Below are 141,951 nucleotides of genomic sequence, written 5' to 3' on the forward strand. Positions count from 1 at the left end.
GCCTCCACTGCAGGACGAGTTTTTTTGGAAGAATTACAGCAATTGGCTCAATTTACATTCAAAAGCTAACTTTGGTAATGACCACTAATGTCTATGGGAAGGCTAGGAGACATGCTTCTCCTTCGACGCCATATCATTCGTTGCTGAATTTCTGCTGGAACATTTTGACATTTGAGTCATTTAGCAGACACTCTTAGCCAGAGCACACATCTTCAACTTTTTACATTTGAGTCATTTAGCAGACACTCTTATCCAGAGCACACATCTTCAACTTTTTACATTTGCGTCATTTAGCACACTCTTATCCAGAGCACACATCTTCAACTTTTGACATTTGAGTCATTTAGCAGACACTCTTATCCAGAGCACACATCTTCAACTTTTGACATTTTTTATACTTGGATTCAAACCACACAACCCTGGTGTTGCAAGCACCATTCTCTACCAACTGAGCCACACGGGACCTCTATTTGCATGGACTTTGCAGGATATTATGGGATTGATAGTCAACAAAACAATTATATAGCCTATGTAAGGATGTGTAACCAGATGTGTTTCGTTATCTAATACAGTTTATCAGATTCAGAACACACATCTAGTACATTTCCTGTTGCGTTAGTTTATATTGCCATCCAATCCCATTCCAAGTGCGATAAAGTACAGTAGTGCATACAGGTCCTGGACTGATATTGGTTCATAAAATGCTTGTCGACCACTTGCCTTATCTCAGCAGATTATAATAGATGTGAGTGCATGTGTCCTTATTGGGATGATATTCACAAAATACAGGACATACCAGAATAGGGGACTTTCTTGCCGGCTCGTTGATGCTACAAATCGACCAGAGTGGGTACTAACATCCTGATAAGTGACTCCTCCACACCGGGAGAGGGGGTGCCTGGGTGGTTTCTGAGTCCAAGCCATCATAAACACCTCTGCCCCTGACCATAGAGCGAGAGGATGCGGCACTCACCATAGTGACATGGAACTCTGGTGACCACGCAGGTGGAAGCAATGCTCGAAATAAACAGATAAATGAGACAGAAAGAGGGGGGCTGCGGATGCAGATAACACCACAACACGACGCCTCCGTCAACGAGATTTACTGTGAAGTGGGGCTACGGAGGGGGGGGTGTGGGGAAGGTGGGTTAACAGCCAGTCGTAAAGAACCGGGGGAGGGGTTGCCTCATAGGGAGAAACAAGGGAGAACGGGAGGAGAGAAAGAAAAAGAGAGAGAAAGAGAGAGTGAGCAAGAAAGGGACGTAGATAAAGCCTGAACCGGCATCATGAGCTGTGCACTGCCCTACGACTCCTTGCCCGCACGGCTGAGCCCCAGGCGAGCGGTGAACTGGGAACGTGAGCAGCTAGCGGCGCAGAGGCTCTCCTCTCCCAGAGGGCTGAGCCTCCTCAACCCTTCTACTGGGCTTCGGCGGCACTCGGCACTCCCCGGGTACATGCTCTCGCCATTCCAGGAGCAGCAACACCAGGAGCACCAGGATCAGCTGCAGCAACAGCGCCTCTCATTGTCCCTGTGCTCCGAGGCCTCCATGGCGCCCCCTGCTCCTCACATGGGTGGAACCCTGCCCTGCTGCCGGCCAGTGGGCGTCATGCCCCTGCTGCGCCTGGCCCTGCTGGCCTTCAGCTGCCTCTTTTGGGCGGCCGGTCTGGCCATCTTTACCCTGGGCGTGTGGGCCCAGGTATCACTGGCCGACTACATGCTACTGTCGGCCAACCGCTACCCCAATGCCCCGCTCATCCTTCTGGCCACGGGGGCCACCATCACAGCCTGGGGCTTCCTGGGCTGTCTGGGAGTGGCCGCCAACCTACCCTTCGTGCTGCGGGCATACGGCTTCATCCAGTTGGCGGCACTGATGGCAGGGCTAGCCGCCGGCCTCTCGGGCCTGTTTTACCGCGAGGACATAGCCGGAGGGTTCCGTAGCGGACTGCAGCAGGCAGTGGCGGGCTATGGCGAAGATGAGGGCCGCTCCAACGCTCTGGATAGCCTGCAGAGGGCACTAGAGTGCTGTGGGGCCGAGGGCTGGCGTGATTGGCTGACTTCCGACTGGGCCAATCAGGACGCAGCCTTCTCACCCATGGGCAACGGCTCCTCTGTGTCGCTACCCGACAGCTGCTGTATGCAACGCATGGGCTGCAGAAACCGACCCTTGCCAGCCGTGGGCAGTGAAGGGGTGGCGGCTGCTGGGATCCATCCCCACGGATGTTTCCGGAAGGTGTTCAGTTTCGTCAATGATAACGTCTTCCACATTGCTGCTACCGTGCTGGGGCTAGCCTTCACCCAGATAGGTGGCATCGCCCTGGCCTGTCTACTAGCTAATCGCCTGCAACCAAGACTACACCGACCAGTCGCACACTAATAAAGAGAGTGGGCAATACTGGACCTTGACTAGGGATCAACCAATCAACGCAGAGTTATACCATTTGGCCTGTACAAGGCCTCGAACTTCAAATTTGGGATTTTGTGTAGAAGAGGAAAATGGAGGACATTTATTTTTACTGTCACTACTGTAATCCAAGGACGAGGTTAGCTGTGACATACCTGCTCCTCTTCATATCTACTCACAATGTCTTTCTCCGTCCAACAATCCTGAGGTATTTACTGTATAAGACCGACCATTGACTGACTGTAAATATACTGCCTGCTGTTCATGAACAAATGTGAACACGGTACATATACATGTGTGAAATGACTGTTTAACAAGATTTGCAGTGAAACAAAGTGTTATTTTATTATGTGCTATTTTGGCAGTCATAATAACTCATTTAGTTGTTTCTTGTAAATAATCCGGCACAGAGAAATGTAATATTTACTGTTATATTTGAACAGTATGATTGTTATGATCAGACCATAAACTCTTAGAAAAAAGGGTTCCAAAGGGGTTCTTCGGGTCTCCCCATAGGAAAATCCTTTTTGGTTCCAGATAGAACCCTTGTGGGTTCAATGTAGAACCCTTTGTGGAACAGTGTTCTACATGGAACCAGAACGGGTTCTTCTAAGTGTTCTCCTATGGGGACAGCCGAAGAAACCTTTTAGGTTCTAGGTAGCACCTTTTTTCTAAGAGTGTATTGACTATACCATTTTCCGTTTTGTGATATTTGTCTTGTATATCAATATAACGTAAGGATCATTTCATGGTCAAGTAACTGAGACCTATGGAAGTCTATCATACAAAAAGTAACCATCTATATAGCCAGGAATTAAATAGGGATTGTGTAGGCGGGGGAACTGTCTTCAAAATGTCTTGTTCCCCTAATCATTTTTAATAGACATCTATTCCCATTATAGGCTGTTTCAACACCCGCCTCCTAATTTATGTCTTGTGTACAGCCCAATGGATCAATACATTCGCTAATGTGATCTCACGAGAACCATTTATCCTCTACACTCCAATACTCACTGTGCATTTGGTTCTCTTCCTCTTGTAATTGTGTTGTGTGTGTGTGTTGTGTTCAACGTATTATAATTAAGCAGTAAGGTTGAGGGGGTGTGGTATATGGACAATATACCACGGCAACGGGCTGTTCTTATGCACGACGCTACGCGGAGTGCCTGGACACAGACCTTAGCCGTGTTATATTGGCCATATACCACAAACCCCCGAGGTGCCTTATTGCTATTACAAACTGGTTACCAATGTAATTAGAGCAGTAAAAATACATGCTTTATGACACCAGTGTCAGCCAATCAGCATTCAAGGCTCAAACCACCCAGTTTATGTGTAACATCTATTGTAATGCTTATCAGTGACGGTGAACCTGACACACAGACATTACCTCGTGACTGATGAACAAAAGACTTGTGTCATACGTTGTGACAGAGAATGGGTGTACTCCAGTCTGTTGGTTGTCCTTGACATGCGAGGCACAAACACCTGACACCCCTGTACTATTCATGTTGACGTGGCTATAATCTGATAAACACAACTTGTGTATATAAAAATATATTTCACTGGAAAGTACATTTCACAAAAATACTCAAAGGAAAGGACGAGGGTGAGTTCCTTACCGTAATGAACTACACTCCAAAGACAAAACTATCTTCTGAGGGAATCTTTGAAAACAATAGTGTGTGTTGATGTTTCTGCAACTCTTTATAAACCATCTGTAGTGTATATTCTTTATGTATTTTGTGACGGTATATATATGACTTACCGTTGTATACATTTAAGCTATGGGAATATGCATGATAGTGGCCAATTGTCACAAATGCCTATACTGTAAAACATTTCCAACGAAGCCTTCATGATTAAAATTCCATAGTCAAAATCAAATAAAATGTTATTTGTCACATACATATGGTTAGCAGATGTTAATGCGAGTGTGGCGAAATGCTTGTGCTTCTAGTTCCGACAATGCAGTAATAACCAACGAGTAATCTAACCTAACAATTTCACAACAACTACCTTAAAAACACAAGTGTAATGGGATGAATAATATGTACATAAAGATATATGAATGAGTGATGGTACAGAACGGCATAGGCAAGATGCAGTAGATGGTATCGAGTACAGTATATACATGAGATGAGTAATGTAGGGTATGTAAACATTATATTAAGTGGCATTGTTTAAAGTGGCTAGTGATACATTTTTTACATACATTTTTCCAATATTAAAGTGGCTGGAGATGAGTCAGTATGTCGGCAGCAGCCACTCAATGTTAGTGGTGGCTGTTTAACAGTCTGATGGCCTTGAGATAGAAGCTGTTTTTCAGTCTCTCGGTCCCAGCTTTGGTGCACCTGTACTGACCTCGCCTTCTGGATGATAGCGGATTGAACAGGCAGCGGCTCGGGTGGTTGTTGTCCTTAATTATCTTTATGGTCTTCCTGTGACGTCGGGTGGTGTAGGTGTCCTGGAGGGCAGGTAGTTTGCCCCCGGTGATGCGTTGTGCAGACCTCACTACCCTCTGGAGAGCCTTACGGTTGTGGGCGGAGCAGTTGCCGTACTAGGCGGTGATACAGCCCGACAGGATGCTCTCGATTGTGCATCTGTAAAAGTTTGTGAGTGCTTTTGGTGACAAGCCGAATTTCTTCAGCCTCTTGAGGTTGAAGAGGCGCTGCTGCGCCTTCACCACACTGTCTCTGTGGGTGGACCTATTCAGTTTGTCCGTGATGTGTACGCCGAGGAACTTAAAACTTACTACCTTCTCCAATACTGTCATGTCAATGTGGAAAGGGGGGGGGTACTCACTCTGCGGTTTCCTGAAGTCCACGATCATCTCCTTTGTTTTGTTGACATTGGGTGTGAGGTTATTTTCCTGACACCACAATCAGAGGGCCCTCACCTCCTCCCTGTAGGCCGTCTTGTCATTGTTGGTAATCAAGCCTAACACTGTAGTGTCGTCTGCAATCTTAAAGATTGAGTTGGAGGTGTGCATAGCCACGCAGTCGTGGGTGAACAGGGAGTACAGGAGAGGGCTCAGAACGCACCCTTGTCGGGTCCCAGTGTTGAGGATCAGCGGGGTGGAGATGTTGTTACCTACTAGAGGTCAACCGATTAATCAGAATGGCCGATTAATTAGGGCAGATTACAATTTATAACAATCGGAAATCGGTATTTTTGGATGCCGATTTTGACCAATTTTTTTTTACACCTTTATTTAACTAGGCAAGTCTTACTTTCAATGAAGGCCTAGGAACTGTGGTTTAACTGCCTTGTTCAAGGTCAGAACGACAGATTTTTACCTTGTCAGCTCTGGGATTCAATCTCGCAACCTTACGGTTAACTAGTCCAACGCTCTAACCACCTGCCTCTCATTGCACTCCACAAGGAGCCTGCCTGTTACGTGAATGCAGTAGAAGCCAAGGTAAGTTGCTAGCTAGCATTAAACTTATCTTATAAAAACCAATCAATCAATCATAATCACTAGTTAACCTCTTGGTCCTACCTGGCACGCAGGCGTCCCATCTAGAGCTCTGGAAATGCAAATGCGCTACGCTAAATGCTAATAGTATTAGTTAAAACTCAAACGTTCATTAAAATACACATGCAGGGTATTGAATTAAAGCTACACTCGTTGTGAATCCAGGCAACAAGTCAGATTTTTAAAATGCTTTTCGGCGAAAGCATGAGAAGCTATTATCTGATAGCATGTAACACCCCAAAAGACCCGCAGGGGACGTAAACAAAATAATTAGCATAGTCGTCGCTACACAAACCGCACAAATAAAATATAAAACATTCATTACCTTTGACCATCTTCTTTGTTGGCACTCCTAGATATCCCATAATCACTATTTGGTCTTTTTTTCGATTAAATCGGTCCATATATAGCCTAGATATCGATCTATAAAAAATAGCGTTTCATAACGTAACGTCATTTTTTAAAATTCAAAAAGTCGACGATAAACTTTCACAAAACACTTCGAAATACTTTTGTAATGCAACTTTAGGTATTAGTACACGTTAATAAGCGATAAAATTCATCAGGAGGCGATGTCAATTCTATAGGTGTCTGTTTCGAAAAAATGTCTTGGAGAGAGCTCGACCAAAACATCCGGTCGGAGACCGGAGTGAATCGATTCCCTTGATTCGGTTAGACCAAGAATCAATTGCGAATCAAATGACAAGACTCTAGACAACGTGTGGAAGCTGTAGGCAATGCAACCTCGGCCTCATTTAATTTGATTCACTTTGAACAATTCCTTGAAGTCGCGGATGGATATTTTTTTCCATTTTCAGTGATCAGATATTCCTGCACTTTTCGATGAAACGCACGTTCTGTTATAGTCACAGCCGTGATTTAACCAGTTTTATAAATGTCTGAGTGTTTTCTATCCACACATACTAATCATATGCATATACTATATTCCTGGCCTGAGTAGCAGGGCACTGAAATGTTGCGCGATTTTTAACAGAATGTTCGAAAAAGTAGAGGGTCGACTTAACAGGTTAACTACACATGGTTGATGATATTACTAGTTTATCTAGCGTGTCATGCGTTGCATATAATCGATGCAACGCTGGGGGATGATTTAACAAAAGCGCATTTGCGAAAAAAGCACAATCGTTGCACGACTGTACCTAACCATAAACACCAATGCCTTTCTTAAAATCAATACACAGAAGTATATATTTTTTAAACCTGCATATTTAAATAAATCCAGGTTAGCAAGCAATATTAACCAGGTGAAATTGTGGCACTTCTCTTGCGTTCATTGCACGCAGTCAGGGTATATGCAACAGTTTGGGCAGCCTGGCTCATTGCGAACTAATTTGCCAGAATTTTACGTAATTATGACATAAGATTGAAGGTTGTACAATGTAACAAGAATATTTAGACTTAAGATGCCACCTGTTAGATAAAATACCGAACGGTTCCGTATTTCACTGAAATAATAAACGTTTTGTTTTCGAAATTATAGTTTCCGGATTCGACTATATTAATGACCAAAGGCTTGTATTTCTGTGTGTTATTATGTTATAATGAAGTCTATGATTTGATATTTGATAGAGCAGTCTGACTGAGCGATGGTAGGCAGCAGCAGGCTTGTAAGCATTCATTCATTCAAACAGCACTTTTGCCAGCAGCTCTTTGCAAGCACAGCTCTGTTTATGACTTCAAGCCTATCAGCCTAATGGCTGGTTTAACTGATGTGAAATGGCGAGCTAGTTAGCGGGGTGCGCGCTAATAGCGTTTCAAACGTCACTCGCTTTGAGACTTGGAGTAGTTATTCCCCTTGCTCTGCTAGGGCCGCGGCTTTTGTGGAGCGATGGGTAACGCTGCTTCGAATGTGGCTGTTGTCGATGTGTTCCTGGTTTCGAGCCCAGGTAGGGGAGAGGAGAGGGACGGAAGCTATACTGTTACACTGGCAATACTAAAGTGCCTATAAGAACATCCAATAGTCAAAGGTATATGAAATACAAATGGTATAGAGAGAAATAGTCCTATAAATACTATATTAACTACAACCTAAAACCTCTTACCGTGGAATATTGAAGTCTCATGTTAAAAGAAACCACCAGCTTTCATATGTTCTCTTGTTCTGAGCAAGGAACTGAAACGTTAGCTTTTTTACATGGCACATAATGCACTTTTACTTCTCCAACACTTTGTTTTTGCATTATTTGAACCAAATTGAACATGTTTCATTATTTATTTGAGGCTAAATTGATTTGTATTGATGTATTATATTAAGTTAAAATAAGTGTTCATTCAGTATTGTTGTAATTGTCATTATTACAAATAAAATAAAATACATTTTTAAAAATTGTCTGATTAATCGGTATTGGCTTTTTTGGTCGTCCAATAAATCGGTATCGGCGTCGAAAAATCATAATTGGTCGACCTCTATTACCTACCCTCACCACCTGGGGGCGGCCCATCAGGAAGTCCAGTACCCAGTTGCACAGGGCGGGGTCGAGACCCAGGGTCTGGAGCTTGATGAGTTTGGAAGATACTATGGTGTTAAATGCTGAGCTGTCGTCAATGAACAGCATTCTCACATAGGTATTCCTCTTGTCCAGATAGGTTAGGGCAGTGTGGTTGCGTCGTCTGTGAACCTATTGGGGCAGTAAGCAAATTGGAATGGGTCTAGGGTGTCAGGTAGGGAGCAGGTGATATGGTCCTTGACTAGTCTCTCATATTCCACTATTTTGCCCAAAAACTAATCCAGGGAGTCCTTCCCCAGTGCTTCCTCTTTTAAGATATAAACTGCCAAATGTATCACCAGCTTCTCAGATTGGCAGGCACAGCGCTTCCATCTGCATTTTAAAAGCCTTGGATGCTAGCTGGGTTTATTTTATGACCAGGACCAGTGCTGGAACTGAACCCAAGTATTAAATCTTCTGCATCGGGAATGGTCGATTCTGCCTGGGCCTCTCTGGCCAGACACAGTCACAGTGTTGAATTATGGGTACCTGTATGACATCTCATTTCAAACCAAGACAGGGGTGATAAGATCTCCTGCACAAGGAAGCAATAATGTGCCCTGGTCTATTTTATTGGCAATTAACCACACACACACACACACACACACACACGTTCAACCAAGGCAAAATAGACTAGAGGGATGTCACATGACCATAATGACAACATTCAAGTGAGTAAAATTAAAACTTTTAATGACTTTCTATGTAGGCTGGTTTTGAATAGTGCACTAATAAAAACTCTACTCACTGTTTTGCACCATGATCCAGTCAGTGTGAGATTTGCCATAGGCTAAAATCTGTGAGTGGATTATAGAGCACTTGTTTTGTGCGGGGCACGACTAACTGGCCGACTCGACCTCTGTTGACCACTATAGTGGTCACTGTCGGCATGGACTCGGAGGGCTCTGCATCCTCATCTCTCGAGCGCCTACCTTTCAACAATGTCGCGCTGAAAAAACTTCCACTTGACTCCTCCGAAGAACCAGGGTCACGAACGGTGAGCGGAGCATGCTTCTCCCGCGTCCAGCCACAACCTCTTGTCAACCCCACTTTCGTGGCAGTATCCGGACCAGCACTCGCTCTGCTTGGGCTAGATGATAAGGAAATATTTCACGACTTGCTTGGTCCAGAATATTTGAGCGGTTCTAAAGTTTTACCGGGCTCGGAGCCGGCTGCGCATTGCTACTGCGGTCATCAGTTTGGACTATTTGCTGGACAGCTGGGTGATGGGGCGGTGTGTTACCTTGGCGAGGTGGAAGCACCTGCGGACCAACTCGGTTCTATGCAGCGTGACAACCCATGTGGTCGATGGGAAATACAGGTGAAGGGTGCAGGTGTCACACCTTACTCCAGGTAACAGCTTTTATTTTTGACCTACGTTTTGAATAGTCTAGCTGCCTAGGCCTAATAGGTTTTCAAAGAAGGTCCGCGTTTTTGTATAAACCTATCACAACCGACAATTAGCCTACGATAGGCCTACTTCACACACTTTAACAGTAGTATGATTTACAGCCTAGGCTCTATGCTTAATTTTAGGAGGTTAATGTTCGTTGTATGTACTCTTCCCTTTGCACTCTTTGTTAGTATTTCACTAGACCTGTGTACATATATGCTCTTATTTAGCAGTAGGCTAACTAGGACATACTTTTGGAAGTCTGTAAACACGCCCTTTGGAATGTAGGGGTATGTTCCAGAATGTTCGTCCATATGCACAGGCACACAATAGGCATTTGCTGACTCAATGGATCTGGCATCCTAGCCAAGTCTCCCATGTCTAGATTAGAACCATGTGATACAATTACACAACAGCTACAGAGCTGCTTAAGAGATCAACTTCTTGGCACACTTCAACACCTTCTGCATTGCTAAACAATGCACAGGCATCTGAATTGTGTCAGGCCCACCTAGTGATTGGTACTACTGCTTGAGTAGGTCTACTTCTATTTGATTTGTACCTATTTGCATGCACACAAGACTTGTGCTCAAAGAATAAAACTCTTGTGAATTTCAGATAGCTATCACTCATAATTGATTCTGGGACCAACACACCTTTTGGTCACACTTGACCTTCGTTTCACAGCTATCATGTGCATGTAGTCGCGTAGAATCACAATTCCTTTACATCGTTACATGTAGGCTGAACTACTCTGTAAAAATAGGCCTCACTAAACTGTAAAAATAACTAATTTCAAACAAAAGTTGGTCAGTACAGTTGGTAGTACTATTACCTGGCAAGAGGACCATTTATAATCGTATCCTTATTATTATTCAGAATCCATGTAATGGTTGTACTCCTCTCTCCTCTTCTCAACCTCCTCTCTCTTCTCTTCTCTTCTCTCCTCTTCTCTCCTCCTCTCTCCTCTTCTCTCCTCTTCTCTTCTCTCCTCTTCTCTCCTCCTCTCTCCTCTTCTCTCCTCCTCTCTCCTCTTCTCTTCCCACCAGAGAGTCAGACGGACGGAAGGTCCTTCGTTCCAGCATCAGGGAGTTCCTGTGCAGCGAGGCCATGGCCGCTCTGGGCATCCCCACCACCCGTGCTGCGTCTCTGGTTACATCGGACCTCTATGTCAACAGAGACCCCCTCAACAATGGCCGGCGCCGCCCGGAGAGGTGTTCAGTGGTCCTGCGCATCGCCCCCTCCTTCATCAGGTGAACGGTTATTGGTGGTTCCCCATTCCTCTCACTTACAATATATGTATAAATGGCCTCCTTTCCTTGTCTCCTTTCCTTCAAGATGACCACAGTAGGAAGGTGAATGGATGGATTTATACAATATTTCTCTCCCTTGTCAAATTCTCAGTGGTAGAGAGAGTAATCCATTGAATATGATGATTTGGCCATATTATATTACTGTGATAGCTTTCTTACTGTATGTGGGGTACCAGGGTCATAGGTGAAAGAAAACAAGGAAAATCATTCATTTAACAGCATCGGGATGTAGGTGACCAGCTGGCTGGCTGACTAGCTGACTGACTGACTAGCTGACTGGCTGGCTGACTAGCCATGCACTTTGCTTTTGGTACTGAATGCTGACTTGCTTGTGCAGGTTCGGGTCCTTTGAGATCTTTCAGTCTCGGGATGAGTTTTCAGGCCGACAGGGTCCCAGTCCAGGGCGTCACGACATTCGGGCTCAGCTCGTGGACTACGTCATCGACACCTTTTACCCTGACATCCAACGATGCCACAGCAACCGCAAAGAGAGGAACACAGCATTTTTCAAAGAGGTATAGCCTACACTGAAACTTCAGTTTCAACGTGAAGTGCCTGTAGCACTATACGACAACTGTACTACCCTTTGTATTTCTACTCTTATGATAAATATGAGATTGTTACTTATTATCAATATGAACAATGGTACCAGATGGACATTGCTAATATTCTAAAATTATTCTCTAGCGCTGTACATAAACTATACAGGGTGAATACATTTCACCTTAAGTACACACTGTGACAAAATTACATTAATTTGTAGACCTGCTCTGTGGCGCCCCCTTGTGTTCCCAGGTGACAGTGCGGACGGCTCGTCTGGTGGCCCAGTGGCAATGTGTTGGCTTCTGTCATGGTGTCCTCAACACAGACAACATGAGCATATTGGGACTTACTGTGGATTACGGCCCCTTTGGCTTCATAGACAGGTACATCTGCCTCACTTCCTCTTTCAACAGGAACTTCAAGATCCTATTGACATCAAAACATATTAATTCAGGAAATGGATTCTTGTATCACTCTTGCTGTGCATAACTCACAAAATAACTTATAGGAAATCTGAATATACAGTATTATTAGGTAGAAAGAACAGAGTTAAAATTTGTTATATATTTTTGCTAACAAAATGCAATTTGTGCAGTTATATACGGTACATAATTGATTAATCATAAGGGCTTATTGGTAAACACTCCATATCTCTTCCCATCTTCCAGATTCGACCCAGAGTTTGTGTGCAACGCCTCGGACCGGAGGGGGCGCTACTCATACCAAGCCCAGCCGTCCGTGTGCCGTTGGAACCTGGCTCGTCTGGCTGAGGCCCTGGGCTCTGAGCTCCATGCATCCCAGGCAGGGGCCATCCTTGATGAGTTCATGCCCCTCTATGAGACCCTCTACCTAGCCAACATGAGGAGGAAGCTGGGCCTACTGAGGCGGAAGGAACCAGAGGACCAGGAGCTTGTCTCTGAGCTGCTGCAGCTCATGCACAACACAGGTATGGGGAGAGGGATGGGACAAACTGTGCAGAAAACAGGCATAATGTACCTGTATGAACAGAGAGGACTAACTCTGCACAACAAGTTATTTGAACCAGCAACCAAACATTTAAAGTCCCCCCTCTCTCTTTCACTCTCACAGGAGCAGACTTCACCAACACCTTCCGCTTGCTGAGTGGCGTGTCCTGCCCTGTGGTGGGGGAGGGGAAGGGGGCCACAGGGGGCCCGGTGGTGGACCTTCTCCTGGAGCAGTGTGTCTCCCTGGAGGAGCTTAAGGTGGCCAACAAGCCCACCATGGAGCCCCGGTGAGGGGGGGTACAGTGGTGTGGCCCACCTGGAGGCTAGTCCTCCATCACATGAAACCTAAATATGATCTTTAGTGATCAGAAACTCTGTTTTAATTCACAGTTCACAGGATTGGAAATGCAAGATACATGTATACATGCATTGAGGTTAACTTGGAAGGAATTGACTTCAACAATTCTGCCACCAACCAATCCACTGTGATCCCCTCATTTTCATTCACACACAAACCCCAAATGACTGGGCTATACAGTAGGTTAACCTAACAAATGTTCTCAGAAATGTTCCTAATCACATGTTTGCAAGATGTTGTGGTTCCTAATATCATCCTTTGTTGTGTTCCCTTGATGTGCAATCAGCGATTTGGAGAAAAATCATACAAGGACAATCTGTAAGTTAAAGCTGTTTTAGTGCAGAATTACTTGTTTAAGGTTGCTATACGTTTTTATTATCTGTGGTTAAGTAGGTAGCTAGCAATATTAGCTAAACATGCTAATGTAAGTATGTCAGATATAGCACCTCAGTGTATGTATTCATATAGTTATCACCAAGTAATTAGCTAACTAGCACTATGTTGCCCATTCTCCTAGCTGTTTTCAATCTAGCCCCTTAGTCTCAGTGTTTACCTCTCTTGACTCCCTATGCACACAGTGAGCTTGCTATGGTCCTCTCTATGGCCCAGACCAACCCAGCCATGTTTGGCCTGGTGGCAGACCGACCAGAGGTGGTCCATCAGCTGGAGAAGATGGGCAGACTGAAGGAGCTGCTGAGCACCAATCAGGACGAGCTGAGGGCAAAGCAGAGAGAGGATTGGCTACGCTGGATCAGTCAGTACAGGTTGGTTAGTTAGGAGATGCCAGATCAAGGATCCTACACAATCAAAACCACTTACTTGGTTATTGATGAAAGAAATAGCATGCTTCCTGCATACCAAAGCATATATGAATTGTTCCATACTTTCTTGGTATTGTTTGACGCCAGTGGTGGCTGGTGGCACTTTAAATTGGGAGGACGGGCTCATAGTAATGGCTGGAACAGCATAAATGGAATGGTCTCAAACCCATCAAACACCTGGTTTCTATGTGTTTTATACCATTCCATTCGCTCCATTCTATTAATTATTATGAGCTGTCCTCCCCTCACCAACCTCCTCTGTTTCACGTTGTAATCATGGTTTACATCATCCCCCCGTGTGTGTATGATGACCCAGGAAGCGGTTGGTGAAGGAGTGTGATGGAGCGAGGGAGGTGTGTACCATAGAGGAAGAGAGGATCCGTGTGATGGACAGCACCAACCCACGCGTGGTGCTCCGCAACTACATTGCCCAGAATGCAATACAGGCTGCTGAAAATGGAGACTTCTCAGAGGTATAGAATTGACATGTTGCATCTACTAAATACACTGCAGCTATCAACACATGGTGAATATTTTTGTTGTTGCACTTTCTGTTTGTTGTTATATTACAGTATACAGTGAGCTCCAAAAGTATTGGGACAGTGACATTGCTAGGAATATTCCTTGCTAGGAATATGGGACCAAATACTAAACTTATTCTACACATTTAAGTGAATTTGTTCCAATACTTTTGGCCCCCAAAAATGGACTATGTACAAAAAGTGCTGTAAATTCTAAACGGTCACCCAATATGGATGAAAATAATCTGATTACTTTTGTAAAATATTATTTCGTTAGCCAGCATCTGCCTCGTCAGTTTATGCTGCAGATATCTTTAGGCAAGTGCTGGCTCAGCTGCCTTATGCCTCTTCTTGATGAAATGGCATCACTGCTAACAGGTCAGCTGCACACTCAGGTTCCAAGGAAAGCATTCCCAACACTCATTCTTTGGTTGTGCAATGGGCCTACTCCACCCAGCCAACAAGGCCAGTAAAAGAGGAAATGTTCATCTGAATATCTGACCCATAACAGTCTACTATGATAAAGACGTCAATAGACAGATGTAACAGATTCAGGAGTAATCAGATTATTTCATGAGTTGGATGATCAATTGTGCAAATACTTTGAATGTGGTTGATTTTAGTGTACTAATTTCTACTGAAACTAGAAGTTTAGCTGAGTAAGCAGCTGATTTGTCATGTGTCATTCCAGTACTTGGGAAATGAACAGAATGGAGCTATGTTGACTAACCAAAAAAATCATTTTGACCCAGAGATCCTGATGAAATTTTGGATGATTCAGTTTTCAGTAAGTGGGGGTCTGATGATTTTAGTTTTAAAAAAGGAGAGAACTTGGCCGTTTGAGATTTAAAATATATTAAAACGGCTAGGAAAAGCTTCCATTCCCACTGAAAGGTGACTTCCGGGTTGTATAATGGCAGGTAGCCTAGCAGTTAAGAATGTTGTGCTAGTAATCGAAAGGTCGCTGGTTATAATCCACGAGCCAACTGGGTGAAAATTCTGATGTGCCCTTGAGCAAGACATTTCACCCTATTATGCTCCTGAAAATCACTCTGGATAAGAGCGTCAACTTAAAATGTAAAAACCTGCTACTTCAGTGTGCTTGAGTCAAACACATGCAGCTCACATCTTGATGTTAGTTGAAGTAATCCAAAATGTAATCAGCTGTTAAGACTAACTGTAATCCGATTATTATTATTTTTAAATGTAATCTGGGTTGATTAGTTACTTCATTTTTGTGGTCTAATTACGTCATCCCTGTTACATGTAATCCGTTAATACCCAACCCTGTATATCATTGCTCATTATGTTAAATCAACTCTTGTTCAATCTCTCAGGTCCGCAGAGTTCTAAAAGTTCTAGAGAACCCCTACTGTGCCTATCCAGAGTCAGAACTACCTGGTGGGCCTAAAACATTTGGAGAGAGGTACCAGAAAGGGATGGAGAAAGACAAAGAGGGAAGGAAGGATGAGGGGAGGACAGATGGAAACCAAAATTGTGTCCCATATGACAGCAAGCCTCCTGTGTGGGCACGAGAGATCTGTGTCACCTGATCGTCATAGTGCCTCCCTGACCCCCAAAACTCAACTGACAGTGGAGAAAGATGTAGATGGTGTTCCTCAGGACACTGTTCTAGGTCCATTCCGCTTTTCAAAGATAGAACCCTGCTCTTTGTTCTGAGTCACTTGGGTTAATGTCAAGGGAGGTAGTTCAGAGTGCTCCTGGATGTCAATCAGTAGAATAAACTGATGGTGAATGAAGACTCAGGTAATCAGTCAGTGACCTGTCTGTGTTGGAGAGACCAGGAGCACCCTGACTGTGTGTCTATGCACACACACACACACACACACACACACTTGAGTTTTGCATGTATTTAGATTATTTCACACACAGCATGTAGTGTATGCATGATTGAAGAGATATAATAAAATACTCATACATTCAGAAACATAATCATTGATCATCTTACTAACACCCACAAATAGTTTTTAACCACTGTTCTAAGATGAAGACCATCTACACACAATTTCTTGAATCCATAAATAAAATGTATATCTTAATAATACATCTTAATACAAGAGGCAAGGTTTCACACAATGTTATGTTCATGTATATTATGTGATGTGGGGGAAAAAATGCTTTAAAAGGAGTTTGTTCTGAACTTCGATGTGCATTTAAAAAATGTGTGCAAAGTTTTATGTACAGCAGGTTTGGAATTGCTTATTGATAACTTGCTGTACCATGTTACTCTGTCAAAACAGCAAACATTAATAAACCTATCACTACTTTATATCCAGCTGTATCTTTAAATTCTTCTGGATTTGATTGCGATGAGCTTTTTCACGTCTTTTCAGAATGTAGATATTGCTGTACGTTTGTTTCATATTGATAGTACATATAGAACAGTACTCAGTACACAGCCAATGTGCCACATTTTATTATCCTCACTTAGTGTTATCATAAGAGTGCTTGATTTGACTGTCCTGGTTGCTACAACCAACCCTCAAGAAACAGTCTAACACATGTACTGTGGTAGAGTGAACCTAGAGCTAAGGCCATAGCCTTGTTACATAAATCAAGTAGAGTACTACAGGTGTTTCCTGGTTTTATTCATTTTAATCCTGTAGTTCTCCTATCCAATGGTTGTTCTTACCTGGACCAGAGGGTGGCGCTAGTAGTTAGGAAACAATTCCTTTTGAAACACTGCAATTGTTTTTGAATAGGATATATCTAAAGGCATTTGAGAGATAAACACATATGGAGTTGGTAACAAGAGTGTCCATACTTTTATTTTGATTCATTGTTCATTGGACTGTGCTGTGTATTCCTGGCTGTTCGTAATTTCCTGTAAAGTCCAGTATTGGAATGTCAAGAGTGTTTGCTTTGGAGTGAGGGCTCTGAGTAACAGGGATCGCCCACAATAACATTAGCACAAGCACGGTGTGGGGGAATGGTTTTCTGCAACAACACTGTGAGGGCAAGTTTATTTTGCATGGCCCGGTGCCCCGGTTGGGAGGAGTTTGCACATTTTAGATCCTTCCATTGGTCCCTAAGTGAAAACTCCCTGTCTGTGAGCCCTGTCTGTGATACTTAGAGGCATCTGACAACACTAAACTGGAAACGTGGAGTTGGAGTGTGTACAGTAGGCGGTGCTTGAGTCAATAAATAGGCTTATAAATAGGAAATCCTCTCTAAACTGACTGGTCGTACACCATAAAGGAATACACGGGCGGAGGTAGGTTCTCTCTACATATGTGAATCACCAGATGGCAATTTAAAATTTGCGATTATAATATTTATCCTGTGTGAAATGTCTAATGACGGCAGCATAACAAAAAATCATCTATAATTTTTCCCTTATTTGGGTACATGTATGTATGGTGTTTACTGTTTTGTTATTAATGGAGTGGATATGGTGATGTTTCAAGTTCTCTCCGAATGTTTGAGTTTTGTAACAAAAGTACAGTAGCTCTGGCTCAGAATGTCTGTTTCTCAGTTTTTGGATTTCTATATAATCACTACATTTTAGAGGAGACAGAAAAAGTAATTTACTTGCAAGAATGGCCTACAACAAATGTGTGCTTGTGTAGGGGACCAGTGTGGTTTCAGATGTGGACAGGTTACTGATGGCACAATAATCATAGTAATACACACCGAATACTACTAAGAGATAGATCTGGGTCTAAGGATATTATCGATGTTTGACATGACTTTTCTGTTTAGGACCTGTAAAGAACGCAATTTAGGAAACATTGCATTTTTACAACGTTGGGTCACACAGGGATAATAAGGAAACAGCAGAAGAAAAAGTAACTAAAAGGACATTTTCATCTCTCCCTCTCAGAAGATTTCACAAAATGTGGAATAGGATATTTTTTTGTGGACTGGTTGTCTGTCTCATCAGCCTCACTGACCAGACTCAGGTAAATATACAGTCAGTCAGCACTGATAAACAGAGAAACATGTTATTCCTTTAAACCTGGGAGTAACCATTACTTATCTGCTGGTTTTGTACAGGGCCAGAAAAGAACTTTAGTTGTTCAAGGTAAGTCTTAGTTTTTTTAAATTTAAATCACTTATATTGGAAAGACAAGAGTTCATGTACTGTATGTACATGGGTGTTTGCTTGTTTCAGGGACAGATTGCACACAGATCAAAACTCTCTCCCCTCGAGCCACCAGTGGAGTGTATGTCATTCAGCCTGCGGGAGTCAGATCCCCCTTTAAGGTATGGAAACATCTAAATATTTATGCCAGGTACTAGATCTACTGTTGTCATTTTGGTTACACAGCCACACAGGGGCAGTAAAGCTTAGCTATGGAATGTTGGTGTCGCCAGGCTTGCAAGATTTACTGAAGTTCTACAGAGTTCCATTCTTGGACAGTTTTTGTTCACAAAAAAAACTATTTATTGATTCAAAAGTACATTGATGTTGTATATAGGTGTATTGTGAGATGCTGGCGGACGGAGGCTGGACAGTCTTTCAAAGGCGCACCGGGGCAGAGGTTCTTTTCAACAGGAAGTGGGCAGTGTACAAACAAGGCTTTGGGCATTTACGGAGTAATGAAGGGTCCCTCTGAGCACCTCACATTTCACCAGCAACTAATACTGTAAACTGTGTACTTTGCTGAGCCAATGTTGGCCAAATTTAAATTAATTTTTGTCTATAATAATGTTTACCTCTAAGGCAACTTATAGAGGTTTCCCTATACTGTCCGTTTTTCTCTTCTCAATTCAGTTCTCTACCCTGTTGTTTCCTAGAGGACCACTGGCTGGGTCTGAGTAAGGTGTTTGCTCTAACAAAGGGCAGGGAGCGGAGCTCGACCATGCGGGTCGACCTGTGGGACTTTGAAGGGGGCACTGCCTTCGCTGAGTACAGTGACTTCCGTCTGGGCACGGAGAAGGAGGCCTATAAGCTGAATGTTGGAGCCTACAGGGGCAACGCAGGTAACGGTGGTCACATTTTTTACTTCAGTGTTATAGTTATTTCACATTTGGTGGCAGCAATGGGACCATTACACATCACATATGTCATATGATATGTATTCTGGGTTGATATTTATAAATGGTGTATCCTTTGGAAGTCAATATAATCAAGAGTGAAGTAGAACTGATGTACTCTCTCTGCATCCCTCCCTGTCTCTCCGTAGGTGATGCCATCCGTGGGAAATACGCCGGCATTGACCAGAATGGCTTTGGCTTCAGCACAACCGACAAGGACAACGACGGCTGCTCACCCTGCATCTTTGGAGACATCGCCGAGAACACGTGCAGCTTCTCGGAGGGAGGAGGAGGGTGGTGGTACAGTCGCTGTGGCTCTGCCAGCCTGAACGGAGACTGGCACCCCGCCGGCGAACACATCGGCTGGGCCTCCGGCCTCCACTGGGAGACCTGGAAAGGACCTGCCCCATACTCGGCCCGAGCGAGCCGCATGATGATCAAAGCTGTGTGGAAGAAGATTATTACAGCAAACTAACACGAAAACGAATCATGAAAACTATTTCGTAAACTGAAATAAAACAATTAACAAGGCAAGGTTTGACAAACAAAACTATACTGAAACTTATCTTTAACTTACTAAAATAACAACACTTGACCAGTTATGGTCTATAAGGTCAACATGGTCAGAGTCACCATGTTTTCGGTGAAGAGAAAATACCATGTGGAAGTTTTACTTGTTGCACTGTGACAATTATGCATATCTAATGTGAACAGTTTAAATAGTTTGACATAACTTCGTCTGGATTGTTGATATTGTATGCGTTTTCAAATATAATTATCTTTAGAACATTTGTTTAGCACACACTTAGCCCATACTCAATAAAGTTCAGACACCCTTGTTTTGCCCTGTAAACATACTTGAATTCACACATTCAAAGCTCTGTGTTTAAAGTGAAATAAAAAGTTGTACTTATTGCATATTAAATCAATCATTGTTTCTCATCATAGAATAAATAGGTTGTTGTTCTCCTCCCCTAGAAGCCTGGTTTGTAGCTTTGATTGAATCGGGATATTTAGCTTTGTTACACATTGCTACATTAATCCCAGGGCTCACTTGAAAAAGAGATCTCAATGTGACTGATCATGGTTAAATAAAGCATGAAAAGAATGAAGGCTTCAACTTTGATGAACAGATTATGATCAACAAATCAGCATACCCTGTTGTGCCTACTACAACTCTTTGAACATGACGTAACATTTCAGATAAAGCAGAACAATTAGAAGAAAGTCTTTGTCAACAATTTCATTTCTCTTTCAAATAAATGAAGTCCACTTTGTCCCCTGTAGGAGTCTCACTCAGCATTCCTGTAACTTCTTTACACACTGTCCTGAAGAGATAATTATGCACACACACACACAAAGAGGGATTGTAACATGTATTGCTATTTATATTATGATGCATTATATTGAGGTATTAACCCAGAATAACAACCAAATGGACTAACAGACTTGGAACATTCAAGTGGTCATGTCTTGTGTCTTTTGACTTACGTTCTTTCTTTCTCTCCTCTTTTCTCTTTCTTCTGGAAGACTTTTCCATCCGACTGCTCCTTCCATCGCACAGATGCACCTCCATCTGTCTGGGTGATCTCTGCCTGTATCTAAAAACAACATGGATGACAAATGCTGTATAAAGATGTGATCCACAGGAAATGATCTGATGGCCATTTACTCATTTGTATAAGTGTTGTCACATGTCTGAGAGGTATTCTTTCACTTCATTGATTAGGCTACAGTACAACGCTGTCAAAGAGCCATAGCAAATCTATAGCAAAGATCCAAAGTTACTCCCTGAAACCTCTCCTCCCACCTGTGTGAGAATTTGCTCTTTCACCAGAGGGTCATTAAGGTCAACTCCCAGAGGTACTTTCAGAAACATCTTCACCATGCTTACAGTTTTCTTTCCTGTGAAGAGAAACATCTTGACATCAGACTCTTATTCATTAGTGCACTTATTCATTAGTGCACATTAATGCACTCATCAGGCTCTTATTCATCATCTGTTGCAAAAGGTTTTGCAACAGAAAACGAAAACAAACGTTTCTTATAACCTTTGAAAGTAACTGCCTCTTAACTGCCTCTCATTTCGTATCATGTCCCCTAATCTTTTCAATGGGATTGCCGGTTATATCATAACATTTGTAAAAATGCAGTAATTTAAGATATATACGTACCAGTCAAAAGGTTGGACACACCTACTCATTTCTTTATATATTTTTAAATTGTAGAATTATACTGAAGACATCAAAACTATGAAATAACACATATGGAATCATGTAATAACCAAAAATCAAAATATATTTTATATTTGAGATTCTTCAAAGTAGCCATCCTTTGCCTTGATGACAGCTTTGCACACGCTTGGCATTCTCTCAACCAGCTTCATGAGGTAGTCACTTGGAATGCATTTTAATTAACAGGTGTGCCTTATTAAACGTACATTTGTGGAATATCTTAACCTTCTTAATGCTTTTGAGCCAACCAGTTGTGTTGTGACAAGGTAGGGGTGGTATATAGAAGATAGCCCTATTTGGTAAAAGACCAAGTCCATTTTATGGCAAGAACAGCTCAAACAAGCAGAGAAACGACAGTCCATCATTACTTTAAGACATGAAGGTCAGTTAATACGGAAAATGTCAAGAACTTTTAAAGTTTCTTCAAGTGGAGTCGCAAAAGTTGTCTCTATGTTCTTGCCGTTTGTGCTGTTGTCTGTGCCCAATAATGTTTGTACCATGTTTTGTGCTGCTACCATGTTGTGTTGCTACCATGAATGTGTTGCTGCTTTGCTATGTTGTTGTCTTAGGTCTCTATTTATGTAATGTTGTCTCTCTTGTTGTGATGTGTGTTTTGTCCTATATTTATATATTTTTTAAATATATATTTTTAATCCCAGCCCCCGTCCCCGCAGGAGGCCTTTTGCCTCCTTGTAGGCCGTCATTGTAAATAAGAATTTGTTCTTAACTGACTTGCCTAATTAAATAAAGGTTCAATCAAATAAAATGTTTAAAAAAAACATCAAGTGCTATGATGAAACTGGCTCTCATGAGGACCGCCACAGGAAAGGAAGACCAAGAGTTACCTCTGTTGCAGAGGATAAATTCATTAGAATAACTGCACCTCAGATTTCAGCCCAAATAAATGCTTCACAGAGTTCAAGCAACAGACACATCTCAGCATCAACTGTTCAGAGGAGACTGCGTGAATCAGACCTTCATGGTTGAATTGCTGCAAAGAAACCACGTGTAAAGGACACCAATAAGAAGAAGAGACTTGCTTGGGCCAAGAAATACGAGACTGGTAGAAATCTGTCCTTTGGTCTGATGAGTCCAAATTTGAGGTTTTTGGTTCCAACCGCCATATCTTTGTGAGACGCAGAATAGGTGAACGGATGATCTCTGCATGTGTGGTTCCCAACGTGAAGCATGGAGGAGGTGGTGTGAAGGTGTGGGGGTGCTTTACTGGTGACACCGTCTGTGATTTATTTAGAATTCAATGCACATTTAACCAGCATGGCTATAACAGCATTATGCAGCAATACGCCATCCCATCTGGTTTGCACTTAGTGGGACAACAATTTGTTTTTCAACAGGACAATGACCCAACACACCTCCAGCCTGTGTAAGGGTTATTTGACCAAGAAGGAGAGTGATGCATCAGATGACCTGGCCTCCACAATCACCCGACCGCAACTCAATTGAGATGGTTTTGGATTAGTTGGACTGCAGAGTGAAGGAAAAGCAGCCAACATGTGCTCAGCCTGTGGGAACTCCTTCAAGACTGTTTGAAAACCATTCCAGGTCAAGCTAGTTGAGAGAATGCCAAGATTGTGCAAAGCTGTCATCAAGGCAAAGGGTGGCTACTTTGAAGAATCTAACATATAAAATAGATTTAGATTTGTTTAACCAAACACTTTTTTGGTTACTACATGAGTCCATATGTGTTATTTTATAGTTTATGTCTTCACTATTATTATACAATGTAGAAAATAGTGCAAATAAAGAAAAACCCCTGAATGAGTAGGTGTGTCCAAATGTTTGAGTGGTACTGTATATATAATTATATTTGTGTTGGCGAATGGCCCTGAACGACAAGGCTACTTCCTCGGAAACAATGCATCACTTGCATAGCGTATTAGACAAATTCAGACAGCTCTGGTTTGGGCCGTTTGCTTCCTTTTCTGATTCTAGTGAATACTACCCATGATAGTGGTCCAAAAGAGAAGGAAAAGCTGCGGAATGTGTCTTTATAACGATCTTCAGATAAAAACAGGTGGAGGTGCTTACCTTTTTCCTTGCAGTCTTTAAGGGTGTAGCCTGAAACTCTGTCTTCTAAGTGTATCACATTCATTGCCCTGCCACCAGCTGAGCCCTTCAGATAGCACTCCTGTCGACTTTGTGAGAAGATCAACATTTAGTTAGACTTTATCTTTTGATTATGTTGATATCTGTTGCATATGAAAGTCTGTGTAATTGCTAACTCAGTCACGTGGTAAATTCGCTGTTGAGGTTATGAAGCTATATGCAGCTGGAGATTCCTTTTCAATGTTTACGAACTACTATGATCAGTGTTACTGGTAGCAGCATAAAATGACATACAGAATTATTAGAATGCACAATGAGATTCTAACAACAGAATCATACATATTGGTAAAGAAAAGCTTTAATTATAGAAACAGATCAAATATGGTAAAATATTGTATAAAACAATAAATGTGTAAACATATTGTAATTTGATAGGATATCTGTGGGTACCAGTAACCGTTATAAAAACTACACTAACAGCTGTACCATTGGAATGTTGTATATTTCAATTGAACATGTCTACCTGTGAATATATGTGAAATACTGACAGGCATCAAGTTGGGTGCAGCTCTGTTGACATTGGTTTGCATTTGGGCTTGCAAAGTGCTTAATGTCATTATAAATGAAACAAACATCTTCCAGGAGCTCCCTCACACAACCTGTGTGACAAAGACAAAATAAAACAGTTCAGGCAAGTCAGCCAGGTCGCATGCCTCAGACTGCGCTATTGGACGTCTGACCAAGGTGGTTATACGTCGGGAGGCAGTATGACAGTTCGTCCACCAGAGGGCTGCTGAGCAGGTGTTAGCACGTGATCAGGTCTAATGGTCGTGTAACTTCTCCCTTAATTAACAATCGCCCCGACCCTGACCAAGTTGAGTCCTTGCCTAAACTTAACCAAATCTGGGTTATTGCTTCATTGAAGTCATTATTGTGATGAGCTATTGTCATTATTTTGACCAGGCAAGTCAACAATTCTAGTGATTATTCGACATTCCAAAATCTGACATTTGCTGCTGTTGGACAAAAGTCTAGTATCGCAGTGAGTTGATAGTAAATATACTGTTTGTTACAACGATCAGTGACACAAGCAACAATAAAGGCAAACACATACTTAGAAAGGGAGTACTTTACCTGGGCCAGGATTTAAGGACATTGACTTAAAACCACTTGCCATTAACTATTTTCAGATGGTAGGTCATTGAGTTTGGTGATGCACTGGTCATGCAGCAGTAGGTCCCATCGTCTGCTGGCTTCACATTTGAAAGGGTGAGGTCTAGCTCTCCAATGCTCAGGTCTCCTCTGAGACTGTATTTGTCAGGGTGTGTCGGGCCAAAAATGTCAGGTCCGGATACCTCCACTATTGGTTCAACGCACCAAAACCCATTACATGTTCTGCTCCAGCAAGCATTACTCATGCTAGGGTTTTTGCAGAGCAAAGTCACAAAGGATCCATCCCGTACTAGAACAGCTGTGTTGGACACTGCGGATAAATCTGTGGGAAGAGCATCCACAGAGCAATTCAAACCATAAGACCACCAAACATTCACAAATCACTATACAGATGAAGGATCTTAATTTCACCCATATTGTCACAGCAAAAAAATAATCCTGCAGCAACAGGATTTCAACATTTAGTCCCATAATGTTGCTTGAACGGTGGTTATATGCTTTTAGCTACATGAAAAGTGCAATACTGTTAATATAATCATGTGTTATTGCGGGTTTTCAGTGAATCTCTGTATTTCCTGTGATGCAGCAAGATTCTTAAGACTTAACTTACCCAGCAGAAGAGTAGTGAACAGCATGAACTGAAACATGCTGGCTGTGAGTGAGGAAGTAGGACAAGTCAGTTCAGCATCATGAACAAGAAACCAGGGGAATTTGGTAGAAACAAGGAGTCAGTCATGTGAATTGCTAAACATTCTGATATAACTCCATATTTCCTAGGTCATAAAGACAGATAAACTATAATACGTAACTGTACAGCTTTATAACTGGACATTAATGTCCTTATAACACATTGGAGAGTGCAGTAAATGTAACTCACAGGGAAAGATAACACAACTGTTAAAGCTCAATTTGGTTATCTTGTCCTATTGATGACAATAAATGCAAAAATCGGGATTTGCATAGCTGCACCATAGCTGCATTACAAGCTTCTTGTTAGATGGTTGAATAAGCAAACATGTGTCAATGCACCTTATTTTTTTCACAAACCAACAATGGGGTTTCATGGTTTATCTGTAATGGAAGTAACTCAACTCAAAACAAAAATAGGCTATAAAAACTTTTGCTATCGCTAGCTAACAATCAATGGTAGTGAAAGGAGAAACCGGATTCATTTCTTTTAACCTTTTACTGCAGTGGCTAAATCAGGGTCACAAAGTGATTATTGGTAGTCTAACAAATTTACTTTGAAACAATAGTATACACCTCACACATGGTTATGGGCTTAAAAAGGAGACACCTGTACCATGTCAGATATAGAGGTGAAATGTATTCAATTTTGAGTTTGCATCTCAATATTACACTTCATATACATCACAGAAGACTGAAATATAGCAAAACTGTTAGAAACACCCGTTTTTCGTTGGGTATTTTGAAATCATCTTTATAAAATTATGAAAAATATTAATAACATTCCACCCATGAGGCCAAAGAGGGCGCTTTTGGTCATTGACTTCAGGAAAGGGCAACATGGCTAAATCACTCCAAGTAAACTTAAACCAAATAATGAGTTTATTTCAGTTCATTTGTCAATTACATTTTTTTTATTGCACTTTTATCCCTATCACTCCCACTGATTTTTAGCTAGCGGTGGCTAAAGTTGGCTGCTTGTAGTTGCTGTTTCACAAAAACCGAACAAAGGATTATAGTTTCTCTTGCCCATAGACTACTTTGTAGTATATATAACATCCTGAACTTCACCTTGAAAATGAGCCAAAAAACATTAACAATGAAACAACATTTCAAGGTGCATTCCATGAACTGTATTTACAAATATGCATATACAGTACATTGCGAAATTAATATAAAATGGAAAAATACTTCAAGCTGCATTCTAAAGTCCAGTCTAAAACAATAAGAGTATTTAAAATATATAATACCACACTTACCCTGTAAGCTCAACCTCCAACGCTCCATTTGGCCCCCCTATAGAGGCAGACAGGTATGAACAGGTGGCTGTCTACAGTGAGAGGGTGTGTTTATTAGTGCTCAATCGTCCCTTTCTTATATGCTGCTGATCAGCACAAAACACACCCACCACCCGCAAAGCCCATACTTAGATATGTTGATCGACCACATCCTTGTTTGTTTTTACACCCACTTATAAGAAGATGGACAAAGAATGCAGTTTAATTATTAATTAACATATTGAAATATGCACATCACACAGAGACATTGACAAAGATGTGTGTGTATTAGTGTATTATTCCCTGTCGGCACCGACTGGCGCAGTACGTCCATGGAGGTTGAGTGTTTAGTTGATCTTTAAGACAATAACTAGAGGAGGATGGCACTAGCGGGAGTTCACCAGTAAGGCTGGCATACTTTTACTCTTGCCTTTGTACTCTATACCTCTTTATACTATGCAGAGCCTTTGGAAAGTATTCAGACCCTTTGACTTTTTCCATATTTTGTTAGAAATATGCTAAAACAGGTTTATAATTTTTTGATAATTTATAAAAATAAAAAAAAAATTCAATATCACATTTACATAAGTATTCAGACCCTTTACTCAGTACTTTGTTGAAGCATCTTTGGCAGAAATTACAGCCTTGAGTCTTCTTGGATATGACGCTATAAGCTTTGCACACCTGTATTTGGGGAATTTCTCCCATTCTTCTCTGCAGATCCTCTCAAGCTGTCAGGTTGGATGGGGAGCTATTTTTAGGTCTCTCAGAGTGACTATCGGGTTCTTGGTCACCTCCCTGACCAAGGCCCTTCTCCCCCGATTGGTCAGATTTGCTGGGTTCAGGACCTTATATAGTCAGGTGTGTGCCTTTCCAAGTCTTGTCCAATTAATTTAATTTACCACAGGTGGACTCCAATCAAGTTGTAGAAACATCTCAAGGATGATCAATGGAAACAGGATGCACCTTAACTCAATTTTGAGTCTCATAGCAAAGGGTCTTAATACTTGTGTAAATATGGTATTTCTGTTTTTATATTTGAATAAATTTGCTAACATTTCTAAAAACCTCTTTTCACTTCGTCATTATTGGGTATTGCGTGCAGATTGCTGACCATTTTTATTTACTTAATCCATGTTAGAATAAGGCTGTAACATAACAAAATGTGAAAAAATTCAAGGGGTCTGAATACTTTCTGAAGGCACTGTATATAACTCAGTTCCAAAGTTCTGTGAGTGTGTGTCAGTCACCAGATGTCAACCCAATTGAACATTTATGGGAGATTCTGGAGCACCACCTGAAACAGTGTTTTCCACCACCATCAACAAAACACCAAATTATAGAATATCTCGTAGAAGAATGGTGTCACATTCTTCCAATATTTCCATACACTTGTAGAATCTATGCCAAGGCACATTGAAGGTGTCCTGGCAGAATGTGGTGGCCCAACGCCCTACTTAAAAACACTTTATCTGGGTGTTTCCTTTATTTTGGCAGTTAGCTGTATATCACCCTCTAGTGGAAAACGTAGTTACCAGGTGAAAGCTAATTCTTAGTGGGCATCGAGCATTGCTTTCCCCTGGGTCATATTCATCAGTGCACACTTTATCAAAACGTTTTGCAACCGAAAAGAAAAACAAGCATTTTTTTATTGGACAAATTGAATGAATACACCTAGTGAATATATATATATTTTTTACATGAAACATGATTAACTTAATACGTTAATTCTCCTAAACTGCTGCATAAAAAGTAAATCTGACATTAATTTGTCAAAAGCAGGATCCCTCCTAGCCATGACCGGGGTCCAGGGTTTGCTTACACCGGTTTAGTTCTTTAGAAATCATTGCAGTCAGATGAAGGAAAGTTGATAAGGAGAGACATTCCTTATAGGCGTAAACGTCTTCCGACTATTGAGGAAAAACTCCTCTACAGACAAATCAGTTGAATGGCAGTTGATTTCCGCACGTTTTTTTCCATGGGTCCTCCTATGTGTGCACGCATCATTTTGTTATGGGTGTTATAGTAAAGACCATAGGCAGCTCTTTAGTTTCAAGTTTGGGGAAGCTACAATTTATCCTACCATTTCTACCGATCTGCATGCCAGTTATGATCATTTTTTTATATGGGCATTTTCGTGGAACAATTTCCAGCCGGAACATCAGTTTTTGTAGAGCGTTTTATCGGGATATATGGAATGATCAGATCATGATATTTCACACCGAGGCTTGGTGATTATCGAGGCCGGGAGTGTTGGAAAGCTGTTTCAAATACTGAGGAACTGTCATTCGAAATGGATGTTAAAGAAACAGACTTGGTTGACTTACTGTGTGAGGTCAAGAAAAAAATGACTGCGAAGCTCAGATTATTAGTGGTGGACGTGGTGAGTTATAACAATCACGAAATCTGACATTGCAAAATAGATACTTTCCTACTTTTGCATGGAGCAGCCAGGTACGTCGACTTCTGTGCGTGCTCAGGCGCACGCTCCCTCGACTGTATCAGGACGTGGCTCATTGCTCACGGAGCACTCAAAACAAAAGGCAATTAACAAAGATTTGACAACTTGTAATTGGTATGAAATTAACCAAAACTTGTTTCTCAATAGTGTAGGAGGTTGAACTCAACACTGCAAACATAATGAGAAAGGTAAATGACTATAGTTAATACATGCATTAACAGAAATGAATGTAAATGGCACGGGATTAACGGTACATTTACTAGACCTACTTGTGTCGGGTCTCTGGCTATCATTAAATGTGAATACTTATTCTATCAAATCAATTCTTATTATTACGTGATTAAACTAATCATGTAAATGTAATTAACTAGGAAGTTGGGGAATCACAGAATCTTCAAATTAGTTATAATTTTCCAAATATAACTAAATTAGTCTAATGAATTATTCTTTCCAAAAGTTTTGGAATTGGCCTAATCAAGACCAAATTAAGTCTGTGTGACATGATACCCTTTGGATTTATCATTTTAGAATGTCAGTGTACTAGCTAGTACACAGTGCAGGTTTTAATCATGACCAGAGGGACCACCTAAATGCCAAATGATCCTAGGTAGATTTAAAACAACATAATTCTGCAAACTCATCCATGTTGAGGGAGCGTGCCCTCCTTGACTCAACACAGATAATTCCGAGGTCATCAACCATTGTTGTCCTAAGGTGGGTTTTAATCAACAGAAATCTTACAAAGTCGAAATCGCTCATGGAAGACCTCTTTATAAGGTTCTAGAAACACAACAAAGTCAAGGAGAGTAGACGGTCTGTCCCGAACACTTTTCTCTCTCCTATTTAAGTAACGTTAACAGATTGATAGTAACAATTGTTTGTTTTGAGTTCAAGTACGGAAATCTAAGTTAGTGGATTTGAAATTGCTGAATGTTAACTTGCTGAACACAGACAGCTGTAGCCTAATAGTTATCCCACATTAGCTAAACATTCGTATACTGTAACTCACTGTATATGGGTGAATTACTAGCACAGATGTAAACATAATGTTAGGCTAAATTGGGACCGATCTCTCTTATCTGATTAACTATCTGTTAATGGAGCCAAAGGTCTAACTTTAACTTACACAGCGACTCAACTTTTGTAAAAGTTGTTCAGGAAATGTTATATAAATAATCTAATATAAAGCGTTACTAGCAGACCAAAGCTCTGGTTAAACCGGATGCCCTCAGATAACTCTGGGCCTAGTGTCTTCAGTCAAGTCTAGAGCCTGTGTGCAATAACATGATTATCCGAAGGACACACAGCTGCCATCACGCAAATATTACTCCCCTGTAAAACTACAAAGAGCATCCTGCAACACTAACGAGCTTAGAAGTGCCAAGCTATCTCGCTGACCTTGAACCCTGCATGCACTTCTGCAAAGACAGGAAACACCTGAGCCTAAAGCAGACATTACCAATATCCACGTTTCCTTGACACACACACATTTCATGAAGCACTGTACACACACACTCTACCCCCCTACTGGTCGGGTGCCAAGAGCAATGGACTTTGCTGTGCACCAAGGGGGCCCGCTCTGGCTAGAGCAATGCCCGCCTCCAACCCTTCAGGACCAGTCAGAAGATCAACACGACGAGACTCCACCTACATTATTCTGTGTATACATTCTGCTGTAAACTCTGGCTGAGCAGCCTAACTATTCTGACTCCTCACAAGAGTCACATTCCTTAGGTCCGTGCACGATAAACAGCAGGACAAGATATCTTTGACCAATAAACAGCCTTTTTGATCCACCTGATTCCACTCTGTCCAGCGTCGTTGTTTTGCATTCCCTCTCCAGTATGAAACACCAACAGAAACCAAAACCCGATGCTAAACCTTAAAATTTACTTCAAATATGATGCTTCCGCCAATCGCGAAAAGAGCTCATGGAGCCGCTGAACATCAAAATAAATGCTTCTTTCAACAAGAGGTGAAATGAGATGTCCCATGTCCACAGCTATTTTTTTTTAAGGAGAAAAAAAAGAAGCTAATGATCCTCATTCTCCCTGGTGAAATATTTCGAATGGTTTTATTTAGACAGGTATTTTGGTGGAAGCTCAATTTACTTTAGGGGAATTCAGCATCCTAACAGTGACTGTGCACCCGCTAACCCTCCTTTCCATTTCGCAAGAGATCTGTATATAATGACGAGACGCTCCTGTCTCTGCCCTACCAATGGTAGTCTTTGTCCCAACGCGGGGAAGGCAGCCGATTATTATGTCTGCACATTATGCCAATACAAACGCATTGTCTTACTCTCGCTTCACCCTCTCTGCTATCTTTGCGGAGAAAGCATTCGAGCGAGTGAAACAGTACCCCTCTATGTGTAGCCCATGTATCTGACGATGGCTGGACATAACTAGTATGACATGTCAATCTCTTTTGGTCCAGACAGCATCAGATACATGGTCTACACATACTGAGAGCTGGGCGCTTTTTCGCTCGCGCGGATGCTTTACCTGAGATCGATGCTTATTTCTGTCTGCGTGCGTCGCGGTCAAATAAACTATCAATATTTAAATATTTTATTTGGACTGGCAAGGTGTACGGTAGAGCGGGCCCGCTCATAATTTCCGGTCTACAGTCACCCGCTTACTTTTAAGGAAACAACTTGTGAGTTTGTGGACATGTGAGAGTGTGACTCAAACCCAGAGTGGTTGCTGGGGGATGTAAACCGGGTGGGCGATAACGCCGACTGCGTCTTTCTTTTTCCCAACGCAGTTAAGCCAAAACCACGCCCAGTTATTCTGAATAACAGGTGTTCTACAAAGCTTTGAGCGCTCTCGAAGTCCGGAAGTGAATATCACCAAGCGCGAAATTTCAGTCACTGATTAATAACATTTACCCTTGTATTTCAAGATGGAAAAATATAATAACATGGGGGATGGACCAAACTATTCATTAACATCCCTTAACGCTCAAAGACAGATTCAATGGCTGTAGCATTGCTTGTTCGACTAAATGATTAGCTAATAAATATTTGAGAAATGATGAATTGTAAGCATATGATTTTACCTGATAATAGACTACTGATGATAATATAACTTCAAACAACACTAGCTTGCCAGTGGGAGCGTAGTAGAACGCCTCTCTGAATAACGGGGCGTGGTTTTGTCTTAACTGCGTTGGGAAAAAGACATATCGCTTATGTTTATCAATGACATCAACCAAGAGCTGGGGTTAATTTACCACCACCCACTTGAAAGAGAGGGGTCAATAATTTACAAGGATGCCAGAGTTTTCCAAAGTCTTTCCAAGTTTTAACTTTGAGTGACCTAAAACATAATTATAGGTTTATAAGGTAGGTAGTATTTTACTTTGGTTACATAATTTTTCCTCTCTTCTCCACCCCTTTTCTTAACGTGTCCTGTTCACCTTCTCGTTAAGTGCTTCCACTTCAGTTTGCAATACTGATATCACTGTGCTGTGCACAACTCCGTTCGCTTCGGAATGTAGACGCAAATATGTCTGTCTCCACAATGGAACTACAATCCGAACTGCTCAAGTCCATCTGGTACGCGTTCACATCGCTGGACATGGAGAAATGCGGCAAAGTATCGAAGTCCCAGCTGAAGGTTAGATTTGAAGTGTAATATTTCCAAGTGTTGAGCTTTATAATCAGGAAATGGGTGTTGAATTGCTTCTGTGCCTCTGGCGCCAGCATGTTACTCATAGCCTACAGTTCACATAATAATATACACATAATCGTTTGTTTAGATAACCTTATAAACAAACATTTTGAGGTTTGAAGATCTGATCAAGATAGCCTAAAAAGTACATTGTTAGCCTCTTACAAGTTATTATATTAGCCTATATACATTATTCAGCTTGAATCTAGGGATGTATACTATTTATAAAGTTAACAGTCCACCAGTAAACATAATAATTTGCATGGATCATGCAGGAATACTGCTCAGTATGAGAAACATGCAGATGAAAACATTCTCACTCACAACAATTTGGATACATTGGTGACTTTAACACATGGATACACCCTCATGAGTGTGTATCCATGAAACGCTCTTTCAGTGAGTAATCACAACCGCGGCAGCCTACACACAGAAATGGGAGCATTAAAGTCAGCCGATAATCACCTATGCCCTCGTTTCAAAGTCCAGGACTGGCCCTCTCCCTTTACTGCAGTCAACTTGTACACATGACAACATATCAGAGTTTACTGTACAACAGAAACAGACGGTGGGTGCTGTGTGTTCAGTCATCTTCCCCTTCACTCAGTCTCTGGCCTGTCGAGTTCAAACAAGTTGTGTTCTCCCTTTGGTGAGAATCCCAGGAAATAGCAGGCAGGTGTTCAGACATGCTCACACCGAGGGGGCTGTGTGTGTGTCAGTCAGAGGCCTGCAATGTTGTTTACACTGCTTGCTTTGGTTTTTCTCATGATTTGAGATGATTAGAAGTTGTGAACTCATTCAGTAACCACTTACATACTGTATACAAATATAGGAATCGCAGATGTAATATTGACAGTAACATTATACATTTAAAGGGTCATTTTGGGAGATTCTCAGTTGGCCAAAAGACCATCCTCTCCTCGACTCCTCCGCCCTCTATCCTTGGTGACCCGGAAACCACTAAGTTGTAGAGTGCTCGATGATCACTTAGTTGTGTCAATTAGTTTAAAACAGAGGAGTGTTCTCGCTTTTTAAAAAGGAGAGGAGAGGACAACTGAGGACAGAGGAGTTGAGTGAACCAATTGAGAATCTCCCTTTGACACAGGCATTTTCTTCATTTCTCTCTCTGTGTGTGTGTGTGTGCATGTCGCAGGTTCTCTCCCACAACCTGTACACGGTGTTGAACATCCCTCACGACCCCGTAGCACTGGAGGAGCACTTCCAAGACGATGACGATGGACCGGTGTCAAAACATGGCTACATGCCCTACCTCAACAAATACATACTGGCCAAGGTAAACTACCTCAACAAATACATACTGGCCAAGGTAAACTACCTCAACAAATACATGCTGGCCAAGGTAAACTACCTCAACAAATACATACTGGCCAAGGTAAACTACCTCAACAAATACGTACTGGCCAAGGTAAACTACCTCAACAAATACGTACTGGCCAAGGTAAACTGCCTTAACAAATACGTACTGGCCAAGGTAAACTACCTTAACAAATACATACTGGCCAAGGTAAACTACCTTAACAAATACATACTGGCCAAGGTTAACTACCTCAACAAATACATACTGGCCAAGGTAAGCTACCTCAACAAATACATACTGGCCAAGGTAAGCTACCTCAACAAATACATACTGGCCAAGGTAAGCTACCTCAACAAATACATACTGGCCAAGGTAAGCTACCTCAACAAATACATACTGGCCAAGGTAAACTACCTCAACAAATACATACTGGCCAAGGTAAACTACCTCAACAAATACATACTGGCCAAGGTAAACTACCTCAACAAATACATACTGGCCAAGGTAAACTACCTCAACAAATACATACTGGCCAAGGTAAACTACCTCAACAAATACATACTGGCCAAGGTAAACTACCTCAACAAATACATACTGGCCAAGGTAAACTACCTCAACAAATACATAAACTACCCAAGGTAAACTAACAAATACTCAACAAATACATACTGGCCAAGGTAAACTACCTCAACAAATACATACTGGCCAAGGTAAACTACCTCAACAAATACATACTGGCCAAGGTAAACTACCTCAACAAATACATACTGGCCAAGGTAAACTACCTCAACAAATACATACTGGCCAAGGTAAACTACCTCAACAAATACATACTGGCCAAGGTAAACTACCTCAACAAATACATACTGGCCAAGGTAAACTACCTCAACAAATACATACTGGCCAAGGTAAACTACCTCAACAAATACATACTGGCCAAGGTAAACTACCTCAACAAATACATACTGGCCAAGGTAAACTACCTCAACAAATACATACTGGCCAAGGTAAACTACCTCAACAAATACATACTGGCCAAGGTAAACTACCTCAACAAATACATACTGGCCAAGGTAAACTACCTCAACAAATACATACTGGCCAAGGTAAACTACCTCAACAAATACATACTGGCCAAGGTAAACTACCTCAACAAATACATACTGGCCAAGGTAAACTACCTCAACAAATACATACTGGCCAAGGTAAACTACCTCAACAAATACATACTGGCCAAGGTAAACTACCTCAACAAATACATACTGGCCAAGGTAAACTACCTCAACAAATACATACTGGCCAAGGTAAACTACCTCAACAAATACATACTGGCCAAGGTAAACTACCTCAACAAATACATACTGGCCAAGGTAAACTACCTCAACAAATACATACTGGCCAAGGTAAACTACCTCAACAAATACATACTGGCCAAGGTAAACTACCTCAACAAATACATACTGGCCAAGGTAACCATCCCATCATACTCAATTGAGGATTTTCACATTGAGATGAGTGAATTCCAGTCCATTCAGGAGATGAATTGCACTTGATCTTGATTTTAGTTCACCCAAAATTACATATTGGTTTCCTTAACCTGTGAGCAAAACCAAAGCATGCATTGCTGTCTTACCTTGTCCATAGACTGCTTACAGGGTATTGAAACCAATATGGCATTTGGGTGAACTATCCGTTTAACATCTAAAACTCTTTACCAGTACTAATGAACAAATTAACCCCTGGTGTGCTGCACCCAGGTCAAAGAGGGTGCATACGACAAGGAGACGTTTGACGACCTGTGCTGGATGATGACCATGAAGAAAAACTACAGACTTACCAGTGGCCAGGGGGGGCTGCTGTGCTCCCTGAGAGACTGCTTCAAACTTTTCTGTCTCTTCAACCTGCTGTCGGAGGACCACTACCCACTCATCATGATTCCACAGGAGGTGAGGGGGGGTGGGGGCAGGGAGAGACTGACCTCCATTGGCACATTTAAATATAAAGCCAGATAGTATCTTTCAGAGAGAAAAGAGATGTACAGGTAGGGAGGAAATAGTTCATCTGAAAAAGAGGGAGAGAGCGGTGGGAAAGGAGGAGAGCTGAAGAGGGAGGGAGAATAGAGGGTTACTAGACACACATACAGTACTGTATATAAACAGTTGGAAAATAGTTGTAGTTATGCAGTCCAGTGGTCATTTTGACTACATAGTGTGCTTTGATGCTTGCAGTATACAAACGGTATGTTTATCGATTAGCCCCTTGCTCAGTGGAGGCCGATGCACCATCCTCCGGTGCATTGCTAAAATATCTCTACTCTAGGTCTTTACTTCCTGTTCTCCCCCTAAAGCAGGAGGTCAGAGTAGAATAAACCAATATGAGGGAGGTTTGGTTTCCTGTTGATAACATCTGCATGCTTTATGAAGATGTGTTGCAACTTGCTGACCACAGCATTATCCCTTTACTAGATCACTTTCTGAGTATGGGTCTCAGCAAATTCACCCATAGAAGGATAAAGATATTTTCTGACTTGTACACACACACACACACAGGTGGAGTACCTAATGAAGAAAATTTCCACTGCGATGAACCAGGAGTGGGACGGCAAGCCCCTGGAGGACCTGCTATCCCAAAATGCCTCTGTCCAGGAGGAGGGCATGTCGGTGTGGGTGTTCCTGGATCACATGGGTGCTGGGAGGCTGCTGAGGGTCAGCAATGCGGGTGCCTTCAGTCTGGCTCTGGACCAGGTCTTCTTTGAGATGTACCACAACGTCCTCAAGAGGGTGAGTTGGTGGGGCTGTGTGTGTGGGCTGTTTTTATGTGTGTGTAGATGTGTTTGCGCTGAATGAAATTCGCATTACAGGGACAATGATCGATCCCTCTCTCTCTCTCTCTGTCTGTCTCTCTCTCTCTCTCGCAGGGTTACATGTGGAAAAAGGGACATGTGCGCAGGAACTGGATGGAGCGTTGGTTTGTACTCAGGCCATCCTTCATGGCCTACTACGCCAGCGAGGACCTGAAAGACAAGAAGGGAGAGATTCCATTGGACCAGTATTGTGTTGTGGAGGTAATCTTGTTATTCTGGTTTATCTTTCAATCCACAAAACCGGTAGAAAAAATCTTGGCTAGGGTAATTCAATTTGTTTGTTAATGGCTGAGTGAATTGCTACTGTGTACCTGAGACTGAGAAGTACACTATATATACAAAAGTATGTGGACATAAAAGTAAATTGAGCACACAGCCATGCAATTTCCATAGACAAACATATTGGCAGTGGAATGGCCTTACTGAAGTGCTCAGTGACATTCAACTTGGCACAAGTCAGTTTGTCATATTTTTGCCCTGCTAGAGCTGCCCCGGTCAACTGTAAGTGCTGTTATTGTGAAGTGGAAACGTCTAGGAGCAACAACGGCCCAGCCAGAAAAAGTTCACAGAACGGGACCGCCAGCTGCAAAATATCCTCTGTCCTCAGTTGCAACACTCACTACCGAGTTCTAAACTGCCTCTGGAAGCAATGTCAGCACAAGAACTGTTTGTCTGGTAGCTTCATGAAATGGGTTTCCATGCCCGGGCAGCCGCACACAAGCCTAAGATCACCTTGCTCAATGTCAAGCATCTGCTGGAGTGGTGTAAAGCTCGCTGCAATTGGACTATGGAGCGGTGGAAACGTGTTCTCTGGAGTGATTAATTATACTTCACCATCTGGCAGTCCGACAGACATATGGGTTTGGCAGATGCTAGGAGAGCGCTACCTACCCAAATGCATAGTGCCCACTGTAAAGTTTGGTGGAGGAGGAATAATGGTCTGGGGCTGTTTTTCACGGTTTGTCCAAGGCCCTTTAGTTCCAGTGAAGGGAAATCTTAACGCTACAGTATACAATGACATTCTAGACGATTCTGTGCTTCAAAATTTGTGGCAAGAGTTTGGGGAAGGCCCTTTTCATGTTTCAGCATGACAATGCCGCCGTGCACAAAGCCAGGTCCATACAGAAATGGTTTGTCAAAATCAATGTGGAAGAACTTAACTGGCCTATACAGAGCCCTGATTACCCCTTTGTGATTAATTGGGATGCAGACTCCGAGCCAGACCTAATCGCCCAACATCAGTGCCCACCTGACAAATGCTCTTGTGGCTGAATGGAAGCAAGTCCCTGCAGCAATGTTCCAACATCTAGTGGAAAGCCTTCCCAAAAGAGTGGAGGCTGTTATAGTAGCAAATGGGGGACCAACTCCATGTTAATGCCCATGATTTTGGAATGAGATGTTCGACGAGCAGATGTCCACATACTTCTGGTCATGTTTTGTATTTTTTTAAATGGAACTTTTTATTTCTACAGGGTGGGTCACCATTGAGACCAGGGTCTAATTTGAAAGGAATCCCTGTGAACATTAACATAAAATAAATATCAATACAAGAAATAAAACAGGATTAATCAAAACAAACACAACTCTCACATCACCTCCCTTAAACTCCATCTAAGCTGTCCAGTGGAGAGCAGTGAGTGTAATTTCAAGGTGACCTGAAGGCTATTCCATGAGCTGGACCTCCAGAAGCAGTCGGTCCAGAGAGCGGGTCTGAAAATGGCTGGATCTTCAGTTAATATGTGAGCTGATGTAGTTGGGGGAGTCCCTGAAGAACCGCTTTATGTACAAAAAGTAGCAGTGCTGACCCTTCTGGTAGTTAGAGACTCCCAGCCAATGGAACTATACAAAATGTAGCGATGTGTACGGAACATTGTCCCCGGTGATAAAACAAAGTGCTGAATGCTAGTTTGAATCTAACGTTTTTAAAAGCAGAGGCTGCCACATGCATGTAGATTACATCACCATAATCAGGTACTGGGAGAAGTGTTGCTTGAACAATCTTCCTTCTACTTTCCAAAGTGAGGCTGGTTTCTTTTATATAAAAAGCAATCCTATCTTAATTCTCAACTTTCGTGTCAGTTTGTCAATGTGTGTTTTTTTTTTAAAGACAGCTTATCAATCCAAACACCCAAGTACTTATAACGGAGGTCTTGTTCAATTTGGGCTCCCTTCAATCAAATCAGTTTATTTGTCACGTGCGCCGAATTCAACAGGTGTAGACCTTACAGTGAAATGCTTGCTTACAAGCTCTAGCCAATAGTGCAAAAAAGGTATTAGGTGAACAATGGGTAGGTAAAGAAATAAAACAACAGTAAAAAGACAGGCTACATACAGACACTGGTTAGTCAGGCTTGAGGTAGTATGTACATGTAGTTATGGTTAAAGTGACTGCATATATGATAAACAGAGAGTAGCAGCAGTGTAAAAACGGGTTGGGGGGGTGGCTCACAATGCAATTACCTATTCAGGAGTCTTATGGCTTCGATTAAAAACTGTTGAAGCCTTTTTGTCCTAGACTTGGCACTCAGGTACCGCTTGCCATGTGGTAATAGAGAGAACAGTCTACGACTGGGGTGGCTGGGGTCTTTGACAATTTTTAGTTTCCTGATGGGGAATAGGCTTTGTCGTGCCCTCTTCACGACTGTCTTGGTGTGTTTGGACCATTCTAGTTTGTTGTTGATGTGGACACCCAAGGAACTTGAAGCTCTCAACCTGCTCCACTACAGCCCCGTCGATGAGAATGGGGGTGTGCTCGGTCCTCTTTTTCCTGTAGTCAATGTGCAAATATGTAGGTCCTCAAAGTTAATATTACGAGACCTGGAGACCAACATAACCAATTTTTTTTTTTATTAGCATTTAGCACTAGTTTTAAGATCAGTAAGCAATTTTTGAATGGAGTCAAAACCATGCTAAAGGTTATGAATGGCCTGCTGTTAAGATGGGGACAGGAGTAAATAACTATCATCCGCATAGAGATGAATGTTACAGGTTTTAACGGATAGACCAATATTATTTATAGAGATAGTGAAGAGAACAGGGCCAAAAATCGACCCCTGCGGCAAACCTTTCATAATATTGAGGAAGCTAGATTTGATAACGTCAGTACAAGTTGTGTCCTCACCATTTAGATGGTTATTGAACCAACTGCAAGATGCCTGATCTAGCATATTTCACACAACCTTTGTACAAGTAAGAAATGGTCAGCAAATACTTTTGACGGGTCAATAAATAAGGCAGCACAATGATTCTTATGGTGTAAACAATATAGCACATCATCTAGACAAGTGTAGTTGCTGAAACAGCACTATGTCTGTTAATCTGTCTGCATATTTCAAGACATGGCATATGGGGGTGTAGTTAGATACCCAAAGGGCTGGATGATTCTCTTGTTATCGCTCATCCTTGAAAAAAGGTATACCATACTGAACAAAAATATCCACCTGACCGGTGTGGCATATCAAGAAGCTGATTAAACAGTATGATTATTACACAGGTGTACCTTGTGCTGAGGACAATAAAAGGCCACTCTAAAATGTGCAGTTTTGTCACACCGCACAATGCCACAGATGTCTCAAGTTAAGGGAGCATGCAATTGGCATGCTGACTGCAGGAATGTCCACTAGAGCTGTTGCTAGATAATGTAATGCTTATTTCTCTACCATAAGCTGCCTCCAACGTTTTAGAGAATTTGGCAATACGTCCAACCGGCCTCAGAACCGCAGACTACATGTAACCACGCCAGCCCAGGACCTCCACATCCAGGGACCTTGACCTGCGGAATCGTCTGAGACCAGCCACCCAGACACTTGATGAAACTGTAGGATTGCACAACTGAAGAATTTCTGCACAAACTATCAGAAACGGTCTCTGGGATGCTCATCTGTGTGCTCGTCATCCTTACCAGGGTCTTGACCTGACTGTAGTTCAGCGTTCTAGGCACTGAAGTTGGTTACAAGGCCAGCATCCCGGAGTCTCCTCTTCACTGTTGATGTTGAGACTGGTGTTTTGCGGGTACTGTTTATTGAAGCTGCCAGTTGCAGACTTGTGAGGCATCTGTTTCTCAAACTAGACACACTACTGTACTTGTCTCCTTGCTCAGTTGTGCACCGGGCCTCCCACTCTTTCTATTCTGATTAGGACTATAAATTCTAACTAGCATAAATTGGGCATTATCACCAAGGGCCACATGTAGGACTAGACATTCAAATTGCTTAGGGACAGCGGTAGTGCGAGATACAGAAACATTTAAGTTGTCCTTTGTAAATATGGTGACATCTCCACCTCTGTCAGATCCAAAACATTATAACCAGCTAGAGATGCATCAGTATCCGGCACAGTCTTATTTAGCCAAGTGTCCCTCAACCCCTCCCATCTATCTCTGAACACCATCCAGTTTTGATTTCTATTTGCCATATATTTTTCAACTGTGCTATGTTTCACAAAAGTTCTGAACCTTTCTATTCTCATAGTTTCTACAGATCGTAAATTAGACTTTTTTTGCTAAAATTATTATATTAATTGATTGTCTATGACTTTTCAAATCACCCAGCAGTGCTATTTGCAGAGTTAGCTCCAAGTAAATGTTGCAATTCTTCAGTCATTCCTGAACCGGTGACCAAAAACAAGCCACATATGGACAGTACCAAAACAAATTATCTAATGATTGCGCTGGGATGGTTTTATCTCCTATATATGTGTGTGTACATGTTATTTATTTATATATATAATTGGTTGCAAGAATTTTGTATAATTTAAATGGAACAATTTTACGTTTTGAATCCGGCGTTGTTCTGTGTATCAGTTCATAAACCATGTGCCATGGAGTTGGTGTATTAAATCTCTTCCCATCTACAGTGGGGCAAAAAAGTATTTAGTCAGTCACCAATTGTGCAAGTTCTCCCACTTAAAAAGATGAGAGGCCTGTAATTTTCATCATAGGTACACTTCAACTATGACAGACAAAATGAGAAGAAGAAAAAATCCAGAAAATCACATTATAGGATTTTTAATGAATTTACTTGCAAATTATGGTGGAATCAGTCCAACACCACAGCTGCAGGATTTCAAATCAGACTCTAATATCAGCACATATGCTCAGTTGGTAACCCCTGATTTGAAAATACCATAGAGTTAGCTTGACTTGGTATAGATACAAGCTTGTCTAGAAATGTACCATCGGGCCTATATTTTGAACTAGGATGTGGATTACAACAAGAGTCAATGAGGGTTACCTATTGCGAGCCTGATGCAAATACTGATCATTTATGGTTGGGATTAGCTGAGCGGAACTTGGGGTCTTGATAAGTCAATGACACCCTGGTAGTCAACCACCAGATATCCTCTCTTTGTCTTAGGCTATTCCAGACAGGGATGGGAAGCGTTGTCTCTTTTGTGTGAAGACCACCAGCAAGACCTATGAGATGAGTGCCGCTGACCAGAGACAGAAGGTGGAATGGACCCAAGGTGAGGGGATGTGAACAAGTGTAACGCCCTGCCTGAGACACAAGCCTAATTGTCGTCCTCGGACCAAGAGGATATCCTGTTAACATAATGGTTAAAACATTTGGGAGAACCCTAGGTTGAAAAGCACTAGGGAAGGAACATCACTTTTTTTTATTCTCCTGTGTGTGTCTGTCCTCTCTCTCCCCAGCCTTGCAGACTGCCGTCCGTCTCCAGGGTGAGCGCAAGTCCTCCCTCCACCAGGAACTAAAGCTGAAGAGGCAGGTCCAGCGCGAGCAGAGTCAACGGGAGCGCAGCCTGAGCGCCAGCAGCAGCCGCGGCAACCAATCAGAAGAGCTTACCATTCAAGACCTGGAGAAGGAAAAGGAACGGCAAGGACGTGAGATAGAGAGTATTATTCAGGTGAGCAGGAGGGAAAGAGAGTGAGACATTAAAGAGGAGAGATAGGAAAGCGGGGGTAATGCATACAGTACCTAACATGTATTTGTGTCCCACAGCACCAGCGAGAGGTGGAGGCACGGCGCAGGGAGGAGGAGGAGAAAGAGAGGGAGCAACAGAAGGAGGTCCAGAGAGAGTTGGAGAGACAGCTAGAGGAGGCAGAGAAGGTGAGATCATGTACTGAAGAATGAGGTTAATTAGTGCACCTGTGTAGGTTCCCCAGATAAATGATTAGTGTGTGTGAGAGAGAATGCAGCCGGTGTACATGTATACGTATGTGCCTGATTGCCTGCCTGCGTGTGTTCCCCAGTTGCGGGAGAGCATGCAGGCTGAGATGGCAGAGAAGGAAAAGGAGGCCGAGCAGCAGAGGAAGCGGATCCAGGAGCTGGAGCTGACCCAGCAGAAACTGGAGGCTGCTCTCAACACAGAGATACAGGCCCACATGGAGGAGGAGAGAGTCAGGCTGGAGCTAGAAGGGTAACACGCCTACACAAACTTATCTCAACACGGAGATACAGGCCCACATGGAGGAGAGAGTCAGGCACACACACACCATTTTACACACACACACATGGACACACACGCATGGCTGCAAGACTAAAGACACAGATCAGATCACCAAACGTCCCTGTCTATTGCAGTAGAATTGTCTTCTGTGTCCTTATCTATCCTTGTCTCCCTTTCTACTGTCTCTCTACCGTTGTCCTCCTTCCTCTCCTTTACCAGGGTACTGCAGGCAGAGGAGGAGAAGAGCAGGCAGTGTCTGCTCCTCCAGGAGCAGCAGGAGGCATCCCGCCACTTCAGCCCCAGGGAGGAGGCCCCAAACAGAGCTAAGGAAGAGCGGCCGGCCCCCTCTGCCCTTCACTACGCCTCCCAGGAGCTCCAGAGCCTCCGAGAGACCCGAGAGAGGAGTCACCAACACCTAGAGGTGAGGGAGAGGAGATGAGAGGTAGAGGAGAAGAGGTTTGTTCAGGATCTTTTTAGGTGGGAATCTTGCTCCTGTGGACTTTAGGTAGACATCATTTCCACAGTGAAAAAGCTTTATATAATTATTTGCAGGTGGAATTGTTGCATAGGGCACCTATAAGTCAATAATAACAGCTTGTAAATGATATGGTAAAACAAAGTGCAACTGACATCAGATTTAACTGTGTTCTCATGTCCTTGTTTCCTTCTCTCTGGGTCTGTAGGAAGTTCAGGAGAAGCTTCGTAAAGCCAGCAACCATGTCCGACACTGGAACGTTCAGCTCAACCGCCTAATGAAACCCATCGCACCTGGGGGTAATGCTCTGCCATGTCTCTCTCTCTCTGTTGTAATAAATCAAGAAAATACTACAATAAGAAATCAGATTTGATGGACCGTCAATAAAATATACTAAATATGGTATGCCATATCTTTTGCTACAGACAAGTTATCATCGTTGCCAGTGAAAATCACCTGCTCGAAACAGGAGGGGGCGTTGGCCAGCAGTGAGTTTATCGCTAAACTCCAACCAAGAGCCAATCAAGAAACTCAGCAAATACTTGAGAGCCAATCGGCTACAGAAGAGAAAGGACTACAGGAACAGGTGGAGGCTTTCACCCTGTCAGAGCCTGGGGGATCGTGATGTGTCATGGGTAAATTGTGACTTAAATTGCATCAATCAATGGTTGCGTGCCACTTTGTCGACTGTGCAGTCGGGCATCAGATTTCTACATCAATTGAGGTGCTTAGCTGATGTGTTAAATACCAATCCAGGCTTTGAAGATCTGGAATGTAGTCGGGGAGGAACCTGACCTTTACCAATGGTAGTGCTGACTAGGAGATGAGTAGGATCTGTAAAAAAAAATACATTTAAGGGAATTTGTCTTCCTTTATAAAGTGCTTTGATCGAGGAGATACTACCTGTGCAATAAGAATGCATTTTTTTTGTTTCTTCCTTCACAAAAAATCTGCCGTTCTGTACGAACATGTCCCATGAGGACTATGATTCTTGGCAGGTGGACCCAGTAGCCTATACACTACTTCAAGAACTGAGAAACACCTCATTAACCAACTGACTGTTCAGATTTCCATCTTGATAGGGGACAACAGTCATTGTAAATGATACAATACAGAGGAGAAACGACAGGTTTGAATCTGTACAAAAGAAGTGTGCGTACTAGTATGTAGTGTGTGAACAACGTGATTGCTCTCTTCTCTATTTGATACAAGGCAGTCGAACAAACCCATGTATGCCATTTTTTTGTCAGGAAAGGAAAAGTGTCATTGAAATGCAATCTATTTGAAGTAACGTCTTAAATCTGTGGCTCACATATGCCTAATATATTGACATATATTTCAAATGCATATGTAATGTGTACTAGTATTTCAAATAAATATATCCAAATACATGTCTTAATAATGTCCATATTTCACATGTAGTATTATACAGTATATCGAGGTTGATGTTTTTTCGAAGTTGAACTTGAACAGAAGTTGAACATGTTTGTTTGTGTAGGTAAGTAGGCCTACCAAGCAATGAACAAATATTCAAACAATCACGTGTAATATTTCTAACTAAAGATCGCTATTTGAATGTGAGTATTTTTGGTGTGTTGTGATGTATTTGTGTGATATCTTGAGAATCTGCAACGCGCCCAAACACTGACCGTCGTTCTACGTCATTTGAAAGCGACTTTTCTCTCCGAAACAATATGGCTGCGCCCTGCGTCGATTGATAGTTTCATGGAGTGTATAATATGAGTACCGTAAACTTATAACTTACGAACCGCTTCAGTGGACACCAAATTTAGGGATTGCATGTGGCAATATTATGCACATTAAGGTTGTCGTCCTGCGAAAAGGTGTATCAGTCAACATGAGAGGCGCTACTCTCCTCAATATGAGGACATCTTCAATAACGGAGCTTAGGTCATTTCCCTTCTTGTGCAGGAAAGTGTCAAACAACCCCCATCAGCATGGCTCACAGAACGGGACACAAACATTACCTGAGACCAAAGACCAACTCATTGAGAATGAGCCCACGGAGGAAGAGCAACGGAGACCCAGAAGGAAACCGAGCGAGAGTTCTGTGCTGCTCTTCCCCGGGCAGGGGAGTCAGTTCGTGGGTATGGGTCGCGGGCTTCTGAAATACAGAAACGTCAAGGACATGTTTGCCGTCGCGCAGAAGATACTGGGCTACGACTTGCTGTCTATGTGCCTAGATGGACCAGAGGAGGAATTGATGAAGACAGTCCACTGTCAGCCCGCCGTGTTTGTCACATCACTGGCGGCTGTGGAGAGGCTGAACCACGAAAACCCAGCGGTAAGCCACATAGTAGTTGCCATGTCTGTAGCCGCTTATGCACCGATGCTGTGTGAGTTGCATCTTATTTAAATAGTTACAAGTGTGCATTTAATGGCAAAGCATACATTAAATATGTTTAACTATACAGCCTAAGACACCCTGATGTTTTATACTAATTATATTATTTTATTTCTCCACAAACAAAACTCATCGCACATCTTGTCATCCATCATATGCGACCTCATCCATCTCAAGGCCATTGAGAATTGTGTGGCTGCTGCAGGATTTAGTGTGGGAGAGTTTGCAGCCCTGGTGTTTTCTGGTGCCATGGATTTCACAGAAGGTGAGCCTCAACAGTCTATCCAATGCTGTGCTATACTTAATTATGAACGGACGGTAAACAATTCTAAGTCGCCATAGTTTTCTCTTTCATCCTACAGCCCTGTATGCGGTGAAGGTGCGAGCAGAGGCCATGCAGAAAGCGTCAGAGCTGATCCCTAGCGGCATGCTGTCGGTAATGGGACGGCCCCAGGCTAAGTACAAATATGCCTGTTTGCAAGCCAGGGAGCACTGCCTTAGCCTGGGCATCAAGGAGCCCGTCTGCAGCGTGGCCAACTACCTTTTCCCCGACGGGAGAGTCATCGCTGGCCACAAAGAGGTAGTGGATGGATGGGGAGTCATTATTCTTTGAAGTTGGGTCACTCTCTTGGGCCATAACATCCTGGATTTACGTACCTCACATTTATTTGAGATCAGAGTCAAGCAGGCAATAGGCCTACTTCTCAGATATACCTAAATGGGTATACCTAAATGGGGAAGGGGCTAGGGGTGGAATTGGGAATGAGTCAGACACTTTCTCCTGTCCTCCCTCCCTCAGGCACTGGACTTCCTACAACAGAACTCGAGGAAACTTCACTTCCTGCGTGCGCGGCCGCTCCCGGTAAGTGGGGCCTTCCACACAGCACTGATGGAGTCTGCCACCGAGCCCCTGAGAGATGTCCTCAGACAGGTGGAGGTACCGAACTTCAATCAGTCAATAATATATTTTCAATTTCCAGTTGGTCAATGTACTGTGCAGCCAGGATGTAAGAAAACACAGCATACGTGAAGTATAGAATTTCTCCAGTCCTGTTGTTTGAAGTATGGTGGAGTTTTGATTCCTAACATGGGCCACAGACAGATTGTCAATTGTATAAGTTTGTTTAAAAACATTTACAGTTTCCTTTACCAAACCAGTCTCTCTGCCCATCCCAACTTAGGTACGTCGGCCCGAGATCAACGTGTACTCCAACGTGGACGCCAAGCGCTACATGCATGAGGGCCACGTGCGCAGGCAGCTGGCCAAGCAGCTGGTGTCACCAGTGAAATGGGAGCAGACCCTCCACGAGGTGTTCGAGAGGACCCAGGGTCAGAGCTTCCCCCACACCTACGAGGTGGGCCCCGGGAAGCAGCTGGGGGCCACACTGCAGAAGTGCAACATGAAGGCCTACAAGAGCTACACACACGTGGACGTCACCACCCACGATGACTGAGAGGATTATGGTCTGAGGAGTAAGACCGGACTCATGGATTTGTGGAGAGACTCGTATCAATACAGTACAGTCTACATACTGTACAGTATACACCCATTGGCAATCACCCATGTCGTGTCTTTGGCATCATTAAAGTGAAGACTAATTTTATCAAATCAATTCTCTGTAATTATTATCATGTAAATGTAATTAACTAGGAAGTCGGGGCACCAAAGAAAATCTACAGATTAAAGTTATAATTTTCCTAATAACTTTTCAGATATTTTAATATCTGATCAATTAGTTTTCTAATGAATTAATCATTCTTTAATGGTTAGTCTCATTCCGAACGTCGTAAATCGTTGGTTATCTGCACAAACCCAGCCTTTACTATGAATCATCCATACATCAATTGTCTTAATCATTTATTTACGAACTAAATAATCACAGAAATGCATAAAACGGTTGATATGGTTATAAGGAAATGATAGGGGATGTGCCCTAGTGGGCTAAACCGGTATGACGGCTTGGTAGACAAATGAGGAAGTGGGTGTGGCTGAGAAGGCTGGGAAAGACAGACACTACACAGTTGATAATTATAATAATTGAAATGATAATCCTTTGCACACGAACGCTCACTCAACACTCTATTGCAATCAATATATATATATTTACGGTCAGTGTGTCGTCATGATCTCTGTCGGAATCGTCCGTCTCAAACCTTAGCCCTCTAAGGTAATCGAGGTACGCTTGGTCTGAAGTGGGCTTCTCTAGGTGGGGTTTTTATTCGGAACAGCAGAAAAGGCTGTCCCATGACGCCAGATCACCGTCTGTGCTCATGGGGCGGGCCAATGACTTAACTTTAAAGGGAATTGGATTCTCTTTCATTAAACATTTTAAAATCACATTACATAGTTTCATCTTTACTCATTCATTTTATACAATAATTAGATGCAAATCATAACAGAGACTCTCGTATAAACAGAGTTATGGTAATGTGGCTGTATTGTCTCTCAATGAGATCACAAACTAACAAAATGGACCGGTCGTAGCTGGATTCTCCACCGACCGGTTACACATTCTCCAAAACATGGATTAGTTTAGTTATCAAGTTATGTGAGGTAGAAGAAGTTCTACTGTGAACCTTTCTCTCTATACTGCATGAGGGAGAGAGGCTCCTCCAGGAATATACGATCTGAGATAACAGCGTGGGTGTGGGGGGAAGAGAGAGAGTTGGTGCTTGCTATATCCGAAGAGGGCCACGTCATGACACCAAAAATGAGTAAATCAGTACTAAAGACAGATACACATACATTACCTACAGTATAATTCCTTCAATGTGACAGAAATTACTTTGTCCATATGAACTCATTCAAGTGACCTTGCACCAATAAATAAATATCTGGTATTTATGAGAGTCAAGTCAGTTTGGTTTCCTCAAGTCATTAAAACATTTTTTTACAGCTTCCATTTAATGGTGTGATAAGCTACATAAGATAGTTGTGGCAATTAAATGTCTAACCAGTAACAGGCCCAATCTTCATAGAAAATACTGCAGACCAGCAACAGTCTTTAAAACAAGCATAAGACTATAAAAACCGTGATCCAGCACAATCAATCAATAACACACACTGCATTTATTTTTTCTTAAATTAAAATCTATAGTAAAAATTGTTTAAAAATCTCACTCAATTAGGAAATTGTCCAACATAGAACATTGTAGCTAGAAGTCCAGCTCAAGGCCCCCTCAGTGCAACGGTTAGCCTTTCTACTCCTTCCACAATGCAGTGCAAATGGTTGCCGTGGCCACCAGTGCCACAGTGGCAAGCGTCGTTTTGGCCCAACCAGGGTAGTTAAGAGGTTCAATACTGGAAACCTGTGTAGGGGCAAGGGACAACACACGAGTAGTAGTAAGAGACTTATCCCCAATCCCAAATCTACCCTTAGCCCCTACCCCCAATGCACATGAGGAAAAGTATATATTGTAGGTATAGGAAGTGTGCGAGTGGCTCTTACCCAGGCTACCCAAGCCTCTGCTCTCTGTGTAGCCTGCCTGTGGACAGAGGAGGCCAACCAGGCTTTGGCCACCCCAGGCAAACTCTTCACTCCCCAAAGCTGTCCTTGTATCCCCCTGATAATGAGTTGTTACATGAGATCTTTGTTAACCATATTATCTTCATTAATTGCGTGTTAAATATTTCTTATGTGCAAAATAAGCACTGATTTACTAGTTGTTTGGCACAATACATCCTGGTCTTTGAGCCTTCTCACCTGTAGATGCTTCTAGTCAGGGCATGGGCAGGACTTGTCACATGGAGAGTTTGTGGCACAGGCCACTGATAAGGGAGTCTCTCTGCCCATTCACGGTCCAGTCTGTCACCCATCTCTGCCAGCTGACGACCTGTAGCCCGGGCAGCCCTTGCATGGATCCTAAAGGAGGGACGGACAGAAATGATGTTCACAAAACATTAAAAATGCGTTCTTTATTCCTTGAGGTAATCAGTGATTGGATAGCAACAAAGTGTCCAGTTTCAACCATTTTGCTTTAACCCATCATCTCAAATTAGTGACTACTTCAATGGAGGAAAAAAAACGAGGGTTCGAATACCTCCTTTGAATGTCATAAGAGAACATCAGCTCAATGTGTATGTGACCAATACAATTGGATTTGACAGAGTTTGAGTGAAATGTAACAATTTCTTATCTCGTATCGTCTGTGTAAACTGATCAAGAGGTCAGGACTGGGGTGACGTAGCCTCTACCTGAGATTCACATCAGACAGGGTGACGTTGTCCACCTCACTAGGTCCAGCCCTGAGGGAAATGGCACGGCGTCGCTCTCTTCTGTGCTCCACCATTTTGTTTTCTGATAAAGAAAATAGTTTGCCACACACATGTTATGAGTTTCAGGGTGTCACACATAAATCATGTGGAAGCCATGTCAGGACAACAGTTTTGTGTGTGTGTGTGTGTGCTAACAGGTGAGTCAGTGCACCTAGCTGTGTGTGAATATGGTCATAATAAATGTAACGCCCATAATTATCTACCTGTGTAAATATTGAGTCATGTGATCAGAAGTGTGTTGCCGGGGAGATTATTCAGGTCAGTGGACACAAACTTTCCTCATCCTGAAAAGATGTCATCTTCAGGATTCACTGCACAGGATGGGCTCAGTGAGGTTTCAAGATACAGTGTGTGTGTGTGTGATACAGAAAATAAAACACACGTATGTGTGACCTACATTAATTAACCTGTCCCAAATCTGTTCTGTCCCTCTGCCCACCTGTCCCTAAGCTGTTCTGTCCCTCTGCTCACCTGTCCCTAAGCTGTTCTGTCCCTCTGCTCACCTGTCCCTAAGCTGTTCTGTCCCTCTGCACACCTGTCCCTAAGCTGTTCTGTCCCTCTGCTCACCTGTCCCTAAGCTGTTCTGTCCCTCTCCCTACCTGTCCCTAAGCTGTTCTGTCCCTCTGCCTACCTGTCCCTAAGCTGTTCTGTCCCTCTGCTCACCTGTCCCTAAGCTGTTCTGTCCCTCTGCTCACCTGTCCCTAAGCTGTTCTGTCCCTCTGCTCTCCTGTCCCTAAGCTGTTCTGTCCCTCTGCTGTTGGAGAGATAGTCACAATGCAAATGGTGGATTTACATTACTCAAATCAACCAAACGGCTACCATCGCAAAACAATTGCTTCCTTGTTTTGTCATCTTAAAATATACATTTGATTTTGTAATGTTACATAATGTCCTTACAAATGTAATGTCTCAAGCCAATCCAATGAAAGGATGGATTTGTCATTCGTCTTGAGTTTATGGAGTTTGAGTTGATTTTATTTTTTATAGGGACAGTACACATTAATCAACGTTTCAGTAAAAGTTTCGGTTTTAGTCAGCCGGCTAATTTTCAACCGCAGTCCCTGGGCAGGTTATTTAAAACAATTACAATATAGACAATCATTGAACAATGAGCACAGGCAGAGCAACATAGGACAAGCAAGACATAGCATACAGACAGAGCAACATAGAACAAAAAGCAGCAAGACAAAATTCATAAAAGCAACAAAGTGTTTCCATACCTCACAAGCGACAGACAACAGACAACATGGAAAGCGGCAAAATGATCGGCAAATAAAAAGAAATATAATATAAAATATAGGTAATAAAGATGCTATGAATTATTTAACTATTAAATGAATAAGTATTAATGCTAATAACATATATTCATTAGCTCTACAGCATGATCAAATCATAACAAATGGGGGAAAATATTATTTGTGGATAGTAATGTTTGATAGGGGTTTGTCAAGACAAGGTGATGTCATCCTCTTCACCAAACAAACCGAAGGTCGATTTGAAGTTCACACAAAGCAAGAAAGACAGTATAATTTTCCCTATTTGAATGTAAAATATTTAAACAATGATAATGATCCTATCATTATTCATATTTTGTCATCGAGTTTCACATCTATGGAAGAGCAGTACTGCAGTCAATATCTGTCGACGCAATGTTCCTTGTCTGACGACAAAAAGGAACAGGTGCATTGTAGAATAACAAAAATGTAAAACTTACCTATTTTGTAGATTAAAGTAGACGCCGCCCTGTAACGCAAATTATATGGCCATTATAGAACAATATCCTAAATATAAAAATATTTTGAACATTTCACAGTTGTTTATAATGTTCCAACTTACAGCAGCGTCCTTTAATCTTGTTGTTTTCAGGTAACTGCCACAATTATCATTTCAACAGCCACGCCTATGGCAGTTACACCAGGAAGATCCTTGAGGAGTGTTTCTCTCAACAACCACTAGAGGGCATAATGAGGCGCAAAATGTCTCTGCATGCTAAAAATTGGACCGTGTGCATTTAGCGCCACCCTGTGGTGGAACGAGCGGGGAGTATTTGACAGTTCGACGCGTCGTCGGTTGCTAGGTTATTCACCCGGAAGAGCACGGTATTCATCTTCCAGCTGACTGGGATGGATCGATAAATCAAGATAAGAGATAACTAGCATCCACCCTTTTAGCAGATTACATGGGTGAAGTCAATAAATTGAGGATTTCTCCTTTATAATTTGCATTAAATTCCCCTTGAAGGCGATTGAACCAGACATCACGATTGGATGAAAATCATTATCCTTTGCAGGTGTCTCAGGCAGGGTGGATCCAGCTAGCTGGGGCTGATGACCGGTGGTCTGACAAGAAGATTAGAAGATCGATTTCCAGGTAGCTAGCTAAAACTGTTATTTGGTGTGGAAGGATACATAGATACTTAGCTAGCTGACATAACGCGATTGTGTCCAATGCTTTACAGGACACCAAAATGCTACCAAAAGATAGTTGTGAATATAGCACATGAATTCAGTGGTTTTGCGAGATAGCTAACAGCAGTGGCTCAAAACAATAGACTATTAACGTTAGTTATACCTATGTTTATTACACGTGCTAAGCTCATCTGTGCGTGTGTTTGTGCTTGCATTGGTGTGTGTTTCTCTCTCTGTGTGTGTGTGTGTGTGTGTGTGTGTGTGTGTGTGTGTGTGTGTGTGTGTGTGTGTGTGTGTGTGAGAGAGAGAGACTAGGAGGAACCATGGCTAATAAGGTGAAATGGGTGACCGACATTGAGAAATCCGTACTCATCAACAACTTTGAGAAGAGAGGATGGACTCAGGTCACAGAGAGCGAGGACTGGAACTTCTACTGGTAGGCTGTCATTGGAGCTATGGAGCTTTCTCTGAGTGACAATACACAGTGGGTGCTTATGAATACCAGTGTAGCACATACAGAGATCAGGGTCGTGTTCAGTGGGCACAAAACGGGAGAGAAGAATGCTTTGAAACAGGCAATTCTACTTGGTCTTGTCAAATAAAAACACTCATCTTCTTTTTTTAAAGTTTTATATTATTTGTGCCTACTGAACACAGCCCAGGACAACATAAATATTTTTTTTAGATATTCGTTCAGGGGTAAATTAGACAAATTGCAAGGGTGTGTAACTGTAAATAACAGATAATGTCATTCAGAAAAACTGAAATTCCTGATTAATCACAAAAATCCCATCCCTGACTGGCTACCCCCCGCGAATCTCCATCAGCCTTGGGGAAACCCTGTTTATGATCCGTCTATGCCTCCCTATAGGATGAGCGTCCAGACCATCCGGAACGTGTTCAGTGTGGACACGGGTTACCGTCTCTCGGATGAGCAGATGGTCAACCACTTCCCCAACCACTATGAGTTGACCAGGAAGGACCTGATGATCAAGAACATCAAACGCTACCGCAAAGATATGGAGAAGGAGGGAAGCCCGCTGGCCGAGAAAGACGAAAACGGGAAATACCTTTATTTAGGTGGCAGTTATGAGCTTTCCCGTACACGCACACTGCTTACTTACAGTATATGTAAATAAATATGGACGTAAGATACATTTCAATTTCAGTTGCACCTGCTACAAGGGGCTCTGACTAGAAGTGGCCCTTTTTTGGGGTCTTGGGCAATAACAGAGCTAAACTCACTCATTATTTTATGCTGACAAATGTCATCAATACTGTCCTTTCATATTTCTCTGCGTTTTTACACTCCCTCTCTCCCTGTCTGGTTGTGACCCAGACTTTGTGCCGGTGACGTTCATGCTTCCAGCGGATTATAATCTGTTTGTGGAGGAGTTCCGTAAGAGTCCTTCCAGCACGTGGATAATGAAGCCGTGTGGGAAGGCTCAGGGAAAAGGCATTTTCCTCATCAACAAACTTTCCCAGATCAAGAAGTGGTCTCGAGACAGCCGTACATCCACGTGAGTACTGACACACACACACACACACACACACACACACACACACACACACACACACACACACACACACACACACACACACACACACACACACACACACACACACACACACACACACACACACACACACACACACACACACACACCTCTACTAACTACTGATAAACATGTCCTGTGTGTGGCTGCCAAAGGTGAGTCTTTGCTTGCATTTGCATTGTTCACAGTCAGTCTTATGTCATACAGGTAGTATTACCCCACTACTCTGGAATCTGCTGTTCTCAACACCGTTGTCCGTAGATGAGATGTCCATAGATAAATGACTGATGCTCCGTTTCCTTTGTGTTTGCTAGGTTTGTAGCGGCCTCAAGTGGCAAAGAGGCCTATGTCATCTCTCTGTACATCGACAACCCACTGCTGATCGGAGGCAAGAAGTTTGACCTGCGTCTCTATGTGTTGGTTACCACCTATCGACCTCTCAAGTGTTACATGTAGGTTTATGATTAACCTAAAGCCTACAGCCCGGTTTCATTTCCCTCAAGTCCTACCGCTCTGAAATGACTGGATAGGTGATAGGTAATAGATAGATAATAACTTAATTGTCCCTATACTAACAGAAACATAGACAGTATTTGACATATAATGCAAATACATCATTATAAACAGTGCAGTATGCATATACGTTTTCATAATTCTGTAAAACATTAAAGGATATTGCCACTAGGATAAATGATAACTTCAGCATTTGATCAGATCAGTATTTGACCATTTGGACCTTTGTGTTGCTTCCAGGTATAAACTGGGTTTCTGCCGGTTTTGCACAGTGAAATACACCCCCAGCACTAGTGAACTGGACAACATGTTTGTGCACCTGACCAATGTGGCCATTCAGAGACATGGGGTAAGTGTGTGTGTGTTGTCAAGACAGATAACACATACACAACCCACTAAATGGACCTACAACAGGCAGAAATGTCTCCTACATAAATATGTGAGTTTCTATGCGTATATATTTCTATGTGTGTACAATACATCTATACACGTTGCAGGATGACTATAACCATGTCCACGGTGGGAAGTGGACGGTCAGTAACCTGCGTCTGTACCTGGAGAGCACCAGGGGGAAGGAGGTGACCAGCCGACTGTTTGACCAGATCCACTGGATCATGGTGCAGTCCCTAAAGGCTGTCGCTGTGAGTGGTCACACACACATACGGAAACAAAAACGTGTTCCCCATTTTATACCTGCTGTGTTGCAGCTGCTCTTCCCTTTTTCACTCCTGTCCCACACACTCAACGCACTAACTTCCCTTTCCCCTCTAAACACTCCCTCTGTCTCTCTCTTCACAGCCCGTCATGAACAATGATAAACATTGCTTTGAGTGTTATGGATATGACATCATCATCGATGACAAGCTGAAGCCATGGCTCATTGAGGTGAGGCGCCCACCCACCCACACACACACACACACACACACACACTGTAATTACATGACATAGGCAAAAATAACGTGAAGTAAAAAAGTGTCTCTTATTGTGAACACACTATAGTTTTGCTCACTAATTCTTGTTCCTACTAAGATGACCTCGTGTCAAAAGGTTTTCTTTGTTCTGCATTGTTTGTGAAGGGAAACCAGTGCTGCGTTCCTTTCTCTGTCTATCAAGTTTAATGTCCTTAGGGTTGACTTTTCTCTCTCTCTCTGTATGTGAGTGTTTGTATATGTGTGTGTGTGTGTTTGTGTCTGAGGTGTGTGTTTGTGTCTGAAGTGTGGTTGACTAAAACCTGCTCACGGCAATGTACAGGAAACAAACCGTACTCTGGTTCACCGTACTCTGGTATGTTTTTAGGATTTAGGAATGTCACAATTGTCAGGATTTGGCCAGGGTTGTTCCGGTTTTTGGTCACTAGATGCCCCCATTGTGCCTTTTGACCTTTTGTTTTCCCTTGATCCCCATTATTATTTGCACCTGTGCCTCGTTTTCCCTGATTGTATTTAAACCCTTTGTTTTCCTCTGTTCTTTGCTCTGCGTTTGTATGTTAGCACCCAGCCCTAGTACTCTGAGAACTCTTGTTGATCCCGGTGGACTCTCTTGTGGAATTCTGTTTTTTGTTCTTGTTTGTTTTTTTTTTTTGAGTATCTTTTGAGGCTTTTTGTGCTTTACCTTCCACCTTGTGGATTTACCTTTTTTGTCTTGGAGGATTACCTTTGTTCTTGTAGGATTCCTTTTGAGGTTGTGGAGTTACATGTTTTCCTGAAGAACTTCACTTTTTACTTCATTAAATACACCGTCTCAAGTACTGCTGTGTCTGCCTCATCTTCTGGGTTCTGCCGACTATTCGTGGCTCAGTTGGTTAAGTGACTGTTTCTCACTCCGGAGACCCGGGTTCGTAACCGGGTCCTGACAACAATGAAACAATTGTCTGTTGTTATGACTCTGTAAAGTTCTTCAATCTTCTCTATCTGCCATTGTTTGCATACTGAGTCGTTTACTTTCTATTGGTTTCTCACTGTGAATGTCTGGCTGAGTACATGAAGTCAAACATTCTCGGAGGGTACTAGGAATTACACATTTGACTTCAACAGGAATAAAAACGGATCTATTTTGGTAGATTGTTTAAGTTTCCCTGGTCCCGTATTCACTAAGCGTCCCTGTGTGTAGGAGTGTTGATCCGCTGTGAGATCCTCTGGTACAGCCACCCGGGGCAGAATAGCCGGCATGCCAATGCCAAGCCCTCATTAGTGTGTATTGTCGAAGAACAGCTGGGGAACCAACCTGCAGCAGTCTCAGTCTGCAAGGGCTGGGAAACAAGGGAGTGATTCCAACCAAGCTGTGTGTGTGTCTTTCTGGGATTGATCTCTATTTTTCTCTCTCTTAGTTGTCCATGTGGGTGTCTGTGTGCCAGTATATTTACAACCCACACCCACCTCTGCTGCTATTACATTGTCCATGTGGTACATTTCCTGCCTGATAAGCAGCTCCCAGTTCCTATGGGGACCGATAGGAAATGAAAACAGTGAAATAGTGAGGTCATTCCTGCCTGTTACTAGTCTCCAGTACTTTGTACTCTACTCATACTCAGGACAGAACTTTCCATGCTGCCCCGTGTGTACATAATGACTAATGCTTATCCTGACTTGTGCTCTCTGCTGTGTGTGTGTGTGTGTGTGTGTGTGTGTCTATTCCGCGTCTGTCCTCCAGGTTAACGCTTCTCCGTCGCTCACTTCCAGCACAGCCAACGACCGGATCCTGAAGTACAATCTGATCAATGACACTCTCAACATCGTCACACCCAACGGGGACATTCCCGACAGCCGCTGGAACCGCAGCCCACCCCGAGAGGCCCTGGGCAACTACCAAGTCCTGTGAGTGACAGCCCCCTCCTCCTATCACAGCGCTCAAGGGAGAAAACAGGCCTGGGGCGTGTTCAGCAGGACGCAGCGTTTTGGAATATTTAGATAGAAATATGCTATGCTTCTCTGGCATGTAGAATAAGGAATCAAGTTGGATCTAATCATGGCATTTCTATCTGCAGCATTTGACTACGGAATGTGGCCCAGGGTAAAAAGAAACACACTATTTATTTAAAAAAATCTAATTCTGGAGTGCCAGATGGGCAGGGTTTGACGTTTTGAAACTACTGGTCCATCAAGCCAGGATTAACGGTTAGAGAAAATACCCCTAACCGTGAACTGATTTAGGATCAGATGAACTGAAACAAGCCATCTACGATTCACCGCATAGCAGCTTCTAGTCATTGTTGCTAGCTATCTGACCGATCAGAATGACAACACACAGCCTTTTACCTCAGAGTTACATTTTTGTTGTGATGTTATTACTATATTGTCTTCATACTTCCTATATCTAGCATCCGTACTTATTTTATGAGATGGAGAACACTTTGTGAGGGATCTTAGACCATTCCTACATACAGAATCCACAGCAGATTGGTGGCACTATAATTGGGGAGAACAGGCTCTTGCTAATGGCTGGAGCAGAATGAGTGAAATGGTATCAAAACCATCAAAGACATGGTTTCCATTTATTCAGTTCCAGGTGTTATTATGAGCCGTCCTCCCCTCAGCAGCCTCCACTGACAGAATCCTTCCAGATCCTTGATATGCTTCGTCTGCGCTTATAGACTGCCCTCTTCAATTCAAACCACAGCTTTTCAATAGGTTTCTACTTTTGATTTTGGGGCCAATTAACCATTTCTTTGTCGATTTTGATGTGTGCTTGGGGTTATTGTCTTGCTTGAAGATCCACTTGCGGCCAAGTTTCGGCATCCTGGCAGAGGCAACCATGTTTTTGTCAATAATATCCTGATACTGGGTAAAGTTCATGATGCCGTTGACATTAACAAGGACCCACGACCAGTGGAAGCAAAATAGCTCCATAAGATACACCACCAAACTTGACAGTAGGTACTGGGTTCTTTTCTGCTCATGCATTCTCATGTCGACGCCAAACCCACCACTAGTGTGCGTGGCCAAATATCTCTATTTTTGATCATCTTTATCGAGGGTGTCAATCATTTCGTACCCCACTGTAGCTCTTACCAATACTCTGTCTTACACATACACTCTTAGAAAAAAAGGTGATATCTAGGACCTAAAACTGTTCTTTGGCTATCCACATAGTAGAACCCTTTGAAGAACCATTGGAACACAAAAGAGTTCTACCTAGAACCAAAAAAAGTTCTACCTGGAATCAAAAAAAGGTTCTCCTATGGGGGCAGCCGAAGAACCCTTTTGGAAGCCTTTTTTCTTAGTGTACTCTCTCTCTCTATCCTCTGTCTCTCTCTCTATCCTCTGTCTCTCTCTCTATCCTCTGTCTCTCTCTCTATCCTCTGTCTCTCTCTCTATCCTCTGTCTCTTCCCCTCCCTTCCTGCCTCCGTCTCTCTCTCACTCACCACTCTCTCCCTCCCTGCCTCTCTCTGTCTTCCCCTCCGTCCCTGCCTCTCTCTCTCTCCCTGCTGCCCTCCCTCTATCTCTTCCTTCCTCAGGTACGACGAGGAGCAGGCGCTGAGCGAGAATGCAGAACGCGACCTACGGAGTCGCTCAGGCCAATCGCTGGGGTCTAAGGGAACGGCGAAGGGGGGCACCGGGCCTCGCCCAGCTGCTGCCACCTGGAAGTGAGGTGGCAATGTCCAACACCTCACTGTCCCTTCACTGATCTCTCAGTGACCTCTTGTTGCTCTTCCTGTGTCATTCATGGGGTAAAGGGGGTCGGGGGCAAGGGACGACCCAAACAGAGGGATGGAAGGATGACAGGGAGGGAGGGAGAGGACGCAGTAAGCTCTGAGGACCCTGCCATGCATCACAAGTAAGGACACGTGTGTGTCAGTAAAGAAAGGGTCACACACACACTCACGTTTATCAGAAGCTCTGTATAATACACTAAATAATAGCATTTATCAACCTTTTATATAGCAATGGGAAGGGGACGTTCTCAGATGACTGTTAGAGGATTTCAATCAATGCACCTGTTTGAATAATGTTTACATATATTGTCTTGGAATTGTTTTAATTGAATGTTTTTTATGTTTTCAAGCAGAATATTTGCTAGGTTAAGACACATTTACGTGTGTAATTATTCTGTTCATGTCTGAAAACTGACAGGTTTCACCTCTTTATTCTGAAATGCATGACCCGAAAAGCATTTTCTATATGTTGACTGTATAAAACATAGTGTAATGGACAATGCTAACAACAAACGAAAGTGAGCTTTGAAGCGTTTGCTTTTCAAGCCACTGGAGTAGGCTATAAGGCTACAGTATGCATAGGACAGTCAACGTTTTGAAATGACTTTTATAAAACTGAGAGACTTGTTCAATGTTTGGTTATACAACTTTACTTTTGAGTTGTTACTCATAAGTTCAACTTTGGGATAAAGAAATGCTTTCACAGTTAAATATCTGGATATAAAGTGAAGAGGTGAGCTCTTCAAACGTTGAAGTACCTTTAATTTTGTGTTGTGGATGACATTGCCATGCCAACAAATATTTTCCTGTGGTGTGACCTTGGAGGGGTGACCTCGAAACCAGGGTTTGCGTCCCAAAGGGCACCCTATTACCTATGGGCCCTGGTTAAAAGTAGTGCACTATATAGGGAATAGGGTGCCATTTGAGACACTGACCAGCACACCCTTGGTCTGCCTGTGTGTTTAAGATAATCCCATTCTAGTCACAGTGTGTGGTCACCTCGAGCGGTTGGCATACAAGAGACTAAAGCTGAAGTGGCTACTGAGCTACAACAGACTGAACCATCTGATTGTGTGAAAGTGGAACATGATGTAATAACCCATAGAGTATCTTTATTCATTTCTTATATACAGTACCATACATCCCACCCCACCTCACTGTGGTCCCCAGAGTTGTTAAAGGGATAGTTCACCCAAAGGAAACCAATATGTCATTTGGGTGAATGATTACTTTAACAGTCACCATTAGATTTAGCCTTTAATGATGTGGACTTTTTTGTATAGAAGACTGTACCATGTTTTATATATACTAATATGGTGCTGCTGCCTTTGTCTTACAGATGGATTTAGTACACAATGAAATATACACTGTTACATTAAAATAACATATGTACTTTTGACACTTTGGTTATGCATTTCATGTCATCCTTTTACCCTCATTCTTTGTTGCAATTATATATTTTTTATATACATGTACTGAATATAGGAATTATAAACATGCAATGTTTTTGGTTTTTAAATGTATTAATAATTCCTGGTGCCTCAAATGTCTGCATGTAATAAATCCAATTAAACAATGGGGGATTTGTGTAAATCTCTATTTTTAGGGGTCACCTGTGTGCATTAGACAGACTCCCACACCTAACACGGACTGTGTCAGAGCACTCTGTCAATTTGAGAGGGGTCACACTTCCCCATCCCTCAGCTGTATACCAAAACAAGTGGCAGGGCTGCCGTTTTGCTAAACAATATCAGTGGCCATATATTCATTTTGTTTGCGGTTCTTGAAATTTCTTGAAATGAGAACTATTATTTTGAAGGTTTTTTTTTATTTTGCATACCGGAAGAGATGGTGGGTGCGTTCATGCTGCGGCTCCTGTTACTGGTAAGAAGAAGAAAAAAACTGGTAAAAGTTTAGCCAGCTAAATACAGCTAATTTATTCATTGATTCGCGTCTCTGAAGAGGAGCGGAACTCTTCAAGGTAAAGTGATAGCATGTCCAACTATATCTAATACCTATTTTGTTCATTTGGAACTTTGGTTTTTAAACTTTACAGCAACTGTACGAACGTTTTTCTATGTAACATTACCAGAAGCAAGCTATTTAGCCAACGTTAGCCACTACTATCCAACCAGCTGGAAGGTGGGGTATGAAACAGCTAAGTTAACGTTAGCTAGCTAACGAACTATGGTTGACATAGCAGTACGGTCGGTAGCTAGCTAACGTTAGATCTAATTAGTTAACGTTACTTGTTATGGGTCCTGGTAGAAGGCTGCCTAGTTAGTTAGGTAGCTAACTAACGTTAACGTCAGCTAATGATTTAGTTAACTAACAATGTTTAAGATAGCCCGCTACCTAGTCCTAGTAAACTATTACAAGCATAATAGCCAATTGCTTACTTACGAGCTAGCTCCCTAACTAGGGAACTAACATATTGGGTCGGGAGTATTTTGTTAGGGTATATTTTTAGTTGGCTCAAGATCTGTCTGACTACAGCCCTTGCGTCGGTGACTGATGGAAGAAGGGCGGGGCAGGTTTCAGAAGTAAAGATAACCCCGCTGTCATCTCATGCAGTCTAAATTCAGAGTCAACTAATCTCCACAAATGTTCTGTGTCTAGCGATCTTCTGTCACCGGGTAAACGTTTCTAGCTAAAAAGCGAGTTAGTTTTCACTTTAAAACTGACTTATGAATTCAATCACTTTTTAACATTTTTTTTTTTTAAACAACCTTGGTTTGCACCTAATATAAATCATTGGTTCACACTAAATGGCCAAATGGCACTGTCAAATGTGTGACTTAGGTTTAAAATCTGATTTTAAGAAGATTCATTTTAGAAATAGGAGTTTGACTTTATCATTTGGCCAAATACTGATGACCCTAAACCTTCCCTTGAGAGAAGTGGAATGGGAGTTACTTTTTGGACCTGAATGCCAAAACATTCAGGAGATGGAGATTCTCAAAGTTGACTGGACCCATTTTGCATATCTGACCCGTTTTGATATCATTTGAAAGTTTAAAAAACAGGGTTGTCAAACTATAGGATTTAAAGTACCATCCATCATCATCGTTATCATTCGTCACCTGGAAGTTGGAGTGGCATTGTACTCATTTTGTTTCTATGGTGACCGGGCCCTTAACATCATGCCAGCACAGCACATGGGCTTCCACAGGAAAGTGACTAGAAAGCTGCTCATATCTGTGATGTCACTTAATCCAGTATTTCCCCCCATTATGTGTCTCCCTCGGTTGGCACTTTAACATGGAAAATGCCTGTAAGAGTGGAACAAATGCCATTGTTTAAGCATGCCCCTTGGTCTAAGGATTTTGGGTAGGGTTGACTGCTGGTGGTGTCAGTGACTCAAAGTAGAGAGAATCTAGGCTACACACATTCATTGAGCACAGTTTTGAGCCTCTCAACATTAAGTTCTTGACTCTGATCCCCACTGAGGACAGGGTTTGCCATTCAGAGAGGGTCCACTATAGGCCCCATTCTGTCATTGTGAGATCAACAGCAGCAATGCACAGCTTCATCACCAAGGAGGACAAGGTTGACTGACTGACACAGTGAAAAAAAACAATCCAAGTTTACAAACTATAGTTACTATGGAAACACTTCGCTCCTCTAAAGTCGATTGTGTTCAAGTCAGAAGTTTACCCAATCTTTTAAAACACCCCCATAGGGATTTATAAATATGGTGTCCCACTGTGAACTAACATCAGATGGTAGGGATGGCAGCCATAATTGCAAAATACATCTCGACACATGTTTATTTTAGGAAACAAAAGAAGGAAATGGAAACGGATATATTTTTCTTATGAAAAAAAACGACCTCAGGACTACAGTAGAAGGACATTTGCTAATAGGTTGATGACCTAGTAGCAAAATTGTACCCTAGTCTTTACATTCCGTTGCCATGATAAGACTCTGAAGAAACAGTGCTAACATTCACCCTATGCAGGCCTGTGTCTATACTAAGGCCAGAGAGTAGAACCATAGAGATTACAAGTTTGGCCATTTCCATTTCAGCAAAATGACAGAATTCCATGGCAGCCATGTTATCACCTCCTGGAAGATAGCAAATGATAATCCTGAATTGTCACAATGATCCACTAAAACCCTACATCTGAACACTCCTCAAGAACCGATCATGCAATGCTCACAGGCAGCAACAGGACATTCAGCATTGCGTCCCAATTCTCCACCTTTTTCCAAAAGTGTGCACTTACTAGCACACTTCCCGACATGGATTTAAAAGCATTGGAATGGTCAAAGCATTGGCTAGAGGGAGTTTCCACTGTTTAAAACATGAAGGGTGTTCAAGTCCTCACTTCGGGAGAAGGGTGGAGAATTGGGACTCAAGCCAGGGGCTTCTAATCAGGGTTAATTTGGGGTTTAGTGTATACATGTAGTCTTACTTGTACAATGTATGACTGGTCTTGATCCATTCCACATTTGTGATATCTCCTACTACAGCCATAAGGCTTGTTCTGTTGCCTTACGTATCAAGGGTCTCAGAGTAGGAGTGCTGATTTGCATAGGTAGCCTTGCACAAGTCTTGGTACACCCCCTGGACAGGATGCCAGTCTATCGCAGTGCCTTACCCCCAATCTATCTCCTTAATGCTGAGTGCCAAGCGTAGACGCATTGGGTCCCATTTTACAGTCTTTGGTATAACTCGATCAAACTACCAACCTTCCCATCTCAGGGCGAACACGCTTACCACAAAGCCACTGAGTTGGTTGAGGAGCGCTGATTTAAGGATCAGTTTAATTCTTAATAATAAATCATACATGGACAGGGGGAACTTGATCCTAGATCAGCAGCACTCGGACCTGGACCTCACTCTGGCGTCTGTGTTCTTCTTTCTTCTCTTTTAACTTTACACCCAAAAGAGAGGAAGTGTTATTTTCCTGGTCAGGCCAAACTGTGTAACATCTGTGATTGGGGCCTCCCTTGCTCACATAGTCAGTGAGTCACTGGCAGACAACAAGGAAGTGTCTCCTTTTGTAACAGGGAGACTAATCAGACACGACACCCCTCCAAGGTAACTTGTTGCCATTGTGTGTTGAGGTAGACTACCCTGGATCAGTGTAGGGCTGTGACGATATCAGTATTGTGACATTGTTTCCATGGAAACCATGATGCAGCCCAAACGCTTTGGTCTGTTAAGGTTGATGTAACATATTGTGTTCTATAACTTGGAAAATAAATGTGACTCTGGATGACAACATAATGATGTTTGTTTCCAACAATAGGGATGTTTTCCTAAAGAAGTAAAAATCTGCCTTGTGTTTTGTTTCCTTGCCACAATAGCAACGAGTATCTCGACACTGGTATTGTCCTGACCCTATATCTGTGTTTGTTTTTCATCTTATAATGGTTTAGGTTAGCGCAAACTAGGGTGACTGATCAGAAATCTGATTTTTTTTAATGGCAGAATGGGCAGGGAGATGTGATTATGTCAAATTCTTATCTCATGCGATGCCCTGCATTGTGGTGTTGCTGTCTGGTGTGTATGTGTGTGAACTCCGTTTCAGGGACAGGAGCAGAGAACAGAGTGGTGAACACACACCCCCGTCTCTAAATACACACCACTCTCATTGTGTGAGAGGTGCTTATTTATAAGGGCATGATTGTGAGATCTGTCTGGGGCTGTGTTTGAGAACTCACACACACTCACCTTGCTCGAGGACAGACATGCTTGGGCATGACATGCTTGTGAGCTTCGCTTTATTGCCCTGCAGTGGTGTTATGAACAGATCAGCATCCTAACATGTGTACCTCCCTGTCTCCTGTCTCTTTTATAGATCTCTATTAGAGCACTGTTTGTCTCTCTGGGGCTGCTAAAGAGTACAGACCTGAAGCTATGAATAGTGGAATGGACAGGGTCTGTTTGCCAGGATTGTGTGGCTGAGTTCAGACCAGTAACCAGTAGTACAATGCCCTGAGCCCAGAGTTGCCTAAGAGCATTCCAGCACTGTCCGTCTACTGCAAACTGCTATCTGTGGAGAGTAGTCAACTTCAGAAATAGAATAGAAAATAATTGAAGCCCACTGATAGACGGTAGGCTATGTTTAGCCCTCCACCCATGTCATTTAGCCAACACTGAGGATCCTCTCTATTTAGACCTAGAAGAGCCTACCAGTCATCTCCCACATCACCTTGTTAACTCTCTCATTCATCTTATTATGCTCTTGTTCTCTTGTTATTTTTTCCACGTTCTCTCTTTTTATAGTCATTCAGTTTCACTCTATTTCCCACATTCTCTCTCTCAATCACCCCCCTCTCTCACTGTCTCTGTCTCTCACTGTCTCTGTCTCTCACTGTCTCTGTCTCTCACTGTCTCTCTGTCTCTGTGGTAAAGGTCAGTGGAGTCTCATGTCTGTTCTGGGTGCAGCAGGGCTGTAGTGTGTCATGACTCAGGCCCCTCCAGTCTCATGCTCCTCAGTGCTGCTGTTCACTGGTCATGTGTATTCAGTTACTCCCTGGGTGACCAATCTCTGTCTCTCTGTCTCACTGACCCTGAAACCTGCATTTCTATGTGCAGCTGACAGCTGTCCAATCCGAGGGGGCCCCTGTATCCCTTGATGTTGGTTCATATAACCCCAGCCGGTCCAGTTCTGGAGCTAGTGGGTGTCTGTGTTTTCTCAACATGCCAGGAGACACACACACAGCATACTATGCCTATACCCCACGTAGCCTAACGCATTGCTGCCTATACCCCATGTAGCCTAATGCATTGCTGCCTATACCCCACGTAGCCTAATGCATTGCTGCCTATACCCCACGTAGCCTAACGCATTGCTGCCTATACCCCACGTAGCCTAACGCATTGCTGCCTATACCCCACGTAGCCTAATGCATTGCTGCCTATACCCCACGTAGCCTAACGCATTGCTGCCTATACCCCATGTAGCCTAATGCATTGCTGCCTATACCCCACGTAGCCTAACGCATTGCTGCCTATACCCCATGTAGCCTAATGCATTGCTGCCTATACCCCATGTAGCCTAATGCATTGCTGCCTATAACCCACGTAGCCTAACGCATTGCTGCCTATACCCCATGTAGCCTAATGCATTGCTGCCTATACCCCACGTAGCCTAACGCATTGCTGCCTATACCCCATGTAGCCTAATGCATTGCTGCCTATACCCCACGTAGCCTAACGCATTGCTGCCTATACCCCATGTAGCCTAATGTATTGCTGCCTATACCCCATGTAGCCTAATGCATTGCTGCCTATACCCCATGTAGCCTAATGTATTGCTGCCTATACCCCACGTAGCCTAACGCATTGCTGCCTATACCCCATGTAGCCTAATGTATTGCTGCCTATACCCCACGTAGCCTAACGCATTGCTGCCTATAACCCACGTAGCCTAACGCATTGCTGCCTATACCCCACGTAGCCTAACGCATTGCTGCCTATAACCCACGTAGCCTAACGCATTGCTGCCTATACCCCACGTAGCCTAACGCATTGCTGCCTGTACCCCACGTAGCCTAACGCATTGCTGCCTATACCCCACGTAGCCTAACGCATTGCTGCCTATACCCCACGTAGCCTAACGCATTGCTGCCTATACCCCACGTAGCCTAACGCATTGCTGCCTATACCCCACGTAGCCTAACGCATTGCTGCCTATACCCCACGTAGCCTAACGCATTGCTGCCTGTACCCCACGTAGCCTAACGCATTGCTGCCTATAACCCACGTAGCCTAACGCATTGCTGCCTATACCCCACGTAGCCTAACGCATTGCTGCCTATACCCCACGTAGCCTAACGCATTGCTGCCTGTACCCCACGTAGCCTAACGCATTGCTGCCTGTACCCCACGTAGCCTAACGCATTGCTGCCTGTACCCCACGTAGCCTAACGCATTGCTGCCTGTACCCCACGTAGCCTAACGCATTGCTGCCTATAACCCACGTAGCCTAACGCATTGCTGCCTATAACCCACGTAGCCTAACGCATTGCTGCCTGTACCCCACGTAGCCTAACGCATTGCTGCCTATAACCCACGTAGCCTAACGCATTGCTGCCTATAACCCACGTAGCCTAACGCATTGCTGCCTATAACCCACGTAGCCTAACGCATTGCTGCCTATAACCCACGTAGCCTAACGCATTGCTGCCTATAACCCACGTAGCCTAACGCATTGCTGCCTATAACCCACGTAGCCTAACGCATTGCTGCCTATAACCCACGTAGCCTAACACATTGTCCACTGTAGACAGTATGCAGTGTATGTCTATGCTGTATGCAGACCTAGATTTGTTCAGTTTATCAGAGGCTATTGGACAATGTTGGAACTTGATGTCTCTGCTGCTGGCATTTGCAGAATTGCATCATGCTTGGTACCCCTGGACTATAATTGTAGTAATATCTGAACATGAAATGACTGTTTGATCACATGTAAGCCAGGTTCCCTATTTCCTTCATCAAGAATTGAAACTTGAGCAGTTGGCCGTTTGGCGCGACGTCTTATCTGTGGCCTCGTTTGCAGGTGTTTGAAGACCACCACTCCTAATTCTATTCTCAGGTGGATACACACAGAGAGAGAGAGACACACACAAATCCTATACCCTTTACAGACAGACTTTACAGTATGTTGCATGTAAACATTATTTTTTTAAATAGACATGTTTTTTAGAGCCTAATACATTCTTGCCGGGACAAACCTTTTATATCTCCTGTGCACATGCCGGCAAGTTTAGGAGTGGCAGTAGACATGGGCCGATGTGGGTGGACGTCTATTTGAATAAATCCATTGAATATACACCATTACAAAGCCTACACTGGATTTAGACTACATTATTGCGTGGTAAATGTTTCTGATCAGTGATAGATGAGGTACACCACCTCCAATTATTTCCCCAGCCAGAGAATAAACCGTATATAGCATATAGGGGGAGATTCAATGATAGAATATCCAAACGGAAATTCAGTGAAAAGAAAATCAGACATTGATGGATGTTATCAATACAAGTCCTCACGCTAGTCTCAAAGCAGGGTAAAACGGTCCTGAAATAGTTGAACACACACGGGTAGACTATTGCTTCAAATGTATTGTAACAATTGGATGACTTTGGGACTATCAGTAAGCAACCATTTGATGCATTCAATTGCACTAGCCTATTTTATTCCAATATTTTTGTCATTCAATGATATTTATTCCCACAGTAATTCTTTATGGATCCATGCGGTTGTGGTTAAGAAAACAGTGCATGCGGTGGGCTATGCGACGAGATGGGTGGAGTGACATGCCTCAAAGTTTAGAACTGGCAGGAGGATAGCAGTAACGGGCGCTGCCTAGCAACCATCAAGAGCTTAGGAGCGTAGTGTGTGCCAATGCTTCCTCGCCATTACTGCTACATTTCATACTAGGCCGTAGACAGACCTTTACCTTAATCATGACACTGTCGTTTGGCAGAAATAAAAGTAGAGGCTTTGTCGCCGGCAATGACTTTCATATATAAAGAAAAGTCGGCGGGAAAACGTCTTGGTTTGAAGGGTGAACTTTCTGTTCCTCTTTCTCCCCTCCCTCTGTTTTGTATTTTGTGGCCGGTGTGTGTATGCCTAGTTGCCTAGAGAAGCTGAGTGGCCTTCAGACTCTGCGCAGTCTGCCAGGAACAACACCAGGGGCTTAATTCCATTTTTGCTCCTCTCTGAAGTGTGCTCTCTACCCCTGAAGGATTCAAATGAATGAATTGCTTCCATGGTAATGCAATAGCTTTTAAAGTTCTTCAGTTAAAAAAACATTTCAATTTGGCTCAATCCATGTAGGCCAATTTCCGTGAGTGTAAGGGGTCTTTCATAACAGAGGACAAAACAGAAAAAATGCCTGCTCAAACTGCAGTTCCTCACAATAAAACTACAGCTCTTAATAAAGTTTAAAAGATGTCCTCTAGCCCACACTTGAACCAATTCATTGTTTTTCATTCCTTCGGTCCGTAAAAGTAATGGGGTGTGAACTTGATTAGGATCCCCATTAGCTGTTGCACATGCAGCAGCTACTATTCCTGGGGTCCACATAAAACATGCATGACAGAGTACAGAAAGAACTGTTATAGACAAGAACAACAACTTATTACATTAATCTAAAAAGTAATATTGTCAAGGCAGCAAGAGACAAAAATAAATAAATATATTTACTCCTTACTACTACTGCATTTGGAAAGTATTCAGATCCTTTTTCACATTTTGTTACGTTAGACTTTTTAAATTTATTGAATTTTTTTTTTTAAACAATACCCCATAATGACAAAGCGAAAAAAGCTAATTTTTTTTCTGTGCTAAATTATTCAAAATAAAAGGACACCTTATTTACATAAGTATTCAGACCCTTTGCTATGAGACTTGGAATTGAGCTCAGGTGCATCCTGCTTCCATTGATCATCATGGAGATGTTTCTACAACTTGATGGAAGTCCACCTGTGGTAAAATCTATTGATCGGATATGATTTGGAAAGGCACACACCTGTCTATATAAGGTCCCACAGTTGACAGTGCATGTCAGAGCAAAAACCAAGCCATGAGGTCGAAGGAATTGTCCGTAGAGCTCTGAGACAGGATTGTGTCGAGGCACAGATCTGACAACGGGTAACAAAAAATGTCTGCAGCATTCAAGGTCCCCAAGAACACAGTGGCCTCTATAAATGGAAGAACGTTGGAACCACCAAGACTCTTCCTAGATCCGGCCAAACTGAGCAATCGGGGGAGAAGGGCCTTGGTCAGGCAGGTGACCAAGAACCCAATGGTCACTCGGAAAGATCTTTGGAGTTCCTCTGTGGAGATGGGAGAACCTTCCAGAAGGACAACCATCTCTGCAACATGCAACCAATCAGTCCATTAGTCCTAAAGAAATCTCAGACCATGACAAACAAGATTTTTTGGTCTGATGAAACCAAGATGGAACTCTTTGGCCTGAATGCCATGCGTCACATCTGGAGGAAACCAGACACGTATCACATGGCCAATACCATCCCTATGGGGAAACATCATGCTGTGGAGATGTTTTTCAGCGGCAGGGACTGGGAGACTAGTCAGGATCAAGGGAAAGATGAATGGAGCAAAGTACAGAGAGATCCTTGATGGAAACCTGCTCCAGACTAGGCCAAAGGTTCACCTTCCTACAGGACAACAACCCTCAGCACAAAGCCAAGACAATGCAGCAGTGGCTTCGGGACAAGTCTCTGAATGTCCTTGAATGGACCAGCCAGAGCCTGGACCTGAACCCTATCGAACATCTCTGGAGAGACCTGAAAATACATGTGCAGCGACGCTCCCCTTAAACGCAACATGCAACAATTTCAAAGATTTAGTATCGGGTGTGACCACCCTGCATCTCAACCATGCTCAATGGGTGAGCATGTCTGGTGAGTATGCAGGTCATGGAAGAACTGGGACATTGTCAGCTTCCAGGATTGTGTACAGATCCTTGCGACATGGGCCCATGCATTATCATGCTGAAACATGAGGTGATGGCGGCGGATGAATGGCACGACAATGGGCCTCAGGATATCGTCACGGTACCAACATTTTGGAGAAATAAGCTTTTTTTTGTGCAAATGGAACATTTCTGGGATTTTTTTATTTCAGCTTGTGAAACATGGGATCAACACTTTACATGTAGCGTTTTATATTTTTGTTCAGGGTCTTGTCTGTCTTGATTACTGTCCAGTGATATGGTCAGGTTGCAGCAAAGAACAGACCTAGCAAAGCTGCAACTGGCTCAAAACAGAGCAGCATGCCTTGGCCTTAACTAAAAACAGAACAAATATCATCAACGTGCATGATGATTTTTCCTGGTTGAGGCTTGAAGAGAGATTGACTACTTCTCTCCTAGTCTTTTTTTAAAGAAATATTTGTTTAGAAAATTTCTAACCACTTGTATGATTTATTTGCCTACACTTCAGATAGTGGTGGTTTCTAGTGGGATATGTCTATGGGTTTCTTCACGGCACCCAAACCAAAAACGTATTTAATGCTTCGATCAGTCATGCAATGTCATCATGGAATGCTCTGCCACCAGGAGATAGTTCAGGCAAATAGCAACTTTAATAATAATACATCTCTCCAAAACGCATTTCCAAAACAAACAAACTGAAATGGAGATTGAATGTCTCTTTCAGGGATCACCAACTTTTTTTTATTTTTCTTGAGTGGATAGTCAGGGGCTGTAACATAATTACAAATCATATGTAGACTGCAAATTGAATGTAAGAAGCCCAAACTGATCTAACATTTCACTGAAACATAATTTTCAAACCTTTCTTACATTTTTATATGATCACAGGTGTTTCTCTATTATGCGTAGGAATAGTTGGAAACAGATTTCCAAAATTAAAATCACTTAGAGATTTCCTGCTGTTTTTATTATTTTATGTCCAACAATGAAAATTGATATTTATTTGTTTTTGCTCAAAAATGTTTGGGGCAAATAAAACCACCCCTTGTGCCAAATTCAGTCCGTGGGCCGCGGGTTGGGGAACCCCACTCCGTTTAGTGAATTTAGTTTAGTAAAAGAGAATATATATTTGATTGTTTCTCAGCACCTCTCCTCTTTCTAAAGATCTCATTTAACCCCTTACACTTGTGGAAATTGGCCTATGTGGATCAGGATGAATTGAAATGTTTTTAGCAGAGGAACTCTAAATAATACACATGACCATAGAAGCAATTGAAAGAACACTTTAGAGATTATGGGGACTTCATCAGACCGACAACAGTTCACCTGACACAAGACTGAATCCAAACTTTACACTGTTAATTTTATGTGCATTTGACATTTTATGCTACTTCTCACAGCATTTGTTGTTAACAAAATCTGAAAATACTCCGGATTCATTCAGTAACAAGAATATTCATTGACATTTTGGAGTAGGTGCAAGATCAGAAAGAACGATTAAGGGTTGAGTTAGAGGTTTAACTGGTGTCGCTAAGTTGCCACACACCTCTCCAAGCTATGCACAGTTACTATGTAATTTCAGTGCACTTTTACTGAAAGATCCTTCAACTATAAGGTGCTTTTTTGAGCTCTCCCAGCTTTGCGTTTGAGGAACTGAAGCAAGTGCTCTTGCAGTTGTTTGTTTGGAACACAGCCATGCGTCCCCAACGTCACACAATTACTGTTTACACAATCCAGAAACATTCCATTATAAATCGCAATCTGGGTCAGGTTGGCATCATTTGAAAGCTTATTCTACTGCCAACATGGTTAGCTAAGTTATAAAATATGATCTTACAGTGTTAGGCTTTCAAAAGGCACTAAAGTGTCATTTTGGAGTCATGAGTGCATTCATGTGTGTGCTCCACACCTAATTTTCAAACACAGGCTCGTTGTGTTCAGGACAACCCAGGGTATAACGCATGTCACCCTGTTACTGTGGATCAAACACAGGCTCGTTGTGTTCAGGACAACCCAGGGTATAACGCATGTCACCTTGTAACTGTGGATCAAACACAGGCTCGTTGTGTTCAGGACAACCCAGGGTATAACGCATGTCACCCTGTAACTGTGGATCAAACACAGGCTCGTTGTGTTCAGGACAACCCAGGGTATAACGAATGTCACCCTGTAACTGTGGATCAAACACAGGCAGGTTGTGTTCAGGACAACCCAGGGTATAACGAATGTCACCCTGTAACTGTGGATCAAACACAGGCTCGTTGTGTTCAGGACAACCCAGGGTATAACGCATGTCACCCTGTTACTGTGGATCAAACACAGGCTCGTTGTGTTCAGGACAACCCAGGGCATAACGCATGTCACCCTGTTACTGTGGATCAAACACAGGCCTGTTGTGTTCAGGACAACCCAGGGTATAACGCATGTCACCCTGTAACTGTGGATCAAACACAGGCTCGTTGTGTTCAGGACAACCCAGGGTATAACGCATGTCACCCTGTAACTGTGGATCAAATATAGCGATCATAAACGTTGACACTGTAAATTCCATGAGTTTGTGCACATTTGGACAGTTTTTTTATTATAATCCTCAATGTCTCATCTTTCAGAACACATAGACTCCTCATTTTACCGCATTTCCCTCACTCAGACAACAACAAATGTGCAAATGTAGCCCAATTAGCAGGAGGGATGGGGGCATATTCTTGTCACAAGCAGCGCTCAAGTTTGTAGCGGCTATCAGTCAAAAACCCATCCAACGCTGTGAACCTGAGCTCTGACATGTTACTGTAACAGTCACTGGGTTCCAATGTAGGTGCTTAATGAAAACATCTGCCAATTTAAGTGTGTGTGTGTGTGTGTGTGTGTGTGTGTGTGTGTGTGTGTGTGTGTGTGTGTGTGTCGTGAGTGTACATAGTCAGGGTAACCATTAATTATTTAGCAGTCTTATGGCTTGGGGGGTAGAAGCTGTCTTGGAACCTGTTGGGCCGTCCGATAACCGATGCTCTGGTACTGTTTGCTGGACGGTAGGAGAGTGAACAGTCTGGCTTGGGTGGCTGAACTCTTTGTCCATTTTTCGGGCCTTCCTCTGCCTGATATAGAGGTCCTGGATGGCAGGGAGCTCAGCCTCAGTGATTTACTGGGCTGTCCACACCACTCTCTAGCGCTTTACGGTCGAAGGTGATGCAGCCAGTCAAGATGCTCTCTATGGTGCAGCTGTAGAACATCCGAGGGCCCATGTCAAGTCTTTTCAGCCTCCTGAGGTGGAAGAGGTGCTGTCGTGACCTCTTCACGACTGTGGGGGTGTGTGTGGACCATGTTAGGTTCTTAGTGATCTGGATGCCATGAATACATCTGACCATGATAACTGACCATCCAGTATTACCCCAATAGTTCGGCTTCCTCAACTTGCTCAATTGTCACACCCTTTATACACAACTCCAGTTGAGGTTTAGGTCTTGAAGAATGTTATGAACCAAATGTTGATAGTTAATCACCCATTCTGATACGGACACTCTTTGTAATAAGAGTCTGAGCTCACTGGCATTGGGTGCTGACATGTAGAGTGTGGAATCATCAGCATACATAGTAATTCTAGCTTGTAAGACAAGTTGCAACTCATTTGTAGAAATAAAGAGTAACGGCCCTAGGCAACTGCCCTGCGGGACACTGTGCTGATGTTAGAGAAGCTTCCAAGTTAAATGAAATAAGTAACATTCCAACCATGTGATGGCAGGTGATGTAAAGCCATAACAAGTTACTTTTTTCAATAACAAATTATGATCAATAACATCAAAGACTGCACTGAAATCTAACCAAATAGCTCCAACTATAATCTTATTATCCATTTATTTTATCCAATCAGTCATCTGAGTCAGTGCAGTACAAGTTGAGTGTCCTTCTCTATATGCATGCTGAATCAGCAGTTAACTTGTTCTCTGAAAAATAGCCTTGTATTTGTTCAAACACAATTATCTCCCATCAGTTTACTAAGAACAGGCTGTTAACTGATTGGGTGGTTGTTAGAGCCAGCAAAGGGTGCTTTACTATTTTAGGCGGTGGAATTACTTTAGCGTCCTTCCATGGCAGTGGACACACTCCTTTTAGGGATTGGTTAAACATATAGCAACCAAGTGCAGGCTTTGGTGAGAATGGGGAAAGACTGAATTAGGCCTCTTGTGTCTAAACCTTAACCATGAGGCTACCTGGCACCCTATATAGAGTTCTCTTCCGTTAGGAAGTCTGTTGTTGTAGCCACTAGCCAGCTCTTAGTTTCTGTTAGGTTAGTTAGCGGTATAGTAGCAGTATAGAAATGTAGGCTGTTTACTCAATGAAAGGATTTCCTCCATTTGTATGTTCCATGAAAGGTGTTGAATCGATACAATAATATGCTTTATAGAAGCCACTGAACAGGCACTGATCAGACATTGTGTGAATGGATCCACCAGGCCCACAAACGGTCCTCTGTTTATTTTTTATAAAGTTACAAACGGGATTAGCTCAGCTGGAGAATGTTGTGGTCCATTCCATGCCCTGCTGTGTTCCATAGTTGTCATGGCAGCGATTGGTGAGTGATGGACAGCAGCAGCTGAGAGAGGGCAGGAGGGAGAGCGAGCACAGGAAGATCTATGATTCCTCTGGTGGCCCTTTTTCTAATGTGTATTCAATTCAAACAACTTTTATTTCCTGGGAGGGAGTTTCATATGTGGTAATGAATGGCACATACAAGACACATAACAACATAACACAAATATGTAGGGTACAGTATAAAGGATTAGCAGCATTCTGCAATCCCTGTGTGTCTGCACACATCAAAACTTCACATTTAGGGAGTTTGATGGACTTGAATGGGAGAGATCAAAATGAGTTGCCTGCTTAGTCCATAATTACTGTCATCCGAGTACTTAATGAACATCATCTCTGGGTCAGCTCCAACAGTGCTCTGTGTACAGGGTGAATAAAACAGGCCAGATGACACAGCCTTGCGGTGATCCTGTACAGATGGTTCTGGAAGAGCTGCAGTGACCATTGAATCTGACCCTGCCTTTTTCTATTTGTCAGGAAGGAGAGGACCCAGAAAATCAAATGTGGAATGACATTTATGTTCTGGAACTTTTGAACCATTAAGTGAGGCTGGACTGTATCAGAGGCACTAGAGAAATGCACAAATACCATGTATGTATGTCTTGGGCTTCTCCAGGTGGTTGTGGGCACGGTGCAGTAGGGACAGAAAGAACTGCATCATCAACACCCCTGTGCCGCTTGTAAGCAAACTGGAGAGGGTCTGTATAACAGCATACCTCCTTTTGTAGAATCAGCCTTTCAAAGCTCTTCATCACTAGATGTTGAAGCTACAGGGCTGTAGTCATTGTTGCAGGAGAGGTTGCTCTTTTTAGTTACTGGGCATATGGTGGACGATTCCCATATTGCTGGGATGGAGTGTTCTGCCAGAGAGCGAGGAAAAGCTCACAGAAAACACCTGACAGTTGATATGGTAACCCTAGTAGGAGACCACTCATGTTGTCTGGCCCAGGGACTATGGTAACCCTTTAGTAGGAGACCACTCATGTTGTCTGGCCCAGGGACTATGGTAACCCTTTAGTAGGAGACCACTAATGTTGTCTGGCCCAGGGACTTATGGTAACCCTTTAGTAGGAGACCACTAATGTTGTCTGGCCCAGGGGCTTATGGTAACCCTTTAGTAGGAGACCACTAATGTTGTCTGGCCCAGGGACTTATGGTAACCCTTTAGTAGGAGACCACTCATGTTGTCTGGCCCAGGGACTATGGTAACCCTTTAGTAGGAGACCACTAATGTTATCTGGCCCAGGGACTATGGTAACCCTTTAGTAGGAGACCACTAATGTTGTCTGGCCCAGGGACTTATGGTAACCCTTTAGTAGGAGACCACTAATGTTGTCTGGCCCAGGGACTTATGGTAACCCTTTAGTAGGAGACCACTAATGTTGTCTGGCCCAGGGGCTTATGGTAACCCTTTAGTAGGAGACCACTAATGTTGTCTGGCCCAGGGACTTATGGTAACCCTTTAGTAGGAGACCACTAATGTTGTCTGGCCCAGGGACTTATGGTAACCCTTTAGTAGGAGACCACTAATGTTGTCTGGCCCAGGGACTTATGGTAACCCTTTAGTAGGAGACCACTAATGTTGTCTGGCCCAGGGACTTATGGTAACCCTTTAGTAGGAGACCACTCATGTTGTCTGGCCCAGGGACTATGGTAACCCTTTAGTAGGAGACCACTAATGTTGTCTGGCCCAGGGACTATGGTAACCCTTTAGTAGGAGACCACTAATGTTGTCTGGCCCAGGGACTTATGGTAACCCTTTAGTAGGAGACCACTAATGTTGTCTGGCCCAGGGACTATGGTAACCCTTTAGTAGGAGACCACTAATGTTGTCTGGCCCAGGGACTATGGTAACCCTTTAGTAGGAGACAACTAATGTTGTCTGGCCCAGGGACTATGGTAACCCTTTAGTAGGAGACCACTAATGTTGTCTGGCCCAGGGACTTATGGTAACCCTTTAGTAGGAGACCACTAATGTTGTCTGGCCCAGGGACTTATGGTAACCCTTTAGTAGGGGACCACTAATGTTGTCTGGCCCAGGGACTTATGGTAACCCTTTAGTAGGAGACCACTAATGTTGTCTGGCCCAGGGACTTATGTTAACCCTTTAGTAGGAGACCACTAATGTTGTCCGACAGCACTTGAATATGAGCAGCATTGAAATCAGGTGTGTGTGTGTGTGTGTGTGTGTGTGTGTGTGTGTGTGTGTGTGTGTGTGTGTGTGTGTGTGTGTGTGTGTGGAAAGCACAACAGGGAGCATGTGTTGGTCAAGTGTTGTGAAAGCCACTCTTGTCTGTGGCCCTCCCTCCATCCACAACAACCCTCTCTCTGTCCTCCAGCCCTAGCTGTGGTTTGGAGAACATGGGCCACTGACCGCCAGGAAACACACACTATCTTACACACAATCATGAAGAGATGGCGAGAGGATGAAGGGCCTACTTGGAAGCTGAAGATAGACCAGAGGATGGAGAGAGAAATCAGACAGAGGGGGGTAGAGCAAGAGAGGAGGATGGAGAGGAACAGAGGTCTTTCTGTCAGTGGAGTTCCGCTCCCTTGTCACTCAGCAAACGGAAGCTCCCCACAGTGTGTGCTAAAACGACAGATAAGTCACACACACACACTAGGCCCTCTGTGCCACTCTGCACAGAGCTGTGTGTTGTTGTTTTTCAGGCTGTAAGGTTTTTGAAATGGGTGAACACACTCACCTACTGTTTAGATTCACACCAGATTACAGATTGCACACACTCCTATCTGTCTCGCTCCGTTGCCCCTCTTGTTAATTCTTTCTCTCTCGGATCACATCTTTGGCCGTGGCCCCAGCTCAGCATTTCTCAGGAGTGCCACAGTGACGGCGTGATAATTACGTTGCCTGGGTGTTGTTTGGAGCCTTTTATGATAACGGGCTTTTAATAGTTGTCTGAGAAAACACAGCAACAGAATGATGCTCTGCTCCCAGCTGCCACTTTGTCATATGGTTGTAGTGAAACTAAAGTGTGTGTGTGTGTGACGGACTGATTTTAAAGTCAACCTGTGAAATCTCTTTCTGTCTTCGGGTTTCCTCTCTCACTGTCATAACCTTCATTTACAGGCTTCGTTTCCTACTCATGGAGAGAAATGAGTAGGCTAGTTGTCTGTCTCTTGTGTGTGTTCGTTCATATGCTACGTAGGCTAGTAGCCCCACTAGGCCATGCTGAAGCCAGGGGGTCAGAGTAATAAGTCTGCCCCACACAGGGCTCTCTACACGTGGTAGAACACCAGACGCTGTCAGCACATCCCAGTGCCCTTGGAAAGAAGGGACAGACAGACAGACAGAAAGACAGGACCTAAGAAAAGACCCAGCTAGGATAGAAAGTAAAACTTTTATTTAATGCAATAAAAATAGCACCGCCAGTCTGCTGTGTGTTATGGTGTTGTTGACTGTGTGTTTCAGCCCCTGAGGACTGTGGGTACCGAGGGCAGCAGCCATGTCCGGCTCCTACGATGACTCCATGGTCGACGTCTCCAGTGACAGCTTCTGGGAGGTGAGACGGTAGACAACATGCAGTATAACACATACAATTAACAAACATACGTCATTATATGATATGCACGTAGCTACACACTCAGCTCTCACCCTGCCACACACACACACACACCCTCTCACCTGCCCCCCCCCCCATAACTCCAAGTATCTCGCCCTCTCTCTCTCCCTTCCTCTCTCTTTCCCAGGTGGGGAACTACAAGCGGGCAGTGAGGCGGGTGGACGATGGCAGTCGCCTGTGTAACGACCTGATGAACTGTCTCCATGAGCGGGCACGCATCGAGAAGTCCTACGCACAGCAGCTCACAGAGTGGTCCAAACGCTGGAGACAGCTTATAGAGAAGGGTAGGCACACACACACACTTCAGTGGTCCAAACGCTGGAGACAGCTTATAGAGAAGGGTAGGCACACACACACACACACTTCAGTGGTCCAAACGCTGGAGACAGCTTATAGAGAAGGGTAGGCACACACACACACACTTCAGTGGTCCAAGCACTGGAGACAGGTGTGTGTGTTCCACTCCTTCACCCCTCTGTTCCCGTCACCCCTCTGGACTCTCAGTTCTGCACTCTCCATCACCGTAAGCATGTGTGTTATTATCTAATCATGTGCATCCCCAGGCCCTCAGTACGGGACCCTGGAGCGGGCGTGGGGTGCCCTGTGCACGGAGGCGGAGAAGGTGAGCGAGCTCCACATGGAGGTGAAGGCGGTGCTGATGGGGGAGGACTTTGAGAAGCTCAAGGTGTGGCAGAGGGACTACTACCACAAACAGATGATCGGAGGCTTCAAGGAGACCAAGGAGGCTGACGACGGCTTCCGCAAGGCCCAGAAACCCTGGGCCAAGAAACTGAAAGAGGTTGGGGAGTCGTGTACACACAGACAATACACACACAGACAATACACACATACACGCAGACAATACACGCACACGCGTGCAGACAATACACGCACACGCGTGCAGACAATACACGCACACGCGTGCAGACAATACACGCACACGCGTGCAGACAATACACGCACACGCGTGCAGACAATACACGCACACGCGTGCAGACAATACACGCACACGCGTGCAGACAATACACGCACACGCGTGCAGACAATACACACACACACACACCCACGCAGACAATACACACACACACGCAGACAATACACACACACACGCAGACAATACACACACACACGCAGACAATACACACACACACGCAGACAATACACACACACACGCGTGCAGACAATACACACGCACACGCGTGCAGACAATACGCACGTACGCACACGCGTGCAGACAATACGCACACACGCGCAGACAATACACACACACACACACCCACGCAGACAATACACACGCATGCAGACAATACACACGCATGCAGACAATACACACGCATGCAGACAATACACACGCATGCAGACAATGCACACACATGCAGACAATGCAGACAATACACACACACACACACACGTGCAGACAATACACACACACACACGTGCAGACAATACACACACACACGTGCAGACAATACACACACACACGCAGACAATACACACACGTGCAGACAATACACACACACGTGCAGACAATACACACACACGCGCAGACAATACACACACACACGCAGACAATACACACACACACACACGCAGACAATATGCAGACAATACACACACACACACACACACACGTGCAGACAATACACACACACATGCAGGCAATACACACACACACACACACATGCAGACAATACACTCAGCATGCAGAGAGAATATATATATATATATATATATATATATATGCACGCAGACAATACACGCACGCACGCACGCAGACAATACACGCACGCACGCACGCAGACAATACACGCACGAACGCAGACAATACATACACGAGCAGGCAATACGCGCGTGTATTGTCTGTTCGCATGTGTATTGCCTGCTTGTGCATGTACACACACACACACACACACCAGCTTTACCCTGCATTTATCAGTCCGTTGATTTCTGCAATAACCACCACAATTATTCCCATCACCCCTCAGTTCACTTGGACACATATCACTGACTCACTGCTTTCACTGTTTGCAGCTCCTTCTCTCCTGTAGTAGCTGCTATGCTGTACAACAAACAGGCCATTAGTGCTATTTATACAATGGTGGGTGTAATCCTGAATGCTGATTCGTTTAAACCACATTCCAGCCGGTGTCTTTCTAAGCAATAAGGCCAGAGGAGGTGTGGTATATGACCAATATACCACGGCTAAGGGCTGTTCTTATACACAACGCAACGCAGAGTACCTGGACACACCCAGTTTATAATCCACAAGTTACCACCGGCTAAATCTATGATGTTAGAATGCCTGTTTACTATTTTCCATCTGACTGCGCAATCCACTGTCTCATCAGCCCAGCCTGGCAGTTCATCAACTAGATCTCCACTTTAAAAAGCATCTAGACATTATCTCACATTTTCTTTGAGACTAACATTTTATTTTCTATATATACTGGCTATTTCATTAGTGTTGGCCATTCATAGGAAGCAGTGGCGTGTAACTTTACACTGGCCACACAGGCAGCTGCTACGAAAGGGAAGGCCATTGTGTGTCGAACCGGCTCTCAGTTTCTCTGTGGCGCCTTGATTGGTTATGGTGTGGGAAATACACTGGGCTGCTCTGCTGTGCTTTTGGCTAGTAGTAGTGCAGATGAACACATACTCCTACTTGCACAAACCAACACACACACACACACACACACTAAAATGATGTCTGATGTCACTCCTCTGACCTGGGAGTTCTGGAACAGTCTGCAGTTTGTAGTGTATCAGTTTCACAATCTGAGTCTTCCTGGCTGGCTGGCTGGCGGGCGGGCTAACTGTCTTGTCTTAAAAGAAGCGGGTGGAATGTCCTTGTCTACCGCGTGTGCGCACACACACACGTTTCAATCTCGTCATACACACACACACACAATAACACTGATAGAACACATTCCATATTTAAAATCTCACACTCCAACTTGCTCTATCTTTCTCACACACATACACACACACAGACACAGACAGCTTCCGTTCTATGATATAATCAGAGCCAATGGCAGACAGGCTGTTCCCTCTGTTCTTTGGCTATGTGGCCTTTATCAGAGATCCCATTATAAGTGGGAGAAGAACATTGCTGGCACTCTGGTCCTGTCCCAAACAACAGGAACTAATGGCCTTGTCCACTTCTCTCATTCCCCACTTCTCTCATTCCCTCTTTCCATTTGATGTAGATTGAATCAAACCCCAGCTGTTAGGTGGACGGGTTTTGCCAATCGCCAGAGTCTGAATTGGGTGCTTAGTCTTTAAGACTTTCATTATCATATTATTTTGTTACCTTGACTTAATCATTCTCTTGCCTTTCAAAGACCCCCGCCACCATTCCTCTCACCTTTTATTCTTTTGAAAAAGCATTGTTCCTTAGCAGTGTCAGCCCAGCCAATAAGCAAGATTATTCCCGCCCCATGGCAAAATGTGTAGAATGGCAACGAATCCCTTTGAAAACTGTCTCGATATGAGTCAGAAACAGTTATTCTAGAATTTAAAAAGTGTAGATATGATAATAGTCTAATCTAAAACACATTTGGAAGATCCGTAGGCCACAACGGGTAAATGAAGGTTGGGTTTTGATTTGACGATGTCCGTTTGGCCACTAACATGGGGTGAACAGCTGCAGTGACAGCATACAGTGAGACACACCTGCCCAGCGGCTCCGATTTTGTTTACATGAGACAACACGTCGCATATCTCTTTTACTTGACAAATACTTAACCAAACACCTTAGATGTAAAATTGCGCAACTAAGACATCCTCTGCAAAAACGTCAAAATTAATGACAGATTTCTTAAGTTGTCTTAGATTGATTCTGGGTGTTTTAAGGAAGTGAAATAGGCTTCCGTGTCTACAGTGTCTCATGGGGGACAAACATTAACCAATTGCAGAATGAGTCAGGAAACATGCCTCCAAGACTGAAATCTTGTTTTACTAATGAGCAACAGAAAAACACGAGCCAATTGGCGTGTTCAGTGGCTCTTTTAAAACTGCACATTTCTCTCCGCAGCCAAGAGGTGGGCCACTAAATGTTTTGCCTGCGAGGTGGGGGGTCTCCCAGGCAAATCTTGCTTATGGTCCCCAAAAGGCTAGAGCTGGTCTTGTTCCTAAGCTTGTGTCTGCCACTGTAAGGGTGGAATCCTATTGAATAGTCACTTAGCTACTGTGCCATGCTAACTTGGTTATCCATTGGCTACATAAGCATGATGTTAACCGCTGTACCTTACCTTCTCTGTGCCATATGGCAGATGGAGACGATGAAGAAGGCGTACCACGGGGCCTGTAAGGAAGAGAAGCTGGCCACCAGCCGGGAGAACAACAGCAAGCTGGAGAACAACAGCAACCCTGAGGCCCAGAAGAAACTGCAGGACAAGGTGGAGAAGTGCCAGCAGGAGATGGAGAAGGTAGGGATGGTTGGGTTATACTGGTGTTAAATAATATCTGTGTGGACACGTGTTTTAAGTCTATGTTGTGTGTCATGGCTGGAATGTGACTCTGTGACCATTTGAGTATCCTGACAATATGGAGCAAATGTTTCAGCTCCGTGTGTCTGTGTGTGTGCTTACCTGTGTGTATGTCTCCTTACCTTTGTGTGTGCTTACCTGTGTGTGCTTACCTGTGTGTATGTCTCCTTACCTGTGTGTGTGCTTACCTGTGTGCATGTCTACTTACGTGTGTGTGTGTGCTTCCCTGTATGATCCTCTGGGTCCCAGACTAAGGAGCGCTATGAGAAGTCTCTGGAGGAGCTGGACAAGGTGACTCCCCAGTACATGGAGAACATGGAGCAGGTGTTTGAACAATGGCAGCAGTTTGAGGACAAACGCATCACCTTCTTCAAAGAACTTCTGCTGGAAGTCAAGCATCACCTCGACCTCTCCACTAATCACAAGTAAGACACCTCCGCCTCTCCACCAATCACAAGTAGGCTATGATACCTCTCCACCAATCACAAGTAGGCTGTGACACCTCCACAAATAACGAGGAAGACCCCTCCACCTCTCCATATCAATTCCAAATGGACCCCTAGCCTCTGCATCCTAACCTTCATAGCTTTATTTGCCTTCTGATTGGCTGCTATTCAATCCTCTTGTATCTACAGGAGTGGTTAGGGCGTAGGGGATATGGGTCCATTTGGATTTCTACAACCCAGATCTACCTAGAGGGGGGGGATTTGTGATTGGACATGGTTCACCATCCATCATTAGGGAAATGCTGATGTACCCTCTTGCTCCCTTGCTCTCCTGTCTTCCTCTTCTCTCCCTCTCTAGATTTCAGACAGTCTACCACACGTTGGAGGACACTATCTCTGCTGCTGACGCTGTGGAGGACCTCAAGTGGTTCCGCTCCAACCACGGTCCTGGCATGCCCATGAACTGGCCCCAGTTTGAGGTACGGGATGAGTGAGAAGGATGGGAGAGGAATGGGGGGGAGAGAGAGAGAGAGAGAGAGAGAGAGAGAGAGAGAGGTTTAGCTCCAATAAACTGGCCCCGGTTTGAGTTACGGGGAGAGGGGTGATGATGGGAGAGAGAGAGTGGGGTTTAGCTCCAATGAGCTGGCCCCAGTTTGAGGTATGGGGAGAGGGGAGATGAGGGAGAAGAATGGGAGAGAGAGAGTGTGGTTCAGCTCCAATGAACTGACCCCGGTTTGAGGTACACGTATTGGGAGAGTATTGAGGACATGGGAGAGAGAGATTTGCTCAGTGTCAGTGAACAGTTCTGAGTTTGAGGTACATGGTGAGGCAGAGAAGTTATTACATTGGTATTAATAACTCAACAAGATTTATGGCTCTGTGGAAAGATTCCATTGGAACAACTCTTCCCACTCCGCCGTTTCTCCCTCTAGGTCAGGGGTGTCTAAGACATTTTGCTTCGGGGGCTGCACATTCTGTCTTCGAGGTCCTAAGGGTCGTGCTGAATATGCTATTTCCATGTCGTCAGAATTTTCCAAAAATAGTCCCTAATTAGATCTGTTGCGGTGACCGTATTTCCGCCACAACAGCAGTCACAAGTCATGAAGGCAGTCAAATTCCATGTGATCGTTTAATCACGGTAATAAAGATCTCCAAGCTCTGATGCTGCTGATGGTCATTAGTAGCCTACCAAACTTGCTAGCTGCCTGGTAATCAGCACTCTATTGTCCCTCTAATCACTCTGACATCAATGCAAATGTAATAACAAATCGAATCAAACACTTAATGAGAGCTCATGTTGCGCAACATTTCAATAGGCGATGCAATTGTGAGAAAACAGTGATGACCTCTACTAAAAAGAGGAGACGTACCTTTCTATAGGCTAGGCCTGCTATATTTATTTTTTTAACTTTCCTAATATTAAGCACATTGCTTATATTTACAACAGGAGCATAGCTTACCTGACAGGCAGGAAAATAAACCACGGGGAAAGTGTCCTCCATGCACTATTTAAGTCCATAGATGACATGTATTTGTTTCCGCTGCCCCTGTTTCGATCAAAACACATTTCACACATATGTTATTTAGTATATGTGAAGACTAGATTAAATCAAGAATAGTCTGATGGGTGACAATATTAGCTCGTGAATTATATATTATCACTTGTGAATGATGCCCAGCATAAGAAACAATGCCTTTTTTGTGACTTTTTCGAATCATAGCCACACACCTCATGTAGCCTAACCCATAGGCCGATATGTTTTAATAAGGTTTGTATCACAACTAAAGTGGCCAAATAACTTCTTTAAAATGTAGCACATTAATCAGCTTTACAAAGAGTGTAGAGCCTAAATGGCATTCATAAGCAGTGAGTGAGTTTCAAGTTTTGTAAAGATAATTTTCACCATAAAAATGCACCTTTATAATAAAGCATTACATGCGTAATTGCATTTGCTGTCACTTTTGATAATGGTGTTTTCCCGCTAATGGAACATTTGGGTTTATTGCTTACTACCATGTGCACATTTTTTTGCGCTTATAATGTGAAAAAATAACTAATAGTTTATCAATGTTTTAAGCTAAACGTTCTGGTCTGTTGTGTCAATCACATTGTGTAATAAAATAAATTATTTTTAATGCTAGTAGTTGTATTAATTTGGGATCTAGCGCATCCCACAACTGTCCCAGACTATGTTTGGAATATTTATTTCTCACACAGAATAGAATAGGTCCAAATGTGTACTATGGGGGATAGTAGATTGACATAGGCTAGTGCTTTTGCTGTTCGTTAGGCCTACTCATCTTGTTGGCTGACAAAGTAAATGTGGACAGTTCCAATGTCTTCAATATGCACTTCGGAATTGGATAAGGATGCACACTGTTGCGTCCCCCATGTGTCTTTCTTCACTTGTAGCCTCTGACCGATGACGTGATTCAGCACTCCGGGAGAAGGGCGCAACGCAAAAGGCATGGATTTTTTGGGGGATGCCGCCAGGACATTCTATGGATTATCAAGTGCTTGTCAAATTGTGAATGAGTGGCTGATGTAGTGTGTACAGCCTGCGCTAAAAACAAAGCAGCACTCATGCCTTTCGAGCGACTTATTTTCAAATCCTCATTAGTCGCGTCATGCGACCTTACAATGTATTTAAAAATCAAAACGTATAGACCAACGTTTGTAGAACAACTAAAGTTACATTAATAATAACTCTAAATTAAGCATATAGGAATACCTGTTTCTTTGTTAATCACTCAACACAGAATAGCCACACGTGTGCACTCTCATCGCTTGGAGAAAATATGCTTCCTATTTTATTCAGCTTTGTTCAATTGTATTCTTCACACTATTAAATAATGCCATGGAATTCTAAGCAAATCTTGTCTGCTAAATGAACTAGTGTAGCCATCAGCCATTTGGCATAGCCAGATCAGGACCTACCATACGGACAACTCAGAATATGCTATTCTGTTAAACATTTTCTTCATATCATGCTTCTTTAGACCTGTCTAAAATAAATAATGGTTTAATTGCGATGGTGTAGGGCTATATTACATGGGTTTATTAGACTTTTTAAAATGTATATGTTCTGAAGGTCTGCATCAGTGGCTTGGAGGCTGTGTGTGGAAGCCCGGAGATGCTAAACGTGTTTATGTTAATTAACAGTCAATTACCGTGAGACTGATAGTTATTAGCTTGACAATCACCGGCTGATGAAATGTCATGACAGCCGCATCTACCCGTTGTTATTTGATTTATTATTTATGCTCCCTGAATGTCTAGTGATTATTAGTGAGCTGGAAGGTCAAGAAACTATAAATATAGATCCATTATATTTTCTACACTGTTTCAATTTGGATTTAGTCTGGATTTTGTCATTTTAAGGTGCATTGAGTTCGTCAAGGCATTCGTCGAGTTGTACTTAAAGCTATAGTAAGGACATACTGTTTTATTTTATTTTACCTTTATTTAACCAGGCAAGTCAGTTAAGAACACATTCTTATTTTCAATGACGGCCTGGGAACAGTGGGTTAACTGCCTGTTCAGGGGCAGAACGACAGATTTGTACCTTGTCAGCTCGGGGGTTTGAACTTGCAACCTTCCGGTTACTAGTCCAACGCTCTAACCACTAGGCTACGCTGCCGCCCCTGTGCCACACAAAAGCCCATTGTGACAGTGTGCGATCTCCCCAGCATTTTTCTGTCATTTGATAGGACACACGCACACAGACAGACACCAATCCTGTCTGTCAGGTTGTACCGAATACTGACTTGTCTTCAATGTGCAGATCGTAACCAAGCTCTATCCAAGAGGAACTGATGGCGCTGTCACAACATAAGGGCATGGAGTTGGTGTCAAACCATGTTACAAAACAGAAGATAGAAAAGCTAAATATGGAAATTAGTGCCCCCTGGTATGGATTGAGGAACACTGATTTTGCACCTGCTCTTATCCAGTTACTTTACATAGGTTCATTCAGTAATTAAAAACAAGCATTTGAGTGAGGTAGAATCTCTTCAGAAATCGATGTTCGTAGTGCTAGAAGAAGAGCGTTTAAAAAGACCATTACACAAACTCCACATCAACATAACACTAAATGAAGAGCAACATTTATCACAAGACACCTCTTCACGATCACAGACTAACTGATACTGTGCTTAGATGTTAAAGCATTGTTCTTTAAATGGCTGTTCTTTACTTGGAAATAATGTTCCGGTCTTGTCCAACCCCCCTCCATTTGACAGAATGTGGACTGGTCCCGCTCCTCTAGGTCCAGAAGGTCCATTGTAGTGAGTTCTGCCTGGGAAGGACTATTCTATCACCGTGGTTCCTGGGGGGAGGGTTATTTACCTCACTCACCTTCCTCTGTTTGCATTTTCTCTTTGTGTGTGTCTGTGTGTGTGTGTGTTCGGTTTATGTGCCCATTCTGGCCCTCCTAATGCTTCACGAGGAGCACCTGAAAACACACAAGGAAGTGCACACACACACACACACACACACACACACGTCTGTCTGATGAATGGCCTCGTCACCACGTCTGTCATGTATGTCCCGTGTGGGGATGTGCGTTACTACTCCTCCCCCTGCCTCATCCTATGGATGTTTTTATCTTCCTGGATGTCTGTATTCCAGAAGACTCCTTCTCTCATCTTTCCCTCATTCAGAGTTCCTCTCTTTAACCTTTCGCCCCGTGGTGACCTCTGACCTCGTGTCAGCCCTTGTGAACCCTGCAGGGGGTCACATGGTGCCTGCCAGGTCATGTGATGGCCCTCTGGGTTCAACAGTCAGGCTCTCAAACTGACCTTTGAACTTCGAGAACAACCCACTTGTTATATCTGTGGGAACAGTGACTTGGGAAAACGTAGAGTTATACGGGAAATGTAATCTCTAGAGCTGTAGTAAGTCTAGGGCCCTCCTGAACACCGCCCCTATGTAACCTCCATAGAGCTGTAGTAAGTCTAGGGCCCTCCTAAACACAGCCTCTATGTAACCTCTAGAGCTGTAATAAGTCTAGGGCCCTCCTAAACACAGCTCCTATGTAACCTCCATAGAACCTGTAATAAGTCTAGGACCCTCCTGAACACAGCCCCTTTGTAACCTCGAGCTGTAGTAAGTCTAGGGCCCTCCTGAACACCGCCCCTATGTAACCTCGAGCTGTAGTAAGTCTAGGGCCCTCCTGAACACCGCCCCTATGTAACCTCGAGCTGTAGTAAGTCTAGGGCTCTCCTGAACACCGCCCCTATGTAACCTCCATAGAGCTGTAGTAAGTCTAGGGCCCTCCTAAACACAGCTCCTATGTAACCTCCATAGAACCTGTAATAAGTCTAGGGCCCTCCTGAACACAGCCCCTATGTAACCTCTAGAACTGTAGTAAGTCTAGGACCCTCCTGAATGCAGCCCGTATATAACCTCTAGAACTGTAGTAAGTCTAGGACCCTCCTGAACACAGCCCCTATGTAACCTCCATAGAGCTGTAGTAAGTCTAGGGCCCTCCTGAACACAGCCCCTATGTAACCTCTAGAGCTGTAGTAAGTCTAGGGCCCTCCTGAACACAGCCCCTATGTAATCTCCATAGAACCTGTAATAAGTCTAGAGCCCTCCTGAACACAGCCCCTATGTAACCTCCATAGAGCTGTAGTAAGTCTAGGGCCCTCCTAAACACAGCTCCTATTTAACCTCCATAGAACCTGTAATAAGTCTAGGGCCCTCCTGAACACAGCCCCTATGTAACCTCTAGAACTGTAGTAAGTCTAGGACCCTCCTGAACACAGCCCCTATGTAACCTCCATAGAGCTGTAGTAAATCTAGGGCCCTCCTGAACACCGCCCCTATGTAACCTCGAGCTGTAGTAAGTCTAGGGCCCTCCTGAACACAGCCCCTATGTAACCTCTAGAGCTGTAGTAAGTCTAGGGCTCTCCTAAACACAGCCCCTATGTAACCTCTAGAGCTGTAGTAAGTCTAGGGCCCTCCTGAACACAGCCCCTATGTAACCTCTAGAGCTGTAGTAAGTCTAGGGCCCTCCTGAACACCGCCCCTATGTAACCTCTAGAGCTGTAGTAAGTCTAGGGCCCTCCTGAACACCGCCCCTATGTAACCTCCATAGAGCTGTAGTAAGTCTAGGGCCCTCCTGAACACCGCCCCTATGTAACCTCCATAGAGCTGTCGTAAGTCTAGGGCCCTCCTGAACACCGCCCCTATGTAACCTCTAGAACTGTAGTAAGTCTAGGACCCTCCTGAACACAGCCCCTATGTAACCTCCATAGAGCTGTAGTAAATCTAGGGCCCTCCTGAACACCGCCCCTATGTAACCTCGAGCTGTAGTAAGTCTAGGGCCCTCCTGAACACAGCCCCTATGTAACCTCTAGAGCTGTAGTAAGTCTAGGGCCCTCCTGAACACTGCCCCTATGTAACCTCCATAGAGCTGTAGTAAGTCTAGGGCCCTCCTGAACACCGCCCCTATGTAACCTCCATAGAGCTGTCGTAAGTCTAGGGCCCTCCTGAACACAGCCCCTATGTAACCTCCATAGAGCTGTAGTAAGTCTAGGGCCCTCCTGAACACAGCCCCTATGTAACCTCTAGAGCTGTAGTAAGTCTAGGGCCCTCCTGAACACCGCCCCTATGTAACCTCCATAGAGCTGTAGTAAGTCTAGGGCCCTCCTGAACACCGCCCCTATGTAACCTCCATAGAGCTGTCGTAAGTCTAGGGCCCTCCTGAACACAGCCCCTATGTAACCTCCATAGAGCTGTCGTAAGTCTAGGGCCCTCCTGAACACAGCCCCTATGTAACCTCTAGAACTGTAGTAAGTCTAGGACCTTCCTGAACACAGCCCCTGTCCTTCTGTGGCTAGAGACGCAGTATTGGACTATGTTAAAGTGTGTGTGTGTCTCTGTGGGCCTGAATTGGGACAATGTTCTCCTAACGTTGGGATGAGGTTCTGTTGGCGTTGGTTGGGATGATGTTTTGATTCAAGCCTGCTCCTTAGCTTCTGGTGGAGGTTCGTGATGGCTCAGTGCTATGTCTGTCTTTGGTGATGGATGTGTTTACCTTAACTATACACACACACACACACACACACACTGTTTCAGTACTCCACAGCCCTGGTCTTCAGTGTTTCGTCACAACCTGAGAAACGTTAGCCTAATGTTACCTAGTGATTGTGCTAGTTAGCGCATTGGAACTTTCAATGAGTGTGCACTTGGGTGTAAGTATGTGCATTATTTCAATGCTTGTCCTTTGTTTAGTATTGTTGCTAAGACGAGCAGTTTTAGTTACTAATGTTTGAACATTCATGCTGAATCTGTTTTGAGCTGAGCATGTGACTCATGTTCATCTGTGTCCGAGGGTGCATGACTAATCGTGTGTGTGTGCGTGCGTGCGTGTGCGTGCGTGTGTGCGTGCGTGTGTGTGTGTGTGTGTGTGTGTGTGTGTATGTGTGTGTGTGTGTGTGTGTGTGTGTGTGTGTGTGTGTGTGTGTGTGTGTGTGTGTGTGTGTGTGTGTCAGGACTGGTCCATAGATTTGAACCGTACACTGAGTCGTCGAGAGACTAAGAAGAAGCCCTCCGAGGGAATCACCCTGACGGGCATCAGCCAAATGGAAGAGCAGCAGGCAGCCAAGAGCAGCAGCAGGTAACCACACACACACACACTGTCAGGAAGTGGGAAGACATTTATCAAGTTGCAGTAGATAAACGTGTCGGAAGGCCAGTGAAAGAATGTAGCTTCCAATACTCTCTTACCACTGCTGCACACATTCCACACACTGCTTCCACATCTAAACATCATAGTTAATGTTCCTCCACACACAAGGCTCTCTTCACACATTCCACACCACTTTCACATGTAAACATCATAGCTACTGTTACCTCCACAACAAGGCTCTCTGCCGCTGATCGGGAACGCTGGTAAAGCATTCCGGAGAAAAGCCTTTGGAATGACGTCTTCCACCACTGAGTTGTTGCCATGGTCACGGTAAACATTCCTGTAACAAGCCCTGAGAAAACAGAAGTGCCCCACTGGCTGTAAAGGTTGCAGACTGGTTCATTTACGCCAAACATGACCCATGGTGTGTGTAGGGTGGGTACTGGGGGAGTGTGTGTGTGTAGGGTGGGTACTCGGGGAGTGTGTTAGTGGGCGCTGGAGGAGTGTGAGGGTAGTTAATGAGAGGAATGTGAGGCACGCAAGGCATTTGACCTTTTGGTATCCATCAGATGTGCATATTGCCAAACATGGGTCTGCATCGCCCTACCAGCATAAGAGACACGTATTGTATACACTACTGTACATCTGTGTCTACAGGGGTGAAGGTGAGTGTGTGTTGATCAAGATTAGTTGTACTTCCAGTGGAAATTAATTTTCACAGCTCACGAAAGCACAAGCAATAGACTGAACAAACAATGGCCATATAAGGAAAAGGGGGTCAGAGTGAAATTCTTGTCTGGACCGAGGTACAACTTCACTCCTTCCTTATCATGTTCACGCATTGAGAGTTGGTCCACATTTCTGCGCTATAGCAAAATCAGAGATAGAAACACTACAAGGGATAGTACATCTATCTGGTTATCCCCCTTAAAGGGATAGTACATCTATCTGGCTATCCCCCTTAAATTGATAGTTTACTGCTATATGGGCATTTTATAATTTGCTCACTTTAAAAGTTGTTTATGGGCAACTAATACTATTGAGTATTACGCTCTTTATATATCTCTCTGTCTCTCTCTGTCTCTGTCTATCTACAAAGAACACTTGTGCCTATCACTGAAAAGCAGGCTGATATCGGTGTGAGACCTAATATAACATTATTAAGGATGTGTGAATGTCTTCTCAGTCTTTTTTTATCTGACTTCTGTCAACCAAAGTTACATTGTTGCCACCGTTCAGTGTTTGTTTGGTGTTTCAACTCGTCTGAGAGAGATTTGGTTCTCAGAGAGCGTGGTGCCGTGACTGTCAATAAAGGTGTCCACAGTGCAGTGACGTTGTGATTGGACAGATGGCTACTACGTGCCATGGTCCAACTGCACTGTAAGCATACGATGTACATACAACACTACAGTAGGTTCCTGGTTGAAGTTGTCTCTAAGCACAGGTCTAGGATCAGCTGACCTTCCCCAAATCCTAACCTTAACCATTGGGGGGAAATACAAAGCTGACTGTAGATCAATGTCTAGGGTAACTTTATCATAATTCATTCTCACAACAGAATAGTGTGGAATTCCAAATCTACCCCCAGCCTCTAACCCAAGGTACTTCTCTAGATAATATATTTTTTTTTAAGATAGGTGTCACTAATATGGTAATGCTTTGACCTAGCCAATCAGAGGGGGAAGTGGAGCTATTACCATATTGCTTAAATCAATCTGACCCTATCAGATCTACCTGAAATGTCTAGGGAAATGGGCTATTATATGGGTGAAATTGGAATTCAGAATGAATTCCTGGTGAAGTGAAGAGTGTGACCGTTTTCTCAACCCCAGAGCGTATCCGCTGGGGAAAACACTGATAAAATGCTAGTAAAAGCATCACACATGTTGTGTGAATGGAAAACTGACCATTTCTTATTTGTTAACTGAACATGTTTATTTTGTGACTGTGCCCTAGTGTCACGATGGATGTCTAAAAACCATATGTACCCAGCCTTGCCTCGTCAGTGTCCTCAAACTGGTCATGTGTTTTTTCTCACATGGCTCATATGGTCTATTTGATTGGTTATGGTTGGAAGTGTCACTTGTGTACAAGTTGTGTGTCCATTATGTCTTAAACCCTCATATCCAAAGGTTTTCTGGATGTCTGGATTCAGGGTGTGTATGTGTACAAGTATGTGTTTTGGGGGGTGTGTGTGTGTCACATGCCTCTCTCCGTGTCTCCGTGTCGTCAGCCTGACTGTGCCCACTAGCACAGAGCCGGTGGGTTCGAACCCCTTCGAGGATGACGACGACGAGGATCTCCAGGGGACCGAGAAGGAACAGCCTGCTGTCGTCAACAACAACAACAGCAGCAGTCCTCTCAATGTCAAAAAAGTGGAGGAAGTGAAAACGTTGGTGAAAGAGAGACCTTCTTCCCCCTTTTCTTCTCCCTCTTCTTTTTTTTCTCCTCTCCCTCAGTCTTTGGGTGAATTTAGTATTTTAGTGTCACACACGTGTTTCTCAGGGTTGCACGTATTTGTTCCAGCCAAGCACGAGCACACAGGGCTTGTTGAGTAGTAGAACCAGGTGAGCGAGTGCTGGGCTAAGGCAAAAAATGTGCACCCCTGAGAAACACTTCAATAACACACTATTGAGGCACACCCTTTCTGTCCTCTCATCTTTATTTTTCCCTTCACTCTTTCCTGTTATTCTTCCTCTCTTTTCCATTACTTGTCTCTTTTATTCCTCTCCTCATCTATCCTTGTCCCCTTCCTCTCCTCCCTTTGCCTTCTCTCCCTCTGTCACCCCTCCTTTTTTCTCTCTCTCTCCCCTCCTTTCCCCTTTCTCCTTCCCTCTCCCTGGCTAGCGGCAGGCTGTGTTACGGTGCATGGGCTCTCAGTGAGCGATCACACCAAACCTACATTAGTCATCACTCCTAACAGTGCCAAGTCCAGAGCATTCTTTCTGTGTGTTTGTGTGTATTTTTCCTGTCGGTGTTTACTTTACAGTCAGATCTGTTGCAAGTTGGAACTTAAAAATACAATTTCTATAGAATTTAGAATTTTAAACAAAAGCCTGTCTACAACTTGGTGAGGAAACCTATATTGGGTCCCGTTTTACATTATGGCTGATATTGACTCAAGGCAGGACAGAGAAACTAGCACTCATAAAGTCAACGGTGTGTGTCTGTCTCTCTGGCGTAAAGCAGGAACTATGAGATGCCATAGGTGTCTGAGTGTACCAACTGCAAGAGTCTGACTGTAACCTGGCTTCAGAGAGCGTGTGTGCGTGAGGATGTGTGTGTGTGTGTTTTAAGGGTTTTCTGACTGGGGAAGAAGGGTGTTTGTTCATCTGAGTACTTTACATCTACCTCCATCTAGTGGTGGATGGGGTGAACTCCAACCATGCTTTTGCACTGTACTCGTGTCATTGTGTTGCCTTGCCTTACCTCAGCACTCTGTCTGTGTCCATTCCAAGTGGTGTCAAAGCAAACTCACAAATCCATTCGCCAAAAAAACCTCACAGCATTGGTTTCCTAAAAAGGCATGTTCCCCCATTGGCTGATATGAGAGAGGAAGGGAGAAACCTATAGTCTTTCAGTCTTTGTATCTGGGCGGATTCGGAGATGCATTTGCTGGGCCTTCTACATGTTGTGCTGTACTCTACATTGGTGTCTTTGTTTTTATGCCCAATTAACTCTTTTTGTTCCCGCTTCTCTCATCTGGCATGCTGGATTGTCCAATCGGTGTGTGAGCAGGGCAAGTAACATTTTCAAATTTCCCTTATGTTGATTGCTGCCTCTGTCTGTTCAGCGCCAGTAGTGTGGAGAAATCGCAAGAGTGGTCGGATGAGGAGACTGGGGTGAACCCGTTTTCCATTGAGGATGCCAACGGCGATGGGAACCCGTTTGAGGTGGAGCCGGCGTCCTCGGGGGTGTCTGTGGCCGTGCGTGCCCTCTACGACTACGAAGGACAGGAGCAGGATGAACTCAGCTTCAAAGCAGGTGTGTGTGTGTGTGTGAATTCACTAAAGACTATGTGAGTCCCCCTATTCTCTAGTCTGCTGTCCTGTATGACCACCGCTAAGTGAAAGGACTGGATGTCTCCACCAGTCTTATTTTACTTAACTGATCTGACAGGACATGGCATCTATGACAATTAAAACACAGAGAAACGTGAGTGAGGCTGAGTTGAGTCACAAATCCTTTTTGAAGCTGCTCAACAGAAAGACATGCTCATCTACCACCATCTTTCCACATAATCATCTGTCCATTCCTCCCTGTTTTCCTTTTTGTCCTGAAGGTGAGGAGTTCACCAAGATAGGAAACGAGGACGACCAGGGCTGGTGCAGAGGGCGCCTGAAAGACGGCGTGGTGGGCCTCTACCCCGCCAACTACGTAGAAGACATCCAATAATGACCGAGCGAGAGACAAGGAGGACAACGAGAGAGAGGATGGGGTGAAGAGGAAAAAGAAAGTGGAGGAGATGGGGCAGGAGGGTGGGCATGGTAGGCCTCGCATTCGCCCCTCTCACCCTCTCCCCCTATGTGTGTGAGTGTGTGAGTGTGTGAGTGTGTGAGTGTGTGAGTGTGTGAGTGTGTGAGTGTGTGAGTGTGTGAGTGTGTGTGAGTGTGTGTGAGTGTGTGTGAGTGTGTGTGAGTGTGTGAGTGTGTGAGTGTGTGAGTGTGTGTGTGAGTGTGTGAGTGTGTGAGTGAGTGAGTGTGTGAGTGTGTGAGTGTGTGAGTGAGTGAGTGTGTGAGTGAAAGGGGTGGCAGAAGGAAGGGGTTTGCCCATCGAAGAGGATGATGTTGTAGCTCTCTCTGTTGTATCTTCCTGGATCCCATGTCGTTAAGCACAGATCTTCCTACAACTACAGCCTGCCTTCATTGTCAGCCTTTATGATGGGACACCCAGTACAGAGTCTAAAGCCAGCTGCAAAAGCAAATGTTACTTAAAGCCATTACTGTTACAGAAGAAAATATATAAAAAGATATTTGAAACATGTTACCTTCCAATTGTAGCTTGAAGTTATGAAGACGTTGAAAGAATTAACCGATTTAAAAGATGTGAACAGACATGGGAGAGGATATACATGTGTCTCATTCACGAGGTCTAGCACATTTTAGATTTGATTTGAAACTGATTGGAGACCTAAAAGTAATCTCAGTTGAATCTTTTAATTCATTTTTGTCATAGACAATTGGTGATACATATTTTTAGTTCTATAGATCTGATTCTATTGTAACACCAATTTGTAGTCCAGGATCTGATTTGGTAGTCTTATGTTGAAATAAGGGGAATTCCTAATTGTATGTTATTTCTTGCTCTGTTTTGAGCGTCCTTCACCCCATCCTTTTGACAGTAATCAAGGTTTTATTTTTTTTCCACACGAAAGCCATTTGTCTGAAATATCAGAACCTACATCCCCGTTTTCTTATTTGACTTTTCAAATCTTTTGAGAAAAGGGCTTGGAATTCATGGCAGTGCCGGTTCAGAACAATTGTCTTTCTTATCTGATGCTTATAGTTCAGATTTGTCTTGTTATGCCTTTTTTTTGTATTTTAAATCTGATTTGTGTTTTGCTCAGCGAATAGTTGATGAATGAGAGAAACCGAGATGATGAATTCTATCCAGTTCTTCCACCGTCACCAACCAGCCTGGTCTCAGAGCATTTCATATTATTCTGTAAATGCTCTGATACCATGTTGCGCCAACCCACATTTTAACAATAAGTGACGCACTCAGAAGTTCTCCTGTAACCTTTACCCCTCAACTTTAATTGATTGTATATTCTTTAATTGTTTCATTGTATCGGCTCACCTATTGATTGTACACGTTTGCTGGTCATTCTAGTATCAGGGACATTCACCAGGGCACATAGGGCTCTGGCCAAACGTAGCACACTATGTAGGGCATAGGGTGCCATTTGTGACAGCCTCTATTCACTCAATTGACATTCTGTTCGTAGATTCTTACATGTTGTTTTGTTTTTCCACACTGAATGCTTGGCAATAAGGTGTGTCACTTGAAGCTAGGAGCTTTAGCTGTAGCTTGCTTGGCAATAAGGTGTGTCACTTGAAGCTAGGAGCTTTAGCTGTAGCTTGCACTGGATGTCCATTCAAAGCTTTGGGAGAATATACTTTTTTTGTGGCAGCAAAACAATGTTGCACGTTCAGCAATAAACACAGCTTTTACTGTTTTTCACAAACTAGAGGGTCCGATTTAATAAAAGTATGTTTGCATGTAAATAGCGAGGAACCTATGAACAAATTTAAGCAGTTATAGATTAGGGAGTTGTGATTTAAATTTCTATTTGGAAATCAAAGACTGTTAATTTATAAGATGCCTTAAGTGCTTTTGTTCTCTGTCAGATGAAATGCTGTGATTCGGAAACAAATCCATTTGTACAATAATTGAATGTTTTATGGCGAATGTCTCGTGAATTTGCTGTCTTGTTGCGTTTGTAAATATAATGTAGTATCTCCAGAGGGGCCAGAGCCTACTTATGATTAGTAATTGACAAATAGCTGTGAGATTATATTTCTCATTTTCTTTTAAAAGTTAATGATTGACAAACACACCGTTAACGCCACCACATGTGCATTACCAGTATTGGCAAACTCTGTTATTTAGGACCTATCCCAATTCCCATCTCGAGTATAGGTTTCTCCTATTGGGAGTTGACGTTATGGCTCTTACATTGTTGTGAGTACATTATTTAGCAAACACTGTTTACGCATGATGCTCCTGGAAATATCCCCTACATTTTATGCCTACAACCGCATATCAAAAGAAGGAAGATTGATTTGGTTTGATATTAGTTTTCTGTCAGTGTGAGAGGTTATGCTGTGCGTTTCAGGTCATGAGATGTATATCATTGGTTTCAGGTCATGCCATCAACAGAACACTGCAGCAGCTTTACTTGCACAACTCAGTTTGCCAATGTTATCACACAGAATACATTATAAATGAATTGAACAAAAAGAGAAGTTTTACTGTTGTCATTCCTTTTTTTTCAATTAAACATACAGTATCAAGGATAATAGAAATAAATTGATTTTTTCTACCCAGGCCTCCCATGTTACAATAATGCCCACGTGTTCCTGCTGACCAATCAGAGCACAGGCAAAAAAAATGTTATCGTTCTGACGTGTGCCTTTACCCATGACGAGCACGGAAGTATTTTTGATTTACAGGGAAACAAATTTGCTAAACGCTGCGCTTTACCTACCAGGTGAAATTAACAACAGGTGGAAATATGTCAGAGCCCAGCAAGCAAGATATTGCTGCCATTTTCAAACGACTACGTTCCCTTTCTACGAATAAGGTGAGAGTTGATAAGCTTTCGGCCTTTAACGAGGAAATAGCTAATGTTAGCTAGCTAGCTTCAGAATGTAAAAAATGACACGTAGCACTGTTTTGCTGGGTAGGGGTAGATGGGTCGTAACAAACGCACATGGAAAAGCTTTGATCCACGAATGCTTCTTGCACATCCTCCTGACAAAATATGTTTTTTCAGTGTTGAAAGAATTGGCATGAACAATTTAAATGGAACGATAGGACATCCTGGCATTTGGGTCAAAGATGGTGTTTTAAGAAACTGATTGGACAGTCCACTTCGTTAGCATGTTTATTGTAAATTATAGATGTCTGGTAAATGTTGACTCATGGACACCACAAAGATGAAAGACGTCACACAGACATAAACAATACCTTTTGGCTCATCCAGCTGTTTCCGTCTGCTGTTTAGGCCTGGCTACATAGAACGCGACAATGTTGCAACCGCAAGCATCGAAAAGCTGTTTTGGAAACCTTGTTTCCACTAAATTGCAACATTTGTAACTAGCTAGTTTAGAAATATTTTTGTTAAATGTCGCGTTCTCTTAATGTGTGGACAAGTAGAGACAATTGAAATAAGTTTATACTAGAAAAGAATAGGAATATAAAAAAATAATATACAGTATGAAGTCAATATTTTGTACTTCAGACCTCCACGCTACTGGGTTGCTTCATTATTTGTTAGTGTTTTGCTATCTATTTGTCATGCGCTCATATTAACTTGCTTATCAATGTCCCCATAGACTTATCACTGCATAAAGGAGACAGCGAACACATTGTCTGTATCCAAGTTGCATGTTTTCCAAAGCTGCTGAACTTCTTTCCTATTACAGGCGTGCTTTGACTGTTCGGCTAAGAATCCTAGTTGGGCCAGTATCACCTATGGAGTGTTTCTCTGTATAGACTGCTCAGGAACACACAGGTCATTAGGAGTGCACCTGTCATTCATCAGGTAAGGAACAATGAATGAAAAAACACATTTGTTGCCTACTCCATCCTGTTCTTTCAGATCTACACTAGTGGGTAGGGGCTAGGGATTGTTTCTGGGCAGGACCATTGGCTTCGAACAACTCACAGTTTGACACATTTATGGCTCAATGGAGTGTTCAGAATTAGAACTGTGTATTGTTTGTTTCAGGTCTACTGAGCTGGACTCTAACTGGTCCTGGTACCAGCTGCGATGCATGCAGGTGGGCGGCAATGCCAGCGCGGTGAGTAAAGCCATCCACGGTGGGCATTGACTTGTGGGCAGCCACGTCCCAACCTGCTGTGTAAAGCGCTGAGAGGGTGGTACTAGTAGTTATGTTTCTGACTGCATGAGTGGGCATTATCTCTATAATGTATATGGTACTGTATGGTGTCACAAAATGGCCCTGTATAATACCTGTAGGATTAATGCAATATTTTGATAACTATTAACAATAACTTTTTTGTATTACAGAGTCAATGTGTAATTCAAACCATTGTATTCCCCCTGTGTCTCTCAGAATGCCTTCTTTGCCCAGCAAGGCTGCACGTCCAATGCCGCCAACACCAAGTACAACAGCCGAGCCGCTGCGCTCTACCGCGAGAAGATCAAGACCTCTGCCACGCAGGCCACAAGGCGCTTCGGCACTGAGGTGCCAAACACATCCATCCAGACATTCCACTGGGCAAAAATGGATTTAGTCAATATTGGTTACTTGTTATACTGTCTTTAACAACAGAATCATGTCGCATCAACATGGCTGATTTAAAGGAGTGTATACTTAGGTCCTTATAGATGCCAATGAATCCGATGTTTTGTTTCCCTGCAGTTGTGGCTGGACAGCCAGGCCCCCCTCTCTCCAACATCTCCCGTCAATAAGGAGGAGGATTTCTTCAGTATGCATGCGCAGGTGTGTGTGTGTGTGCTCACCCCTGAGTGTGTGTGTGTGCTCACCCCTGAGTGTGTGTGTGTGCTCACCCCTGAGTGTGTGTGTGTGCTCACCCCTGAGTGTGTGTGTGTGCTCACCCCTGAGTGTGTGTGTGTGCTCACCCCTGAGTGTGTGTGTGCTCACCCCTGAGTGTGTGTGTGTGTGCTCACCCCTGAGTGTGTGTGTGTGTGCTCACCCCTGAGTGTGTGTGTGTGTGCTCACCCCTGAGTGTGTGTGTGTGTGCTCACCCCTGAGTGTGTGTGTGTGTGCTCACCCCTGAGTGTGTGTGTGTGTGCTCACCCCTGAGTGTGTGTGTGTGTGCTCACCCCTGAGTGTGTGTGTGTGTGCTCACCCCTGAGTGTGTGTGTGTGTGCTCACCCCTGAGTGTGTGTGTGTGTGCTCACCCCTGAGTGTGTGTGTGTGCGATCACCCCTGAGTGTGTGTGTGTGCTCACCCCTGAGTGTGTGTGTGTGTGCTCACCCCTGAGTGTGTGTGTGTGTGCTCACCCCTGAGTGTGTGTGTGTGTGTGCTCACCCCTGAGTGTGTGTGTGTGTGTGCTCACCCCTGAGTGTGTGTGTGTGTGTGCTCACCCCTGAGTGTGTGTGTGTGTGTGCTCACCCCTGAGTGTGTGTGTGTGTGTGAGTGTGTCACCCCTGAGTGTGTGTGTGTGTCACCCCTGAGTGTGTGTGTGTGTGTGCTCGCCCCTGAGTGTGTGTGTGTGTGTGTGCTCACCCCTGAGTGTGTGTGTGTGTGTGTGCTCACCCTGAGTGTGTGTGTGTGTGTGTGCTCACCCCTGAGTGTGTGTGTGTGTGTGCTCACCCCTGAGTGTGTGTGTGTGTGTGTGCTCACCCCTGAGTGTGTGTGTGTGTGTGTGCTCACCCCTGAGTGTGTGTGTGTGTGCTGTGTGTGTGTGTGCTCACCCCTGAGTGTGTGTGTGTGTGTGCTCACCCCTGAGTGTGTGTGTGCTGTGCTCACCCCTGAGTGTGTGTGTGTGTCACCCCTGAGTGTGTGTGTGTGCTCACCCCTGAGTGTGTGTGTGTGTGTGCTCACCCCTGAGTGTGTGTGTGTGTGCTCACCCCTGTGTGTGTGTGTGTGTGTGCTCACCCCTGAGTGTGTGTGTGTGTGTGCTCACCCCTGTGTGTGTGTGTGTGTGTGTGCTCACCCCTGAGTGAGTGTGTGTGTGCTCACCCCTGAGTGTGTGTGTGTGCTCACCCCTGAGTGTGTGTGTGTGTGATCACCCCTGAGTGTGTGTGTGTGTGATCACCCCTGAGTGTGTGTGTGTGTGCTCACCCCTGAGTGTGTGTGTGTGTGCTCACCCCTGAGTGTGTGTGTGTGTGCTCACCCCTGAGTGTGTGTGTGTGCTCACCCCTGAGTGTGTGTGTGTGTGTGCTCACCCCTGAGTGTGTGTGTGAGTGTGTGTGTGTGTGTGCTCACCCCTGAGTGTGTGTGTGTGTGCTCACCCCTGAGTGTGTGTGTGTGTGCTCACCCCTGAGTGTGTGTGTGTCACCCCTGAGTGTGTGTGTGCTCACCCCTGAGTGTGTGTGCTCACCCCTGAGTGTGTGTGTGTGTGCTCACCCCTGAGTGTGTGTGTGTGTGCTCACCCCTGAGTGTGTGTGCTCACCCCTGAGTGTGTGTGCTCACCCCTGAGTGTGTGTGTGTGTGCTCACCCCTGAGTGTGTGTGTGTGTGTCACCCCTGAGTGTGTGTGTGTGTGCTCACCCCTGAGTGTGTGTGTGTGTGCTCACCCCTGAGTGTGTGTGTGTGCTCACCCCTGAGTGTGTGTGTGTGTGCTCACCCCTGTGTGTGTGTGTGTGCTCACCCCTGAGTGTGTGTGTGTGCTCACCCCTGTGTGTGTGTGTGTGTGCTCACCCCTGAGTGTGTGTGTGTGCTCACCCCTGAGTGTGTGTGTGTGTGCTCACCCCTGAGTGTGTGTGTGTGTCACCCCTGTGTGTGTGTGCTCACCCCTGAGTGTGTGTGTGTGTGCTCACCCCTGAGTGTGTGTCACCCCTGAGTGTGTGTGCTGTGTGTGTGTGCTCACCCCTGAGTGTGTGCTGTGTGTGTGCTCACCCCTGAGTGTGTGTGTGTGTGATCACCCCTGTGTGAGTGTGTGTGCTCACCCTGAGTGTGTGTGTCACCCCTGTGTGTGTGTGTGTGCTCACCCCTGAGTGAGTGTGTGTGCTCACCCCTGAGTGTGTGTGTGTGTGCTCACCCCTGAGTGTGTGTGTGTGTGCTCACCCCTGAGTGTGTGTGTGTGTGTGCGCTCACCCCTGAGTGTGTGTGTGTGTGTGTGTCACCCCTGAGTGTGTGTGTGTGCGCTCACCCCTGAGTGTGTGTGTGTGTGTGTGTCACCCCTGACCCCTGTGTGTGTGTGTGTGCTCACCCCTGTGTGTGTGTGTGTGCTCACCCCTGTGTGTGTGTGTGTGTGCTCACCCCTGTGTGTGTGTGTGTGTGTGCTCACCCCTGTGTGTGTGTGTGTGCTCACCCCTGTGTGTGTGTGTGTGCTCACCCCTGTGTGTGTGTGTGTGTGTGTGCTCACCCCTGTGTGTGTGTGTGTGTGTGTGCTCACCCCTGTGTGTGTGTGTGTGTGTGTGTGTCACCCCTGTGTGTGTGTGTGTGTGTGTGCTCACCCCTGAGTGTGTGTGTGTGTGTGCTCACCCCTGAGTGTGTGTGTGTGTGTGCTCACCCCTGAGTGTGTGTGTGTGTGTGTGCTCACCCCTGAGTGTGTGTGTGTGTGTCACCCCTGAGTGTGTGTGTGTGCTCACCCCTGAGTGTGTGTGTGTGCTCACCCCTGAGTGTGTGTGTGTGCTCACCCCTGAGTGAGTGTGTGTGTGTGTGTGTGTGTGCTCACCCCTGAGTGAGTGTGTGTGTGTGTGCTCACCCCTGAGTGTGCGTGTGCTCACCCCTGAGTGTGTGTGCTCACCCCTGAGTGTGTGTGTGTGTCACCCCTGAGTGTGTGTGTGCTCACCCCTGTGTGTGTGTGTGTGTGTGCTCACCCCTGTGTGTGTGTGTGTGCGTGCTCACCCCTGTGTGTGTGTGTGTGTGCGTGCTCACCCCTGTGTGTGTGTGTGTGTGTGCTCACCCCTGTGTGTGTGTGTGTGTGCTCACCCCTGTGTGTGTGTGTGTGTGCTCACCCCTGTGTGTGTGTGTGTGCTCACCCCTGTGTGTGTGTGTGTGTGCTCACCCCTGTGTGTGTGTGTGTGCTCACCCCTGAGTGTGTGTGTGTGTGTGTGTGTGTGTGTGTGTGTGTGTGTGTGTGTGTGTGTGTGCGCTCACCCCTGAGTGTGTGTGATCACCCCTGAGTGTGTGTGTGTGTGATCACCCCTGAGTGTGTGTGTGTGATCACCCCTGAGTGTGTGTGTGTGTGTGTGTGTGTGTGTGTGTGTGTGTGTGTGCTCACCCCTGAGTGAGTGTGTGTGTGCTCACCCCTGAGTGAGTGTGTGTGTGCTCACCCCTGAGTGAGTGTGTGTGTGTGTGCTCACCCCTGAGTGTGTGTGTGTGCACCCCTGAGTGTGTGTGTGTGTGTGTGTGCTCACCCCTGAGTGTGTGTGTGTGTGACTGTTAGTACTTATTTGTTTGAAATTGTAGAATATTATGGATGTGTGCATGTTGTTTACATGGTCTTGTCCTTACCTTGTGTATTTTGGCAGGCAATCCCTGATGATCGTAGCTCCACCCAACCTAATATAACAAGCTCTGCCCAGATGAATCTAAGCCCCACCCCAGTAGAGGAACCCTCTACAAAAGAAACCGATAGAGACAATAATGGTACACCTCTACTTCAATATTTACACTTCAGAAACACATACACTTGCATCTGTTTGTCCATGTCGTCTATGCCCTCAACTCTTTCTGTCTTCAGGTAATACAGAGGGTCCCAGTGTTGATGTGCTAAGTATGTCTCCTAAAGAAGCCTTAGGTAAGAGGACCAAGAGATTATGCCCGAGAGACTAAAGATACTCAACTAGAACCTTAAGCATTAGGAGTACATGAATTATCTGAGCCTGGAACAGTAGCTCGTAGCAGCTTCTATCAACTGTATTCTAATGACCACTGTCACTTCTCCCTTAGAATCCTCCTCTCTTCTCAAGAAGAAACCAGCTGGGTCCAAGAAAACAGTATGTACTCTATGGTAGTGGATTTAAGGAGGTAATGTTCCTCCCCTGTACCTATGCGTGTTGTGCTTATGAATAAGAGTGAATTTGGTGATGGTTGTGTGTGTGGGTGAGACATTTAGTGTGAATGGACTGTGTACATCACTCATGGATCTTGTGTCTACTAATCTACTGACCTACGTGTTCACGTCTGTGTCCTGTGTTTTGTCTCAGTTGGGTGCTAAGAAAGGTGGTCTTGGGGGTAAGAAGGTGAGCAAACAGAGTTTCTGTGACCTGGAGAAGAAAGCACAGGCGGTAGACAAACTCAATGAGAGAGATACAGCACCCACCACCAAGAACAGCCCCCAACCAGCAGAGGAATCCATGTGAGTCTCTCTCCAATTTAAATGGGCTTTAATTGGCCTCTCGCTCTCTCATCCACATTGTCAATTATTCTCTCATCTTCACTGCTTATCCATTTCTCTCTCCCCACTGTCTCTCTTCCTCCCTCTAGTGGGGCCTCCATGAGATTGGCCTATAAGGATCTGGAGGCGCAGCAGAGGAGTAATACAGAGAAGATGAAGGGGATGGGGGAGAAGAAGAAGGAGCAGGCTGAGAGACTGGGCATGGGCTTTGGCAGCAGGAGGTGGGGGGGATAAAAGGATTTGTTTATTTCTTAACACACTTTTTACAGATGTTCCATGTAGAATAGTTTTAAAGGGTTACTTTACATTGCAGGGGATAAGTCACTCATCTTCTAAAACATGGATTCGCTAACTTTTTGCCGTGCGATCCCATTTTGATATTAAAACATTTTGGCGACCCCACCATGTAAAAAATGTATGTTATCAACGGCAAATGTTTACTTATTTAATTTGAGTTATGACGTTATTAGAAATCTGTCAGACAGTATTTTGACACTTTCATTCTGACAGCTAAGGTTTGAAGTGACTGAAATGCATCAGAAACGTATTGGGAAGTTCAGAAGATCATCAGGCAATAATGTTGTATGGTCTTCTGTGTAGAAAAGAACATAATTGATTTTTCTTTTTCTCCCAGTGTGATTTAGTGTCTGGTCTTGTCCAATCGGTTCTAACGGCTAGTAAAGGGAAACAGTACGTGTTCCTGAGAGTTATCTTTCAGTGATGGGGTCATAGTATTTTGTAGCTTAAACGGTACTGACGTAACCCCGGTTCTACGAACCAAGTTCAAATGTTCTCTCGCGACCCGATTTTTAAAATCATTTGATCCCTAGTTTGGGAAACCCTGATCTAAAATACTTATATTATTGTTGGGACTGAAACATGTTGTAACCATTGGAGATATTGTGGTAACAAATACTTTGATTATTTGACTCCATTGTCTCTCCCCCATCTCCCTCTAGTGGAGTGTCTCACTCTGTGTTGTCAGACATGCACACTATCCAGCAGGAGAGCCCAGTGGGGTCCAAGCAGCCCACTAAGAGCCGGAGGTACACAGAGAAGGGGGAAGAGGAGACTGACGAAGGCTCCTTTACATCCAGGTCACCACACTCCGCCAATGTTCCAATACTTTAGCGATGGATCATTCCTTCTGTCATTCCTTCTTGGAAGTAATCACTGACATGGCTAGCCTGGTCTCAGATCTCTTTGTGTTGTCTTGTAATTGTAGTTGGAAAGACATCACAAAAAGATCTGGGAATGAAATCCATTAAATTGAGTTCTCTTTTCCATATGAAACCCATCAGGATGTCAATGACCAAGTTTGATGACCCGACAGAATCCTCTGACAAATTCTTCTCCAATTGGAGCGAGACGGGGGAGTCTGGCTGGAGGAAAGAGAGCAGGAAGCCAGAGCCAGACTTCTACCTGAGCACCAAGAGTTCCTCACAGGACGACAGGTACTATATGACTGTTTGATTTCCAGGGGTGAAAATACAGAGATGCATGTGAAAAAGTAACATTTTATTTTGGCCGTATAAGTCCCCTGAGCCACTTATTTTTGTATTTATATTTTAAGTATCTCACTGTAGTTGTCACTGAATGCAGCCTCCCTCTCTCTCACACACAGGACCGCAGCCCGGCGGAAAGCAGACCCAGTCCCTGTCTCAGACTCAGGCGACGCCCGCAAGAAGTTTGGGGACGTCAAGGCCATCTCCTCTGACATGTACTTTGGCAAGCAGGATGACTCTGAGGTAGGCACACTGTCATGGGACACACACACATACAGTGTATGGTTTGGACACATCTACTCATTCAAAGGTTTTTCCTTTATTTTTTACAATTTTCTACATTGTAGAATAATAGTGAAGAGATCAACACTATGAAATAACACATGTAATCATGTAGTAACCAAAAAAAGTGAAGAACCTCAAATATAAAATATTTAGATTTTTAAGGTAGCCACCCTTTGCCTTGATGACAGCTTTGCACATGCTTGGCATTCTCTCAACCAGCTTCATGAGGTAGTTAGTTACCTGGAATGCATTTGAATTAACCAATGTGCCTTGTTAAAATGTCATTTGTGTAATTTTTTTCCTTAATGCTTTTGAGCCAACCAGTTGTGTTTTGACATGGTAGGGGTGGTATACAGAAGATAGCCCTATTTGGTAAAAGACCAAGTCCATTTTATGGCAAAAACAGCTCAAACAAGCAAAGAGAAACGACAGTCCATTACTTTAAGACATGAAGGTCAGTCAATGTGGAACATTGTAAGAACTTTGAACGTTTCTTCAAGTGCAGTCGCAAAAACCATCAAGCGTTATGATGAAACTGGCTCTCGTGAAGACCGCCACAGGAAAGGAATGCCCAGTTACCTCTGCTGCAGAGGATAGGTTTATAAGCCCCCGTGATATGCAACTTTTCAAGGAAGCATGAAACCAATATACATAGGCAGTTAGAAAAGCCAATGCTAGCTTTTTCAAGCAGAAATTTGCTTCCTGCAACAAACTCCAAAAAGTTCTGGGACACTGAAGTCCATGGAGAATAAGAACACCTCCTCGCAGCTGCCCACTGCACTGAGGATAGGAAACACTGTCACCACAGATAAATCCACTATAATTGAGAATTTCAATAAGCATTTTTCTACGGCTGGCCATGCTTTCCCACTGGTTACCCCATAGCAGCACCCACCTGTAGCATGCGCTCCAGCAGGTATTTCTCTCTGGTCACCCCCAAAACAAATTATTTCTTTGGCCGCCACTCCTTCCATTTCTCTGCTGCCAATGACTGAGATGAACTATAAAAATCTCTGAAACTGGAGACGCTTATCTCCCTCACTAGCATTAAAGCACCAGCTGTCAGAGCAGCTCACAAATTACTGCACCTGTACATAGTAAATCTATAATTTAGCCCAAACAACTACCTCTCGCCCTACTCTTATTTATTTATTTATTTTGCTCCTTTGCACCCCATTATTTCTATCTCTACCTTCCACATTCTTCCACTGCAAATCTACCATTCTAGTCTTTTACTTGCTATATTGTATTTACTTCGCCACCATGGCGTTTTCTTTTGCCTTTACCTCCCTTATCTCACCTCATTTGCTCACATCATATATAGACTTGTTTCTACTGTATTATTGACTGTATGTTTGTTTTACTCCATGTGTAACTCTGTGTCGTTGTATGTGTCGAACTGCTTTGCTTTATCTTGGCCAGGTCACAATTGTAAATGAGAACTTGTTTACAACTTGCCGACCTGGTTAAATAAAGGTGAAATGCATATGTTTTTTATATTTGAGTTAACAGCCTCAGATTGCAGCCCAAATAAATGCTTCAGAGTTCAAGTAACAGACACATCTCAACGTCAGCTGTTCAGAGGAGACTGCAAGAATCAGGCCATCATGGTCAAATTGTTGCAAAGAAACCACTGCTGAAGGACACCAATAAGAAGAGACTTGCTTGGGCCAAGAAACACGAGCAATGTACATTAGATCAGTGGAAGTCTGTCCTTTTGGTCTGAGTCCAAATTTGAAATTTTTGGTTCCAACCGCTGTGACTTTGAGACGCAAAGTAGGTCAACCGATCTCCGCATGTGTGGTTCCCACCGTGAAGCATGGAGGTGTGATATTGTGGGGGATATATATTTGCTGGTGACACAGTCTGATTTTATTTAGAATTCAAGGTACACTTAGCCAGCATGGCTACCACAGCATTCTGCAGCGATACACCATCCCATCTGGTTTGTGCTTAGTGGGATTATCATTTGACACCCGACCTCAACCCAATTGAGATGGTTTGGGATGAGTTGGACCGCAGAGTGAAGGAAAAACAGCCAACAAGTGCTCAGCATATGTGGGAACTCCTTCAAGACTGTTGGAAAAGCATTCCCGGTGAAGCTGGTTGAGAGTGCCAAGCGTGTGTAAAGCTGTCAAGGCAAATGGCTACTTAGAAGAATCTCAAATCTAAAGTATCCTTTAATTTGTTTAACACTTTTTTGGTTACTACATGATTCCATATGTGTTATTTCATAGTTTTGGTGTCCTCACTATTATTCTACAATATAGAAAATGACTAGAAACATAGAAACCATTGAATGAGTAGGTGTTCTATAACTTTTGACTTGTAGTGAATATACTAAAAATGGTGTTTACAGTTCATTTGGTGCTATGAAATTCATTTGTCTTTCTCAGAGAAGGCTGTTAGACATTTCTCTGCTTCTGTTCTGGCTGTTTCCCCCTGTTGCAACATTGCTTTTTGATTGATTATTATCTACAACTGCTGTGCTTTTTAATTTTTTTAATTTTTTAAATCTACCTGAAAATCCCTGTTACAGTAGTATGTTCATTGTTTTAGTATCAAGTATGTCATTTGAAGTATTCATGTGGTTGTTTACATGCAGTATGAGGCGAAGACTCGCCTGGAGAGGTTCTCTGAAAGCAATTCCATCAGCTCAGCTGACCTGTTTGATGACCCAAAGAAACAGGCGGGTAGGGAAGCCTACAAGTGTGTACTTAAACATTCATACAGTCCAATCGGGAAAGTATTCAGACCCCTTGTATTTTTCCACATTTTGTTACGTTACAGCTTTATTCTAAAATGGATTCAATAGTTGTTGTTTTTCCTCTTCAATCTATGCACAGTACCCCATAATGACAAAGCAAAAACAGGTTTTTAGAAATGTTTGTAAATTGTATTAATCTAAAAATGGAAATATCACATTTACATAAGTATTCAGACCCTTTATTCAGTACTTTGTTGAAGCACCTTTGGCAGCGATTACAGCCTCAAGTCTTCTTGGGTATGACACCACAAGCTTGGCACACCTGTATTTGGGTAGTTTCTCCCATTCTTCTCTGCAGTTCCTCTCAAGCTCTATCAGGTTGGACGAGGAGCGTAGCTGCACAGCTATTTTGAAGTCTCTCCAGAGATGTTAGATTGGATTCAAGTATGGGTTCTGGCTGGGCCACTCAAGGACGTTCAGAGTCCCGAAGCCACTCCTGTATTGTCTTGGCTTTGTGCTTAGGGTCGTTGTCCTGTTGGAAGGTGAACCTTCACCCCAGCCTGAGATACTGAGCTCTCTGGAGCAGGTTTTCATCAAGGATCTCTCTGTGCTTTGCGCCGCTCATCCTAACTAGTCTCCCAGTCCCTGCCGCTGAAAACATCCCCACAGCTTCACCGTAGGGATGGTGCCAGGTTTCCTCCAGACGTGACGATTGGCAGTCAGGCCAAAGAGTTCGATCTTGTTTTCATCAGACCATAGAATCTTGTTTCTCGTGGTCTGAGTCCTTTACGTGCCTTTTGTCAAAGTGAGCTGTCATGTACCTTTTTTACTGAAGAGTGGCTTCTGTCTGGCCACTCTACCATAAAATGCCTGATTGGTGTAGTGCTACAGAGATGGTTGTCCTTCTGGAAGGTTCTCCCATCTCCACAGAGGAACTCTATATCTTTGTTAGAGTGAACATTGGACGAGTCTTGGTGGTTCTAAAATTGTTACATTTTTGAGAATGATGGAGGCCACTGTGTTTGGGTACCCTTTCCCAGATCTGTGCCTCAACACAATCCTGTCTTGGAGATTTATGGGCAATTCTTTTGACCTCATGACTTGGTTTTTGCTCTGACATGCACTGTCAACTGTGGGACCTTACATACGTATGTATGCATATGTGTGTAAGGTCCCAAAGTTGACAGTGCATGTCAGAGCAAAAACCAAGTCCTCAACTGGCAGCTTCATTGAATAGTACCCGTAAAACTCCAGTCTCAACAGTGAAGAGGCAACTCCGGGATGTTGGCCTTCTAGGCAGAGTTCCTCTGTCCAGTGTCTGTGTTCTTTTGCCCATCTTAATCTTTTATTTTTATTGGCCAGTCTGAGATATAGATTTTTCTTTGCAACTCTGCCTAGAAGGCCAGCATCCCGGAGTCGCCTCTTCACTGTTTACTTTGAGACTGGTGTTTTGCGAGTACTATTTAATGAAGCTGCCAGTTGAGGACTTGTGAGGCATCTGTTTCTCAAACTAGACACTCTAATGTACTTGTCCTCTTGCTTAGTTGTGTACTGGAGCCTCCCTCTCCTCTTTCTATTCTAGTTAGAGACAGTTTGCGCTGTATTGTGAAGGGAGTAGTACGCAGCATTGTATGAGATCTTCAGTTTCTTGGCAATTTCTCGCATGGAATAGCCTTCATTTCTCAGAACAAGGATAGACTGACGCGTTTCAGAAGAAAGTACGTTGTTTCTGTGCTTCTACACCTGCATTGCTTGCTGTTTGGGGTTTTTGGCTGGGTTTCTGTACAGCACTTTAATATATCAGCTGATGTATGAAGGGCTATGTAAATATATTTGATTTGTTTTTGGCCATTTTGAGCCTGTAATCAAACCCATATGCTGATGCTCCAGATACTCAACTAATCTAAAGAAGGCCAGATTTATTGCATCTTTAATCAGAACAACAGTTTTAAGCTGTGCTGCCATAATTGCAAAAGGGTTTTCTAACGATCAGTTAGCTAATCCAAGTTTATTATTTAAAAAAGGCTAACACAGTGTGCCATTGGAACACAGGAGTGATGGTTGCTGATAATGGGCCTCTCTACACCTACGTAGATATTTCATTAAACAATCTGCCGTTTCCAGCAACAATAGTCATTAACAATGTCTACACTATTTCTGATCAATTTGATATTTTAATGGACAAAAAATGTGCTTTTCTTTAAAAAAGGGAATTTCTAAGTGACCCCAAACTTTTGAACGGTAGTGTATATGTATGTCTTCGGGTGTGCAGTTGAACAAAACAAAATCTTAGCAAATTCCACAAAGAAATTCTAAAATAGCCCTGACAATATTATTGGCACCTTCTAGAAGTAGTTAGAAATAATTCGATTTCAAGCAGGTGATTATCATTTACTTTGGAATTTAACTCACCTGTGGTGAGTTGGAAGATGCCTGCAGTATAAAAACCATGTATTCAACCAGTTTGAATAGAGAAAAGGACTCGTTCTCCTCTTTTGTGGCACTTTGTTTACCGCAATGAGCGTGGACAAAAAGGAAACCAGTGAGTTATGTCAAACACAAGATGGTAGCCAAGCATGGACAATCTCAAGGCTACAAGTCCATCTCCAGAGACCTTGATGTTCCTGTCTCCACCGTACGTAATGTTATCAAGACGTTTAAGGCCCGTGCCGCTGTAGCCAACCTCACTGGAGGAGAACTTGATGGAAGATTGCAGCGAAGGATTGTTTGAATGGCGAAGAAGGACCTCTGTCAACTGCCACACAGATTCAAGCTGACCTTCAGACAGAAGGTACGACAGTTTCAACGAGCACCATCCTTCGCTAACTCATTGAAAGGGGTTATATGGTAGGAGACCCAGGAGGACCCCACTGCTGATAAAGACCTGAACATGCCAAAATCCTTTCTGGGAGAATGTGCTGTGGACCGATGAGACCAAATTAGAGCTTTTTGGTAAAGCACACCATCTCTATGTTTACAGAAAACAAAATGAAGCATTCAAAGAAGAAAACACCTTCCCTTCAGTCAAACGTGGAGGTTCAGTGATGTTTTGGGGTTGCTTTGCTGCCTCTGGCACAGGGTGCCTTGAACATGTGCATGGCATCATGAAATCAGGTGAATGCCGAGGTATTTTGGAGCGCAGTGTCAGAAGCTGGGTCTCCGTTGAAGATCATGGGTCTTCCAGCAGGACAATGACCCCAAACACACTTCAAAAAGAATGGTTCAAGAATAAACGCTGGACTGTTCTGAAGTGGCCAGCAATTAGTCCAAATCTAAATCCCATTAACTTGTGGAGAGATCTGAAGGCAGTTATTCTGACCAAAGGCTGTGCTACCAAATATGAAGTAATTTCTTACATTTTAAATGGATATATTAAGTTCTGAAACAAATGTTCTGTAATATTAACAGTGAAATAAAGAATTGTGGAGACGGTGTTCAATTTCTTGAGTTACTTGAAAAAAGTACAAGGGTGCCAATATTTTTGGCCATGACTGTAGACAGGTGTGCCTTTCTAAATCATGGCCAATCAATAGAATTTACCTCCGGTGGACTCCAAGTTGTAGAAACATCTCAAGGATGATCAATGGAAATAACAGGATGCACCTGAGCTCAATTTTGTGTTTCCAATAGTTATGTAAATCAGGTATTTCTGTTTTTGTTTTTAATACATTTGCAAACCTTTTGAAAAACCTGTAGATTGAGGATCCATTTTAGAATAAGGCTGTAACGTTACAAATGTGGAAAAAGTCTAGGTGTCTGAATACTTTGAGTGTACTGTATATCACACTTTCAAGTATATAATTTAACCATTTCATATCACTAAATCAAGAGAACACCAGAGCCCATATTCACAAAGCATCTGAGTCAGATCAGTTTTGCCTTTCAGATCATATTGAATTAGATGGGGGATCTATCTGATCCTAGATCAGCACTCCTTGTCTGAGAGGTTTTATTAATCCAGGCACTGCATGTGTACACCTCCACAATTTAAACATCAGAAGAAGGATCATTCTAAAGCAACTGCCACCACTGATGTTACTAACCATCTCTCTCTCTCTCTCTCTGGTCCCCATGCAGCCAGCTCATATCGTCTGACCAACATGCTGCCCAGTGCTCCAGACATGTCCCAGCTGAAGCTGGGGGTCCGCTCTGCGGCCGGGAGGCTGTCCGTCATGGCCAGCGGAGTAGTCACGTCCCTTCAGGTTTGTGGTTCAGATGGCCCTGTTGGTTGGAGCTTGGTGCTAGCAGCAGATTGACTCCCACATGGGCCACATACTGAAGTGTTATGGGGACTGTAAGCCATAAGGCAATTTCAACACAATAAGAACTTGCCCTTTTTATAGCATTATTCCAATTGGAAATCCAGTTTCTTGATTTTAATTACTATGTAAGTGCACAGTAACAATATCAGTGACTATTTGGTCAAAGGCATGCTAGATACCAAAGTACATTGTGTATAAGGGCAACTTTATTTAAAGGTTACCTAATTATGCAGCGTCAACACTCAGACAACTGGTACGGTGTAAGCAGTAGGTTCTTACGTGTTGTGTATCTTCTTTGTTTCAGGACCACTACAGTGCGTGAGTCCAGTGTGTGTACCTGTGTTATGACACACACACACACACACACAACCTGTTAGGTCCCCTGGGTATTGGAGGCGGTGAACATCTTTACGAGCAATGGATATTTTCAGCCGTGCAGAAGAGGGAGAGAGAATTAGTGACATTGTGTAGGCCAGAACATAGGCTATAGCTATATATATATATATGTGTGTGTGTGTGTGTGTGTGTGTGTGTGTATATAGCAGCTATTTGAATAAAGGACGTATTATCTACATTGGAGTTATGGTGAGATGTATGAAGAACACTTATTTCCGCAGCATATTATTTCATCTGTCCAGGCCTTTGGTTTTGATATTTACAGATGTTTATATCAATGGTATTAAAAATACATTTTTGTAATCATCCATTATGGTTCTAATTGAGGGTGACTTAGGTTTTGGGTTCCTTTTCCCCTGTGCAATTGTTATTGAATCATGTCATCTTGGTCACCTTGGTTTTTATGTAACTATTTGCAATTAAGACATCATCTGGTAGCGTGATAACATGGATTTTTCTACATGCGATATGTAAATAATTTAGTTAATTAATCTGATGGGCATTGTTTTAATTACATGTCAAATACAGGGAGATGTTGCAAGGTAGGACACATGTCTTAAATTTTCGGGTGCCTTCAAACCAAAATGCCTGTGACGCGTTGTGCGTGTGCTGATTCACTGAATGTGTGTTTGGAGGTATGGTGAAGTGGAGAACATTTGAGGTGGGAGAAACATTATTTTACATTGGTTGACAGACCTCTAGTCAGGAATGGGTGCAGCAAAATGTCCCCATCTCATCTGTTGTACAGTGTAAGTCTGCCATTTCATTCACTTCTACCCACCTGTACACTGCTCTCTGAAAAAAGGTGTCTGCTGTGCTTTTTGAAGCATTGTTTGCATTGGTTTGAAAGTGCCCTTAGTCTTGGAAGTGTACTTATGTCTGTCACTCACTTATGTCACTTGACTGAAGGACCGAATACTCAGTTATTTCTTTGTGTGTGTATATAGACACTGGTAGGATATGGTCCTGTACAGTGTAGTGTGGTCTGGTCTGCCTCTCAGCAGCCAAACATATTATCCATATTACTATTGGCTATCAGTTCAGATGAATGAAGGGAGTAGTATCTTAATATTTTGTCCCAGTACTCTCCAAAAGGCTGTATTTTAGACAGGCAGCTCAATTCTGATATTTTTTTCCCTTCTCACTAATAGGTTAAAAAGATCTCAACAAAACAGAATTGGGCTGACTGTGTAAACGCAGGCAAATAACCTATTCTATTTTCTGTGACCGCATTAATCTGTGAGAGGAACACAGGACACCCATCCAATTATTTGACCCTTCTGTGGCTATGAAGGAAAAGAGACAAGGAAAGGAACTCATGCAAAAGAAATGGGACGTGGCCCTCTGACCCATTGGCTGCCCCTCCTAGGGCCTAACACATTTCAACAACGGTTTTATGTGTTTAGTGAAGGGTAACCTCTAACCCTTTGCTGAACAGATTCATTGTATATTACCTCTGTGAACTGTGTACCTTGCAGAGAATATTTAGGGTGTTTAGAGTTTTTATTTTCACACTGGGTATATGTGGGTTATAGTTTGGGAGTTTATGCATAATGTGGTTTTGTTATTTTTGAGGGGAATGGCTAGAAGTCTGTAACTGGATGTTGCTAGAGGTATTTCTGGCTACCTAGTATCACCTAACTTCCTCACCATTTTATGCACCATATTTTGATCCTTACTAAATTCAAATTCTTGAGTTGATTTAACACGGAAGAGAAATGTATATTTAGGATGAAATGTTACCCATTTGAATCTGGATTTTTGTATCGTGTGTAACTCCGTGACCAACCAGGGCTTTTGTTCAATCTCTTTCTACTGTAATCCAAAGAATTAGGATACATGTGCACATGCCCAAAAATGTAAATTATGGGAAGATTTAGTTACTTTTTGTGTATTTTTATTCGAACCTGCAAGTATAAAAAAAAGTGTTGCTTGAATGTACATCTATAGAACAGCACCTGAAGCGAATGTCATTGTTTACCAACAAATACATCTATGGACATGAGTTCTTTAGAGATTCATTACATTTGTGTAATCAAGTGTGTATCATTGTTAGCTGCTGTGTATAAGAAACGTTGCTTTAGAATAAAAAATATACTGCACTTGCATGTCCCCAGTGGCAGACTTACCATTAGGCAACTCAGGCTTTTGACTGGGGCCTCACAACATCCGGGGCCTTGTAAACTTGTCATAATTCTGTTTAATAATACATAATTTCTCTTATCTTGTTTTTCTGCGCATGAGAAACCTCTGATGTGCGCAATTTAGAGGTAGTGACAAATTGAGCGTTTAGATGTTTTTATCCTGCGAATTTGTCTCTAGCTTTTGAACAGTTGGGGATATTATTATAACCTGTGCCTGAAAGCCAAGACTCAGGAACCTGTCTTCTGTTTCGCTCTACAACGCTCACACGTGGTGCTGGACACGTTAGAAGGGATAGTGGAAAAAAAAAAGGCAAATTGAAAAAATGTTATTCTACACACAATTATTTCCTGATTATCTTCCCTGATGTTTTACTGAACTTTCCAATACCTTTCTGATGCATTTCACTCAATTTTGATGCAAGTAATTTGACATTTTCTTAGCCTTTATGAATATATAAACATGGTTGCATTTTTTTCTGTTCTACTTTAGGGCCGGCCCTAAAAAATATAGAGTTTAGTAACTCAGTCGGGTCTCAACTTACTGTTTTGAGTTAGAATAGAATACACAAGGTGCAATTTCAAAATGTGGTAGTGCATCATCAGTTATGTCAGTCACTGTGTCTGGATTTACACAGCCGGCCCAATTCTGATCTTTTTGTACACTACTTGGTCTTTTGACCAATCAGATTAGCTGAAAAAGATCTGATGTGATTTGGTCAAAAGTCCAATTAGTGGGGGAAAAAATAGAATTGGGCTGCCTGCCTAAACGCAGCCTGAGAGTCACTCAATGCAGCCCCAAAAAAATGATTTCTAGGTAAGTTAGTCTAGCCAGCTATCTTAAACTAATCATGGCTGAATTTCCAACCGAGCACACAGATCACGCCGACTGAGCACACAGATCACGCCGACTGAGCACACAGATCACATGCCCAGGGGCCCTACTACCACCAGAGTGCTCCCATTTGATTTTGTCGTTACTCTTATCAGATGTCGTATGAGCATGGCAAAATGTGCAGAATTGCAGGAAATTTGCTTTAAAACTGCTAAATTTTCTCTCCATCCCTTAGCAAAATGTGTAAAATTGCAGGAAATTTGCTTTAAAATAGCAACATTTTCTCTCCATCCCATAGCAAAATGTGTAGAATTGCATGAAAGTAGCTTTAAAAATGCAAATAGTTCTCTCTGTCCTATTGGAAAATGTGTAGAATTGCAGTAAATAAGCTTTAAAACTGCAACATTTTCTGAAAATGTTAAATGACTAGAATGTTAAAAAAAGGCCATACAATTACACAAAAAAAATTGGTCTTGGTCAATATTGAGCCAGCTCCAAACAGCTCTTCTTTCAGCATGATTGTGTTAAATAGACATGGGAGAGGACCTCAGCCTGGGGCCTCCAAATCATTAAGAACGCCCCTGCATGGCCCTAAGCTATGTGTAAAATTCCCACATTACCTTGCATAAGGGTAGAAAATATATTGTAAGGAAAATATAGAAACGCTATTGATAATAGATACTTGATATTGGGCACTTTAAAACTACAGTGCCTTCAGAAAGTATTCGCACCCCTTGACTTTTTCTGTCAACGATCTAAACAAAATACTCCACTGTAAAAGTGGAAGAAAAAATCACACATTTATAAAAAATAAATAAAAATAACCTTTATTTAACTAGGCAAGTCAGTTAAGAACAAATTCTTATTTACAATGAAGGCCTACTCTGGCCAAACACAGATGACACTGGGCCAATTGTGCACCGCCCTATGGGACTCCCAATCACAGCTGGATGTGATACAGCCTGGATTCTAACCAGGGACTGTAGTGGTGCCTCTTGCACTGAGATGCAGTGCCTTAGACTGCTGTGCCACTCGGGAATCTTCATTAAATACGTATTCAACCCCTCAATACATGTTACAATCACCATTAGCAGCAATAACAGCTGTGAGTCTTTCTGGGTACGTCTCTTAAGAGCTTCCCACACCTGTATTGTGCAACATTTGCCCATTATTATTTTTTAAATTCTTCAAGCTCTGTTAAATTGGTTGTTGATCATTGCTAGGCAACCATTTTTAGCCATAGATTTTCAAGCAGTTTTAAGTCACAACTGTGACTTGGCCACTCAGGAACATTCACTGTCTTCTTGGTAAGCAACTCCTCTCCCAATTAACGATTAAAAACATAAACATAACATGATGCAGCTGTCACTATGCTTGACAGAGTGGTACTCAGGAATGTGTTGTATTGGATTTGCCCCAAACATAACACTTTGTATTCATGACAAAAAGCTACTTTGCCACATTTTTAGCAATATAACGTTTGTGCTTTGTTGCAAACAGGATGCATGTTTTGGAATATGTTTTATTCTGTACAGGTTTCCTTCTCACTGTTTCAATTAGGTTAGTATTGTGGAATAACTGCAATGTTGTTGATCCATCCTCAGTTTTATCCTATCACAGCCATTAAACTCTGTAACTGTTTTAAGGTCACCATTGACCTAATGGTGAAATCACTAAGCAGTTTCCTTCCTTCCTGTCAACTGAGTTAGGAAGGATGCCTGGATCTTTGTAGTGACTGGGTATATTGATACACCATCCAAAGTGTAATTAATAACTTCACCATGCTCAAAGGGATATTCAATGTCTGCTTTAAAACAAATGTTTACCCATCCACCAATAGGTGCCCTTCTTTGCGAGGCATTGGAAAACCTCCCTGGTCTTTGGTTGAATCTGTGTTCGACTGAGGGACCTTACAGATAATTGTATGTGTGGGGTACAGAGATGAGGTAGTCATTCAAAAATCATATTAAACATTATTATTGCACACAGAGGGAGTCAATGCAACTTATTATGTGACTTGTTAAGCAAATGTTTACTCTGCAAAAACAAAGGGGTTGAATACTTATTGACTCAATACTTTTCAGCTTTTAATTTTTTATTAATTTAAAACATTTGGAAAAACATAATTCCACTTTGACATGATGGTGTATTGCCAGTAACACAAATATTAGTTTAATCAATTTTAAACTCAGGCTGTAATTAAACAAAATGTGGAAAGAGTCAAGGGGTGTGAATACTTTCTGAAGGCACTGTATGTAAATTGTGAAATGTAATTTGCTCAAGGCCAAATAAACTAAATGTTTGGCTACCCCCCTTTTTTTGTGGGTATTTTTTTTTGCAGTGGTGTAAAGTACTTAAGTAAAAAAATACTTTAAAGTATTACTTGTCGTTTTTTAAAATATATGTACTTTACTATTTATATTTTTGACAACTTTTACTTCACTACTTAAGAAAACGGTGTACTCTTTACTCCATACATTTCCCTGACACCCAAAAGTACTCGTCACATTTTCAATGCTAAGCAGCACAGGAAAATGATCCAATTCACACACTTAACAAGAGAACATCCCTTGTCATCCCCATTGCCTCTGGTCTGACAGACTCACTAAACACAAATGCTTTATTTTTTAAAGATGTCTGAGTGTTGGAGTGTGCCCCTAGCTATCCATAAATACATCAAAACAAGATAATTGTGCCTTCTGGTTGGCTTGAGATAAGGAATAAGAAATTATTCATACTTTTACTTTTAACATATTTCAGCAATTATATTTACTTTTGTGTTCCTTTGCATGAATGAAGTGCGCTCGCAACTGTGCTTTACTCTATTTGAGATTTTTCTGTTTCATCATTTATTCGCATTAATACCAATTAGCTTTTACAAACTTGAAATATCACCGTTTTTCATGTTTCTTCAAACGGTCTATTGGGGAACGTTGCCTAGGCCTACTCATCATATAGCGGGCGGCACGTTGTAATATTTTCAGGCGTCAGCGGTCGACGTGGCTGGCTGACGCATTTTGCTCTTTTTCCCCAAATTCCAAGGTCGATTTTTTTTACGGGATATGTAGACTTGTTTCTATGCTTGGGCAAGTAGAATGCTTGTAAGGTTTATTTGATTATCTGAAATACCTAAATATTCTAAATTATATTCACATTTGAACTAATACATTTAACTTGAATTTGGATGGAGTTTCTTGCGCTAGTCTGCTGCGAAACTTCTAGAGCTGTGGGCCATTGTCGCTTGCAGTCGCATCTGCTACTTTGAATCAATTCCTTTTCAAGTAGGCAAAAGGAAGCTGCAAGCCGAAACTTTGTTGCAGGCTACAAAAATGCCAAGTAATGAAGTGAAGCAAAGGAAGAAGACCACGGCTCAGAAACTAAATGACGAACCGGTTGAAACTTCAAAGTACACTTCCGAAGTTAAAGCAAAATCTACCGAAGGAAATAGCTTGCCTGAACGTAAAAGCTCCTCGCCATCCTCCCTGGATGTGAAAACGATAACTTGTCTAATGTCACTGATAGTTTGCATAGTGCTTACATGGTAAGTAAAAGTAAGCCTATTCATTTGCATAAGGCAAATATTTACTTATAAAGGCCCGTGTGCTTATGGATAATTCCTATTTACTTTCATCTCGGCCAAACAAGAGGAAATTAATAATTTTATGTTTGAGTTGGCCTATTCATGACTTTATTTCCCCCCATACATTACAGGTTTGTATTGCAGCAGAATGCAAGATTCTTCGACGTGGAAGAAAAGTACAAACTACTGTCTGGGAAGACTGCAAGTCTCCTTGAAATGGAGGAGGAAGTCATCAAGGTGTCCAAGAAGGTATGTTTTGTTTCTGTCTACCCATCTCTCTCCCGTGAAGAACAGGACACAAAAACATTATGCAGAGAAGTCTATGCTTTGTTACGTGTTTATGTCATTGTGTGGATTGGTACTGTCATTGTCTTGCTTGTCACAATGTAGTCCCCTCCCCCTTATTATTTAGCCCCTGCGCAGACAAATACATGAATAATGCAGACATGTCTGCATTATTCATGTATTTATTTATTGCTGCAGTTATTCTTGCATCTTGGATTGTATAGCCTATCCAGTTTAATTGAATTCTGTGATTAAATCACATTAGAATTGTAATACACATCTTTTAACTGAATGTGTGCATGGATTTGTACTTGTATGATTGTATTGAGTGTGAGAGAGAGTACTGAGGATCCCAGAGCCCCCCAGAAACAGCGATCCCTGTTTTGTGTTGCGGCTGCAGCTCGCCGCCTCCGAGGACGACCTGCAGGGGGCTCTCTCCACCTTCTCCCTGGCGATGCGCCTTGAAGGTGACCTCTCCTCGCTCCGTGCTGTCGTCATGGCGATGCAGGACGACGAGAACTCCGCCTCTCGCGATCTCCAAACAGTCAACGCCCGCTTCTTCAACGTGACTGAGACGTGGCAGACGGGCCTGGCCTCGGTGACCTCTGACCTGGCCTCTCCGAAGATAGTGACGTGAGGCGCACGCTGAAGCCACGGACCGGGTGAACGAGGCTGTGCAGGGGGCCCGGGCGCTGAGCGAGAGGCTGGAGGACAGCACCCGGCGGAACACACGCGCCATGGGCCACACCGAGGACGAGGATGCCAAGCCGACACAGGACCAGCTGGACTGGAACACCAAGCACCTCCACAAACTGGAGGACCAAGTCCGGAGCCTGCTCCGAGTAGATACCGAGTTAGTCGCCCAGCTAGAGGAGCACATCCCCTGGGCCCAGCAGTGCGAGGCTCACCACCCGGCTGTGGAGGAGGCAGTGCGATCCATTCTGAGGCTGGGGGGGGACCTGGGGACGGCGGAGCGAAGGCTTAGGGGAGCTCATCCTGCAGGTGTTTGGGACAGAGGACAACATGCTTAAAGCCCTGACGGAGATCCTGGACATCAAGCAGGTTCTGGACGCCCTCCAGGCCCACAACAGCATCCTCAAGATGAGGAATGAGTTGGCCGTTGTCAAGGAGACGCTGGGACAGCTCAGCAGGGGGGAGGAACAACAGGACAACCAGGATAATTCTGGGACGCCGGAGAGGGAGGGGTGAAAGGTCAAGGACCCAGAGCAAGATGAGCCACCCAAGCCGGTGCATAATGATGACCTCCATGTGTAAACCATGGGAAGGAGTGGTCCTGTCATTCCATTTGTTTTAAAACTGCTGTTAAATCCTCACATAGTTAAACCATTGCTACGTTGTGTGATTTGTGCATTGTAACTTGCTATTGCTAAAGTTTAGCGATACGTTTCATCAATAGGTTTTAAGTTCTTGTTTCACAAACATGCTACTATCTCATATGGGAACCAATCAATGTTATCTGCACTGGCTGCTGAAAGTCAGCAACTGAATGTAGCGTTTGCACCCAAACACTGCTCCTGTAATCTGTAAAGGATATTATTGTTGCCTTGTTGGTGTCTGAAAGGAGAACAATTGTGACCGGTACTCCAATATACTCAAATGTTGAGTTTGTATACATTTTTTAATACACATTTTATATTCAAATGAGTTTGACAGTTATGCCAGTATTGCATTTCTAATAAATGCGCCTTATTAGTGTTTCTCTGAATCTTTTACATTTTCAAATTTGGTTAAATCTATTGTAAAAAAAAAAATGTCTTCTCTCTCCTATCTTGCATATCTAGTAAATTAAAACCCGTCTCAAATATCTTAGTGTTGTTACCCATTTATGTGCTCTATTTATTTTCACCAAACATCAGCTTTCTGTGTAACTTATAGACAGTCTCCCTGCATGTTTTTCAATGCATCTTATCTACCGGCCTATGACTGCATGGCCTAGCTGCTCAGTCTTTTCCTATGTAAAGCTCTTTTCTAAAATGGCCGCCCTGTTCTGTCTGTCCACCTGTTTCCTGGCGTAGTGTGAGGGTGTCCAGAGCCTGTTGGAGCATCTAGAGAGGCAGCCTGGTGGTCTCCTGCCCCACTTGGAGGCCCTGGAGCGGGATGTAAGCCGGCTGAAGGACTGGGCGTCCGGCCTAACGGAGAAACGCGGCCTGCTCCAGGACAGCGTGGCAGCACTGACCGAGGCTGTGGGACAAATCGAGGGACGGACCTCTGCCATCACTAAGGATGTCAACACTAAGGTTTGGCAGCAGCCTATGCTTTACTGTGCTTTCTTTAAAAAAAAAAAATGATTTAAGCCATTTAATGCCCTCAACTACTTTGGTAATAACTCAGGCAATTACACAGGAACGGCAGATAAGATTCCTGGAACAATCACTGTATTGTAATAAGCTGGAAATAGTATGTTTTAAAGTAGTTACATAGTACAGTACTATGTAGTTACATGTAATAATACCAAGAACTTTATATTCCAAGTACGTAAAGGTTGAAGTCTCTCAAAACCAGAGGCAACTTGTTGAACAGAACTGTGGCATTAGAATAGAAAGACCGTTAATGTAAGGCTTTGCCCATTAATCATCTTCCTCCTCTCCTCTTCCTCCATCTCCTAGGTGGCGTCGGTGAGGACAGACGTGCGTCGGATGGATGGGCACCAGTCGGAGGTGGAGTCTCTCCTGGAGAAGGTACGGGAGCTGGAGGAGCGGGCCGCCCAGGCCGAACGCAGCATGGTCAAACGTATCGGCGACCTGCTGGCCGGCAGCATCGACCGCATCCAGGACCTCAAGGGTGCCACGGAGCGCAACGCCCAAGCCCTGGAGCAGCTCAAACGCCGCCTACCTGAACTGTTCGCCAACGACCGGCAGATCTCGGAGCGCCTGAGGGAGCTGGAAAGCGGCCGCGCCCGATTGGTCCGCACGGTGACCTTCGCCGGCGACCTCCAGCCCAAGGTGGCGGCCATCAAGCGGGACTTCGGGGCGCTGGCTCCGCAGGTGGATGAGCTGACCCTGAGGATTGGCCGTCTGGCCGAGGATCTGACCAAGAGGGAGGAGGACATCGCAGAGCTACGGCAGACATTCGCTAACCTCAGCGCTGTGGAGGAGGACCTAGGAGTTGTGACACAGCAGTTGAGTCAAATAGTTGAGCCTGAGATGCCCGTAGTGGGAGGAGAGATGCTTTTGCAGAAAGTCAACATGATTGAATCCCTGCCTCAGACACTGGAAGGAGAGCTGTGAATGAGTGCTTTTCTATATGCTATATATCTACAGAGTAAATGGCAAACTTTCAGCTTGTCACCAATCATTCCCTTACAATAAATGGCAAATTTTTGAGAATCTGAAATCAGAGTTTGCTGATCTTTCTGTACACCCATGGTCGACCCCACCTAGCCCTTGCAACAAGTACTTCTGGATCCCCTCCCCCAGAGATCTTGATTAATGTGAGCAATATGGTGGAACCCACAGAGGAACAGGTTACTCCCCCTATAATGTACATATCAGTATACTTTCCATTGACTGTATAACTATACAGATCTTTAGGGGGTCGAGAGGTAAGTCCTAGGGGTTAGGTTGAGACTAACTGGGCCTTTTATCTAGAATGCTGACTAACGTATGTTGCTTTACAAATTGTATCCTTGAATGAACCTGTCCTATGAGTAAGTTGGCATTTATTGCGATGAATCTTGTCCTAAGGCAGAGCTGAGCAATTTCCACTAGAAAGGCCAGTGGCAAAGTCAAATTCTCTATATTGCGTCAAAATTCAGGAAAACAAAAATGTGCTTGTTGGAATTCATTTAAGTTTAGGGTTAGGGATAAGGTTAGTAGTGTGGTTTAGGTTAGGGATAAGGTTAGTGTGGTTTAGGTTAGGGATAAGGTTAGTAGTGTGGTTAGGGTTAGGGATAAGGTTAGTAGTGTGGTTTAGGTTAGGGATAAGGTTAGTAGTGTGGTTAGGGTTAGGGATAAGGTTAGTAGTGTGGTTTAGGTTAGGTTTAAAATCAGATTTTATGGCTGTGCCAGCTAGTGACAACCCTGCAGAGCTGCCTCCAGTACATGAGTCATCCCAATAAATGCCAACCTGTGTCCTATGAGACTGGAATGTTATTTTTTGAGAAAAATGGCATCAATCATGGCGAATGAGAGGTCTTGCTGGTCCACAGTTTTGGAATGTGAGCAGTCTCTTGAACAGTTTCCCCCTCAGTTGTCAGTCTGGCCAGTGGGCGGGTTGTAACAACACTGCTTGACCCTTGTGTGACCTGCACACGGGTATGTATTCTCAGGCTAAGGGGCCTGTTCAGGAGGAATGTTATGCTACAATATGATTCTGTTCTGTCCAATAAGGAATGATGTCAGCGCTATACATTCTACCTGAAATGTTCTGAATATTTCACAGTGCTGAATACATGCCTTGGAGTTTCAAATGGCTAGCTAGTCCTGCTAGTTTTTACATCTCTCTGCCATGAATCGAAATGAGTCTGTGGTTTACAGGTATAGGGACCTAAAATAGAATACTGAATGCTGCAGCCCGCAAGGCAATGTAGCTTTGCCTGTGTTTACACCAGGGTGTGCAATCTGTCACCAGGAGTTTGTTCAATGGGGCTGACTGCAGAGCAATGCAGGTAGAAATGTGTGACATAGAGCTGTGATTCATGTCAGAGTTGTTTCTGTTCTGTTTAACATTTTCATCTGCAACATTGCTGACTTTGGACTCCTCTGGGAAAAAAACCTTGGGCTTATTCAGTGGGTTGCCGTATGTTCCGATAGAAATATGTTGTGTAGAACAGACATGACAATCTTGTGGGATAGGGTAGCATGCCAATCTATTGATTGCTTTTCTAGGGCTACTCTGCTGAGTAAGCCTCCAGGTGTTTTACAGGAAATGTATGTCTGAAGGAGGAAGTATGTATCGGAGCTGAACAATGAGCTGATGACCTCATAGCCAATCACCAAAGGCCAATCACAACTTGTTTAACATGCACATTGGCATGTCATCTCTAAAGGTAGAGTTGAACCTACACATACCTGGAATTGCTCAACGACAACCAGACATTAGGGCGCAGATTGCAGCTGGTCTTTGGGTAAAGAGTGTGGACACCATACCACTGTTTTAACTAGAGCTAATTACATGTACAGATCACACCACATGCATTTACTGTCTCCATTCCTTGAAACTGTCACAACCCCATTGTAGTGGTGTTTTAACGCCATGGATATATTGTTCTTCGTGTGAGAGGGATGTGCTTAATAAATTGTCAATTTGAAGTTTGTGTGTACTCTGTATTCCACATACATATTTTTGCGTTTCCTTGTTCATGTTGAGGAAATGGCACCTGTTGAATGGAAGGTTTGTGTGTGTGTGAGGGCTCAAATCAGGTTATAAGTGGCCTATCAGGAAATGATTGAATTAGCCTCAAGCAATCTCCTTCCCTCTTCAGATGAAAAGTAATTAGTTTCAATAAATTTTCACTTGACTGTCCCAGCAGTGTTTCCTAATGAACTATTCCAATAAGCATCACAGACTGTTAAGTCCACTTATATAGTCAGTCTGAAGCTGCAGGTTATATGTCAAATGGCATCCCATTCCCTATATACGGTGAGCTCCATTAGTATTGGGACAGTGGCATTGTTGTTGTTTTGGCTCTGTACCCCTGCACTTTGGATTTGAAATGGTATAACGTGCAGACTGTCAGCTTTAATTTGAGGGTATTTTCATCAAAATTGGGTGAACCGTTTAGACATTACAACACTTTTTGTTCATATACAACCCCCCTCCCCATTTTAGGGGACCAAAAGTATTGGGACAAATTCACTTATGTGTATTCAAGTAGTAAAAAGTTTAGTATTTGATCCCATATTCATAGCACACATTGACTACATCAATTATGTCACTACATATTTGTTGGATGCATTTGCTGTTTGTTTTGGTTGTCAGATTATTTTGTCCACAATAAAAATGAATGGATGCTACCATGATTACGGATAGTCCTGATTGAATCGTGAATAATGATGAGTGAGAAAGAGGCACAAATATCATACTCCCCAAACATCCCTACCTCTCACCATTACAATAACGGTACTATGTCAAGCAGTGCTGTAATTTCCAAACTGTTCACTCAATATGGGTGAAAATACCCTCGTATTAATGCGGACAGTCTGCACTTTAACCTCAGTCATATCATTTCAAATCCAAAGTGCAGGAGTACAGAGCCAAAACAACAAAAAGAGTCGATGTCCCAAAACTTTTGGAGCTCACTGTAGTACACTACTTTTACTAGAGCCATATGGTCCCTGGGCAAAAGTAGTGCGCTATATAGGGGATAGAGAGCCATTTGGAGCACAGACCTAGAGTGAGCCTTTAAATGAACTGGGAGTGCTTTAACCTTGTAGCCTGTATCCTATGAAGGATTTTCTATGATCTTTATCCAATGATCTTCTAGAAACAGACCGACCCACTCTCACCTTTCACCTCAATACTCACCTCCAGTGAGATTGATGAAGTGTGGTGGTGTACAAAATGGCTACCTTGCATCTGTCACGGAGAAGGTTGGAGTGAGTTAGCAACATACAATGTACGATGAAGATTTTATAATATACATGTAAATCAATTTAAAGCATTGTCTACACAGAAATGTGGTGGCCCAATTTAATTTTTGTAACAAAACACAAATCAGTAAACCATAACACGCTCCTGAACAAGAGCTTATATTGCAAGTTGGGTTTGTGAAACCACCCGTAACAGACTCTGACTAAATGAAAAACTCAAATGAGAAAAAATTCAAATAAACAAACAAAAAACTACAGTGCAGTGTTGTGTTAAAATTCACAGCAGTCCACGTTCCCCATTTCTCATTGACCCAACCCAGTCTACCCCTCCTGAACACTACCCCCTCCTCCTTCTCTTCTTCCTACGCTCCCCTTACACCTTCTTGCTATTCGGCTGAGGCTTTGGTCAAGGCCTCCAATGAGCTAATGGTCTTCTGTAGTGACCCCTGTAAGGCTTCGATGGCCTTCTCATGGCTCTCCAGCTTGGCAGCTTTCCCCACCAGGCCATCCACAGTGCTCTTCAGCTTCTCCAGCTCTGGTGGGGGATGGCTGGTTGACTTGGAGACTTCCAGCTTCTGCTCCAGCCCCTCTATTTGCTGGCCCAGGCTAGAGTCCCTGGAAGACAGATTGGTCTGAGCGTCACTCAGTGCGACCACGTTGGACTGGAGCTCCTCTAGGCTGCCCTTCAGCTCCTCTAGCTCTCCCTGTAGAGTGGCCCGGGCCTTCTCGGCTGCCGTGCCCTGAGCGGCGAGCGTGCTCTCATGGGAATCGTACTTGGCAAGAAGAACCTCAAACTTGGAAGTCAGGTCTGTTAGCAACGCGGCCAGGGAGTCTCCGCCCTCCTCCGACACTTTTAGTCTGCCCTCCAGACCGTCGGACCTCTGCTCAGCCCTGGCCGATTCCCCCCGCAGTTCCTTCTCCAGACTGTGCAGAGCTTCGGTGGCCAGCTCCAGGCTGCTCTGCAGGCTCTGGTCCTGATCTGTCAACGCCTGGATGCCTGCCTCTGCCCCCGAAACCTGCTGCCGCAGGCTCCCCGCCGTCTCCTGCACCAGCAACCTTACCACCTCCACTTCCTGCGACATCGAGGCTATTTCCTGGTTACGGGTCTGGAGCTCCACCCCCACCGCGGCGATCTGCTCCCTCAGCGAATAGGCAGACTCATCGGTGGCCTGCTTAGTGGCGCTGAGCCCGGCGACGGTGTCGACAATGGTGGACAGTTCCTGCCTGATCAGCTCCGGGTCCTCCATGTCATCCAGACGGGCTTTGAGGTCAGCCAGCTGACTTTGAGTCTCACCCTGGGCCTCGGTGAACTCAGTCACGCTGGCCGCGATGGAGGCACTCAACTCAGCCAGGCGCTCCTGCACCGTCTTCTCCAGGGAAGAGAAGTCCCGCTCTCTGGCCTCCTTCACCTCCTTGATGCCTTCTGACAGGTCAACCAGCAGTTCGTTCTGGAGCCTCTGAAGAGCCTCCTCCACCCGCCGTGTCTCCACCTCGCCCTTCCTCACCGCTCGGCTCCCCACCTCCTGCTCTGCCCGCATGATGCCCAGTGCCGACTCCAACCCGTCTACAGCGCCCCTCACGTTGTCCACCTACACAACCACAGGGGGGAGGGGGGTGGGGGTGCAACTCAATATTAGGGAGGTGTTCTTAATGTTGTGTACACTCAGTTATTTGATTAGTCTTTAATTATTAATCGGTCACATCCATACTATAAATACAGTATGTATGCATAAATAATATAATGTACTAGTATAGTCACACCTGTGTACTGGATGTACTGGAAACACAGGTACAATACATTCCAAGTAGGAAGAGGGTGGAAGAGCCTATCCCTGACCAGTCATTTGCCTGACAAAATAGTTTTTTGCCTTGGTAGTTATTGAAATAGACTTTATAGCTTGCAGTGGAAGACACAGTTAATCACATACTGTAGCTTTATACAACAATAGTTGACACAGCCTCACATAGGAAGTTTACATATAGGAGACTGCAATGCATGTTTCAGGATTTACTTGTTGAATGTGTGTTCTTAGAAAATGTTTTTCCCTGAGGGGTTTCTTTACCACGTTTACCTAGTTACAGTAACTCATGAGTAGGTTACGTTGCTTTATTACATAACTCAGCTATTTCTCAGCCTGTGGGATAGATCTACATATGCAGCTTTAATAAACAACTGTAAGCATCCAGTTCAAACTGGTTTAGTTCAAACTGGTCTGGGAGATCTCAATTTATGCATGACAAGGTAAGTGAAGTTACATGAAGGCTTGAAAAGAAGTGAATGGATGAAGGAAGGAATAGCCGATTTACCGAATTAATTCATGCAGTAACATAGCTAGCTGGATAAAAATGTAAGATAATTTATAGGATGCAATGTGCATACATTATATCAATGCATTCCTCAATTCTATAGAAATATAACATCCCTTTTTATTATAAAGAATGCAGTATTTCCATTAACCTGGATTCGTTTTTGTTGCAATGTCAGTACTCTCTCTCTAGGAAAGAATAGCATAGATTGCATCTGTACTTTTCTTGTGCCAGCTCATCAAGCTTTTGGAGGGGGAGATGGCCCTCTTCTAGACATTTCTTCTCTGTAGTCTATATGTTCATCCTATCTAGTTTTGGTGTGCGGTCTTCAACAGCCTGCCTTATCTCGTGACCTTGTCATTAAATGGCTAGTGGTTAGTCCTAAATCGATTGAATTGCTTACCCGTTGAAGAACATTCTCTACTTTGTGCGCAACCTCTGCATTTTCCCGTACGGTCTCTTCATTTCTGCTGCTGATTTGATGGACTTCTTTCAACACTTGTTGTAGATAAATAGCAGCAAAGCCCGCAGCGGCTACTAATGCGATATAACATAAAGCAGCTATAACTTTGACCCAACTCCCTGACCCCGACCCCTGGATTGAGGAGCTACCATTACTACTAGGTTTCGGACTTTTCTTCGCCACGTCATCTTGCGTGGGTGAAGCAGTCTTTTCGCTTAAATTGTTCTTGTTTCTGTGTCTCGCAGTCATGTCTGATGTGGCTTTCTTACAGTGGGTCCGAGGAAGTGTGAGGCTGGTCTCTACCGATGCTGTGTACTGTCTTCACTGTACATTTAGCGTATCAGTGAGCGCGATGTGGCTTTCCTAGAACTCCGTTCGCGTCGAGGTATGCAAAAAAGGGGCGTCTCTCTTGTTGTGGGACCTGATTTTCTGACTGCAAAATTGGTGGCTGTACTTGCCTTATGTCTCCAATGCCTATGGAATTATGTAATCCAGACTTCAGAAACACAGTAACTAGTTCTGATAAAGTTGAGGAAATAACTAGGCCTATTTATTTGGAATAATAGAATTAGGCCCATTGATGTTTCATGTCTTTCAAACCCTGTTTATTTTAGCCAAAATCCTGTTATAGGATAGCCTAAACATGTCTAGAAAAATAATGATCTCAGAAATCAACTGATGTAATTTGTTTCAATACTGTACCAACAGTAAAGAGGGGTTGTTGGGTAGTTTTTTCCCTCTCATTTGCTCCTCCCTTCATACGTGGCAACTAGAGTAGCCTTATTGTGTATGCCTCGACATCCTTTCCTAGAGTTCCCTCAAACCAAGGCATGTTGCTATACCAGACCAGGAAGTGTTTCGAACAACTAATCGTGTAAAAAAAGTTTTAAAAAATTCCATTAACAATGTATGTTAACAAATAGGCCTATATTCAATTTCTTCCATTGTGCCGAAGTCATTAGGCTATTGGCATACTATTTGAAAATAAAAGAAAGACGCACACTCTTGGAGCTCAGATGCAAAAATGTAATACCAACGTTTCGACAGCCAAGCTGTCTTCATCAGGGTATAATCACAAACACTGCGGGATGACTCGTTTATATAGTGTCAAAATACACAGGTGTCTGTAATCATGGCCAGGAGTGGCCTAATATCATTGGTTAATAATCAAATATTAAAATGTCATACAAAGAACAGCATACAAACAAATGGATAGCATACGATCATAGATTAATTTGACTATACAAGTTTACACACAATTACAATGGCAAAGTCACAATAATCACAAGAATGGCTTCAGATCAAAGTCTACGTTGAGACCGAAGGGCGCAAGGGTCTTTAAAATAAAGATCCAGGCAGCCTCTCGTTTTAACAATAAATTATCAAGGTCACCCCCTCTCCTAGGGAGGGTGACATGTTCGATGCCAATATAACGCAGAGACGAAATCGAGTGGCCTGCCTCCAAGAAGTGGGCCGCAACTGGATAAGTAAAGTTTTTACACCTAATGGTGCTACGATGCTCTGAGATACGTACTTTTAATTCACGCTTTGTTTTACATACATATTTTTTTACCACAAGGACAAGTTATAAGATAAATAACTGCCTTAGTGGAGCACGTAATAACACCTTTTATTGGGATCGATTTCCCTGTTTGTGGGTGTTTGAAGGATCTACATTTATAAGTGCCATTGCATTGAGCACAGCCATTACATTTGTAATTTCCATCCAGTAGGGGTGCAAATAGACTTTGTTCAGGAATATCTTGGGGTGGTAAAATAAGAGTTTACCAATTGGTCTCTGAGATTTCTGCCCCGCGAGAATACGACCAAGGGAATGTCCGAAAACACATTACCGAGACTATCATCGGATTTTAAGATGTGCCAATGTTTGTGAACAATTCCCTTAATTTGTTCAGAGCACTTTGAATAGCGGGTAGTTAAAACGCAAGAATGCGTCTTTTTGCGAGACTGACCTTGAAAAAGGTCATGTCTCGTTTTGTTTTGAATTTTCTCAATGGCAATATTTATCTGATCATTCTTGTAGCCCCTCTCCTTGAACTTTCTTTGCGTCTCTGCCATATTTCTGTCGAAATCGGACTGTTTTTTACAAATTATTTTGATTCGACAGAATTGGCTGTAGGGCAAACTATTTTTTAAGGGAAGTGGGTGACAACTATCAGCCCTCAACAAACTGTTACGATCAGTAGGTTTCCTGTAAAGATCAGTGTATAGAACATTATCTTCATACAAGATCAGAAGATCAAGAAAACTGATTTGACGTGTATCAGATTGCGTAGTAAATCTCAGATGCTCAGAACAGGAGTTAAGAAAAGCATGGAACGCCTGGAGCTGTTTTGCATCACCCCTCCATAGAACAAAAAATATCATCAATATACCGTTTCCAAATAATGATGTGAGGCAAGAAAACATTTTTGAGAGGATTGAAAATAGACTGTTTCTCCATGTAACCCACATTAAAATTAGCATAGTTAGGAGCCATGGGGGATCCCATAGCGGTACCTTTCGTCTGAATAAAGAAATAATTTAGAAACATGAAGTAGTTATGCGTGAGTACTATTTCAGCCAATGTTACAATGCATGCACTGGAAGGTAGTTCATTAGGGTCACGTTGCAGAAGAAAATGTTCCATAGCTTCAATACCGCCCTCGTGTGGAATATTAGTGTATAATGACTCAACATCAAAAGTAACTAACAAGGTATTCTCAGGGAGAGGATCAAGAGATTCAATGATAGAGATCATACTGCTGGTGTCCTTTACAAAGGAGGGTAGCTGTTCTGCGAGTGGTCTTATAAAAAAGTCAACAAAAGTAGATAGAGGGGCCGTTACTGCATCAATGCCCGCTACAATAGGGCGCCCTGGAGGTTGTGTAACATTCTTGTGTAATTTCGGCAAGGTATAGAAAGTGGCAATTTTAGGGTGTTGAATAGCCAAAAAAACATGTTATTTTTTGGTTATCTGACCAGAACTTAAATACCCATCTAGGACAGACAAGATAGTATTCTGAAATTGGGAAGTGGGGTCACTTCTGAGTTTCTTGTAAAAGGTTGTCTATGACACTCATGTACATAAGCTGTCCTATCCATGAGTACAACCGACCCACCCTTATCAGCAGGACGAATAAGGACTGACGTATCAGATTGTAAATCAAGCAAAGCTTGTTTTTCATTCTTGGGTAAATTATGGAAAGATTTGGATTCCTGTTTATTCTTAAGGAGAAGTCCAACATCATTTTCCACAAGTCTGCAATATGTCTCGATAGAGTGATTGCGATTGGCTGGAGGTATAAAATAACTCTTGCTTCTAAAAGGAGTCGGAGTATGTGCAGGAGAGCAACCTACTGGTTCAATAGAAGTGTCAGAATTAGGGGAGCTAAAGTATTCCCTTAAACGGATGTTTCTGAAAAACTTAAACATGTCTACCTTAACATCAAAATCGTTACACTGAGTTGTAGGCACAAACATAACCCTTTATTAAGCAAAGAGACATGGGCAGCGCTCAATATCCTTCTTGATAAATTAAAGACACTCAGTCCCGTGGGTTCTGGGACCGTGTGAACGGTCCGTTTCTTCTTACCCCGTCGGGTGCGACATCTCGTCGATGCGCGTGCCTGCGGCCTCCTCCGCCCTTACGTTGGTCCAGTCTCTCGTTGAATAAAAAACTACCACTGGAAGCCAATGAGGCAAGGGTGGATAGAAGTAAGCGGCATCCGTCCTGCGTCTGTCATGGAGAGGGGGAGCAGGACCTCTTTTGTCAGGGTTTCTCCAGAAGTAGACTTTACCATCGGTGTGCTGCCATCCTGTTAGAAGATAACAGATTATTTTATTACTATGGTTAAATTGGATTTTCATTGTGTTCAATGGTGTTATTTGCCCCCTAGTGGCGCTTTCTGGTACTTAGAAAGTCAACGCAAACGGAAGTTCAGAATTTGTTTTGCACGCATAGAAGCAGCTACAAACAACGCTACAGTGCAGGTCTTCCAATGTAGTTATTTCTTGTCACGCTTCAGCCTTGGAAAAATATTTGTTTGTAAGTTCGATTCAAGCATTTAGCTAATGATGATAATATTGTTATTGATAGAGTTTCTTACATATCAATGTTGGTTGCATTTACTCACAAATTGCAATGCCTTTTGTGTATGTCGTTAGCTGTATTACTTTGCTCATGCGTCATGCAAACGAATTGTAAAATATACAATACTGTAGTTTTGTTACTGTTTTTAGTGTAATATGCTTTGTTATTCTACATAGATGGTTATACATTATTAGAGTAATGAAAGGAGCAATTACCATATGGTTAACAATTAGCTATATGGTTTGGCATCATGCCAGATGCATGGTACCTTAGCGCGTGCTTTGTATTCATGCAACTTCAAATGTTTAATGTACATCTACAGTATGTCGGTGTGAATTGAACACTAAAGTATATTCTTTTCTGTATTTTGCAGTTTCACAACATAAACGTTTTCAATATATTCATTCAAGAAAAGTCACGCCTTGGGAGTTTTATTGAAGACTTAGTTGTTAGCTATCTGTCTAGTTTTGCATGGGAACGCAACTCAAGGGCAGAATAATCGGCCTTGTCTTTTTTGTCTTGGTTGAATTTCTTGATTTTAAGTTCCTTTATTTCTGTAGACAACTTGTCCTGGAGCGCTTGGTTAGTTTTCATCAGTTCATTGAATATGCCATCATCATTAACAGCTGTTTGTAGAGCTGTGCGTTTGTCTTTAATCGTGTTATCCATTTCAATAAAATCCTTTTTCAACTGGTCAACAATTAATGTCATTAAATCAATAGAGCATTTATTCATTGGCATACTATTACCTAATCAGCGTAACCTAATCACTAGCCAATGTTATGTAGCTATGTTCCCTCCAAATCATGATGGGATTGCTGTCACCGATTGCAAACTGAAAACAAAACAAACAAAAAAGTTGGACATTTGAATAGTTTCAATAACATGTAGTTAGCGCCGCAATAATTATTTTTTTTAAATGCATATTTTACAGAAAATGGATAACAAAGCGCTCTGTTTTCTATTAATCTGCCACAAAATAATTGTTTTCACGTGTGTTTTTAAAGGTTTGATCAAAGTTGCAGGATGATTTAGTTATCTGATGTTTGTACACTCCAAGCACTTTGGCCGTTGTCCAATAGAGTCTAACTGCAGACTCTCAATCTCAAGCCCATCATCTCTCAGGCCCCTCTGTATAATGCCACCTACTGGTGGAACATAATATCTCAGGCCCTTCGTCTCACAGGCTCCCCTCCAACGCCAGGATGCACACAATAAAGCGATTATTGTGGCTAGTCATTAATATAATAGTTCAATTAAAACGTTTACATGCTTTGCAAGAATAACAATTTCCCTAATAATCCTATGTATATGGACACATCTGAAATCACCTGATGGAGATCTGATAAATGCAGAAAATCAACTATCACATAGATGTTATTTTTGAGAAGCATATTTGAATCTTAGTTTGGACATAGAAACTTTATATGTGAAAAATACTTCTAAGACGCATACATTCAGTTGTTCCGAACTCACTTCACTCACGCCATAGAGAGAGCCTTGCTCGGCTGGTGCTAGCACATGCGCAGATCAAATACACTACTGGAACGTCGATTATGGTGTTTACATGTCCTAATAATTTGAAAGATTGCTCAGAAAACCGGGTATATGCTTACTTCAATTTTGACCTTACGCTGATTAAGATACAGTAAGCAGAGTAAGGTGTTTACATTACTTTTTCATAATCTGCCTATTGCTATAGTAAGTTTAATATCTAATTATTTACATGCATGTAAACGTACTCACTGACATGACTATACTGCCAAAATGGCTGAATGAATGTTAGCATACAGCTTTTACACTTTGTTGCGGGGATCTTAATGTTTGTGTTTAACTGATACTTTGATATAATGGATTTCCCCTGACAGTCTATACAATAAAAATGTGGGTCAAAAGGGAAATAAAAGTATTATCAGAGTTTTTAATTTAGGCTATGCCATCATTGTAGTATAATCATTGTGCAATGTTTTAGCTTAAACTTGGTGTGTGAAGTGTTGTGTTAGATAGCAGATGTACGTGGGGGCGAAGGACACTGCGTACCGTTCATTGTGTATTAGTTTCGACCTAAAATGAATTGTCAGTCGTTTGGACGCTATCCTCTCTGTGGTAAACAGAAAAAAAGATTCTGCTTAATGTGTCAGACCAGGAAGGGATGGTCCTGGCATTGGAGAGGGGCCTGAGAGGTGATGGGCTTGATAGATGACAGCTGACACTGGACCCCTCTCCCTGCCTTTGTCCACCAGAGGTCACTGAATGACAGTCTTTCGAGAGGAGACTGGAACTGGACTCACAGGTAGACCGTAGCCCCGTCGGCGAAAAAAATCGCAGCAGCCCCACCGCCAAATATCTCCACGTGCGGATGTACTCTGCCACAGTAAAAACAGGCAATTACGGTTTCACTTCTAAAATAAAACAATACATGGGACAATGCTGACGTAATGCTGAGTCATCCATGCTCCGCCCGCAAGTCTTGTATCTTTGACTTTGGTCGCCGCCCGCCCATCAGACGTGACAGCACAGGCTGTGTTTCCAGGTGCTGTTACAGTGAAGATGGACTTTAGCATTAGTTGCAATGGCTTATTTGCCTTCTGAAGCTAGCTAGCTGTGTCTCGGAGGTTTGTTTTTCCCTGTCAAATCTCCGTGGGAAGGGAGCGAGAACTGGGCTAGTCTCACAAAGACCACAAAAAATGCACCCTGACTCGGAATTGAGAATTTGAACTGCATCGCTGGGATAAATAATTTATGTGGTCATGGCTGGGCTGATCAAGAAACAGATCCTCAAACATCTCTCCAGGTCAGTGTCAATCGATATGAACCAGGCGGAGAGACAAAACACAATTAACTCCCAAAGGGGTTTCATTTGGGAACCAAGCTAGCGCGTTAGCAGCGCTGTATCTTAGCGCGCGGGAGGCCACTGACGGTGCACTCACTATGCTTGCGCAGCTGAACTTGGTTAGCGTAGCTAGCAAGTTTGCTTGTTGTTGGTTGTCAAAAACAAACCGGTGTCTGTCGTGTTCAGCTAGCTAACTGGCTTGTTTGATAACTGGTGATGGTTAACCTTGCGTATTGTTAACGCAACTAATCTTCCTAGCCTAGGCTCCACCAGTACGTTAATATTAGCTGGCTAGCTATGTCCCGTTAATCATTGTTTAGCCAGATATAGCAAGTTTTCTATTTGCTAGGTTACAATAGTCATTGATTGTCATTAGCCACCCAGCTAGCCAGTTAGCCAGGTAAACTACACTGGTTAGCTAACTAGCAGCATATGCTTCTGGCAGAGACAAACACGCCACGTACTGACAGCTAGTACCACATCCAACCAGGTCTCAGAACATTCCGTATTATTCTGTAATTTACTGTACGTTTCGTATGGTATGTAATCATTTTTGGTTATCCATCACCCATTTCCTATGTTAAATTACAATATGTTACGCATTCCCAAACACTATTTTACAAAACGTATAAAAAGTAGTTGGTAAAATGCAAAAGTTGTCCATGATTATAATTCAAACTCACAACCTTTGGGTTGCTAGACGTTCACGATATACGCCCACACGGAGCAACCAGCCACCCCACTTTTTAGTTTTTGCCTTAACTAACCATCTGTCTTAAGTTACATTTGGTATGGTTACATATCATACTAATTGTTGTCTCGGGTTTCTGTGCAAAATAATACTAAATGCTCTGAGACCAGGTTGCCACATCGGGGAAAGTTAAGTCATTTTGGCCAATTTAATTACATTTTATTTAACTAGGCAAGTCAGTTAAGAACAAATTCTTATTTACAATGACAGCCTACACTGGCCAAACCTGGATGACGCTGGGCTAATTGTGCGCAGCCCTATGGGACTCATAATCACAGCCGGTTGTGCTGCACCACTCGGTAGCCATTCTGTGAGGAACACACACTTTACTCTCTATTGCATGGTTTCCCAAACTCGGTCCTAATCAATGCTTGATGATTATTTGAATCAGCAGTGTAGTGCTAGGGCAAAAAACAAAATGTGCACCTGGAGAGGCCCCAGGACCGATATTGGAGAACTCTGCTCTATTGCACATTTGCCAAACTCAATCAACTGTGGGGTGAGTGTCTGCAGGTTTTTGCTTCTCCCCTGTACTTGATTGATTAATTAAGATCACTAATTAGTAAGGAACTCCTCATCTGGTTGTCTCCTTCTTAACCAAAAATCAGCAGACACTCTGCCCTCCATGGAATGAGTTTGACACCCCTGCTCTACTGTATTTACTTGCACCGGGGCTGTATGTATGTCTGCTCTTGCTTGCATTAGCAGCTTGGGATAATAATGCACCTTCCACAGCATAGAGATGACTAAGCACCTGTACACATCATACACACATGCCTTGTTTGTTTGCCAGTACCATGGAGACTGAGCAGGGAAGATGGAGGCCTTGTTTCTTGTAGTAGACAGTTTTGTGCAACCTTTTCCTCTCACAAGTATTTGATAAAGGATTAATAGACACATTTAATCAGCTAGTGAAGTGTAAAATATTTTTCACGGGTCATGGAGACAAAAGACTACACCTGAGACTGAGTCTACACAATATAGTCCCTATGTTTGCAAAACAGTCATCAGTTGTCCTACCCATTGTTATCGACAGCTTTCAGATAGGCACATGCATTATTTATTGTTCCAGGTTGGTGCCTCGAGGGAAGTTCATCGAAATCCTTACCCATTATATTATAAGGGGAGAACTTCTCAGTAATAACATAAATTGCACCATCACACCCCCCCCCCCTTTTAAGATTTAGATGCACTATTGTAAAGTGACTGTTCCACTGGATGTCATAAGGTGAATGCACCAATTTGTAAGTCGCTCTGGATAAGAGCGTCTGCTAAATGACTTAAATGTAAATGTAACCTACCTACAACTGACTAATGATCAAATAGCATTCACGTCCTTCCACCTGTCGCTCCAAGAAAACTGGCTTTAAACAACACATAATAATGCCTATAAAATAAAAGCTTAGATAAGACGTTGAATCTCCCATGTTACCGGCTGGATAAGAAGGGATGACTTGCAAACTGTTTTGGATTGACCTGGAACATTAAGCTTTGTTATAGTCACACACAATGCAGTTAAACAAGTGTTGTAGCTTTAGAAAGAGGAAAGTGCATTGGGCTTTTTAATGCATTGCTTCCAGCCAGCAATGCATTGTGAACAAAAGCCCTTGACTTTCAGTATTGCCAGTGGAGCCCTTGGTATTTATGCGGCAAGGCAGGGGCTTTGATGGCTAGTGGTTGCTGTGCCCTTCATGGTCCCACAAACAATTGCCACAGCCAAGTTTTACATACACAGCCCATGACTGTCATTTCATTTTAAGCCTTGTTCACACTGTAGGCCTTAATGCTCAAGTCAGTTTTGTTTTTCAAATCCATTTTGGAATACTGACTGTCCAAACAGAAAGTTAAAAATGACCAAATCTGATGTGTGTGTTCAGACAAGACATTTGCTGACATGGGTAAGCTAGTATTCATAGTAATGACGGGTCTGTGCAGTGGTGGAGACTGATTGGTGGTGTTCGTGCTTCTTATCAGTTAGAAGTAATGTATCAATCTAAAGTGACAACAATGCCTGCCATGGACATGTCCCAGTTGATTTGAATGTTTAAAATCATAGTGGAAGAACACTTTTAATGATCCAACTTGAGAAATGAGTCATTTTTGGCTAGCCACAGCAGTCAACTAGCTAGCTAGGTAACAGTAGCTGTTTGGCTTTCTAGCACATTCACTCGTTTGTAAACAATTAACAAGCTAGTTAGCTACCACTTTAAAAAAATAAATAATTATATATATATATATATATATATATATATATATATATTGTCAACATATTGGGCATATCTTGTTCCTAGACAGTAGCTAAGTTTGAAAACCACTTGAAGGCAAATAAATCGTATTTGACCATTCAGACACAAGTTGCATGGCCAGGAATCAGATTTGTATCTGTTTTCAAACCGCCTATGAAGGTGGTTTGAAATGTGGCCTGAAATAACCAATTTTATGTGCTTTTGGCTATTCAGACTGCAGGAAAAAGAACAGATTTGAATCAGATATTCAACAAAATAGGATCTGACTCACTTCAAACTGGCAATGTGAACAAAGCTTTAGTGTCCTACAACATTAGACTGTGTGTGTGTGTGCACATTACTGTTGGCGTCAGCAGGACCGGGGGAATTATGTAATTATCAGTTCCACGGGTTGTTACGTGATTGGTTGTGCATTCGAAGCAGACCTGCTTGAAATAAGCCAAACCCACTGCTCATTATAGTGATGTCAAGCAACGTCAATGCTTGGGGCATATTCACCAGGGTTCCACTCAATGAGGTGCAACATATCAATGTTCAGATATAAATATATAATGTAGAACAGCCATGCTTCTCTGTCATGTAGATATAAATATATAATGTAGAACAGCCATGCTTCTCTGTCATGTAGATATAAATATATAATGTAGAACAGCCATGCTTCTCTGTCATGTAGAATAGGATAACATCATGTCCGCGGTTTACTAGGAGTGTTTCTATCTGCAACGACCTCCGGAAGGCAGGAGAGAAAGGCTGACTCTTGCCTTCGAGGCCTTGTATGTCAAAACATTGGCCTTTGGGCACACACACACACACACACACACACACACCACACACCACACACACACAAAATGTGAGTGTGGCTGGTGTGAGGTGTTTCCACCAATAGTGTGCTGCTCTCAGGTGGTCCCAAGGGTGAGTTGATAAAGATGTCCCTCTCCCCATTTAAACCAATAGGCTCAGGTATCGACATGGATCAGGGCCAAACACAGCAGGGTCTGGGGTTACACGCACACACACACGCAGAGACTCTTAAATGTGCATGTAGAAACAACACACACACACACTGATGTGACCTTAAAAGAAAACACACACATAGAGGTGTGTGTGTGTGTGGTCCAGTCAC

General features: G+C 43.3%; 9 protein-coding genes and 1 pseudogene across 28 annotated transcripts in view; 8 read left to right on the plus strand and 2 right to left on the minus strand.

The window, feature by feature from the left end:
• Positions 1-9,109: 9,109 nt before the first annotated feature.
• On the plus strand, positions 9,110-18,164 carry LOC118392537 (protein adenylyltransferase SelO-1, mitochondrial-like; annotated as a pseudogene).
• Positions 18,165-19,451: 1,287 nt separating this feature from the next.
• LOC118392538 (uncharacterized) lies at positions 19,452-27,558 on the minus strand. 2 transcript variants are annotated; one of them, XM_052460649.1, is made up of 9 exons: positions 27,425-27,558; positions 26,723-26,759; positions 25,387-25,428; positions 24,778-25,098; positions 24,127-24,262; positions 23,586-23,692; positions 21,113-21,207; positions 20,794-20,903; positions 19,452-19,745 (listed from the first exon to the last, which is right to left on the minus strand). In XM_052460649.1, the coding sequence occupies exons 1-9, from the start codon at positions 27,446-27,448 to the stop codon at positions 19,535-19,537; spliced, it is 1,083 nt and encodes a 360-aa protein (XP_052316609.1). In that variant the 5' UTR covers positions 27,449-27,558; the 3' UTR covers positions 19,452-19,534. The 2 variants fall into 2 exon arrangements, with proteins under 2 accessions (XP_052316609.1, XP_035640483.1); XM_035784590.2 differs by lacking the exon at positions 19,452-19,745 and adding an exon at positions 20,095-20,630.
• A 4,827-nt stretch (positions 27,559-32,385) lies between these two features.
• Positions 32,386-45,327, plus strand: LOC118392543 (differentially expressed in FDCP 6-like). 4 transcript variants are annotated; one of them, XM_052460650.1, is made up of 14 exons: positions 32,386-32,547; positions 32,634-32,821; positions 34,029-34,202; positions 34,871-34,903; positions 35,951-36,139; positions 36,743-36,973; positions 37,111-37,257; positions 42,411-42,519; positions 42,707-42,918; positions 43,014-43,121; positions 43,265-43,431; positions 43,681-43,882; positions 44,145-44,235; positions 44,362-45,327. In XM_052460650.1, exons 2-14 carry the CDS (start codon positions 32,711-32,713, stop codon positions 44,559-44,561), a joined length of 1,974 nt encoding a protein of 657 aa, XP_052316610.1. In that variant the 5' UTR covers positions 32,386-32,547; positions 32,634-32,710; the 3' UTR covers positions 44,562-45,327. The 4 variants fall into 4 exon arrangements, with proteins under 4 accessions (XP_052316610.1, XP_035640486.2, XP_052316612.1 ...); XM_035784593.2 differs by lacking the exon at positions 34,871-34,903 and having other exon boundaries at positions 32,387-32,547; positions 34,029-34,169; XM_052460652.1 differs by lacking the exon at positions 32,634-32,821 and having other exon boundaries at positions 32,392-32,547.
• Positions 45,328-45,544: 217 nt separating this feature from the next.
• Positions 45,545-47,910, plus strand: mcat (malonyl CoA:ACP acyltransferase (mitochondrial)). Of its 2 annotated transcripts, none has more exons than XM_052460662.1 (5): positions 45,545-46,241; positions 46,479-46,566; positions 46,664-46,881; positions 47,101-47,163; positions 47,483-47,910. In XM_052460662.1, exons 1-5 carry the CDS (start codon positions 45,750-45,752, stop codon positions 47,753-47,755), a joined length of 1,134 nt encoding a protein of 377 aa, XP_052316622.1. In that variant the 5' UTR covers positions 45,545-45,749; the 3' UTR covers positions 47,756-47,910. The 2 variants fall into 2 exon arrangements, with proteins under 2 accessions (XP_052316622.1, XP_052316621.1); XM_052460661.1 differs by having other exon boundaries at positions 45,556-46,241; positions 47,101-47,238.
• A 4,732-nt stretch (positions 47,911-52,642) lies between these two features.
• On the plus strand, positions 52,643-61,287 carry LOC118392545 (polyglutamylase complex subunit TTLL1). 3 transcript variants are annotated; one of them, XM_052460659.1, is made up of 11 exons: positions 52,671-52,760; positions 52,868-52,947; positions 53,290-53,421; positions 53,857-54,065; positions 54,325-54,505; positions 54,856-54,993; positions 55,295-55,403; positions 55,552-55,695; positions 55,853-55,939; positions 57,704-57,867; positions 59,509-61,287. In XM_052460659.1, the coding sequence occupies exons 3-11, from the start codon at positions 53,309-53,311 to the stop codon at positions 59,639-59,641; spliced, it is 1,278 nt and encodes a 425-aa protein (XP_052316619.1). In that variant the 5' UTR covers positions 52,671-52,760; positions 52,868-52,947; positions 53,290-53,308; the 3' UTR covers positions 59,642-61,287. The 3 variants fall into 3 exon arrangements, with proteins under 3 accessions (XP_052316620.1, XP_052316618.1, XP_052316619.1); XM_052460658.1 differs by having other exon boundaries at positions 52,644-52,947; positions 53,301-53,421; XM_052460660.1 differs by lacking the exon at positions 59,509-61,287 and having other exon boundaries at positions 52,643-52,947; positions 53,292-53,421; positions 57,704-57,871.
• A 173-nt stretch (positions 61,288-61,460) lies between these two features.
• On the plus strand, positions 61,461-98,829 carry LOC118392602 (protein kinase C and casein kinase substrate in neurons protein 2-like). 5 transcript variants are annotated; one of them, XM_052460654.1, is made up of 12 exons: positions 61,461-61,590; positions 79,141-79,231; positions 79,419-79,575; positions 79,855-80,090; positions 83,563-83,718; positions 84,028-84,203; positions 84,583-84,703; positions 88,467-88,511; positions 91,725-91,849; positions 94,095-94,253; positions 95,655-95,845; positions 96,144-98,829. In XM_052460654.1, the coding sequence occupies exons 2-12, from the start codon at positions 79,175-79,177 to the stop codon at positions 96,254-96,256; spliced, it is 1,536 nt and encodes a 511-aa protein (XP_052316614.1). In that variant the 5' UTR covers positions 61,461-61,590; positions 79,141-79,174; the 3' UTR covers positions 96,257-98,829. The 5 variants fall into 5 exon arrangements, with proteins under 5 accessions (XP_052316614.1, XP_052316613.1, XP_052316616.1 ...); XM_052460653.1 differs by having other exon boundaries at positions 61,527-61,687; XM_052460656.1 differs by lacking the exon at positions 94,095-94,253 and having other exon boundaries at positions 61,527-61,687.
• Positions 98,830-98,988: 159 nt separating this feature from the next.
• On the plus strand, positions 98,989-116,845 carry LOC118392603 (ADP-ribosylation factor GTPase-activating protein 3-like). The gene is made up of 16 exons (XM_052460663.1): positions 98,989-99,167; positions 100,012-100,130; positions 100,317-100,389; positions 100,666-100,797; positions 100,975-101,055; positions 104,720-104,837; positions 104,932-104,988; positions 105,141-105,187; positions 105,398-105,549; positions 105,678-105,809; positions 106,548-106,685; positions 106,890-107,042; positions 107,213-107,336; positions 109,984-110,071; positions 114,163-114,287; positions 114,652-116,845. The coding sequence occupies exons 1-16, from the start codon at positions 99,099-99,101 to the stop codon at positions 114,667-114,669; spliced, it is 1,626 nt and encodes a 541-aa protein (XP_052316623.1). The 5' UTR covers positions 98,989-99,098; the 3' UTR covers positions 114,670-116,845.
• Positions 116,846-120,611: 3,766 nt separating this feature from the next.
• Positions 120,612-126,854, plus strand: LOC118392546 (inhibitor of nuclear factor kappa-B kinase-interacting protein-like). 4 transcript variants are annotated; one of them, XR_008062988.1, is made up of 5 exons: positions 120,612-121,260; positions 121,431-121,548; positions 123,621-123,842; positions 124,212-125,469; positions 125,500-126,854. XR_008062988.1 is itself a non-coding variant. In XM_035784603.2 (4 exons), exons 1-4 carry the CDS (start codon positions 121,049-121,051, stop codon positions 124,830-124,832), a joined length of 1,173 nt encoding a protein of 390 aa, XP_035640496.2. In that variant the 5' UTR covers positions 120,612-121,048; the 3' UTR covers positions 124,833-126,854. The 4 variants fall into 4 exon arrangements, 1 of the variants encoding a protein (XP_035640496.2); XR_008062989.1 differs by having other exon boundaries at positions 124,212-125,442; XR_008062990.1 differs by having other exon boundaries at positions 124,212-125,442; positions 125,560-126,854.
• A 1,367-nt stretch (positions 126,855-128,221) lies between these two features.
• Positions 128,222-131,959, minus strand: LOC127906849 (cytoskeleton-associated protein 4-like). The gene is made up of 2 exons (XM_052460669.1): positions 130,846-131,959; positions 128,222-129,724 (listed from the first exon to the last, which is right to left on the minus strand). Exons 1-2 carry the CDS (start codon positions 131,152-131,154, stop codon positions 128,522-128,524), a joined length of 1,512 nt encoding a protein of 503 aa, XP_052316629.1. The 5' UTR covers positions 131,155-131,959; the 3' UTR covers positions 128,222-128,521.
• LOC118392604 (UHRF1-binding protein 1-like) overlaps positions 131,178-141,951 on the plus strand; it is a 61,859-nt gene continuing 51,085 nt past the window's right edge. For 2 of the 6 annotated variants that reach the window (XM_052460665.1, XM_052460666.1), the window contains exon 1: positions 137,303-137,792. In XM_052460665.1, the coding sequence (XP_052316625.1) occupies positions 137,749-137,792 (44 nt within the window). In that variant the 5' untranslated portion in view covers positions 137,303-137,748. Of the gene's footprint in view, positions 131,291-137,297; positions 137,793-138,933; positions 139,082-141,951 lie in introns of those variants that run through there. The other 4 variants (XM_052460668.1, XR_008062987.1, XM_052460664.1 and 1 more) reach the window with 4 other exon arrangements.

This window comes from Oncorhynchus keta, chromosome 13 (assembly GCF_023373465.1).
Source record: "Oncorhynchus keta strain PuntledgeMale-10-30-2019 chromosome 13, Oket_V2, whole genome shotgun sequence".
In the NCBI taxonomy this organism is placed as follows: domain Eukaryota; kingdom Metazoa; phylum Chordata; class Actinopteri; order Salmoniformes; family Salmonidae; genus Oncorhynchus; species Oncorhynchus keta.

Coding starts and splice junctions, on each gene's coding strand:
- LOC127906849 (XM_052460669.1), bottom strand. CDS start 131,154: ATGACTGCGAGACACAGAAACAAGAACAATTTAAGCGAAAAGACTGCT. Junction 129,725..130,845: donor TAGAGAATGTTCTTCAACGG/GTAAGCAATTCA, acceptor GTGGTTGTGTAG/GTGGACAACGTGAGGGGCGC.
- mcat (XM_052460661.1), top strand. CDS start 45,750: ATGCACATTAAGGTTGTCGTCCTGCGAAAAGGTGTATCAGTCAACATG. Junction 46,567..46,663: donor TGCCATGGATTTCACAGAAG/GTGAGCCTCAAC, acceptor TTCATCCTACAG/CCCTGTATGCGGTGAAGGTG. Junction 46,882..47,100: donor TCATCGCTGGCCACAAAGAG/GTAGTGGATGGA, acceptor TCCCTCCCTCAG/GCACTGGACTTCCTACAACA.
- LOC118392546 (XM_035784603.2), top strand. CDS start 121,049: ATGCCAAGTAATGAAGTGAAGCAAAGGAAGAAGACCACGGCTCAGAAA. Junction 121,261..121,430: donor GTTTGCATAGTGCTTACATG/GTAAGTAAAAGT, acceptor CATACATTACAG/GTTTGTATTGCAGCAGAATG. Junction 121,549..123,620: donor TCATCAAGGTGTCCAAGAAG/GTATGTTTTGTT, acceptor TTCCTGGCGTAG/TGTGAGGGTGTCCAGAGCCT.
- LOC118392603 (XM_052460663.1), top strand. CDS start 99,099: ATGTCAGAGCCCAGCAAGCAAGATATTGCTGCCATTTTCAAACGACTA. Junction 105,810..106,547: donor ATGGGCTTTGGCAGCAGGAG/GTGGGGGGGATA, acceptor ATCTCCCTCTAG/TGGAGTGTCTCACTCTGTGT. Junction 107,337..109,983: donor GCAAGCAGGATGACTCTGAG/GTAGGCACACTG, acceptor GTTTACATGCAG/TATGAGGCGAAGACTCGCCT.
- LOC118392543 (XM_052460650.1), top strand. CDS start 32,711: ATGTCTGTCTCCACAATGGAACTACAATCCGAACTGCTCAAGTCCATC. Junction 37,258..42,410: donor ACCAGTATTGTGTTGTGGAG/GTAATCTTGTTA, acceptor TCTTTGTCTTAG/GCTATTCCAGACAGGGATGG. Junction 42,919..43,013: donor AGATAGAGAGTATTATTCAG/GTGAGCAGGAGG, acceptor TGTGTCCCACAG/CACCAGCGAGAGGTGGAGGC.
- LOC118392602 (XM_052460654.1), top strand. CDS start 79,175: ATGTCCGGCTCCTACGATGACTCCATGGTCGACGTCTCCAGTGACAGC. Junction 88,512..91,724: donor GGTCCAGAAGGTCCATTGTA/GTGAGTTCTGCC, acceptor TGTGTGTGTCAG/GACTGGTCCATAGATTTGAA. Junction 94,254..95,654: donor AAAGTGGAGGAAGTGAAAAC/GTTGGTGAAAGA, acceptor CTGTCTGTTCAG/CGCCAGTAGTGTGGAGAAAT.
- LOC118392538 (XM_052460649.1), bottom strand. CDS start 27,448: ATGGGAGAAATTCCCCAAATACAG. Junction 24,263..24,777: donor CCATCTGAAAATAGTTAATG/GCAAGTGGTTTT, acceptor TTTGTCACACAG/GTTGTGTGAGGGAGCTCCTG. Junction 20,904..21,112: donor AAGAGCAAATTCTCACACAG/GTGGGAGGAGAG, acceptor TGTTGTTTTTAG/ATACAGGCAGAGATCACCCA.
- LOC118392545 (XM_052460658.1), top strand. CDS start 52,905: ATGACCGGTGGTCTGACAAGAAGATTAGAAGATCGATTTCCAG. Junction 52,948..53,300: donor ATTAGAAGATCGATTTCCAG/GTAGCTAGCTAA, acceptor GAGAGAGACTAG/GAGGAACCATGGCTAATAAG. Junction 54,994..55,294: donor CGACCTCTCAAGTGTTACAT/GTAGGTTTATGA, acceptor TGTTGCTTCCAG/GTATAAACTGGGTTTCTGCC.